Below are 117,158 nucleotides of genomic sequence, written 5' to 3'. Positions count from 1 at the left end.
ACTCGAAAATATCGCAAAGCTCCAGGGGACTTCCGAAATAGATTCAAACAACAGCTCGAGCGAATAAGGTGAGGACGATGTAAATTGCGAAGATTATTAAATATGATAGTTCCTTCAAACACTAGCTTTATGGCAACAGCTTTACTTTGCCATTCATAATAAGTGCAACAGACTTTAATATTTGAACTGAAACCCAGACAGAGCTGGCTCGCACACACTATGAATACTAATTTAGAAACAGATTATTGTAACATTAAGTTGAGACCTTTAAGTTTGATAGACTGCATAAAAATCAGTTTCAAAAGCCACTGTGTCAGAATGAAAAGAAAGCACTCCAACTTCTATATGTTACAGTCCATACATTATTTATAACCCCACCTGTGTGCGAGACGTCAGGCCGCCTAATAGCTGATCACTGACTCAAATAAAGGCCAAGAAATAAAACACACAATTGCAACTTTCATTCTGCACACTTGGCTGAAATTCGCTCCCATTACTAAATAGCATTAACTGCTCATAAATGGAGCGAAATAGCTTTGTGATTTGTGGCTGTTATGTGTAATTTGCTGCCTGGGCATAAAAGTTGGTGGATCAATTTTTAGCTAGCCGCTCCTTTCAGAAAATTTGATTCCATTGACAAAACCTGCAAGCCAAAGCCTGGTCTTTGCTGGACTACGATGACAAGTGTTTCAAAAGACATCATAAAGTAAGCTGCGCTCTATAAATAAGAGCCTATTCACTCACAGTGGTAAAGGAGCTGTCTGCTGGACTGGGGGAGGGCTGCTAAAAGAGAGTGCTGATCTGCTGCACATTACTCAGGGAGCTGTTCCTTTTATGATGGTGCTGAATTCCAGGAAGCCAGATTAGATGGTGTAGCATGTTAAAAGTCAATGCTTTGGTCAAGAACTGCATCTGTTGAAACATATATCCATACATATAAGTGATAACTGACACTAAACTGCACCGGCCGGCTAACTGTTGTTGTCTGTTGTTGCAAGAGAAAACTCATAGGTAGCAAAGCAGTACCTCTTGACAAACAGCAGAGGGCTCCCTTCTATTTGAGCTGCCTGACATTTCACTTGAATAAAAGAAGGCTTTGAAGTAAGTGAAGATTTGCAGGGGAAAATGAAAGTAATGAGACTTTCAGGATGCAATGCTTAGATTTGCTCTAAACATAAAAGCATGTCGTCGACTCCCTGGTAATTGACTTGCCCCATGGGAAGAGAGGTCAGATTTTAGATAATAATGTCATTACTGAAATATTGACAGGTTTGCTCGTACAGGGATTCAGCATGTCCATAAAGGGACGGTGTTGCAGTGCTCGGTTTTGTGCTGCGCTTGGGTCAATACATAGGTGGAGAGGACTGAATAAAGATGAGTTTCGGGTTATTTACAGTTGCCGCACCAGGACTCAGACACTCTTTAGATCAATCACTCTCTGTCCTCAGAGAACGGGAGAGAAAGACCCCAATCACACAATGTCACGGCAGCTTCTTCCCCCGCCCCACACGCACAGGAGCACATCCCCAGGTCAAAAAAAATTATCTGTGCAAGCCAATGATAAGTTATGGCCTGTGACATGAGTGCAAAGACTTTTGTTTCACTGGAAACAACAGCATTGGTTTAGTCTCCTCAAGCGCATGATCAATCTAAGCTTTGAGATTTAGCCTTCCTGCCATATATTAAAGAAAATTTCTCCCGTCACAAAGTTGGCTTGCATTTTTCAAGGGCACCAAGAAGTGTGTTTAAGTGCTGAGCTAGGACATAACGCAGCCCCTTTGTGACAGACTCGTCTCCCCCATGGGGTTTGCCAACCGCCGGGCCAAAGGGGGCCAACAGACGCAATCCACCTCCTTGGCACTGCCCTTCAGTGGAGTTGTGTCGTATGATTAATGGAACACCTTGCACATGGTCGAATCCGGTCGTTGTGTAAGCTGCCTGGAGTTAGGCTCCGACTCAGTGTGGAAAAAACAACTAATCTCACACGTATGTTGCGGAAGCCCAGCATAATGAAGCTGGCGAGACTCTCAAAAACAAAAAGAAAGTACACTATCAAACTAGCAGCAAGCAAAAGATGGCTATTTCCTTTCATGTCGAAGATGCGGGAGGGAAAGTCACAACGTCCAATTTCCATTTCACCCATAAGAATAATTGACTATTCCGCCTCTGAGTGTATAAATCCATCAATCCCCTCGTGATCTTGGAGCTAAGGCAGGCGTTTTCGCTGAGCTGAGTTTTCTCCGAATTGTGTCTTGCCACTGTGTCTCTCACAGTCAAAACGTTTCACCCTCCCCTTCAGCAGGGTGACAGAGTACTTGGAGAAATTGGGTCACACATTCACATATCCCGAAATTGCAGCATTTTTTGAGGGATAAAGACGCAAATGCCGTGATAATTTATTTTGGCTCTTCAACAAGATGAAGACAGTAACCGATACAGCGATTCTACGTTTACGGGCCATTGCAGGAGGTGAGGTTTGATGCGACGTTACCAAAAAAAGGACTCTAGGGTTGCTGGAGTGAGACTATAGTATCACTGCAGGCCTTAACCCCTCTCCCTTTCATTCAGGTGATAAAGGGAGGCTGAATAATTGGTTTTCTGGCTGACTGACCCTGAAAACAGAAAAAAAGTGAGTTGAAATGAAGTGAACTGTCTGGGGGTGGATGGATTGAAATGCTGAGTACTCGAGAGTTGATAAGAGCCATTTGCATGGACAAAATGTCCATGGAGGATTGAAGTGAGACAGCTGAGCAAGAAAGAGAGAAAGGGGCCTGAAATGGGAAGAAAGAGCCTGGAGTCTTCAGGCTTCCAAGAAGGCCTCTGGTACCGTGAGGGTGGCAGAGAAGAAAGAGGACGGATTCACCAAACTTAAGGAAGTTCTCTGCTGCCGTGAGGCTGGAAAGAGTTAGATGTGTTTGTTACTATAGAGCAAACAAGTTTAAGAGGAGAGGCTGAGGGACCTTCTCAGGGAAATGATTAGCAGTAGGGACTTAATTGAAGCAGGTGGGCACCAGCGTGATGCCATTTGCTTTATCACAGTGATGCAGTTCACAAGTAAACACAAGAGTCCACGGGTCATTATTATCAACAAAATGCACAGGTGCTCTCTGCCGTGATTTCTCTCTGGAAGCTTGCGCAACTGCTTGGCACCTGAGAGGCACTGTGCTGCATTAAAAAGTAAGTAAACAGCTCACCCACTTAGATATCACCACTTTATGTCACATCAAAATCAAACTTGAAAAGACCTGAACACAATTTTAATGAGCAATCAGCTTGGTGAAATTAAAGGGATAGTTCACCCAAAAATGAAAGTTCTGTCATCATTTACTCACCCTCAAGTAGTTCCAAACATGTATGAATTTCTTTCTTCTGCTGAACACAAAGAAATATGTTTGGAAGAATGTCAGTAACCAAACAGATCTTGCCCCCCATTTACTACCATAGTAGGAAAAATAAATACTATAGTAGTCAATGGGGGGCGAGATCTGATTGGTTACTGACATTCTTCCAAATATCTTCCTTTGTGTTCAGCAGAGCAAAGAAATTCATACATGTTTGGAACCATTTAAGGGTGTGTAAATAATGACAGAACTTTCATTTTTGGGTGAACTATCCCTTTAAAGGTACATCTCTGTGTCTATGACAGTGTTTACCGAGCATGACTGATGATCCGAAATAAGTTGACCATTAAAAAGAACAGCTGAACATCAATACACAAATGAAATATATTGTTTAAATTGTTACTGCCTTTAGTTATTATTTTGGAATAAATGTAAAAATGCTTAAAAAAGTAATGTTTATTTAACGAGGAAAATTTGATAACGTTAAGAGTAATAGAAATGAATTTACATTTGATTTATAGAAAATTAATAAATAAATAAAACTGAGGACTTTACCTCCTCATTTCAGAACACCACTGTACGTCACTGATATATGCATTTGTAACTAGAAAGAATGTGACTGTTTCAAATAATCCAATCATAGTCAATATCAGGAATTGAACCACTTGAGTTGAACAGTGAATAAACATTGGTAAAATGAAGCGCTTTACTAGCAGGTTAATTAACTAATGCATCCTATACATATGAGATTATACATATATACATACATACAAGATTAATAAGATGTATAACATAAACTTAATACTACAACTTACACTATTGTTTAAAACTTACAGGGTCAGTACGTTTTTTTTAATGTTTTTTAAAAAGAAGTCTTTCCATATTAGTATATTTTTACCTTTGTACCTTAGGGTACTGCCCCAGTGACAAGCACCGTACCTTTTTTTTCTGACAGTGAATGCTTACCAAGGCTGCATTTATTTGATCAAAAATGCAGTAAAAACAGTAATATTGTGAAATATTATTACAATTTAAAATCAAATGTAATATTTCTGTGTTGGCAAAAGTTTTCAGCAGCTATTACTCCAGTCTTCAGTGTCATGATCCTTCAGAAATCATTCTAATATGCCGATTTGGTACTAAAGAAACATTTATTATGATCAATTTTAAAAATGGTTGTTCTGCTTAATATTTTCATGGAAACTGTGATACATTTTTTTTTTTTTAGGTTTATTTGAAGTCAAAATCTTTTGTAACTTCATAAATATCTTTACTGTCACTTTTGATTAACAATGCATTTTTGCTAAATAAAAGTTTTAATTTCTTATTAACAAAATAATCAATTAAAAAATAAATGACTGATTCCAAACTTTTAAACGGTAGTGTATCTGCACAAAATAGCACAAGTGAACTAACAAGTTATGTGCTAGCCAGAATATGTTCTGTACATGATGTTATAATGATATAATATAATATATTGTATTATAGTGTATTTATTGTAATTTTATTTCAAGAGATAACATTTTCACAAGTACAGATTTCACATTGTTATTAAATAAATAGGTCACATTTAATATAAATTTTGAATATTCGGTTTAATTTTGCACTTTATAAACAAACATTATTAGTTATTTTCGTTGACTAAAATCAGATGCCATTTAGTAAAATTGCCTAAACTGATCTATTGACCTGAATCTCTCACAACACCACCAGTGCCCTGCAGCCTGCAGTTTGGGGTAATATGTAATGCAGCTCTGCAGGTGTTAAGAAGGTTGCCGACTCACTGTGTTGATGTTGCTGCAGGCACTGGTTTTATGAGTCCTCAATGTAAGCAAAACCAAGAAACGCATATTCACAGCCGAAGCATGTTGCTGATGAAAGATGCAAATGAATGTGGTGCCACGGGTGGGAAAACAACTCACAAATGTATCCCAACATGCACCTCTATGCATAAGTACGCTCATACTTTCAGAGTTATTGAAATTACAGCTCAATGTGCTTCTCCTATGCAGGTTATCTGATATGAGAATACTTTAGCATCTCAGTCTGACAAGGCCCTGGACTGCAAAATTGATAAACACGAAGTAAATTAATGGGGGTGAATGGGGAAAAAAGGGCAGCTGCACATCAGGGAAGGAATGAAAGACAGATAGAGAGAATGAGAGTCATTTGACTCTCTTGCTCTCGATGAGAAACCTGCTGATAATCGCTGAGAGCAAATGAGCCCCAAGTCCCCGCTGTCCTCCCATGACGGAACAGTGGCGGCTGTGCCGGTGCTACACGTCTGATTATTCTTTATATCCCTGGGTCATTTCCAATTTAAGAAGCACGCTATCAAAGCAAGTCGATATTACACGCCGTACCCCCATGAAAATCACTGAATTCCTGTTAGAGGAAGAAGCTGACGATAACAAGAATCTTTAGTCGCTCTCTTTGCCTCATCCGGGAAGGAAAGGAATAATAACCCCATTTATCCATCATTACCGGCACCCTCCATTTGTTTTAGATGAGTTTGTGCAGAGAGATGTTGGAACATGGAGCGAATGAGGGATTGTAGACCAGCCGAGGTGACTGAGAAAAGGAAAGAAAAAGAACATTTGATCAACAAGCCACATGATGTGTCATAGCAGATGATGCTAATAATGATTGAGAAGCTGCTCGCCAACCACGGCAACATACCGTAGAAAGAAACGGCACTGCCTTTACCACCCAGGAGCTGTGTGGGCTGCTCTCGCTCATCTCCCACTGCTTTGTTTCATTCCACAGTTGTTGGAGAGAAAGCAACACCCTGTGGGAAAAGTAAGCTGGCAAGCCTGTCTCTTCTTGCTTCCAAGAATGGCTCAGCATGCCAGTGTGTCTGGGCAGGGTGAGAGTAGAGGGCATCGCTCTGGGCACCATAGGGAGATGGGCATGCCAGTGGGGTGCAGCGGGCAGCAGTCACAGTTGTTGGCCCACTACGACCTTTCGTGAGTTTGGGGGCATCATCTCAGTGTGGGTACTCTCATTGGCAGGCCACAGGCCCCAAGCGTTTTGGACATAGACAAGTTCAACAATATCAGAAGTAGCATCTGGTCATTCTCAAACCAACACATATGATGTTCTTTCTTCTGTGGAATACAAAAGAAGAAATTGTGAGGAATGTAGGTCATTCTTTTCCACAAAATGAACGTGAATAGGGGCTGATGTAACAACGTCATTAACGTCAAACGAGCTGGATGGAAATAGACACTGAAGGACAAATAGAGCCTTGATCAAATAAATGCAGCCTTGGTGAGCATAAGAGACTACTTTCAAAAACATTAAAAAAGATCTTACAACCCCAAACTTTTGAATGATAGTGTACAGTATGTATATGGAGAGGAAATCTGTGGGTTTGCACTAGTGTTGTAGTCAAGACCACCTAATCAAGACCAAGTCGAAACCAATACCAATGTGTGTTGAGACCAAGACAAGACCAAGACCAAGACCAGACTAGCACTGCTCAAATTCATCTGAAAGATCCGCCTTTACTGCCTGAGAAATGTCTTATTTTTAAATACAACTAGAATAATAAGACACTATATGTGACCCTTGCTGGCAAAATGAGTCTGAATGCGCACGGGCTAATTACGAGCTACAGCCAAAACAAGTAAAAAATGTCGATTTTGGTCGAATTTGGGGTTTTCACAAAAAAAAAAAAAAAAAAAAAAAAAAAAAAAAAAAAGAGATCATTAAAGGGTTAGTTCACCCAAAAATGAAAATAATGTCATTTATTACTCACCCTCATATCTTTCTACACCCGTAAGACCTTCGTTCATCTTCGGAACACAAATTAATATATTGTTGATGAAATCTGATGGCTCAGTGAGGCCTCCATTGCCAGCAATGTTACTGCACCTCTCAAGATCCATAAAGGTACTAAAAACATATTTAAAACAGTTCATGTGAGTTCATTGGTTCTATCTTAATATTATAAAGCGACAAGAATACTTTTTGTGTGCCAAAAAAAAAAAATAAATAAAAATAGCGACTTTTCAACAATATCTATATGGGCCGATTTCAAAACACTGCTTCAGAGCTTTATGAATCAAATCAGTGAATCGGAGTGCCAAAGTCACGTGATTTTAGCAGTTTAGCCGTTTAATAGGAGATCCGAATCACTAATTCGAAACAAAAGATTCATAAAGCTCAGAAGCTTCATGAAGCAGTGTTTTGAAATCGGCCCATATAGATATTGTTGAAAATTCATTATTTTGTTTTTTTGGCGCACAAAAAGTATTCTTATCGCTTTATAATATTAAAATAGAACCACTGAACTCACATGAACTGTTTCAAATATGTTTTTAGTACCTTTATGGATGTACCTTGAGAGGTGCAGTAACATTGCTGGCAATGGAGGCCTCACTGAGCCATCGGATTTCATCAACAATATCTTAATTTGTGTTCTGAAAATGAACGAAGGTCTTACGGGTGTAGAACGACATGAGGGTGAGTAAAAAATGACATTATTTTCATTTTTGGGTGAACTAACCCTTTAAGCTCTCATCTAGTGATCCAAATGCTTCAAATAGCAATTAAACATCTAAAAACGTCTTTATTTGTATGTTTCTGAGAGGAGTACCTTTCCTTTGTCAATGAAAAATGCAGTTTTTTCTCTGCTCGCATCACCACTTGCGCTTCCCATCAGCAGCTTCCTCATTAGTCCAAGTTTGGTATCGTTTTAAAGCGCAGCATTCCAACTTTGTGAATATTCATAGCGAATTTTTGATGGCATGAGTCTGAACCAATGAAATGTGATTTTCAAACTCATGCTGATGTAAACAAATCGATCTTACTTGCGCTGACAGGTCCGAAGCGCAAGGACAAAGACGTCTCAGACAGCGCGCAATCCCGGTATACACAAACAGAGTTACAGTACTTCAAACTACTGAAAAAAGTTGAATATATATATTTTCCTATAGATATTTAGTTTTGAAGAGGTGTGAGCCAAATTTGGTGCTATTAGCAGGGATTGTAAGGTATGGTTGCTATAGGTGATTTTGTTTTGGAACCTTCAGAAAACTTTAACTCGATTTTTCTCAAAATTGACCTTGCTGACTATCGACTTCAAACAGGTGTAGCTCAGTCATTTGTTGGATTCCAAAAGAAATCATACATCATTTTGAAGGTTTTTTGAATAGAACTCATTTTTGAAAATGTGTGACTCATTTTGTCAGCAGGGGTCACATATAGAGCTATTACCAATCAAATGAAATCACTAACAACAAAATTCATCTTTGCGCAGCAGAGGTGGCACAGAAGCTGCATCTGAACTGGTACAATAAGTGCATAAATAATAAGATAATTGAGAATAATGTTTTAAAAATAAAACTGTTTATTGGATGTATAAAAGCAATATCATGTTTGCAATTGTGCTCAAATTTGTGAAACAGCTCTCTTGCTCTTGTGATATTCCTTAATTATATCACGTTATAATATAAAAATGATGTCCCCACAGTTGTGACCAGTCTTGAAACAAAATCACGAATCCTCTTAGTCTGAGACAGAGACAAGACTGAGTATAAATGCGGTCGAGACCAAGACAAGACCAAGAAAAATGATCTTTTAAGACTGGTCTCAAGTACTACAACACTAGTTTGTACATTACTGCACTGTAAAAAGTAATACGCTCTATCTACTTAATAAAATTGTGGCAACAGATAACACGCAATATTATTAATCGAATTCAACATATAAGAAATGAGTTAGAATTAATCAAATTAATTCCTCAAAAGTCAACCATTTAAAATGTGTAGAATTAGCAAAAAACATTACAAAAACCAAAAACTGACATAAAAAGCAAAGAGACAAACTGCCCAACTAAATGAAACACTGATCACCATAATGGTGACAAACATTTTCAATCAACATCTAAACTTCTGTTAATTCTTGTGTTTCTCGTTCCTTCAGTGATTCTGCTTGTTATCAGCAGGTGTCTTCAATGTTGGCAATAAAAAATAAAGAGTTCTTAATTCATCTTTGATGTCTATCTGTTGTTCAGATAATTTTGTTTAAATTTTACTTGTTTTAAATGGTTGACATTTAAGGAATTAATTTGATTCATTCTAACTCAGTTCTATTTGTTGAATTTAATTAATAATATTACTTGTAATCTGTTGCCAAAATTTTATGGAGTATATATAGCATATTACTTTTTACAGTGTGTAATTCATAATGAAAACCTCTTTTAATAAATCCTCTGGGAAAACATGTATCAATACTAAAATTTACCATATGCAATAGTATATAAAGTACTGACAACCACCTTTTTCTCAGACAATTCATTAAAGGAGGCACACTTGCTGCAAAGATCAAATATGCATTATGGTTGTCAACATACAGTATTTATGACTTAGAAACTCACCTTATCGGTAGGGATATTGGTTGGTTCTATAATCAGATACTTCAGAGTTGATAAGATTGTTATGGTGCGGATGCAAGTGTGACTGCCATGTTCATTCTGTATATGCCTACACGAAAACACACCAGGTTCCGAATCAATTGCTCCAAGGTATGAAAACACCCTAAATTATGTCATGAATTTTCAATAATTGGGTGAACTATCCCTTTAAATCACACTGAGTCAGACTGAATGACCAAAATAAACATAAAAAAAAGAGGAACATTTAAAAAGAAATTAAAAAAGAAACTGTGGAAAATCAGCCCTGGCAACAGTGGAAACAAACGATTCTGGAGAATATTTTTGAGAATTTCTCACGCAGATGTCATACATAACTGCATCAAATTTATGAAGACACAGATGAGCAGTGACAGAAAAATACACCTTTGTGCATCAAAGTCAGCCCACTCCCACATCAAGACAACAAACACTTGTCATTCCCAGAGTTCTACGGTACCAGTTTTCCTCTCTGCGGAGCTTTGCAATTACTTTTGCCCAGAAGTTGACGGTCTCCCTCTGCTCTCCTTTTAGCTGGAAAAAACTTGTTATGGATGACTAAGAGGAGCAACGATATGTGCTGTGAAACCTGGACGGTTGAATTGGACTGTGAAGCCTGAACAGAAATCAGACAAAGAGAGTGATTTAGACAGGGACCATGTGAGGTTCACACAGCCTTTTGAGTCATATAATCTGATGCAATACACTAAAGCAAACACAATAACCAATTTCCGGAGGACGTTTTGAGAAGGATGACATCCATTTTACCTTTTCACCAAGAAGCAAGGGCAGGCCAGAGAAAGGGCTCGCTTTAGACCGCTGCAGGCCATCAAAGCAATAGCATTTTCCTGCCTAGTTTCCAGAGACTATGATTGTAAACAGAAATAATGCTTACAGTGTACTCTCCTCTTCCATTAAAAATGATGTCAAACATCATGGAGCAGGTGTACTGATGGTGCAGTGCTGGCAAATCAGTTGATGAAAAGCATAAAAGTGAAAAACATCCTACTAATAACAAAAACTAGGTCTTACATGTATCAAAAAACTTCTTTTTTTAAATAGCTGTCTTTAATGAGTGAATATATTACATTTAGTGAAAATCAGAACTTTATAATGAAAACCACCAATGAGAGAAAAGATACAGATAAAGGTTTTTTCAAATCTTATTACGGTTTAAATCTCTTAAAAGTGCCATTGTAATGCGAACCCTGTACATACTGAGGAAAAAAAAAAAAAAAAAGAAAATGATATAAGAGATGATTTCGGCATATCATCAGAATCTGTAACAAAGAATTTTATACGCATCCAGACAGACAAATAAAAGCCTAAGATGATAGTCGTTTCACAATATCACATAATAAATAAGGCCAAATAAATATCTACTCAACATTAAAGGATTCAGTTCAGAAATGTGATGGCACATATAATCATGTTAATGATTGAGTCACGTGAGATTCATGAGTTCCCGCTCTTGCACAGACTCAACCCATGATCTCGCATATTCAAGTCCGTTTAAATGTCCGTCCTTCAAGCATCATGGCTCAAATGTGTGGTTTAAAGTCATGTGTCAAACACACAAGGGAGGCTCAGGAAGGAACAAGGACAATTCCTGCCTCTGGGAACACGCATTTAACATTCACCAGTCACAAACTGGCACCCACACAGAATTTAAACAGTATTGCTGACCGCAGTTATCGAGGGCTGAATTGTCTCAAATTGGCTGTCTAACAGCAGTCTGCTCTCCTAAGGTCACTCTGAAATACAGGGTCCAGAATTAACCCAAGGATGAATGAATTAAGCAGATTTACTGGCAATAAACATCTTATTGACCGCTTTTTGCATTTTTTTTTAAATAAAAAAGGTAATAAATGCATATTATAATTGTAATAATTATGTTAATATTAATAATTTAATTATTAATAATTTAATAATTACCTGATGATTTATTTCCATCAGTATTTTCATTTTGGACGCTCAACCCTAATAATATTTTCCCAATAAATTACCATTGTCACCAACACCAACTTTTATGTCACAGTCAATTTTAACTCACATTTAACACTTGTTTACTGAATGCTAATTTTGGACCCTGAACACAAACACATTTCAGTTTTTGGAGTGCATTTTCAGTATCGGAGCATGTAGTAGTGAGACCATACTAAAGTCTTTCTCTCCCTGAGCCTGATCACACAGAGAGCTGGAAGTAGGTCTGGGAGGAAGAAGGAGACAGAGAGAGAGGAAGTGATGATGCTCCCAACAGATTGCTGAAATTGGAGCAGTGGACCTAAGGGAGCAGACCTGCTGGATGGATGGGACTGCGTTTCTTCAGGGTTTCCTTCTCCTCCATGCGTCCTTGCTTGCGCTCCTGATCCGCAAAGCCGGGTCAACACTGTCCCAACATTACCTCAACGTTGTCCCAACACTGCCAAAATGAGGCCATTCCTCGTTTCAACCGCATCTCCTAAGACTGTGCTCCGTATGAGGCAGTCTATGGCAGTTTTACATTTATTAAAGTTATCGACATGTTTAATTAAATTCATCTAGTTTTAAAAAGAAAATTCAAAGTCTTACCTATGTCAAATGTAATAATGTAGTTAATTTCTCTACAAGGTCTCTATTTCTTTTTGACAAATGAAGGGCATTTCTTTCTTAAAGTCCAGCTGTGTTTACGACTCGAGGCTCTTGTTGAATCTTTTCACTAAGACTGTCAAATCTATTTTATCTTAGATCCAGTGGAGAAAAATGCTTTTTAGCTTTCTTCTTCTTTTTTTCCCCCTGTTTGCAGCAAAAGGATTGTAGAAAAAAAGTGAAAGATTAGCTTGCAATTAGTAGAGGCTAATAAGTGTTAAACCTCCTAAACGTGGGTAATTCTCAACCGGCAGCAAGTGTCTCAGTGCCCTATCTTTGACTGAGGATTGATTTGGCAATATACGCATGGGTCTTCAGTGTCATCTTTGCAGGTGCAAAACAGCGTTCTGGGCTATTTGTGTGATCTACTATTATAAACATCACTATTAATTGGGCGTAATCTAACAAGCCAGTCTATATTTGTGAGTCTAAGACTTGAAGAAAAATGGTTTTGAAAACTTAATATTTAATAAGATTTCTACAGGGTCCAAATTTAACTTTTTGGTGGGTGAATTGAGAAAATCTACTGGCCATTAATATATTTTGTACGGTCATGAATCGCATCTTCCACAAAACCAGATTTTGTTCATCATGTTTTGATTATGGTAGTTTAACATGACTGTTATTTAATATGACTAATAGACTGTTCGTATGTCTGCCATTTAAATTGATCATTTAAAGCAGTGGAGGTCAGATTAGCATTCTTACACTTCAATTTAAATCATGTACCCCTGGTTTCACAGACAAGGCTTAAGCCTAGTCCCAGACTAAAATGCATGTTTGAGCTGTTTTTAACTGAAAGATGAAAGATGCACTGACAGATCTGCAAGAGTTAGTTCACACCAAAATGAAAATTCTGTCATTAATTACTCACCCTCATGTCGTTCCAAACCCGTTAGACTTTAGTTAATCTTCAAAACACAAATGAATATGTTTTTGATGAAATCTGAGAGATTTCTGTTCCTCCATTGACACTCTAAGCAACTTCCACTTTCAAGCCTCTCTGCTCTGGTGTCAACACAACACGTATGCGTCGTGGTGCTCTCGTGAACGCGTGTTGGAGATTCATATTTTGTAAATAAAGTGGTAAATTATGTTTTTTGCACAAACAAAGCACTTGCGTCGCTTCATAAAATTAAGGTTAAACCATTGGACTTACAAGGATTGCTTTTATGATGTCTTTACTACCTTTCTGGGGCTTGAAATTGGTAGTTGCGTAGACTGTCAATGGAGGGACAGAAAGCTCTCAGATTTCATTAAAAAGATATTAATTTGTGTTCTGAAGATGAACTAAAGTCTTACGGGTTTGGAACGACATCGAGGTGAGTAATTAATGACAGAATTATAATTTTTGGGTGAACTATCCCTTCAAAAAAATGTCAGTGCCACTGTTTTCTCTCAAGATGCACACCAGTAATGTTTTTTTCTAAGGCATGTTCATAAAAACTACTTAAATGTCCTAATCCTGGCTTAATCTAAACTCTGTCTGTGGAACCAGGCCATAATGTTATATTTCCCAATAGAGTTTAGGCCAACTGGTTAAATTACCTTGCCAAAAACCAATTGTTACTTGAATTTGGGGCTTGGTTAATGTTAATGTTGGACCCTGAATTTATTTCAAAGATATAAGGGAACGCAAAAATGACGACATCCTCTCTAGCATATCAGCAGAACTGTACAATGTGATAGTGTTGCGGATGAAACTCTCACATTAGTGGACCATCAATCTAAAGTACTTATTGGAGCAGCATACAGTATACTATTTCTTCAGAAGGCTCAAGTAGTGCAGACAACGGATTGGTTTTGACACTTAATATAGATGATGAGTTTAACTCCACAAAGTATAAGCGTCTCGGTGTGCGGTTCAAGTTCATTTGAGGTTTTAGAGGAAAAATAGCCTTGAATGTAACTGAGTGCATGTGGGTCTGAAGGTACTCGCGGTCACTGAGGAACTGCACCAAGAGTTCATATCCATCTGAGGCATGTGTCACTATGCGTGCATGTATGTGTGTATGTTTTCAACCGTCCTGCTGAGCAAGAGCCTGCAGTTCAGCTGTATGGATAGAGTGCTGTAAGAAGACGTTCTTTCGGCTGTACATGTGTAAAGACAGAGGCCCACGGGGCGGCTGACCCAGACGGCCGGTAAAGTAGGACTGAAGCCTAGGAATAGGCCCTCGCTCGCTTCGCGGCCCCCGCTCGCTGTCTGAAGACAGGCTGCGTGAAGGACTAGCCTTGCTGGGGAGGCTCACGCTGCTCCCGGCCATCGCCCGAGGGATCTGAGACGGCCCCGGGTGCTCTGTCTTCCGTGGCCCGGGTACCTCAGACATGGATTGCCCACTTTCAGCTCTTCGTACCAGATCCCGAATGCCTCCGCCGCCATTGCTGCAAGGCCTCTCTTCACATGGTCGGCTGTGCTGGTCTGCAGCGAGCGATCGCGCCACCCTTCGCTCCCTTGTGAGGCTGCTGCTGGGAATGTTGCTGTTTTGGCCTGTGGGTCGACTTGGATGGATTGCCTGTTAAAACAAAAAATGGGAAAGTGAGAGAAAATTAAGCTACTTAATTCGCTGACATTTTGACAAAGCTTCCTTGGCGGTCTAGAACCTTTTCTAATTGTTTCCCGACCAACTGGAACTTTGCCTTTTTTAGGAAGACGAGGCCAAAGGCACACATTGTGGGGAGGTGGCACGAGAAAAAGCCTGTGCTGAGGAGTTTGAGCCACCTGTTCATTTTGCACACAACACTGCCTCTTCCTTACATAACTGGCCCTGTATTACTCACAATGTTGAATGAATGCAGGGGAAATATTGCGCATGAAAAAGAAATTAGCTGCAAACTCAAGAGTGATTGTTTGATTCATGCTGTAACTCAACGTGTAACTCTGACTGAGCTGGCAGCCAGAAAGTAATACTTGATGCTAATCGGCATTTCACAAAGTGAGGAAACCTAATTAAGTGTGATGTGGCTAATGTGGGAACTTCAGCTGTGATGCGAAATTGAATTTAAAATAGAGGCTGTAATTGAATTCGTATATTATGGGGCAGAATCCATGCGAGGCTTTGAGAGACTCACATGCCAATGCAGGTGAGAAAGAGGACATGCATCCCACATGTCCTAATCTTATTTTATCATTTACTGTGTGAAATGTCTTTGTTTACCTTCATACTACATTTACACTTATAAGTAATATCAGGACGCAACATTATTTCCTTAAAACAAGCTCACAAACAATCCAATCTGCAGTTCTGGTTCACAAACAGCACAACCAAAGCCAACATCGGATTCAAACTGGTTTTTAAAGCAACAAGCGATTACAATACGACATTTTCCTTAGTGTTAACTGGCAAGTATTCTTTCAGTTATAAATCACATTGTCTGTCTGAATAATTTTTGTCTTAAGCAGTATATTCTATTTGATATTTAATCATTTTATTTCACTTTTGAACTATTCTTTTCAAGTACTTTTCTTTGAAATATGAACTATTCTTTCCTTTATAGAATTGTGCCTTTTTATGGCATTTATGTTGTAATGTTTACTATTATTATTACTTAAAATTTTTAAATTAATAAATATTGTGCCTTTTAATTTTTGGCCTTGGACTTGTTGTAATGCTTATTGTTACTTGATATTAAAGGGGTGGTTGATAATGATTTCACTTTTTTTAATTTTAGTTAGTGTGTAATGTTGCTGTTAGAGTATAAACAATGTCTGCAAAGTTACGACACTCAAAGTTTAATGCAAAGCGAGATATTTTCTTTTAAAGAATTTGCTGTTTAAGGACTACAACAAATGGCTGGTAGGGACTACAACGAGCTTCTTCCCGGGTTAGTGACATCACTAACCCTAAAATTTACGTAAACCCTGTCCTCTGGAACACGCAACAAAGGGGGTGAGGCCATGTTGGGCTGCTTTAGAGAGGAGGAAGAGTTGTTGTAGTAGAGTGTTATTGCCATATCGTCATTTTACATCAGACTGCTTTACAAACGAGGGTCAACACTGGATTTGCACAAAAGATTAACATGATGGCACATGCTAGTGGATGAGTTGAATGAACTCCACAGCAACTACATAAATTTATCCACTAACTATTCAGAAACGTCCAGTTGCATTCTAAAAGTTGTAACTTCTTCCTGAGTCTCTCCATCAGTGTCCGACTCTGGTTTGAACAATGTAAGACTGAACACGTTACTGAAAATCGCCATTTTGGCTGCGTGAGATTCTCCAGCTTTGTTGTTGTTGAGCAACCGAAGTGCGAGCAGTTAAAGCTCCGCCCTCTTTTGGAAAGCGGGCCAGGAGCAGCAGCTCATTTGCATTTAAAGGGACACACACAAAACGGCATGTTTTTGCTCAGACCCAAATAGGGGCAAATTTGAGCTATAATAAATGATCTGTGGGGTATTTTGAGCTGAAACTTCAGACACATTCTGGGGACACCAGAGACTTATATTACATCTTGCAAAAGGGGCATTATAGGTCCCCTTTAAATACATAATTAAATAAAATGTTATTGCCATCATCTTTACTTATCTCGTTACTTTCAATATTTATTTTATTTACTGTTCTTTAGTTCAATATTTTTTTCTATTATTGAACAGCACGTACGGTTTACAAACAATTTACTAGTTTTTTTTATTCATACTTCCAGCCATTATTCACTTAATATAATATTGTGAACCACTTATTTGTACCTATGAAAAACACCTTTTCATCTGTCATTTTAAGCATCCATCCAATGGGCAAGTTTACAGACACCATGCTTAGAAGCGGGTGTTTGGGAACCGCAGCTTGGATTTACAGTGTCTGTGTCCTCTCAAGTACGTGCTCTGCAGCATTCACAGTACAAATTCAGGCCCTAGCAGACATAAATGCATCAGATGGTGACACAGAGAGGGAGAAGTTTGGTACCTGCACTGGAAAAAGGCCAGAAATGCATACCCCCCCTCCCCCTCCCACACACAAACTACAGAGTCATCCGGTGGAAAAACAGCAACCGGAGTAAATCAGACTGATTTAACGGTCGTAATCCATTTGGGTCTTTATTAGCCTGTGAAGAAGCTGGTCCTGTGCTAATGGCACGCTTCTGTTAAAAGCCCTCCGGCTGATTATATGCAGTAGGCTGGAAGTAGCAGGATTCAGCCTACTCATTTTCCACACTTCAGCACACCTACAAAAACACACATACACGCTCACGCACGCGTGCGCAACAAGCAACTGTTGCGAAGAGCCACACTGTCTAAGCCGCAGGCAACGGACAGTAATCCTTGTGTATTATGTATAGTACTGGACTGATAACTGAGCGCAGAGTACAGATATCTGGTTATGTATTACATAAAAAAAAAAATCCACTCGAGCAAGCACGGCTCACTCTCATATTCTCCGAAAAAAATAATATGTTTGGGGAGAGAAAACAATTTCACGGCACTTCTCGTCAGTCTCGACAGACAAGAATGTATTTCTTTGTTGTTTATTTTTTTTCCCCGGAATCATGTAAAATAAATAGACAAGATGAATCTCAGAGGTTTTCTCAAATAAACATGATAAAAAAGAAACACTCCAGTTTCAACTCTGAATTTGTGTGGTGAAACCGTATTTAGAAGAGTATGCTCGTCTATTCATCTTTCCGAAGAAAACTTTGTTAAATACACCGAAACGCACCTTTGTAATCACTCTCAATCAGACAACAACAAAGCGATGGTAAACAATTAAACGCATTTTGGAGCACAGCAAGCTGCTATCTTTTGTCACTGTCTTCCAGGCTCTATATTCAGCCAGTGAGGGGCAGAGGCGCATGTTGACTGCCCGCACTTCCTGAAACTCCATCCGTTTGAGTCTAAGTTAAGATGATGAAGAGTGGCTTTCAGAAAGAGAGAGAGAAAGAGAAAGCGAGAGAGGATGAAGTGCCACAGTCTGAGGGTGCTTAAAGATAAATGGCTGTCCTCCTCGCCAGTGGCTGATTACAAACCGCCCCTGAATGCTTTTAATGAGCTCATGGGCTACCACGACTGCCACTCTTCCTCAGCACCTCGTGCCATGCTTTGACACTCTTCACGGATGTGCAAAAATACATAAATAATTCATAATTTAAAACAAATCAATTATTAAAGACAATGGAGCTTTCTACACGATCTAGTTGATTTGATGTGCTCGTTTGTAGTAAAGAGTAAAATAAAAATAAATAAATAATAGTGTTACTACATAGGCGGTATGTTTCCAGGGTGAATTAATTTGAAAATGTCTATTGATATCAGAATCGTTCAAAAGAAGAGTGCAATGCTGTACGGGACACATTGTCCATAAAAATCCATTTGCATACAGTATGTACGCCGCTGTTCAAAAGTTTGGAGTCAGTAAGATTTTTAAAATGTTTTTAAAAGAAGTCACTGAATTTACTTTTGTGAAGAAGTATTACCATTTAAAATAACTGTTTTATATTTTAATGAAATTTATTCCTGTGATGTCAAAGCTGAATTTTCAGCATCATTACTCCAGTCTTCAGTGTCACATGATCCTTCAGAAATCACTTTATTACGCAGATTTGGTGATCAAGAGACATTTCTTCTTCTTCTTTTTCTTATTATAATTATTATTAAACATCATCATTATGTGTGTGTATGTATGTATGTATATTATATATATATATATATATATATATATATATATATATATATATATATATATATATATATATATATATATATATATATATAGAGCCATTAATTAATATGGTCACAGTACGCTGTGTATCTCCATTAAAAACAGAGAAGTTTTGAATCTAAAAATGGCAAGAACTAACAGATTTATAAAAAATAAAAATAAAAAAACTCAGGCTAAACAACCTTGTATTGTACATTATCATAAAAAATTACCCATGACGTATGCATAATAGCACAAATACAGCAGATTATCTGTATTCTGACAATATAGCTGCCCTGAAAGCTCTTGTTCAAGTTGATAGATTTGTTACATAAGCATTTCTGACAGGCCTTTTGACAGCACATTAAAGCATAAGGCGCTCTCAGCACGCTAAAAATCCCCTCTGAGAAGTTGCAACTCCTTGCTTATCCCCTTGCCAAAAAACAAAACGAAACAAAAAAAATCTAGATAACCAAGCTGAACTCACGAACCCACAAATCATTCAGAGGGTGATTAGCAGAGCATCCTGACCCATCCATAGAGCACCACTCCTCTGCGATGAGATTAAGAGAATGAAATGAGAAGGAAATGTCAGATACAAAAGAGAGGAAAAAATGTATGTGCGCTGAAACGATAATCGATTGAGAAAGACTGATCGATATTTGAGGGCTGAAAAAGAGGCCCCCGAAAAATAAAAAACAAAATGGATGATGGCACATAGGAAAAAAAAACAGACAGTGAAGATGTGAAAGAGAAACAAGAGGAGTTAAAAGACAATGTAAGAGCGGGCGTGCGGGGTGGGGCGCTCTCTTCAGCGAGTTTCATGTGAGCCTTGTTCCTAGATGATGAGGCATGATGGAGGCTGGATTTGATGTGTGGAGTAACTGAGCACACTTCAAAGACTTTCCCCCCTATTGAGCCCCTCCAACAGCTGTCAGCTTTAGGGAAGATAAGATTCTTTACAGTCCTTGTCTTGTTCTCTCTGACAGCACAGGACCTGGATAAACAATAACGGGAAATATATATCAAGATGCGGAGGGGAAAAAAAATCCAAGTGAGAGCGGAAGAGATGAAGGGAGGAAAGACAAAAAAAAATTCATAAATTGAGTTTCTATCAGATAAGGTGGCAGATGTCTTCAGAAGCTGATGAGATTGTTGCAACTGCCTGGGTGTCATCGTAAAGCCGCAGCTGCCTGTTTAAGGACCGTCAGCTTCATGAAGTAAGTTTGTGTGTGGCTTTCCACAACAACATGTGTCACATAACTTAGGTGTCATGAGCTGACTTTGAATCAACATGACGAAACACAAAGCAATGGAGTAAACCTACCAGCACCTTACGTTCCAGCTAGTTCTATTCAACCAGCCTGTCCAGACCAAAACTTTCACAGAGATTTGCTGTCCCCGAGTGCGACGGACAAAAATAACAGTCTTTTGTAAGGCTTTCTGAGCCGAGCAGCCCATAAGCAACCTGGCATGATGCATAATTTTCACTCCATCTGGGGCGATGGTGGCGTGGAGGCTGAACATGATTCATGGTGCCAAAGGTCTGAGAGCCCTCAGGGTGGATTGTTTTCTGTATCTTGTCCGCTGGCGTCCATTTGGTTCGGTGTCACTCTGTGGAGAGGTGAACTGTCATCCTCTCATGGCTGCTAATGTCGAGCCGGGCTGAGGACTCGAGCTAAAATCGATGTGATGACCTGTTCTGCATGGCCCAGTCTCAGAATTTTATGTCAGGTGTGAAAGTATATGAGGACACACATCCTCGAGCCAAATAAGTCACCTGTGATGACACGGCAGAGGAAGTCCTATCACATTAACAGGACTTAATATGTGTGTATGTCAACATCTGGATCTAGGTGAGAAGATTCCACATAGAAAATGGAAAATTAAATTAGCGCGAGAGCGTAATTCCACGAATGCACCGATGGGATTGGCAAGTTTTGCGCGTGATCTACTGCTGACATGCAAATTAAAGAACACAGACGTAGTCAAATAATTTACATAATGACCAACACAATCTACCAAGAGCAGTGCAAGTTAGCGTTGGGTCGCAAATAAGCAGAGCTGATGCTCATCAGGTGCGGGTCGACACAGGCGCAACTTGTTACATGTAATCTGACAAACACAAACAAATACAGTTGCAAGAAAAAGTATGCGAACCACTTGCAGGATCTGTGAATGTGAATAATTTTAACAAAATAAGAGATCATACAAAATGCAAGTTATTTTTTATTTAGTACTGTCCTGAGTGATACATTTTACATAAAAGATGTTTATATATGGTCAACAAGAAAAAAAAAATAGCTGAAATTATTAAAATGGCCCCGTTCAAAAGTTTGTGAACCACTGGTTCTTAATACTGTGTGTGGTTACCTGGATGATCCACGACTGTTTTTTTGTTTTGTGATGGTTGTTCATGAGTCCCTTGTTTGTCCTGAACAGTTAAACTGAGCTCTGTTCTTCAGAAAAATCCTCCAGGTCCTACAGATTTGTCAGTTTTCAAGCATTTTTTGCATATTTGAACCCTTTCCAGCAGTGGCTGTATGATTTTGAGATCCATCTTTTCACACTGAGGACAATAGAGAGACTCAAACACAACTATTAAAAAAGGTTCAAACATTCACTGATGCTCCAGAAGGAAACACGATGCATTAAGAGCCGGGGGGTGAAAACTTTTGAATTTGAATATTAAGGTAAATCGTACTTAATTTGTCTTCCGGGAAACATGCAAGCTTCTGAAGGGCAGTACAAAATGAAAAAAAAAATTATATTTAAACAAAATGAGAAAAATTGGGACATCTTCATCCTGTTCAAAAGTTTTCACCCCCCGACTCTCAATGCACTGTGTTTCCTTCTGGAGCATCAGTGAATGTTTGAACCTTTTTTAATAGTTGTGTTTGAGTTTCTCTATTGTCCTAGTGTGAAAAGATGGATCTCAAAATCATACAGTCACTGCTGGAAAGGGTTCAAATATGCAAAAAATGCTTGAAAACTGACAAATCTGTAAAAAAAAAAAGTTCAGCTATTTTTTTGTTTCTTGTTGACTATATATAAACATCTTTTATGTAAAATATCTCACTCAGGACAGTACTAAACAAAAAAATTAACATACATTTTGTATGATCTCTCTTATTTTGTTAAAATTATTCACATTTTCACAGATTCTGCAAGTAGTTCACATACTTTTTCTTGAAACTGTATATATAAAGGCCAACATGGCTTGGCAAATGATATGTTCGGATAATGTCTTCCTCTGGCATTCCAAAGAAATTAATACAAGTGGAAAATATTTTCTCCCTTCTACCACATGCTCTCTGTTCTCTGCAGTGTCTCCTCCTAGCAGCAACAATTGCAGCCATGTAAAAAAAAATGGGTTAAGACATGCTTTTTGGGGGCGTTAAATAATGGTGCAAATACAGGTAAATTGACTAGCGCAAACATTAGTAAATCACGCAAATTTAAATCGCGCATAACTTTTGCATCTGAGAGCGAAACTCCTACAAATGCTTATGCAACAAGGTCAGCCGCAAAAACAACTCAGTCCACGCCTTTTCAGCGCTAATTTTGCACTGCGTATTTAGTAAGTTTCGACAGTAGTTTTTTTAACGCCAAAAGTGGGTTTGCGCTGACGCAAGCTGTTAGTAAATCTGGCCCATACATGGTTAAACTGCAAATTACAGGACAGTTACGGTTCCTCTAATCAGATTGGCTGAACAGCATTCCAAGAGTGCGGATGTTTAGACCAACAGCACTAGGACACTGTATCATCACTGTTTAAATGACACCATTCTTAATCACGGCATTCCGGACCAGAGTATGTGAGTGGTACCAAATGGAAGCAGTGAGAAGTACATCAACTGATTGGCCTTTTTTTTTTTTTTCTGAAATGCAGATTGTTCAATATTAACTTTTTTTTTAACTGTATGAAAGTATCACATTTGCACACACCAAATACAGGGTTGTGCACCATTCAGAATTGAGAATGCCTTGAATAAAGTTTTGATAAAGTTTTGAAAAAGTTTCCAAAGCCACCTATGGAGACTTATTTATTTAATATATTTAATCAAATTTAATGAAATAACTTTTGTGAACCAGGGTGGAAGAACACTGCATTTCTCAGAATGAAAAATCTATTATGAATTTCTTTGAATTACGGGTTCCAGAAGTAAAAATCCCATTCATTCTCTCCATAGGGGAAATGATTATTTTATGATAACTTTTAAAATGTTAAAGAAAGACCTACTGTGAGCGACAAGGTTGCTAATTCAGGCGATATGCTTTTACTGAAGCCCTCACCCCACATTATTTCAACTTATTTTTTAAATAAACGTATTTAACAGTGGAATTCCTGGTGAAAAACTACATTACCCATGATTCCACAAAGAAATCTCCACCAATCAGAATAGAAAACAAGCAAATCACTCCAACAAATTTTTTAGCACACTCTCACTTTTAGGACACTTTGCAAATAGCGTAATAGTCAGTCTCCCTACAATCTCAAACTACTATATGCATTTTTTATAAAATATACTGTTTACATATATATCAACATCTTTAAATCCGTATTTTTTCCATTTATGCATTTCTCCAATTATGCTTTTGTCAGATTTTCAAATCCTTTTTTGCTTCAAATCAAAGCTTGTAATGTTGGGATTCACACCATAGGTGGTTGGTTTGTTTCATGGATTATAACTTTTTAACAAAGGCTTTTTTTTTTAAAAAAATTCCTATGGGCCAAATCAATGGAAAATATACTTGTGGAACCAAGGCCACAAAAATAGTGGATGAGCACGGTCGCTGTTTACACAGTCAGTTCCTTTCCTGTCATTTAAATTTGCCTGTAGGTCAATTCAAATTCCAAGCTAATTATTTGATTATGAATTTTGCCCAAACCTGACCAAAATACATTCACATTTAGTAGTATTGAATATTAAAGTATATTGAGGTATTAGATGCTACAGCTTGCTGGTGTGATACTGCTTAATTCGAAAGTTTCACAACATCATCATCATCCTTTACTCTTCAAATCTTCTTTCTCAAAGTGGAAGTTATTCAAGTTTGCCAAAGCAGACAACTGTAATTATTTTTTAATGAGGCAATTCAAGTTTGAATATTTCATGAAGAAAGATAAATGTTCTCAGTACCATCTCTATTTACCAATGTTTTTTGGATGAGTGCCGTGTTTGGATACAGGATTGAATAAAAGCCACTTCATGGCAAGCATTACTGGAGTGTGGGCTTGTGCTTTCCCCCCAAAACACCTGTGAAAACTGTTGTCTGACCCACTACATTTCCCTGAGGCCCTCATCTCTTATCAGTAGTACACGGACTGCTGGAGGGCTTGCCTACTTCAGAGCACCTCATTTCTCACACCAGTACATCCTACATCCGCGTCAGACACACACACACTCATTCGTTCTTTCTATCTTTAAGGGCCTTAGGGCCATCACAAAGCCTACACTGACTGGACGAAAATGCATCTTTAAAATCCAGTCCTAAATTCAGACTGTCTTTTATTGTTTACTCTTCCTGTGGCCATTTTGAAGAAAGCTTTCCTTCCTGTTCAGCTGCAACGGGGGAACATGCTACAAGAAACATTTTCAAAAAGTTTCCAGATTTCATTGTGCAGTTTGAGTCATCATTATAGTACTCTGTGAGCTGAAACAACTTTAGCCAAATTTGCTTTTGTTAGATTATTTTCACTAAAAATTACTAAAAAATAACTGGAATAAAGTTTCCATTAAGCAATTTCACAAAAGCAATAGTGCTGTCGTTCTAAATATGAAAAATTAATATGAAGAGTTAATAACGACTTGCATTTCAGTCAAAATCTGGACATATATTTTTTTCTCTCTGTCAATAAAAATGTTCCAAAATAAGTCAAAACATCAAGCTTTTGCATGGTGCCAAGCGCTCTATATAGGAAAGCATAGAACATTCTGTCCTTCGCGGGTCTCCTGAGCAGAGCTGTCAAATGTCACTCGCCGTCAGGTGACTCTGTGAGTGAAGGGAAGGATGGCCCTGTGGACGCTCGTCTCATATCTAACTCACCTTGAGGGCTCTACAGTCAGAGCCCCTGCCGCCGGCTACTCACACACACGTCAGTCCGGTTCAACACACGGCCCTTATTCATTACTACTAGTGTACCTACTGACAGATCATTGAGAGGTGCAGGACAGAGAAAAAGAAGGTGTTCCTCGTGCATTTGCATGCACTTCACCTCATCTCTGATCAGGTTAAACTGCATTAAAAATTTAAAGTAATTCTACTGAAAAATTCAACAACAATTTGGTGAAGTAAAAAAATTTAAAGTGAAAAAAAAAAAAACAATTTGTGTAGACATTAATTTAATTCAAAATTTAAATAAGTTCTAAGTATAATAAATATTTTCTAAAATTTTTTAATAAAAAGTACAAATATAAAACTATTGTTACACTGGTTTCAAATTAAAAAACATTTAACAAAAGCAACAATGCAATGTTGCTTATGAATTTATTCTTACATCATATATACAGTATATACAATGGTCTGCGGTCAGAAGGATTTTTTTGTATTTTGGGAAAAAATTAAAACTTTAATTCAGAAACAGTAAAAACTTTTACATTGTTACAAAAAAAATTATTTCAAATAAATGCTGTTCTTTTGAACTTCCTATTTATCAAAGAATCCTTAAAAAAAATAAAAAAAAGTATTATGGTTTCCACAAAACATTACGCAGCACAACTGTTTTTGTTTTGTTACACAGATTTTGATAATAAAGATAAGAAATGTACCAAATCAGCATATTAGAATGATTTCAGAAGGATCATGTGATACTGAAGACTGGAGTAATGGCTGCAGAAAATTTGTCTTTGCCAATAAGTTACATTTTAAAATATATTAAAATATAAAACAGTTATTTTAAATTAAAACTATTTTTTTTTTTTGCTGTATTTCTGATTAAACAAATGCAACTTTGGTGAACATAATGATGCTGGTAGTGACGTTTCTGACCAATCAGTGATCTGCAGTGTTTACACGTCACATTTAGTATCGGTTCAGCTTGCTTGGAACCTCCACTGAGGTGGTACTATTTAAGCAAGCCATACCGTTCCGTACCGAGCCATCCCATGCAGTGGAAAAGCACCAAAATGTAAGCCGTACCGAGCCGTACCATGCAGTGGAAGCACGCCATAAGAGACTTCTTTTTTAAAAAAAAAAAAAACAAAAAACTTTTAAACAGTAGTGATAATGCCAACATGAACCTAATAGAAAAATTAGTATCATTCTATAAAATCCACGAAAGCTTATAAATGCATTTTATATGAATTCAGAAAAGAATGCTTTTGAATTCAATTGAAGACCAATGAATCAAAATCGCTGTCAATCCAAAGATTCACAACAGATTACTCCGTGTAGTACGAGTGTATTTTAATGAGAAAGTGTGTGGGTGGCTTGTCTCATTGAAGACGCTCCACATTAAAAACAAAGACAATTTATTCTTATCAGATTTTCCTGTTCTGCATATTAATTCTCTGTGTTTGTCGGCAAAACATTGCAACTATGCACCTCGAGGCATTTGTGAATGTGCAGATTGCAAAGGACTTGTTCATTAATATTTATGCTTTAACTTTTTTCATTAACGCTGCAGTAAATTGTTATATGAGATTCAGAGGGCTTTGGCCCTCAGTATCTAAGAGCTGATATATTCACAGAACACGGCAGAAGAACCCCAACGCTTATCTGCCGGGGTCCCATCGCATTAAGCTAGAGAGCAGGAAAGACCCTGGCCTATACAGAAGTGGTGCTTGTGGTGTGTGAGTGTGTCACGCCTCACCCTGAGCCTCTGATAGATCCAGGAGAGGCAACTCACACTGCACCTGCCCTACTTTGGTGTGACTAATGAACCTGAGGTGTCCTGAATCTGTCCACTGACAGGGGGAGGGGAGGAGAGGTGCAGATCTGGTCTCTCAGCTGGCCATGGCCGCTCACTATAGAGTGGTGATGGATATGCAGTCTCACATCTGGGCACAGAGCCAGGCCGAGCCTGGACACATGAGAGTGCACACACACACACACACACACACACACACACACACACACACACACACACACACACACACAGGTAACAGTCAGCAAGATGCTGCATCAATTAGCAATGCTGAGTGGGGGATGACCACGGATAGGGAGCTACATCTAACTATAGGGAAGGAGGCACACAGACGTCCTTCTCAACACGAAAGTGGTGTTCCTGGAAGCGTGCCGACAGCTTCATTTCCCATGATGGGAATATGCAAAGTTGATCAAATCATGCTGTATCAAAGACGGACGTTCTTTTCAAATTTCTAATGATTGCCTTCATTTCCCTCATTCCCTCAGAGACCCTCGACTGGTTCTCAAGGACAGATTATGGACTGGGCCGATGGGGCCTCTGACTGCCAGTGGGCTTCAAGCCGAGATAAATGCTGAAACAAGCCACTACAGATGTAAAATTGAGACAGATAGATGAATGGCACCTGAACGTGTGCTGGTGAAGGTTGGCACAATGTGAAATAAATGAAGAAATGAGAAATGTTCCTCACATTTCACCACCAGCATTAACACGTTCTGGACACCTTGTACTGACTGTGGTACACTAATGTAATTGCAACTTCATTTCTTGTATTGGTGATATCGTGCAACTGTGTCTTTATTTTTCATATATGTGTCTCTTTATTGTCTCTTTATTTTTCATATATATATATATATATAAAAATTATGGCAAATGTAAATAAAAATGCCAAAAAAAAAAAAATAGTTTTAACAAATGAACATTAAAATATTCTAAGGCTGTGTGTTCACCAAAGCGTTTTTTCCCAGAGGTTAGCATATTTTTTCAAATATTTTCAATGGCAGCGCTGCGTTTTTAAAAGGACAGCAGCATGACGAGGCGCTGAGCGTCTATTTCACTCTGAGCAGTTATCGGTCACCGAGAGTTGAGAGAATGTTCAACTTTGGACAAAACACAGCACTCATCACTGTCACTTTTTACCCAGCCATCCAATCACAGTGGATGAGGGGCAGGACAAATACACACACACTGACCAACAACCACATTCTGCTTGTACAACTGCAACAGACAACAACAACAACAACAAGCATAATAATGGAACAAAAAGAGCCAGAGCAAATAGTTTTTTATAAAGAAACAATACAGAAACAAACTATCTGTGAAATGAGATACTTCCAAGTGTATTCCATATCATAGCAAGCAAAGCGTCTCAACTGAAAAAACAAACAAACAAACAAAATGCTGGTCTCAAGCCCCCATGGCTAGGTGTTTTCAGCTGGCTAAAAACGCTTTAGTGGACACACAGCCTAAAATTCCAAAATGTAATGTTGAATTGATTGTAAGGAAAACTTTTTTTGGAAATATAAAGATGAGACAAATCAACAACTTCAGGGAGAAATATTCTAGCTAAAAATCACCCTGTCAATCAGGGTCACAAAAACGAGTATCAAAAAAGACGACAACAATGACAGCATTAAATGGGAACAAAACTGCTTCTGAAAAAAACTGTATTAAGAAATTTTTGAACCAAAAGGCTGGAGTCCTGGGGCCGTATTCACAAAACATTTTATCTTACCACTAAGAGTTCTCCTGAATAGCAGTCAAAGTTCTTAGGTAAGAGTTTCCTCTTAAAACCTATTCACAAAGCTGCTGAAACTAACTTTTACAAAGGAATAGAGAGAAAGGGCAGGCTTGACCTCGTTGCTATGGATGATGCCAATACGCTTACTAACTATACAGACAGTGATTTGCTGATAGGGAAGGGGTCTCTGTCAGTGATTTAATCAGAAATATTGTTGAACAAGGTATCATACTGCCATATTCAAATAAAGATTTTAAAATAAAAATGTTGCTATATTCATATAAAGATTTTAAAATGTACATTTACAAGATGTACATTTAAAATGTAGGCTAGTGCCACTCACTAAACACGTACTGTATATGTTCAGCTAATTGTCAGCCTCTTACAAGACTGCATCTCGTAAACAATTAGCTGAAATGCATATAAAGCAGCCTTTTAATTAACAGACTAGAATAATCATGGCTGATATAGCAAGACGTTGTGCAAACGTAAAAGAAAAACAAACTTGACGCAAGAACAGCTGTTGCTTCTTGCCGAACTTATAAAGCAGAGATTGCACAATTCAAGCGACAAACAACTGCCACTGGTAATAGGACATTATACTCAACTTGTAACAAAACTGCAATTGTTTATTCTCCATCATCATCATATATGAATCGTGTTATGTCATCGTAGATTAAAATCTATAAATAAAAATATTTATTGCATTCATAAGCAGGAGGCTCAGCACCCAAGGCTCTGTCACCTATTGCCTCAATGGTGTACAGTGTCCTTCCTTGGGCGATACCTTTTTAATTGCTCATTATTTTGAAATGTTTCTAAAATGTTCAAGTTCCGAAGCGGATTGCCGGAAATAGCCATTTTAGGATTCTTTGTGATTTGGTCTTAGTGACTTAGCAGTCCTTTTAAGTACCCCTATCTTTCACAGATTTAGGAGCTTATTTTAGCACTAAAATGCTTTGTGAAATACTCTTAAAGTAAAAACTTAGGAGTCCTAAAATAAGGACTGACACGCCCATCATTTTTAAGAGTTTCTCCTGAATCGGGATATTAGGAGTTACTTTTAGCCTTAAGATGTTTTGTGAATAGGGTCCCTGACATCTTGCAATGGGCAAAAACAGGGCCTCCAGTGCAGTAGCCCCTGCAGAACACATGAGATCCAGGGGGCAGAGACAGGTAGGTTAAGGGATATATAAAGTAGGAGGAGTTGGATCTGGATCCGACCTTGCCCCCTGGATCTCGTGTTCTGTAGTATGGACCATCTCCTCCAGTGAGGCTTGTTCTCCAGACCCTCACAGGACCTTGCTTGTTCAAATCTGTAAACGTTCTGTCATTTCCTATAGTAAGCATCAGAGGCATCCTGGGGTAAATAACTTCCTCAGAAGCTCTGCCCAATTCGACAAACAGTGTTCTGCAGTGATATATTGGGCTAATGATGTGCTTGAGGACAATGAATAAAATACTGACGCAATAAAACCTCACACATTCATTTACCTACTTCGTGCATCTATGTGAACTTAATAAGCAATTCTCCGTGAAGAAATAAATCCAAATCTGTTTTTTTTTTTTTTACTAGAAACATAATTAGAGGAAGAGTGTATCTAATATAGTCCAGATGAAAATAGGCCTTGAGCAGTTGGAGAACGAAGCTGAGAGGAAATGTACAAACATTTTCTGTTTCAATGAGCACTGAGATCTACTTCTTGCATGTGGTGATTAAACACAGTGTAGGATGGTGCAGATATAAACCATTTGTCATTCTGTATCCCCTGACATAATCTCCCATAAACATACCCACCATTAAATGACAATCAAGAATCTGATTTTCCATCTTCCATACTATGCATATACTGTGATGCTCCTTAATCTGTTCTCATCACACATCTATCATAACTACCAGGTTGTCTCCAAGATAATGTATTTGCTTTATTTCGATATATGCCCACAATACTTTAATTGCTTTTGAGTATTTGTGCTTTATGTGATACATCATGGCTCTGTTTCAAAACTACCAGTTGTCTCCAAGATAATGTATTTGCTTTATTTCGATATATGCCCAAAATACTTAAATTGCTTTTGAGTATTTGTGCTTTATGTGATGTATCATGGCTGTTTCAAAACCTATTGAGCTTTCTCGCTCACTACATAGGGAGCTGCCTTGTAAGGCAGCATCTTAATAAGTGACGGATATGAAGCAAAATATTTAGCTTCCGCCAGACCACCTTCCGTATTCAACTTACAAAAAAAAGCATAACTGATGTAGCGTCAGTTGGAGTGGATGGATGGATGCACTTTCTTGAGCTTCAAACTCGTTGGTCCCGTTCACTGCCATTATAAAGCTTGGACATGTCAGGATATTTATTAATATAACTCCGATTGTGCTCATCAGAAAGAAGTAAGTCATATACACCTAGGATGGCTTGAGGGTGAGTAAATCTTGGGGTATTTTTCATTTTAAATTGAACTAATTGTTTAACACTGTGATACTCTAAGACACATTTAACTTTGCCATCACAGAATATTTAAATATTTGAAATATTTTAAAAATAAACTAATTACAATATTAGTGTTTATACAGTATCTTAAATAGTCAAAATAAATTAAAATAGTCAATTTTTAATAATTTAAATATTTTTCTATACCTTCTTATTTCAAAGTATATCTGTAATTGCATTATGGGTTTGTTTTCTCCACAAAGGATACATGTGATGCTGTCTAAAATTTGGCCAAAATAAGATATCTTAATAGCCTGCCTGGAACTGTCTTTGATGCCAATGGAGGAAACTCACTAGGTTTTGAAACAGAAGTTATAATGTATTGTATACTGCCAGTAAATGTCTATTTTCAGCTACAAACGCATTTAGACAGAGTTGGTCCCCAAATAAATTTAACGAAACAACTCTTACACCTAATTTAATTTCCAATTAAAGTATAACTTTTGGCAAAATTGCTTTTTAATTCAATATTTAAGTTTACAGTAAAGAAAAATGATGTAATTTCAAATGATATTAAATGACTAAGAAAATTAAGTTACTAACATTGATTATTCTGAACAGCTGCTTTTAATACAAAAACAACAATTAATTAACTAAGACACATTTTCTCCAAAACAACCATCTGAATTCATTTAAAAGTTAAATATATTTCAACTTCAAGTTGAGTTCTATGCACAGTTTTTACAATATAATCAAAGCCAACTCAAAGGTAACTAGGCCAAAGCACAAAGCCAAAGCAGAAAACGCTCCAGGTGTTATCCACAGCTGCAAATCTTTTTCTCCAGCCCAAAGTGTTCAGAGTACCTACAGATAAAGCATACAGCAATGCCCCGGACAGGTCAGTAAAAGCAGAGTTCTCACAGAGACACACAATTCGGCCACAATTACAGTCTGCTTCAAGCCCTGGACTGCTCAAGTCCCTCTCTCTCTTTCTCTCTCTCTCTCATTCAGCCACAGTGCTTTTCTTTGCTCTGGTCTCACTGCAGTCTGCAGTCTAGAAAATAATAGAGTGCTAATTAATTTCTAAATCCAGCCTATTCTCAGAGATGAACAAACCTAAAATCTTGCTTTTGATGAATGTGCCGATTGCAGTGGTTTTCAATTACGATCCTCAAAAAAAACCCCATCATCAACGCATTGTCGTCAGTTAATCGGCACGCAAGTACTGTACGACAACTTTGTTCCACATTTCTGATTTGAACTAATGAGTTCTTGATTTCCTGAGTTATAAATAACAGTGATTAATTGAATATTTAATAGGAAACAACAAAAAAATCTGATGTGTTTTCATTTTTCATCCCAAAATTTCAATGGTGCAAATGAGCAGAAAATAATCTACTTTAGCCAACAAGTTTCTGAGGAAACAAACTGGCTTCTGAGAACATCATGCAAAAGCTTTAACAATACAGAGATTTGTTTAAAAAGCTTATGCAAATCTGCACTATTATAATGTAGAGGAGAATGGGGAGTGTAAGTTTTACCATTTATTTTTAAAAATTACAAATTAAGTACAGGGGTGAATAATGTATGAATTATTTATATATTTATAAATATATGTTAATAAGTGTTAAATAAAAATAAAAGTGAGAGTAAAGACTTTTACAGAACATTGTTTAAAAAAAAAAAAAAAATTCTTAAACTTTCTATTCAAAGAATCCTTAAAAAAAATTGATCATTGCTTCCACAAGAATATTGTAGGGATAGTTTACCCAAAAATGAAAATTCTGTCATCATTTACTCACCCTCAAGTTGTTCCAAGTCTGTATAAATGTATTTGTTCTGCTGAAAACAAAGGAAGATATTTTGAAGAAAGTTTGTAACCAGGCCGTTTTGGGGCACCATTGACTTCCATAGTAGGAAAAAAAATACTATTGAAGTCAATGGTGTCCCAGAACTGTTCAGTTTCCACATTCTTCAAAATATCTTCTTTTGTGTTCAACAGAACAAAGAAATTTATACAGGTTTGGAACAACCTGAAGCTAAATAAATTATGACAGAATTTTCATTTTTGGGTGAACTATCCCTTTAAGCATCACAACTGTTTTTAACATTGATGTTTCTTGAGCACCAAATGAGCATATTAGAACGATTTCTGAAAGATCATGTGATGCTGAAGACTAATGGCTGACTAGTAATGTAGAGCAAAAAATTGGTTCATACCAAGCAGAATCAGTATTTTAACGTTTCTGTAACATTAACGTTCCGAAAACGGTTTGATTAGAAAAAAATACTACCAGTTAACTGTAATTTCAAATAAGGGTTTCTGTTCATAATGTTTAAACTTGGTTCTTTTATATTGTAATGATATTTCACAATAGTACTGTTTTTACTGTATCTTGATCAAAAAAAATAAATGCAGCCTTGGTGAACATTAAAAACTATGAGGCACACAGCGCGAAAACAGTTACAGATGTTGAAACAAAACGTCTTACAAAACTCCCCAGTCTCCCTTACATTTTTCAAAAGCACATCTGGGCACAAAAACAAGTTCAGACTATGCAAATACTCCACCATCAGGGGGCAGTCTATCTTGAACTGCAATCAAATCGAGCTTCAATACACCCTGACATGTATGGGACTGTGGGCTCGAAAAAGTAAAAGGAGGGAAAAAAACCCGCAGATGCACAGAGAAAACGGCGTGCGCATATCAGCAGTGCTTCATACATGACTGCTCTCGGAAGATACTGGCAAGCATTAAAAGCAGTATGGAGTGAGCAGCAGGTCGTGTTCTATAAATGGCAAGACTAGATTATGGTTGAAGGCAGGAACCAAGCACCCGCCATAATCCTTTAAACCTGACATGTAAATGTACAGTTCCTTCACAAGCTAATCAAAATTCACATGGGACACAGAAGTGTTACGATAGTAACAAGCAGCACCTCTCTGCACACAATGTAAACTGCAATAGGATCACGGCTAAGCTCGGCTGCCAAGCTAGAGCAGAGCTGAGGGAAGCGGTTTGGAGATATCACAGCATGGTTAGGCTACAGATGGCTGCGTGAGGTTTTAATAGGATCCATATGGAGACAGGTATCCAACACAGCCGTTTGTTTAAAACTCGGAGATGCACACTACAACTCTGGGCGAGAATGCACTTTTTGATGGACTGGCGAGGGAAAGAGAGAGATGGCGCTGGTGGAAAGGCTCGTTTTTTCTTGAGGCACTGTTAATATGCTCTAGAAAGTTGGAAACATGGCTGCGTGGTTTCAAGCATAGCCTCACTTATAAATAAATGAGCTACACGAGGGACCTACAAGGTGGGCTTGGCAATTTAGAACTAATGATAAAACAGTCCACAAAATGCTGAAGTCATAAATAAGAAGCATTAAAAAGTTTTGTGCAAGGATTGCGCAAAGACAGAGACTAATAACTCAATGTAACCTGATTCGTTCCACATGCATGTGATTGCACAAGCAATTTCAGGGATCATCAGTGAGGAATTATTCCACTTCACAAGTCTTGTGAAGTTAAAGAGATAGTTCAGCCAAATATTAAAATTCCATCAGTGTTTACTCACCTCATGTTGCTCAAAACACTTATGCTGTTAATTTTCATTTTTAGGTTGAACTTTTCCTTTAAGCTCACCTTTCAGCCAAAAGAGAAACTAAGATTAGGTCTATATATGGCAAATGTCCAGGGCAAAACGGCTCATTTCACACTGCCCATCTCACGAGACTTCATTTAAAACAACCAATATTAAATCAGTTACATCTATGGCCATCCTTTGAATGATTTATGCAGGGGATTTTATTTCCTTCCCTTGAAAAAGAAACTACTGAGAACCACTTCGTAATTTTTTTTTTTTTACTACAGCAGCGCAGGCCCTTGACGCTTCAATTGAGGGTTATTAAAAGTAATATCCCTTGTAAGACAATATGTACAATGTTGGTATGGAGAGTATAGAAACCCATCTGTCACTTGCTCAGTTTAAATTTAATGATAATATTCACTTTAATTCCTCCAGCAGCTGCCCAATAAACAGAGGTGCTGGTGGGAAAGATAAATTATTATTATTATAATGGATTTTTTTAAACCCTACTACCAATCTGTTTGGTCTCACCTAGTTATTCTTTATTATTACTTTTTTTCACCTATTTTAAAATAGCATAAATTAAACATATGAAATAAAAACATGCATAGAGATTATATGTAATGCCAAAAAAAAATTTTATGAGCAAAAAAAGAGAAACAAATTCAGTCAAGTGTGCCCATATGCCCAAACATTTGACTGTGTGTGTGTGTGTTTGAACAGAAAATAACCAAATAGTAAATTAGTGTTTATACTCTATATCATTACTAGTAACATATTTCTATTCAGCGTGTATCTGACACTAATATTTCATAATGCATCATCACACACACAAAAAGAAGCTATTATCCAAGATGACTGACACATGATATTTGATATAATGTATATATCTGATACCATTAGACTCAACAAACAGGCATTCATACTTCACTTCTGTCCAAACTCTTTTAAATATTCATTATGCAAGACTGCAAGTCCCTTTTCTCCCTTTAAGTCAGCTATTACATCAATGCCACAACCATATTTGTCATGCTTTCACTTGGGTTGACAAAATCTGTCAGTCATCTTCACCAGGGCAACCCTTAAGATCACAGTTCATCTTTTTGATTCTCTTAGTACAATACACAAACCGTTCTACCCAATATGTAATACCAAACGCCAAGTTTTTGAAATCATAAAAGTAATTCCATTACATGTGCCCTTGAGCTTTGACAGCGGAAGTATCGTAAAAGTCTAAAGATCGTAAAGTATTTTAAGCAGCACTAATTTCACCGGTTTGGTATTTTACCTGTGGAGAAGGGGACATGCAGTGGATCAATACAGGCAAAATCTTGGCATCTCTCCTTAAAAGACTTCCTGAATTTATGGAACAGTCCTCACATACCTTTCAAGCAAACTTTACAATACATCTTTCCATCCAGTGACACTTCATCCCTCACCAAAACAACACTGACAGCGGATTTATGCACTTTACTGGTACCACAGAGCGCATTATGGCATTAGCTCAATTGTATTACGGGTACAAAATGTTCATATTTTCTCCGACTACCATTAACAGCTAAAACCACACATTAGAGAAATGCAAAAGCAAAGCCGACAGGTCTGACTTTTTCCTGCACCTACTGTGCACCCACTACATGATGCAGATATAGCAGACAGAAATAAATATAGGTGTGATTTGCAGCTTATTGACATTTTTTCCTGTAGCAGCGTTGGAGGTTTGCTCTATAAATATGTATATGCAAGTCTTCCTCGATTTCACTCATATCGCACACAAATCTGGGGTTTAAATGACTGTCCGACGTCTCCTTCGGTGGATATTCGCATCTGCCGTTTTTCTATCTGTCATGTTTTACCGCAATGCTCAATGTCATGCATACACTGCAGGTTTGTGATTTGCATTTTTTGTGACATTCAACAAAAGCGGCAGCGCCGTCACAGCGAAAGCAGTTCCCACAAAAACGCCACCTGATTTGGGGGAAAAAAGACAGAAGATTCTGCAAGCGTGGATTAAAATAAAGCAAGCAATCAACATGTCCCCAACAGAGACGATTAGGACAGAGCTGATAAGATTAGCACGCAACAATCACCGTAATTTCATATACAGCTCCACGGCAATTAAGACATTTGCGCGTGATTATTTGTTGATGCAATTTAAAAGCTCTGTGGTTTCCCTCAATTAGCCAAGGTGAGGATTGGTGGATGAAGCCGCCTGCCTTTGATTAGAGACAGAGCTGCTCTACACAGAAATACACCCTACCTGCATTGTGCTGCCGGCGCGGGCTGCTTCTGTTTACTGCACCCATGGGAAGAGAAAGGGGAGAGGGGAGAACAAAACAACATGGAGACAGATGAACATGATGTGTACAAATGACAGAATGGAAAGTCAGTGAAGTGGAGAGAAAAATCAAAAGCTTTACATGCTAACAAAAAACAATGGCTTTTGGCAGTTTGCAGATACGATGCATTAGGGCTTATGTAGGTATAAACAGAAGATGAAAACATTATTTGGATAAAAATTAGACCGTGATGGTGGGCAGCGGGGGGTTTAGAATGAGAGCAAAAAGGCTGGAATGGATATAATTCGGTCACGCTGTTTCTCAGTGCATTTCATTTAAACACTGAATAAAATGTCAGGTACAAGAGGTCAACAAAAACAGGCTTGAGCAATTTTCAACAACCATGCAGTAATTTACGATAAGATATCTGCAACACTAAAAGGTATTGAGTTGTGGAATTGAATTATGATAATTTGAAATGGCAAATATTTTAAAAGGGGACTCCAACAGCACTAATCTGCACTAAACAAAGGCAAATGCAATTTACCAATTTTCTTAGACCTAATTACATGCTACAGGGAGCAAATTATATTTAAATATATATGAGAGAGTGAAGAGAGAGAGAGAGAAATAAAATTGATAATTCCTACATTTGTTCATCTTGTTATCTAAATTGATTTACAGGTTAATAAAATAGTAATGAGCGAAAGCAGGAGTTTGGGAACGTGTTTGAAAACGTGTTACAGGAGAACAGGAGTCTGACAGCGAGATGGAGATGCTGGGAAGTGAGGCAGGAGATGCTAGAGGAGGCCGTGGGTGGGTGACTGTGTCACATTGTGGCATGGATGGAGAGAGAGAAACTTGAGAGAAAATATCACTGCCAAGAATAACAAGGGAACTTGAAACAACTGCAAAAATGGTAATCTGTCCCGAGCCTTAATAAAAGAACGCAGAGGTGAGGTTGGTCCATAAATTATTTCCCGTACTATCGCATGAAATCCAGATGAAGACAGTGTGAACCCTGCTACTCCAGTAAATTAATATATTCATTGATTTCTTGAGTCTGTAGGCAATGGTAAGGCCTGTATTGCAGCAGTGCAGGACTGAGTGTCCTTCAACCAATAACATATGCTGAACTCAACATGCGTGCAGAAGAATTAATTGAGGTTGTAACTAGTTCAGTCGATCTAGTCTGCAACAATTAAAATGGAAATAAACAATGAAAATAACTGCCAGTCAAGTTCACTGTTGATTATTTGAGTATTTGCTCTGTTCACAAAGAACCTCCATCAGTGACACCGCTTTAAACTAGCAATTCCATTAGACATACACACTTACATTTTATCACTATATTCTTACAATACATTGTGCATGGAAAGTGAGTAATCAAAGAAACCCAAAAATGAACATTCTGTCATCATTTACTCACCCTCATGTCCCTCCAAACCTGTATGAATTTCTTTGTTCTTTGGAACACAAATGCAGATAAATTAATGAATATCCCATTTGTTGAATTCATTGGCAGTACATTGTGACTCACTTTAATGTTTAAAAGAGCCGAGTGTGCCAGCAAAAAAAAGTACATTCGGTTTACTGATAATTTTTTCAAGTGCTCCAGTTGGTATCAATTCTATACAACTCACAATATTTATCCTCAAAGGGCAATTTTAGTGAAAAACAACTTGGTATTGAAGCACTTTTATAGTAAATAGTGAGCTCCATGGTTATCCTATGCGGAATTCAGCACATCAGACTCCAGGCCAATAGGTGGCAGAAATTAATTGTTTAGGTTGGTTTGCTATCTACCATTAAAACAACAGAATGTACAAATCAATGTTAAGTACATTATTTCTCTTTGTGTTCCACAGAAAGAAAGTAAGTTTGGGATGACATGAGAGTGAGTAAATGATTTTCATTCTGAGGTGAACTATCAATTTAAATGTCACTGTCATTGTTAAACTGCGGAAGAAAGAAAGAAAGAAAGAAAGAAAGAAAGAAAGAAAGAAAGAAAGAACAAGAAAGAAAGAACATTCACTGTCAAACATCGAATTTAGGTTTAAAGTTATCATAACTTAAACATTAAAATCAATTCATACAATTATAACTGGTTACTTAAAAGGTTCTGCTGCTTTCAAACTGTGAATTTTATTTTTTAAATTGATCAAAATAGTTGTTAGCTGCAGCCCTAAATATATCCTCAAATCAGCACACAATGGAGAGACTGCAAATCAGCCGTGTCATATTCATATTGCAAAGGGTTGGACATATAACCAGAGACTCATAAATATTCTGAAGGGGATTCGTGCAAAATCAAATCTGTTTCCTGGGCAGTCAGAGCAGAGGAATGTGACTCTTCTTTCTCTGACAGACAAATCAACGGCATGGTTGGAGAGCAACTTCGATAAAAATAAATGCGTGTTTCTAATCCACATTACTGCTGAATGTAACAGTTTCTATAATTATTTATTAACTTCTTTATTGTGGCGCAACGTTCCTGCCTCTCCCGGCCATCTGTCCATAGTGAGGTGTTGCATGTGCATTCTATTATAGCAGCCCTGAAGGGGGCCGAATAGGCTGGACCTGCGCTCACCTTCTGCTAATGGCGGAGAACACCCTGCGGGCAGTCTCCAGTCGGCCCTGTCCACAGGGACTCAGACCTTCTGTCAGGGCTTAGGATCACAGTTTTTACCTTGACAAAGTTATCATGGACATGTTTATACAGGTCAGCGGAGCAAAAAACAACAAACTAAGAGGTGCTTTAAAAAAAGCAGAAAGGACGGGAAAGGTGGCCTCCTTTCCACAGAAAGCTAATGAGAACATATTTGAAAATAAGAGTGAAACAGAGCTACACGATTCTGGATAAATTGAGAATTAAGATTTTTTTGTTTGTTTGTTTGTTTCAAATAGAGGTCACGATTCTCTCATGATTCTGTACGGACAACTACATAAACAAAATAACATGTAATTTACTAGAGGTTCTGACAAAATGTTAATTGCTGCAGTCATTTGAATGAATTTTTTAAAAAATAAATCGGATTGAATGAATGATTCAATGACTCACTCACAAAGACTTCACTTGGTTCATGACTGGATGAATCAGCATTTTTGAACAAATCTCTTGAATGAATGACATTTTTTTTTAACAGTCACTTGTTACCAACTACTGGTGTGACGATGTAATGGATACAATCATTATTTGAAGCACCAAGTTACTTTCGAAAGGTGATTTGCTCTAATTTGATCGCTAACGTAGACATCAGTGTTTTTATCCAAACTATAAACTTTTATCCTAGTACTTCTGAGATAATTTGAATATTTGTAACAGAAATAATGATACTGTGTGGTTGAAAAGTCTGTTTGTGAAGCTGTTTAATACCTATACATGACAACTGCTCTCTCTGGCTCAGCGGCAAAGGTTTAATAGACAATAGATCTTTTAACTATTAATCGTGCAGCTCTAACGTTATGCAATTCAGACTTGTCTTGATGCTCTCTTACAACTTAATTTCTAACGTTTTGGACACACCCACATCGTTCGTGAGCTCCAACTACTTCCCGCTGATGAATGTTCTCACGCCACAGCAGCACCCACACACTCTCACTCCACCTGATGCTTCTTCAACAGAAAGCCCAGATGGATAGCCATTCTAATGACTGGCATGTGTTGCTATCTCTCTATTAACCTCAGAGGAACTCTAAATCTATATATCCCTTTTGTGTTACACCTAATCTATTCTCTTTTTGGCTGACTTTCAGTCGCACGTCTCTTGCTTTCCCCACCATCCCTTCCCCCATCTCTTTTTCACATGATCCCTTTGTGACTATGGATTCTCTAGAGTTGAGATTGAAGAAGTGGCTTTTATTCAGTGCAACTTTATAAAAAAATTCCAGGGCCTGGTTTCACAGACAAGGCTTAGATTAAGCCAGGATTAGGCTTTAGTTCAATTAAGGCATTTTTTCTTTAACCTTAGAAAAAAACATTACTGGTGTGCATCTTGAGACGAAACAATGGCACTGACATATTTTAAGATATGTCAGTGCAAGTTGCTTTCAGTTAAAACAGCTCAAACATGCATTTTAGTCTGGGACTGGGCTTAAGCCTTGCCTGTGAAACCGTGGCAGAAGTTAAAAATTTTGTGTTAAACAAATGACTCAAATCGATTTTATTTAATGAATCGTCTTTGCTGTCTCATTGAACCCTAAATAAACTGAGAAAATATAACTGTCTTATGTTGTAGTTGTGTTTATGAGACTTAAACGTTCAGTGTGTACATTTTAGCAGTGAAGTTGCGAATTGCAACCAACGACTCCGTCCACTGCTCACCCCTCCATTTTGAAGCACATAGAGAAGCTACGGTGGCCGACACAGGACAAAGACGTCGTTATCTGAGACCGCAGAGAGTAGCCAGTCAAACAATGAGCAGTTTGTCTATATAGAGCTACTATAGAAACATGGCGGCGCAAAATGGTGACTTCCATATAAGGGGACCCACAGTTATTATCTTAGAATGAGAAATGGCTCATTCTAAGGTAATAAAAACATAACGGTTCATTATGTAAGGTCTTTAAACACCACTGAAAACAGTTATGTATATTATATTGCATTTCTGTCAATAGATCCTCCTAAATATTACACACTGGACCTTTAAAGAGGTAGTCAACTCAAATGAAAATTTTGTTATCATTTACTTAGCTTCATGATGTTTTAAGCCTGTATGACTTTCTTTTCTGTGGAAAGCAAAATGAGATATGACAGTCTCAGTCACCATTCACTGTATCTTTTTTTCCATAAAATAAAAATAAAAGGTGTCGAGTCATTCTGCTCATGTCATTGTAAACTCCATAGAAGAAAAAAAAAAATCATACAGGTTTAAAATATCATGAGGGTGAATAAAATAAGACAAAATATCTTTTTGTTTTTGGGTGGGGATTAGTATTTAATGATAAATTTAGTGTGTAGTATTTAGTGATAAACTAAGGGTACTAATTTCTCAAACAAAACATGGCCATTTTTGTATGTTTAAGCTACAAATCATTTTAAAATGTACAAGTAGCACTTGTTCAATTATATAAATTATATGACGTTTTATCTACATTAATGAAAGACTAATCACAATATATGTACGTGTTCATCATTATTTATAATATATAGTATAATGTAGTTAAAAAACGGTAATGGAATCTGAAACAAAACCATCAAATCGCTTACAATTCCCATCCCTAGTCTTCTCTTCACTGCTGAATTCACATCCCTCTACTTTTCCCCCGCAGGTGAGTTGAGTCTGGATACAGGATGTGACTAGCAACAAAGCTTTTCTGAGACTGTGCATCCTTCTGAAGGATGAGATCTCATTAGTCTGCACGAGAACCAGCAGAGAACGAGATGTGGGACCTCAGCCCACCTGACTACATCCTGGCCTCTGTCCAGCTCACTTATCTCAATCTCATCCTGCGCATAACGCCACAGAGCGGCACTTAATTACAAGTGGAATTGCGCTTCAAATGCTCGCCCGCCATCGCAGGTACGCAAACTCCCAGGGGTGTTTATCACTCAAAGGAAACTACAACGCATCGGTCTAGACGCCACACACTTCAGATGACGGTCGGGGTAATGGCTAACGCAAATGAAAGCATGCTGAACTCGTAAATAAAGGAAACAAACAAAGAAGGGAGGGGTTCTGGCAAAAACATAAAAGACCAAACTGGTAAGGGACAGTGTTCTGCTAATTAAACACTAACGCCAGAACAAAAGCATGAAACAACTCATTCCATGGCCTGCGGATCTCACACAGCCCGCGTTTGCTGGAACAGCGTCAGTCGTATCCCAGGAGTTCCTATTCCTGTTAACAAATAGGTCAATATTGCCTGGTAATTCAGAACAGATACTCTCTTCTCATGCCATTTTTTGTACGACTGACACAATTGTACACATCAATATAAACAGACAAAGAGGATCAAAGCGTCAGAGGCTCGCTGCTTCTCTGCAGAAAGCTTCTCCACCTGAGTAAACACAGAGCTTTCATCTTCCCATTCCGGTCGCCCTGGGCACATGGAGTGCTGGGTACCGTTCTTTCCACCGTCTAGGTGGATTACAATGCTGCACACCCAGTCCACATACGCTCTGTATGCTTCCTCAACTGTTACTTTAAAGCTTTGCGATTTAATAAGTTATGGATATCGAACAGGCAGACACAATAGGTTGAATTTGAAGTGCTGGCGCTGGCTGATACCGGAGATGAGTAATGCGTGATAGACAGTTAGAGAACTCCAACTAAAAAACACAAAGAGATTATATGCAAAACAAGTGTCGGTCGTACAGATGGTGTTTCAAAGCAATCTTCAAGTGGCATTTGTGAGCATGGCCATCCAAAAGGGACAGTTGGTGCACTTCCAAGAGTAGAGAATGCAGTCGTGCACAATGATAACCTGTGTTGATTTTTTTTGGAAGAAAAGAAACTCGGATAAACAGACAAGAAGGGGATAAAACAAAGGGAGAAAGTGGCTGGTTACAGAGTTACAGAGAGAAGGACCAGTTGCCCAAACCCTGGGTGGCAGAACAGCATGCCATGCTTCAGTGGAAACACCACGAACAACCACAACACACGGTGAGAAAACTCACATGGTCTCCTGCAAGAGGAAACGGTGGAGGCACCGACTCGGGCGTGGCCCTGAAAGCAAAGCATATATCTTTGAAATCATGCACAGGGACAACAGGCACCTTCTATCTGGGATCATTAATTCAGCTCACCTACTTACCGTGTCTCATTAATGCACCGGCACAGAGTTTATCTGTTTATCTAACTCCTCACCAGGTCACTAAATAGACTGAAGATGCTTTACACCGCTGACAAAATCAGAGACAGATAAGGCAGTAAAAGTTGACAGGTCAAGGTAAAAACATCATGAGGGATGACTTCCACTTTTCCGAAGTCTAATCACCCCTGGCCATTTCAGATATGAGGGCAGACCCAGACTGCAGGGTTCCCACAGTTTGCGTTGGCCTTAGCCATCACCGTAACATTCCTGTCCGGTGGCACTACTTCAGACAGAATTATGAGAGCTGCGGACTGGAAGTGGAAGATATTTCATGCAACTAAGCATGGATTCAAATGGCCTTCACAAAACGGACAGAGAAACGGGAAAAACACCCAAAAATGACCATGAGAACCAAGGTGTGCACTGCATCAAAAGATGAAATGGAAGCCAGAGTGGTTTACTGCATTAATAAATTTTCAACAAAACTGCAACAGGGTTTCGTCATTCAATGCCTAAAAGAAGGATGTAGATACAGCCCGCGGACCGAATATAGCCCACGACTGTTTCCAGTCCGGCCCGGGGGATGATTTGAACAATAGGCCATAAATCGGAATGTTTTTAAGTTTTATTTTGGCCGATCTCTATACCGTACTTGCACACAAACTGCTTTGCAATCGCTTCCCAAAATGTCATCTGTGTGGGAATATTACAAATACGAAGTCGAAGTCTTGTAAACAGGACGTTAAAACAGGGGCACGTTGAAGACGGACGCAAAGAGAACACAGATGCGCCAGCAGAGCAAAAACTGTACCAGGCACAGAAGGCTCACTGTTCGCGAAATATAGGAAGAAAAATATAAATATTGAAATGAGGTATGGGGTTAATATGAATGTATCTATGAAGGGAATTGTCTTCGATGAGTTTTGATGGTATTTTCTTGTCCTTTTACCTCCGTATAAAGTAGTGTTTATTAGCGCAACACTGCTTTGTATACAGCTGTAAACAAGGAAACACTTTATTGCTGCTGTTCCATAAGCGCCACCTACTGACAGAGAGTGAATTTGCATTTTCATTCAGTCCGCTTGCTGTTTTGGTTTTGTGCAGGTGTCTTATAGCATAATTTCACAAAACAAAAGTCAGACCATTCTGTTTTTGCTTTAAATCTTGAAATCTAATATAAATAAAAAATAACTCATGCTACATGTGTGTAGCATCTTTATTTGCATCGTGATAAAAATGTAGTGCTTGCCTCTAATTTCAAATGGCTATAGGTATTTTTTGTTTAAGGCCAGTTTGTCTGTTATAGAGCAAATAAACAAAAAACAAATTTGCTTAAAGAAAAAAAAAAAAAAACGGCAAACAGTATCGGAATAGGCCAATTTGCTTGTAAAAAATTGGAATCAGCCATAAAAAAAAAAATCATAATAATAACTATGAAAAAAAAAAGAAGCATTTTTCACAGAACAGTGTGTTTTTCTAGTTTTCTTGCCAATTAATTTGTAGTTTGTATGGTTAATATTAATGTAGGCTAATAAATGTCAGCACACTAAGGTTTTAAAAAGGTAATTCGGCCCGCACATATTTACATTTTTCCAGCCCTCAACCTAAAATGAGTTTGACACCCCTGATGTAGATTATGGCTGACACAGGCTGACTCCTGTGTTTGAGAGTCATTTTTCGAACGATTCATTAAACCGACTGGCTCAGAAGAATCAGTACTGTTACAATTAATGGATTTCCTTATAAATGTAATTTCCATAGCAGTCAGGCGACATGATTAATTGTTTCATTGGCTTGTTATTTTTTCCCAATCAAATCAAATTGAAACAAAAAAAACCCAGTAACAAATGGCAAACTAAATCTCTTTAAACTTCTTTGTTCACGTACAAAAGAAAGGAAATGATTACCGCTCAGCAGGCGTGTCATTCTGTGAGGCTCGGTGCTCACACTCTGACCCATGCAGAGAGAAAAGCAAGCAGGCCTGAGCAATGAAGTTGGGAGTTTAGCATAACAGGTCCCCCACACAGAGCGATCAGATGGGCCGCAGCATGACTCTATGAGACAGGGTGACCCCCTCATGCGCAAATGAATCTAAATAAATAAATAAACATACCAAAATGAATTGGAAAAATAAAGAGATGCCTGAAACGTTTTTGGTGCTCATGAAACAGGCTTCAAACGCAAAAAGCCTCTCAGCAGGGTTGGCTGGAGCGCTGAAAAACAGAGCAGTGGGAGATGTCCAGTATGTTCCATTAACAGGTGTCCTCCAGCTATAGGGAGCTGACCACTGATCAATCTCCCTCGCTGTTATAGATCCAACTGTTTGGGCAAGGATCAAAAACGACTTATTCTGGCTGCAAGGGGTTTCCATTTGGCTAAATATTCAAGCATTTTAATAAGAACTGTCACTTCTATAAAAAAGATTTATGACTGGAAGGGAAATAACACAAAACAGAAGCTAATCCATAAAACTTCATATCTCGGCTACGGAAGGGTGGAATGCCAGAGTAAATGAGCTCTTAAGTGCTTTTTCATTTAAATGGCTGAACGGCAGTGTGGAGGGCAGAGCTTAATATTAACAGGCTTAGACTGGCATAATAAAGCAAAGTAAACAGACATAACGGCACAGTCAGGCTTCGTACAGACGGGAAAAGAATGGGCCTTTCATCAGGTTTCGATGTGACAATGAGACAGCCTTATGAACAACAACAACAAAAACATTCTGAAGTGTTGCATTCAAACCTACGCAAAAAAAAAAAAAAAAAAAAAAAAAGAAATCTTAAAGGGTTAGTTCACCCAAAAATGAAAATTCTGTCATTAATTACTCACCCTCATGGCGTTCCAAACCCGTAAGACTTTAGTTCATCTTCGGAAGACAAAAGAAGATCTTTTTGATGAAATCCAAGAGCTTTCTGTCCCTCCATAGACAGCTATGCAACTGACAATCTGACGCTTCAAACTGTTCATAAAGAGATCGTAAAACTAATCCATATGAATTGAGTGGTTTAGTCCAAATTTTCTTAAGAGACTTGATCACTTTGATCAGACAGATTTAATTTAGGCTTTTATTCACATATAAACATTGACCATCGAACACAAACAGAAGTTCAATCGAACCTGCTTGATGCGTGAGAACAAACCTCTTGCGGAAGCTCAAACGTGCTGCGCAACACACGAGAATGAACCTCTTTGGTTTTCACACATCAAGCAAACATGCTTGAGCTTCTGTTTGCCACAACTGATGTGTAAGTTAATGAATGTTTACGTGAATAAAAGCCTAAATTAAATCTGCTCATCATATAAAGCGATTATGTCTCTTGAGAAAATTTGGTCTAAACCACTCAATTCATATGGATTAGTTTTACGATCTCTTTATGAACTTCTTGAAGCGTCAAAGGCTCTGTTTCCACCTGGTATTAAGATGCATTTTGGTCGATCGGATCACAAGTGGACGAGAGAGACACATACTCGTTTCCACCTAGTATTTTAATCCATCTCTTCTGTCCACTTTCAACCACTTCTATCCTGATTTCTTCGAGGGGAGGGTCTATGGGTAGGTAAATGTAAGGGTTTTTTCAGATCTTTTGATCTAATGAAGAAAATAAGCTTGAGCAATTTGTATATGAACACGTCCAGAGATAAGGGAAAAACACAAACCGCAAGACTGGCCGAACACTGTGAGAAATCAGGAATGGTTAAGAACATTGTGCTTGGTAAGTTTTTCGTTTTCAAACCAAACGGGTTTTCAGCTGAAAAAGTTTAAATCCTGTCTGGCTAGCGCATGGAGGTCAGTAGGAGGTCTTTTGTGGCTGTTCGAACACATTCAACCACATGAGCGTTTCCACTACAAAAACAATCCGTTTTCGGCTACCTCTGGAAATGGTCGAAACTGGACAAGCTCAAAGAGTTTTACACCCTATTTACACCTGTATTTAGCGTCGTCCACTTGTGATCTAATTGACCAAAACGCATCTTAATACCAGGTGGAAACAGGGCCAAAGTGTCAGTTGTGTAGCCATCAATGGAGGGACAGAAAGCTCTCAAATTTCATCATAAAGATCCTTATTTGTGTTCCAAAGATGAATGAAAGTCTTACGGGTTTAGAAAGACATGAGGGTGAGTAATAAATGACAGAATTTTAATTTTTGGGTGAACTATCCTATGGTTGAACTATGAACTATAACTTTAATAGGGAAAAACATTAAAGTAAAAACACTGTGTTACCATCATCATAAGAAATTTGAAATAATTGACAATTTTAGTTTGTCAAAATATATATTTTCTTATAAATATGGTGCAGCTAAGAGTGACAGAGTAGCTGTCAACTTTCATGACTATAAAGGTTGTATGGACTACAGAAATTGACAATTTGATATCAATGGTGTTTGTTTACGCAAAAGCATTAAAAGAAAAATTCATGAGTTTTAAAAGTAAAAAGTATGGGAATTAAAAAAATATATATATGGAACGTAACAGTAAAAGTTTACCAGAAAATAAATGTACATCTACAGTAAAATGATGTTTATTCTATGCAAAAAAGTACTTTATAATTTTATTAGCCATTATACTTTTGTGCATTTAATGTAACATTTTATGTTGTTTAGTTCATGTTTATGCCATTAAATTAGTGTCATGTGTAGGCAACTGTGCTCAGTCTATACCTGATGACTAGCCAAGGATCATGGAATATGTGCTTCACATGAGTATTATATATCACTCTGCCATTCTACACATCATTTCTCATGCTCTTTGGACAGATGAGCAAGCTGGCCCCTGTCCATCTACCCGTGTCTCTTGGTCCTGACAGGAGCCCCTCCGCACGAACCTGCCACTTCCTGTAGCGCATCAGGCTAACAGAGGCAGGGAGGACTTTGAGAAGTTGGTGGCTGCGAGAACCACGTAGGAACGATGTCCGGCACTTCCGAAAGAGGCCAGTCTGGCCCCCTTGGTGCACTGTGACTCAACAGAGGGCACCAAAGCCTCTCTTCCTCTCACTTTCAGCTAATTAGCTCAGCTGGAGAGAGAAGCAGGGTGCTCCAGAAAAAAAGAGAGAAAGAACGTGGGTAAAAAAAAGAAACAGATGACCTCCTCCAGTTGAAGCAGCCTTCGAAATAGCTGACCCACTTGTAGACACACTTTCAGATATTTGCGTGTCCTCAATGCAGTAACCCATATAGCGATGTAGTCTACATAGGGCAGGGTGGAAATGCAGAACTCATCTCTTGCCGAGCGGGGGGAAAGAATGATGGCGTGCTTTGCGTTCAGAAAGCCTGAGGGTCTCGTGCTCATGCATGTGCAGTTCCTCTCTGCGCTCATCCATTGCCGGCACATCTGAGGTAGACAGGAAGAAGATTCTCCCACATCCTCCCACGCGACCATTTCCACGCTGGCTGTTTTTGGCACCGCAGCAAAAAGACGCAGGCTTACCACGAAAATGTCGCTTATCTAATGCAACAGCTCCATAATGAGCACTCTTTCTAATATTTCAGCTTTTTTACAGCACTTTTCATCAACGCAGAGGTCTGATGGAGCTGCGACGCATTAGCGCCACGATAGCCGTGGAATGGATTGTCAAGCAATTTGAAAAAGCCATCTGAATTCACATCACATATGCATATTAACGGTAATACAAAGCACAAAGTCTGGAGAGATGTTAAATGCCAGGGGGAAAATGGACCATGTCTCCACAGGAGTCCAACTGAAAGCTATTTCAGTGTAAAGGGACTAAAGGCATACTGATGCGGGCACTGCGAGGGCACAAAATATATGACAGAAATCTGTAAAGAAAATCTCAGTCATGCTTCTTAACCATCATTGAGCGATAACATGCTCATCACAAATGCTGAAAAAAAACAAACAGATTTGTAACGAGAAGGGCATCTTTCAAGAATGTGCCAACAGCTTTTAATCAAACTATCAAACGTCATTTGCTCTTCATTTCATTAAGTGTTGCAAGCGAAAGGGAGAAGGCGGTTTAAAGGCTGGGTTTTGTCTCTGGCGTTTTAATATCTCTGTTGCATTAATCTCTGTTAATGAGTCATTTAAAGTTTGCAGCACTTGAACACAGTTTGCTGACTCACTGCAATATACATAACATCATCGTTTGTTGTGTGTGAGCCATTAAAAGGTGCCTGTGGGAACAAGAAAACACCTAGATTTCATCTAAAATTAATAACAAAAACAAATAAAAAGGAGGGTGGCAATTATTGGATGGGTCGGGGGAAAGGAGGGCAGTCAAACTATTGAAAGGGCAGCGGACGACCTGATTAAGCAAAAGTGTTAGCAAAAGTGTTGTTGAAATCCAAAACCACAATCTCACTATAAGGGTTCCACCTCAAATTGAAAATCAACTTTCAGTGCCCTTTACCATTAAAAGTCAGTGAAATAAAAAAGACAGATGTGGGGACCTGTATTCAATTAGAAAAACCAGACACAGCTCAGTGACCTCAGAACATTAGCAGTGTCGTCAGTAGCTTTCGTACGGTGCTTTAATGGGTACTCACCTCTGAGAGTAAGAAATCTGTCTGAGTGCTTTTGTCAGCTTTTTGGCAAAGAGATTTCTGAGCAGCACGGGTGGATTCCTGTTAAAAAGATGTATGTGTCAGAAAATTATGCCATAGCATTAAAGTTATGACATAAAAAAAAAACAGTTCTCTGGAATACTTGATCCTGATTGGTCAATCTCAGCATTCAGTGGTCAGTTATATATTGACTGCTTAACTGTATCCAAGACTAGGAGTGCCACTTAAAAATAATTTAATGTATTTATTAAAAAAAAAAAAAAAAAATTGTAAAGAAATAAATGGACAAATAAATAGACATTTAAAAATTTTGTTTTTATTTCAAAATGTTAGTTTAAAGGATTAGTTCACTTTAAAATAAAAATTACCCCAAGCTTTACTCACCCTCAAGCTATCCTAGGTGTATATGACTTTCTTATATTAATAAATATCCTGACGCATCCAAGCTTTATAATGGCAGTGAACGAGACAAACGAGTTTGAAGCTCAAGAAAGTGCATCCATCCATCATAAATGTACTATATGACAAGTATAACAAGTTATAAAGTACAATATCTAGCTTCCGTTGCCTTCCATTGCGTCAGTTAAGCTTTTTTCGTAAGTTGAATACGAAAGGCGTAAGCGTTTTGAACTGCAAGAGCCGTTACACTTTCTTCATAAGTTGAATACGGAAGGTGGTCTGGCGGAAGCTAGATCTTTTACTTTATAACTTGTTAAATATGGATATTTTTCTTGCACAAATGCATCGCTTCACTTCAGGACTTTATTAACCCCCCGGAGCCGTGTGGAGTACGTTTATGATGGATGGATTCACTTTCTTGACCTTCATAAACGTTGGTCCTGCTCACTGCCATTATAAAGCTCGGATGCGTCAGGATATTTATTAATATAACTCTGATTGTGTTCATCAGAAAGAAGAAAGTCATATATACCTAGAATGGCTTGAGGGTGAGTAAAGCTTAGGGTAATTTTCATTTGAAAGTAAACTAATCCTTTAACAATAAAATACGCTGATAATTTATTTATAAACATTAATTAATAAAGGTCTATTTGTAACCAAAAATATTATGAAATATTATTTAAAAAAATAATACATATTTATAATAAATAATTCATTAATTTTAAAAACTGATTTAATTATAAAGTGAATATTTATTTTAATTTTTAATTAACATACTGATAACTGATTTTATTTTTAAATGGAACATAAAAACTACAAAAAAAATTTGCCCTACATAAAAATGTACATTTGGATGAAATATATATAAAAAGTTTTTTTATGCCCTTTATATATTTCTTCAGTAGCCATGTAATAAGTTGAATATTGTACAGTCAATCGGTCATTATCATGCAATATTATTAATAAACTCTGGCTTACTGTATGATAATGACCCTCTGATTGAACATTCATTTCGGCTATATCATCCAGTCTTGACTGGGAATATCAAACAACCTTAATCCCTCCTCTCAAACATGGCAGAATGGCAGACTAATAAAATAAGAAATATGGTGCAGCAAAATTTAGGGCAGCCATACTTCATTAATGACATTCAATAAAGACAGTAAAAATTGACAAAGACGAGCCTAGCCAGCAGGCTGCCAGTTTCACCAGTGAGTATTATTTTACGAGCTTTTGCCATGATTTATTAAGCCATTGTGGCCGCAGGTTCTTTTCCCACTAAAAATAGAGCGGAGGTCTCTGGGCGGCAGAATCTAGTAAAGTGATGATGTCAATGGCCAAGAATTTATTTTATTCAGTCATATGGATGCCACATTATGCATACGTTTACATATGATCAGTACACATGTTTTACTGGAGATAAAACAACCACTGCAGTTCTCAAGTGGAAACTCACATCACACTGAGTTTGAGTCACTGGGCTCTTATGGAGCAGAGAAACTGCAGTGAGCACTGTGGTATTTACCAACACAATGTTTTCTCTGAGAAAAAGACCGTGACCTTCAGAGACGTGCTTAACGCTATTGGGAGCACATTTTCTGAATTCAGTTCTCGAAGAGAAGACAGATAAGGACAACATCAATTCAAACCTCTACAGACTGAGCGAAAGTCAAACTTGCAATCTTTTCATTGAACATCTAGACAGCGATCAGCAAGTATAGAGAACGTTTAAACTAGTAATGCAGTGCTGCAGCTCAAAGAATAAAGGTGCATTCACTTCACACAACCTCACACTGAGATTAGCAGCACCAAAGCGTCCTGAAGTCATTAGTTTTCAATGAGAGCTGGCGATTTCCTGAGCTCCACATATTGCGATGCGGTGACTACAAATGGTAGTGTGGACAGGGTTTAGGGAGGACTTTAGGACCAGTGTTAATTTAGTATTGCTAATATATACAGTTTTTATTAGTATTTTGAATTAGAAAAGACTGCTAGAAATGCTAGAAAAGACAAGTCATAGATCGTTTGAAACATCATGAGCTTTGTTTGTCCTTTTGCTTTTACAGCCTCTTTACTGCCCTCTATTGTTTTTATTTGTCCTACCCCCTCCTTCGTGCCTATCATCTCATCCTTCTTTTCAGGACCACTAGTCTATAAATCTGAGATGGACCTGTCATATTTCTCCTTCACTCGTCTCTGCCCTAGCTGCTGGGACCGGGAACGTTATGTGTCTCACAGTGCATGTAAAGCAAGCGACGAGCTGTTTACTGCACGTTAAGTGAGTCTATCAAATATCGTCCCAGTTCAAAGGAAACTGCCGAGCAGCATCTCCATAACTTCCTAACGCGAGCCTTGGGAGAGGCAAAGGACATGAAACCAACAGGATATTAACGCAAACTGTCAAATAAACATACAAAATTAGCGTATTCCAGAGACAATGGAACCTGTTTTTGCAATCGTGACACTTCTTGAAGTGGTTATGAAACTTGCAGTTACGAAATGTTACATTGAACTCGTCGAGTTTTCTCACCAATTCAGCCTGGAGTCGTACAATGAGCTTGTCTTTCTCCTTCAGCTGCTGTTGTAGGAACTGGTTCTCTTCTCTCCCAGGATCCTGCACACAAAGCACACACAAACACTGTTTGAAAAAAAAGTCAGTCTGTGTTATTCAAGCCATCGCCCCCAGTTTGAATCTGCAGCCTCGTGTGTGGGCGTAAAACTGCCGTGGTTGAGAGGTGGAGGTGTGTTTTCTATGCCTTGGTTTCACTCTCCTCCATAAACTTCACCTGAACTAGCAGGCACTTTCCCACGACCTTGTGCTGTCAGCATCCATTATGTGAGGCTGGGGGAGGGGAGGGAGGGACTGAAGCTTCAAGGGCAGCAGAGGAGGACCGAGAGGGCCCAGGAGCAGAGTACGGCCTCCACGAATGACCGAAAAACGAAAGCTCTCCTCTAAAAGAAGCACTCGGTGGAGATTAGACGGCACTGGCATTAGGAAGCTGGACACAATATGCATGAGTCGGAGCCCTTCATGAGAGATCAGGGAAGGGGATTATGTGCTTCAATGTCACGTACTTGGAGACATCGTTGTTCAAAGCTCTTTGGCTTTGGCTTGAATGCACTCCTTTTGTTGACATTACATAAACATCTCAAGGGAGCTGTTGTCAATCTTTGATGTTCCTCTGTAAAGGAAGCTAATTTCTGCCTGGAGATGGTGATGACATACACAGCGACTAACTACAATCGCTCGCTTTGTACCTACAACATTTTTTTTTTTTTTTTGTCTTATGCACTGCTACGACCCCATCAGTAAGGCTCAAGTATCTCTTCATCGCTACCAAATCAGAATGTGTTCCTTTGAACTCAAATTATACTGGATTTCTTTTAGCTTTGTAATAATGGCCATTAATTATCATTAATATGATTACAGTATAATTAAAATGAGTCACTTTTGAAATAAAAACATTACTGTGAGTGAAAAAAAGACTCACCTGGTAGGCTACCATTCAAAGGCTTGGAATCACTACGAAACTATCTTTTTGATTTGAAATGTATGCTTTTATTCCTCAAGAATGCATTAAATATATCAAAAAATTAAAGACATTTAGAATTTTATGAAAGTCTTCTTCAGAAATGAGTTAGAACATTTCTTAAGATCAATTCTAGTACGTTTGTAGTAATGTTTATTAGTGCAATTCTTGAAAAAATGTTAAGAAGTTCACAAATATTTGAGTCTTTTTGCAGTTCTTGACAAAGACTCTAATCAACTCAATGAAAAGCACCTCAAAGTCAATCTTTTTCTGCTGCCTGCAGATTATCGTGATATCCATAAGTGCACACATTATATTCCATCACGATTGGCTTGGAGTTTAGCACTCAGTCATGTTTTTTAATGTGTTATACATGTCTACTTCTTCAAACAAAGTTTTGTCTTTAGAACAACCTTAAGAAAAAGGAAAGAACATTTATTAAAAATAAAGTTACAAATATATAACACTTTTAAGTAAAAAAAAAAAAGAAGAAGCAAATAGCAGTTAAAGGGATAATTCACCCAAAAATGAAAATTCTGTCATTATTTCACCCTTAAGTTGTTCTAAACATGTATGAGTTTCTTTGTTGTGTTGAACACAAAAACGATATTTTGAAGAATATAAGTAACCAAACAGTTGATTGGCCCCACTGACTTCCATAGTATGGAAAAAGTCTACAGGCTCCATCAACTGTTTGATTACCAACATTCTTCAAAATATCTTCTTTTGTGTTCAGCAGAACAAAGAAATTCATACAGATTGGATCCACTTGAGGGTGAGTAAATGGTGACAGATGGGTGAACTATCCCTTTAAGGCTAATTTTATTCTTAAGAATGTTTTGTGAATCAAAGAATCCTTCATTTGCTGCAATGACAGACCTTTTGCCTTCCAAAAGTCGGTTTGATAAGAATATGAGGTGAAGTTTCAAACCCCTCTTTCTCCCACAGAACTTAACATTCATTTCTAGCTGTTTGCAGTGAATCTTTATGACCAATTCTACTTTTTCTTCTTATTTGCCAGTTTCAGATGTATCTTTTTCTTTGAAACTGTGCCTAAAAGCCATCAGAATCTAAGAGTCTTGCCTTCACTGTTACAACTGAAGATGGTGTTTAGTGAGCACTGTTCAATGAAGCATCCAGCTGAGCACCCAGTGAGGGGTTTGTTTCCCAAACAAGAGGCTCTGATGTACTTGTCCTCTTGTTGTTCTGGAGCAGGGATGTTCACTTCTATCTCTGTCCTGGTTAGATACTGTCTGCTTTCTTTTGTCGAGACCATTGTACACGAAACAGCCTTCATCTCTCAAATTAATGAGATATTCTTTGTTTTGTTTAGACATTTTAAAAACCAACATTTGATTTACACTTTTGAGTTGGTGTACAATTGCAAGAAAGAGTTAGGCAAATAAAGTCTTTGTATTGCAATTTCTACACTTCATTAAGTAGTGTCTTAAATAACAAAATGTACTTTTGACTGTATTTCAGATTATTTAAATGCTACATTGGCCAAACAGAAGCATCAGTTTCTTTCAAAAACATAAAAATGTTGGTAACACTTTACAATAAGTTTCATTAGTTAACTACATTAGTTAACATTAACTAATAATGAACTGCACTTATACAGCATTTATGAATCTTTGTTAATGTTAATTTCGACGTTTACTAATAAATATTTAAAATCTTGTTAACATTAGTTAATGCACTGTGAACTAACAATGAACAACTGTATTTTCATTAACTAACATTAATGAAGATTAGTAAATACAGTAACAAATGTATTGCTCATGGTTAGTTCATGTTAGTTAATACACCAAGTAATGTTTAACTAATGAACCTTATTGTAAAGTGTTACCAAAATGTCTATATGATTTCAAACTTTTGAATGGCGGTCTAGAAATATACACTTTTATTAAAAAGTTTGAGGTCTATATTTTTTTAAAAGAAGTATATTATGCTCACAAAGACTATTTATTTGATCAAAAATGCAGTAAAACCAGTAATATTGTGAAAACGGTTTTCTATTTGAATTTTAAAATGTAATTTATTTCTGTGATGGTAAAGCTTAATTTTCAGCATCATTACTCCAGTCTTCAGTGTCACATGACCCAAATCATTCTAATGCTGATTTGGTGCTCAAGAAACATTTCTTATTATTATGAATGTTAAAAACAGCTGTGCTGTTTAATATTTTTGAGGAAAACAATCATATTTTTTAGGATTCTTTGATCAATACAAAGTTAAAAAAGAACAGCATTCATTTAAAGTATTTACTGTCAGTTTCAATTTAATTCATCCTAGCTGAATAAAACTATCAATTTCTTACTTACTGACCCTAAACTTTTGAATTGTAATGTACATATAACAATTAAGTATTTAAAAATTAATTATTCATTAAAAAAATAAAATAAAATAAATAAATAAATAAATACAAAAAAGGTCATGTACTGAGCAATGTATGCAGCAAACAGGCAGAATGTAACATCCTCCAAATCCCTGTCTGTGGGGAATATTTAATTATATCTTAATTATAGAGGTTTAACAAGAGGCACTTTATCTGTGCAGTGCCATGGAGGACCTCTAGAGAGGCATTTGGTCACAGTTGCATACACAAACACACACACAAACACACACACACACACACACACACACACACACACACACACACACACACACACAGATACACAACACACAGGACAGAGAGCTGGGTCTCTACCCCGTGCTGTAAAGCTGTATTTGAGTGGCTCCTCCATCTGTCTGTCCTAGATTAAATACTTGAGGCAAGAAGAGGACGAAGGACCTAATAAATGAGAACGTCCTATCACAGAGCCCTGATCATAAAAGGCAACACTTAACATCACTGCAATCGATGCAGTCAAAGGTATCCTGGTGGTAGGTCTGGGCAAAAAATATTGAATATTCACTTTCCTAAAGACCATGTAATTAGATTAGTTTTGCTAACCTTCCTAATACAGAGATGTTTCAATAGCATCTAATTTCAATCAATTCAATTCAATACACTGAAGCAATTCATATTAAATGCTTTAATAAAAAAATATATATACAGGTGCTGGTCATATAATTAGAATATCATCAAAAAGTTGATTTATTTCACTAATTCCATTCAAAAAGTGAAACTTGTATATTATATTCATTCATTACACACAGACTGATATATTTCAAATGTTTATTTCTTTTAATTTTGATGATTATAACTGACAACTAAGGAAAATCCCAAATTCAATATCTCAGAAAATTAGAATATTGTGAAAAGGTTCAATATTGAAGACACCTGGTGCCACACTCTAAACAGCTAATTAACTCAAAACACCTGCAAAGGCCTTTAAATGGTCTCTCAGTCTAGTTCTGTAGGCTACACAATCATGGGGAAGACTGCTGACTTGACAGTTGTCCAAAAGACGACCATTGAAACCTTGCACAAGGAGGGCAAGACACAAAAGGTCATTGCAAAAGAGGCTGGCTGTTCACAGAGCTCTGTGTCCAAGCACATTAATAGAGAGGCAAAGGGAAGGAAAAGATGTGGTAGAAAAAAAAGTGTACAAGCAATAGGGATAACTGCACCCTGGAGAGGATTGTGAAACAAAACCCATTCAAAAATGTGGGGGAGATTCACAAAGAGTGGACTGCAGCTGGAGTCAGTGCTTCAAGTGCTTCATGTATGCAAGACATGGGTTTCAGCTGTTGCATTCCTTGTGTCACTCTTGAACAAAAGACAGCGTCAGTAGCGTCTCGCCTGGGCTAAAGACAAAAAGGACTGGACTGCTGCTGAGTGGTCCAAAGTTATGTTCTCTGATGAAAGTAAATTTTGCATTTCCTTTGGAAATCAGGGTCCCAGAGTCTGGAGGAAGAGAGGAGAGGCACACAATCCACGTTGCTTGAGGTCCAGTGTAAAGTTTCCACAGTCAGTGATGGTTTGGGGTGCCATGTCATCTGCTGGTGTTGGTCCACTGTGTTTTCTGAGGTCCAAGGTCAATGCAGCCGTATACCAGGAAGTTTTAGAGCACTTCATGCTTCCTGCTGCTGACCAACTTTATGGAGATGCAGATTTTATTTTCCAACAGGACTTGGCACCTGCACACAGTGCCAAAGCTACCAGTACCTGGTTTAAGGACCATGGTATCCCTGTTCTTAATTGGCCAGCAAACTCGCCTGACCTTAACCCCATAGAAAATCTATGGGGTATTGTGAAGAGGAAGATGCGATATGCCAGACCCAACAATGCAGAAGAGCTGAAGTCCACTATCAGAGCAACCTGGGCTCTTATAACACCTGAGCAGTGCCACAGACTGATCGACTCCATGCCACGCTGCATTGCTGCAGTAATTCAGGCAAAAGGAGCCCCAACTAAGTATTGAGTGCTGTACATGCTCATACTTTTCATGTTCATACTTTTCAGTTGGCCAAGATTTCTAAAAATCCTTTCTTTTTATTGGTCTTAAGTAATATTCTAATTTTCTGAGATACTGAATTTGGGATTTTCCTTAGTTGTCAGTTATAATCATCAAAATTAAAAGAAATAAACATTTGAAATATATCAGTCTGTGTGTAATGAATGAATATAATATACAAGTTTCACTTTTTGAATGGAATTAGTGAAATAAATCAACTTTTTGATGATATTCTAATTATATGACCTGCACCTGTATTATGTAAATATTGCGTTTGATACCATTCATCCATCTTCGCTGGGATGATGAAGCTTTATATATTTTTATACTGGTACTAAATAAATGAAAATGTTTCTCAATTTAATAAAAAAAAAAAGTGAGGAAAACATGCCTTTCAACTTCATTTATTAAAAAAAATAAAATAAAATTAAAAAAAAAAACAAAAACAAACTTTATTTTATTCAGTAACAAAATGTAACAAAAGTTTCCTATTTCAAATAAATGCTGTTCTTTTGAACTTTCTATTCATTAGATTATCCTGAAAAAAAAAAATGTTGCACAGTTTCTAAATAAATATTAAGTAGCATTAATGTTTTCAACACTGATAAGAAATATTTCTTGAGCAGCAAATCAGTGTATTAGAATGTTCTGAAGGATCATGTGACTCTAAAGACTGCTGAATCACAGGAATAAATTACATTTAAAAACATATTCAAAACAGAAAATTATTTTAAATGGTAATATTTCACAATATTACTGTTTGTACAGTAACACTACAATAAGTTTCATTAGTTAACTACATTAGTTAACATGAACTAATAATGAACTGCACTTATATAGCATTTATTAATCTTTGTTAATGTTAATTTCAACAATTACTAATACATTATTAAAATCTTGTTAACATTAGTTAATGCACTGTGAACTAACATGAACAAACAATGAACAACTGTATTTTCATTAACTAACATTAACGAATAGTTCATGTCAGTTAATACATTAACTAATGTTTAACTAATGAACCTTATTGTAAAGTGTTACCATTTGTACTGTATTTCTGATCAAATAAAATCAGCCGTCTTTCAAAAACATATAAAAAAAAATATCAGTAATCGCAAACTTTTGAACAGTAGTGTACTGTTCAGTATGTAATTATGACGTTAAAAGGCTGAAGTGAAGAAGAAAAAACACAAGATTTTTTTTTTTTTTTGGCTATATTGCCCAGCCCTACCTGCCAGTTTCATTACCAAGAATGGTACAAGATTAGAGAAGCACAGAGTATTTCACAGATGTACTTTGAAGGGAGGCATAAAAAGGAGTAAATTTGATAGATGTCCTCAATTATTTCTGTCTAAGGAGCTTTGTGATGTTATAAACTTCAAACAGGGCACCCTCAGAGTGGTGGCCGCACCTACACCCATTTAACAAGGAGTTATTAATGCGCAGCTGACAGGGACACCAGGACGAATGAGTTTGGAACCCCAGTCCAAACTCATTTTTACCAAGATGCAGAGCAAGAGGCTCCATTATTCCCTTAACCGACGCCATGCTCTCGCCGCAGGAGAACTCTTTCCGCAGGCTCTAATTATTAAGAAGGTGGGGATAACAAATGTTTGGTGAGAGAAGTTTTCTGTTAAAAGTAGGACGAAAAGTGACACGGTTCCGTCTCAGGTGGGTTCTAGGGCTTTATTTTTAAAATCGGGAATTTTTTCCTTTTTTTTAACGGAATGAATCAGGACAAGTCCCACCCCTCTCCTGTCAGCTGAACACAATGTCAGAATACATGGCGTCCTATTCTAAGCATCTCCCTCTCCCGCTGCGTGGCGCTAGGCTACGGATGAGCCGGAATGTCACGTGATTCGCTGCCGCAACCATCGCTTCTGTTAGCACTCCATGTAGGTCAGTAAGGAGGACAGAGAAAGACGCAGACCTCATTTCCACTTCGCAGTATTTTTGAGCTGTTCGAGGGAAAAAAAGTCCTGATGAAAAACAAAATCCTCTTCTACCAAGCAAAAGCTCCTCATATAAAATCATAAACCTCTCCCAATGACAGTCCTAGCCCATCTCCACAAGATCAGGGCACGTAATCAAATAATCTCATCAATATAGTGGGAAAATTACTCAAATTGTATCAAAGAGAGAAGCCAGAATGAAAAGAGTAGAGTGTGTTTAGGAGAAGCACAATGGAGTGGGAAAATTAACTACATAAAACAGAGAGACCTCTGTCTCAATGCAGTCATTTAGCACCGTCATTATGTTTGATCTACGGGCTTTGAAATCTTCAGGGAAAAAAAAAAAAATGAAAGTAAGCCTTTTAAATCAAAGCGTGACCTACCAATGATACCTCAGCAGCAAAGAATGTTCACATCCACATTATTAATAGAAAAGAAACACTTTCTGACAACACTGAATACGGACAATTACCTTAAAGGGGAGTGATTTCTCACTGCAGGGGCTTATGGGTAGAGAGTGAAGGCTGCTGGCAGGACTGATCTCAGTGCTCTGAAAGGCAAAGATCAGACATCTTAATATTTAATGAGCACATGAAAAGAAAATAACTATTAAAAGCAGACTGTAAATAATATTCTGCTCGTCTTACTTGCTCTGAGGTTACTACACTTGCCAGTATTATAAAGTTCGTTTTTAACTTTCTGACCAAGAAATAGCTGAACACTACAAGTATATGTTCTCCAAAGCCTTCACAATATCATTTGCACTTATAAAAGATTGCTTTACCAATTTCATGTACAAACTCCCATAACCCCATTCATTAGCTATTTTATAATATACTACTGTACTGTTCATTTTTAATTCATGCTTGTTCATGTTCATTCATAACACATTTAATAATGTTAATCTATACAATTTGAAATGTCAAAATGTATATGTAGAAATTAATATTAATCATCAATAAATGCTTTAAAAGTGTGTTTCATTGTTAGCTCTTAACATCAAATACACAAACCACACTGCTATTACTCTAAAACTCACTAAAGAAACTCACTGAGAAATTAGCCAGTGTTGTACGTATTATGTAATTATACCATCCAAACAGGGGAGCAGACAGCCCCGTCCTCTCCAGGCTCTAGCCTTAAACCCTTCTCCCCCAAATTAATGTGTGAGAAAGAGAGCTGTGACACTGTCAGAGACATGGAACACTTTATTCCGAGAAGAGCGGCCTGCAGACAATATATTAAGCTAAAAAAAGGATATTGGGTTAGTTAAAAAAAAAAAAAAAAAAATTGCACCGCTAAAGAGGTTAATTTCTTCACAATTTCACAAAATTAATCTTAAGCAAAAAAATAAAATAAGTAGCAGTTCTCTGATGTGCATCTCCGTGGCAGTGCTTTCTTTTTAAAAGCAGCAAAAAAAAAAAAAAAAAAAAAAAAAAATAAAACAAAAAACAAAGCAAAACAAAAACACAAACCCAAAACAAAAACAAAACCAAACAAAATTAAACAAAACAAAACACACACACACACACACACACAAAATAGTAGCAGCTCTCTCTAACGTGCATCTCCGTAGCAGTGCTTTCTTTTTAAAAGCAGCAAAAAAAAACCAAAAAAAAACAAACCCAAAACAAAAACAAAACCAAACAAAATTAACAAACAAACAAAAAAAACACAGAATAATAGCAGTTCTCTCTAATGTGCATCTCTTTAGCAATGCTTTCATAAAGAAGTAATATCTGTGGGTGGGTGTGGAGAGGGCCCATGACATGGAGCTACCCCACAGGCAGGAAAAACACAAAAAAGAAAAAGAAAATGAGGAGACTATAATCAAGTAGTTTGAACGGGTCTATAAATTTCAAACAAGGTACAATATCACAACCATTACAATGTAATTTTGGTAAATGTTTCACAGCAAACGTGAATGAATTTTAAGCAGTATTTCAGACTCCATAATTACTAATAAAGGATTCGAGACTGATCCGGCATGTGCTACTTTTGATTAATGTGTTTTCTACGCCTGTATTTTAAGCGCAAGGGAAGGACAAGAAAACTGTAATGAAAAGTGCAAAAATATTGAGGTAATCAAGAAGGTATAAAAGCAAAAGCAAGACAAACGTTTTACTAATGCTGATTCTTCCCAGTGCATTTCAAACAAAAACTGCTAAATGACAAAAGTAGAGCCAAAATGATTTTCTTACAAATGCAAAACAGTAATTTAAGAATTTAACCTGTTTAATATTAAAATCTCTGCTCTGAATGTGAAGTGATTATAAAAATGTTTATATATGCACATGGCTACATCTGAACTGTTTTTATTTTTTTCCTGTTAGGAAATGCAATAGTTATGTAAATGAACCAGGCAGGACGCAAAAAAAAAAAAAAAAAAAAAAAAAAATACAACAAAAAGCCAGTTTAATCCACGAGGGACGCATTGCCAGGTTCTGAATGCCAATAGGCAATACAGTACACAAGAGCTATTTGATTCAAGTCTAGGTAACATTCAAACAAGAGGTTAGACACAAGAGGTCTGAGAGGTTAGACACTCCCGATTCAAGTTCTGAAACCAATCTAGATCTTTTATAAGAACTAAGTGTGAGCAGACAATCTATGGTCCTTTCACATTTACTATTTAGCATTTGACTGAATCAAAACCTTTGAACATCTTGAACTCACTCCTCAATGCACTGCCCTGAATTAGTCAGAAATTAGGTTTTAAATGACCAAAAGCCCAAAAGACACACAAGAACAGGCTATGTTTAAAATCTGTGGTCAAGCAAATAAAACCAAATGCAAAAATGCATAAGTCATTGTGATTCTTATTACACTGTGGTTTACAAAAGCTGAAGGAAGATGGCTAATTTGCATGTTAATGAGAAGAGTAAGTAAAGAGGCCAAAGAATTTCCTCTTCAATATTCATGTTCCTCTGTTGTGTGGACCTTCACTGAGGAAAGTGATTGTTATTATGAGGAAATGTAAAACTGAGTTCATGCAGCTACGACTTGGATGAATGTGGAATGGAAATGCGGGTGTTCTGCCCAGTAGATTAAGTTGGGTGAGCATTACTATTATTAACAGTAAGGGATGACACTAAGAGCGTTTTTAATTATTGTTGTAACTTAAAGAGCATTCAATTAATTTGCATATAACAAACACTTCATCACTGTTCTGAAAGTGTAGGGACACAGTTTAAAGTTCTATACTATTTTGTCTAAATAAATGATAATTAAAAGGTACACTATGTAACTTTTGTCCCTCTAAGGGTTAAAAAAAAACAAAACTGCATGCATTTTGCGGAAGAACACTGTGCTTTGTCTCTGCTTGACTGTGCGAATAAATATGACCCTTCACCACAGATCATTGGTTCTCAATGCCATTCCTTGCATTTATTATATAAGCTACACATGCATACTAAAGAAAAAGTATGGTAATGCTTATTGTATTTATTTACAGAAATATATTATATCATACCTCAAACTTCTCTAATAAGCACTACTGGAGTCTGTGTGACATTGCCAGCAGTGCCGTAGCGCAAATCCACGAATTAATGTTCCGAAGTGAAGCGAACAAGTAGTAGGGAGCCTGGCTGTGTCCGAAAGCTGAAAAATGCTGCCTTCAGAGGATGCATTCCAAGGTAGGAAAGCATCAAGCCATGTCTGAATCCAATGTTAGCTTCACTCTCTGTCTGTTGAGATACCTTCATCTGATCGATTTTTTAGGGCAGCATATATGTATCCTTTGCTGCCTTTGATATCCCACAAACCTATGCATTCAATTCTCCTAATGAGCTGATGATCTGAATCAGGAGAGAGAGACAAAATATGCAGAGCGGCGCCAGGATTGAGAACCACTGCTTTACAATAAGAGCTACATATGGCAATTTATCTGTCCAATAATATACCTTACTCACCTGTTGAGTAATAAAAATGCCATCTCCATGTCTCTTTTACAACATTTCAAATCTCCAAAAACCCAAGCCAATGTTGATTCTTGATTACAAGCTCTGTCACATTCTTTTTTTGCCAGGAGATGCTCCTCTATTCTGCATTTGTTTAAAACGGGCGATTCCTTGCAAGTTTGAGATTTAGCGAGCTCCACGTCAACTTTTCTTGCTCAATGTGACAACTAACCTATGCTACTCCCTAGGGGTGTAAGGATACCCTCATGTCACGATTCATGACAATATTATTGTGATACTCCAAGACATATGGTGAAAGGTTAACAAAAAACGTACTACTGATTAAAATACTAAATTTGGTATTACATTGGGGGTGGAAATAAATAGGCTTGGACTTGGTGCTGGTAACCCAATGCACAGGACTATTGTGACGCCAGAATACAAATATTCATGATTCTAATGCTGAAACACAGATTTATTTTAGATGAATATGTTTGCACTCTGTCACTGACTAGATTTTTACAGGTAACATAAGACATTTGGCATTATCAGGACCCACAAATATTCCCCCTTTGCATTATTATACATTATAAAACGGTTAGTTCCTGTCCTTGATTCTGATTGGTCAATAGCGGTGTTTTATTCACGATAAAACACGGCTATGACCGCTTCACCCAATGGTTCTGTGTATCACTACACAACACCCTTAGCAACCACTCTTAGCAACGTAAACTGTTTGTTCTCAATTGATATTGTTCATTGATGTTTACTGTGTTATGTAGAAGAGTATCGTGAAAAAGAGATCGAGTGAGCGAGTTTATTACCTGCATTCAGATTTAGCATTTTCCTTCAGGTCATTCCTATGTTCATAATAAAAAATCTGTTTAAATGTCCGATGTATTATCTTGTCCTTTTAACAGTTAAGGGGTTTTCCCGTGACTGACAGCGCTAGTCAAAGCATTTGTCAGTTGCATCTTGTTTCGTGTTCACAACAATTCAGTCTTTTCAAGTCTTCGCTACATACTGACCAACTCATAAACACAGTCTTTGCGGCCATCTAATGGAGTAATAATGTAACTTCTGTTGCTGTTCACGGTCAGGGCCTTTTTTTTTCTGGCGGAAGGAAGACTTTTGGTGAAAGTTTAATTCATGAACGTTGCATTGGTACATATTTTTGGCTTTAATATTTGTATTGTGTGGTAACCATTTTATAAAAGCAATAAGGTACTCGAGGCTAGTGCTTTATCGTGAATAAGTCACGGCCGAAGGGGTTGCAGGCACTCACTTGTTCACGATACAACACAGCCTCTCGTACCTTATTGCGTACTTATATTCATTCATTAGTTTAATGTAGTACTGACACTAAACTCTGTAAACTTGAATTTTTTTCCCCCTCACACAGTAATTTTATGAACTATGCACAAAATGTATTGTTGCATTTTTGTATTGCGATATATTGTGACACGATATATTGCTACACCCCTACTACTCCCACACCATCCATGCATCAATGTAGCCAGAGCAACTTTTCTCTATTTGTGGATATGACGAGACACGCACGGGTGAGTGAAATATGTATGCAGTTTCGTGTGAAAACCATCCCGTCAGGTCTAAAATGTAAACACTTATAAATAGGCTCAATCAGGGTAAGACAAAAACACATTTGGGAAGAATGATTGATTATGTATTTACTTCATTTACTTGTTCATTTTGAAAAAAAAAAAAAAAAAAAAAAAAAAGTTATATAGTGTACCTTTAAAACCATAAAAAAATAAAATTAATCATTTTAAATTATACAAGTGAATTCAGGCATCACAACGAAAAATAAATATTCATTTTGAGATTTGCTAAAGGTTATATTTAAGAGTGTCATTTTAGTGTTTTTTTAATAAAATAAATTTAAGTAAATCACAAAAGTAATCTAAATGTAAAAAAGGGGAAATGTCCATGTACAATTAAATACACCAACTGATACCGTTCGAAAATATAAATACAGTATATAAATAAAATATAGGCCTGTAACCAATATGGCACCAATAAATTTCTATGAAAAACATTAGGTCACACACACACACACACACACACACGCACACGCACACGCACACGCACACGCACACACAAAATCTCCAAACAAATGATACTAGACCTGTACAGAAGTACTTATTGTAATGTTTCACTGGCAGAACAAATCAACACTGTGGCATGCTTTTTTACCTCTCACAGCCTTGTTTTCATTCGTGTCACATCAAGTATGGTGTCTACTCTAACCAAGGTCTGCTTACTGACTGAATGTGGCTCTTTTGAGTGTGATATCCTCCTGGTGTTCACCCTGAATGATGAGGCATGAAACTGGCAGGGCACAGAGAGCTCTTCTACCTGTTCTAATGTACCCGTGATGAAGGCCATAGCAGCTTCATGAATCAACTGTCAGTGTGGAACATTACCTCCTGCAGGGTCCTGCGTAACCGCAGCAGAAGAGTCTTTACCGCTGTGCAGTCCTGCTGCATCAGCCTGAACGGCAACGCCTCCAGCCCGGCCAAAGGTTCATCATCACGAGACAGACAGAGAGACATCGGCCGCTGCTCCCTGGAAGGATCATAAGAACATTTCTGTGAGCAAGAAACAGTCTGAGTTTTGGGGTAATGATACAAGAAAATCCACAGAAAAACAGATTTCCAACATATATTGGCAAATTAATGTGCATACAATGCAATATATCAGCATTTAATGCAATTTCAAACATGATTCAAACTAGAATCAAATGTAAATAACTTCATTTTAGTCTACTGATTGCATCCAAATTTCTGGGTAAATGAACAGATCAATCTTTTATATAGAGAATGGGATTAAATTAAACTTGATTAGGAGTGCTTTTTGAAAAAGACAGAAAGGCAAAGGTTCAGAGTGGAGTAAAGACCCTCGAGAGATATCGGAGAGGAGTCATACCCTCTTCATCAGGCCTTTCATTCAGTCCAAGTGGATACTAATCTAAATATAAACTCAGACAATTAGACGGTAAGAGGTTACAAAACATTATTTTTTCCAACCTGCTGAACCTTTACTGAACAACATTAAGTTCAAATACGGGAGCAATATAAGAGGAATTCAATGGGGGTTGAACGTCTTTTCCAAGGATGAGGTACACAAAATCAAACACTTGCCAACCAAGGGTAAGGCAATATCTATTTTCGAGAGAAAATCTCTTTCGCTCTTCATTTTTCAACGAATAAAAGCCAACTGCATATCAATACTGGATATCAAAGATATCTTCAAAGGACGCACAGGGTATTTGGACAGATAGAAATCTCTTATTGAGAGTTCCACACAAAACACACTGGGAGACCTCTTATTAATTACAACACTTTGATTCTGCTCAAGAGAAGAATCACACTGCAGATCCAGACTTGTCTTTTTATACGTTTCTGGACTTAGGATCGAACTTAACTCAAGTGCGTCAGAAATAATTAAGTATTTATGCTTTTTAAAAGTACAGCAATAACAGAAGATCAAAAGGAACCTCTGAGTTTTCAATTAGAATTAAGCATCGATTCCCTGAAACCTCTCCAACAGGAGAGTCGAGGAGTCCGTAAACACAGTGAGACTTCCAAACAAACAACTGACACTTTTGTTGTCGTTTTTCATTACCACACTGTTTATTTCAGGGCCTTTGTGGTGAGTGTCCTTGGAGCTGCAAAAAGAAAGTGAAATTTCACTTCGCTACTCCACGGCAGGTTACAAGCTTTTCATCTCACACTTGTCAATTAACATCACCTTCTGAAACATCCTCTCAGAAAAATGAGAATACGTTTTCTTTTTCCTCAATCTGTAGCATCAACTGGTAAAAACATACTCTCCATTCTGAAGTACATATTCAATTGTTGCTGCTTGGTGAATTTACGAAAGATTTCATAAACGGCTTGTGTTGCTAAATGCCTCAAAAAGCATAGACAGAATCCTGACTTATTCATGATCCCCACGCTGAGGCATGGCATAGGAGAGGATGTGCTCATTCAACATACTCATTAAAATATTAGAGCCTGTATAACTCAGTGTCTGCACAGAAAGCCAGCAGCAAAAGCACGCTTCATTCTTTGTTTTTGCCTGCGAGAACTGACTACGGCACCTAACAGATTCCTCTAATATTGTCTTTTACTGTGACACGAGTCAACGGATGTATTTGTCAAAGCACGGTATGGAAAATCAATCACTGCACACATGAATTACAAAAACACACAAGGTTTATTACTTTAAAAAAAGAAATCAGAGTAAGCACTGCAGGAGTGATTGTATATTATTCCTTAACAACTCTAGATTTCCTTTAGCTTGGACGCCTGAGGCATTCAACACCATTCTGAAATGTTTTCCAGAATAAAGGACTCAATTTTGCCACTTTCAAGCAATTTCCAGACACATTAAAACACAGACCTGGTGTTAAATGCTGCCTCTTATAAACAGAACTGTCAGTGTTATTGTTCTATTTGAAAGGGGATGTTATTTACTTGACGAAGCTCTACAGTATGTATCAGATAATTATCTAGATTCAATCACTAATCACAATTTTAGATGTCAGGGCCTTTATGATTCGGTTTAACAGGCATTGTGTTTGGCTACAATAACTAGAGTAATTTAAAGATGTGAGGTGAAGGTCACACTGTGACAACACTTAGCTGATGAACATGCGGACAGAAACTGAGCCTCGTGACTGATTTGAAGTAGCTATATGTAGGAAGTTTGTCATACAAATAGATATGCTCAGACTCGACTCACATTTAGAGTTTGGCGTTAGCATGTTGCTAAGGTAAAAGCGTAATAGTCAAGTAAACAAAATTGCATAGCATACACAAATGTAAGGTAAAACAGTCCAGTTTTAACCACATTGAACTGTTTGTTACATCTGTATACAAGTGCACTATTGTTCAAAAGTTGTTGTTTTTTTTTTGAAAGAAAGAAAGAAAGAAAGAAAGAAATTGATACTTTTATTCAGAAAGGATGCATTAAAGGGTTAGTTGACCCAAAAATGAAAATAATGTCATTTATTACTCACCCTCATGCCGTTCCACACCCGTAAGACCTTCGTTCATCTTCAGAACACAAATTAAGATATTTTTGTTGAAATCCGATAACTCAGTGAGGCCTCCATAGCCAGCAATGACATTTCCTCTCTCAAGATCCATTAATGTACTAAAAACATATTTAAATCAGTTCATGTGAGTACAGTGGTTCAATATTAATATTATAAAGCGACAAGAATATTTTTGGTGCACCAAAAAAACAAAAATAATGACTTATTTAGTGATGGCCGATTTCAAAACACTGCTTCAGGAAGCTTTGGAGCATAATGAATCACCGTATCGATTCATGATTCGGATCGCATGTCAAACCGCCAAACTGCTGAAATCACGTGACTTTGGCACTCCAAACCGCTGATTCGACATGCTAATTCATTATGCTCCGAAGCTTCCTGAAGCAGTGTTTTGAAATCGGCCATCACTATATGTCGTTATTTTGTTTTTTTTTGGCGCACCAAAAATATTCTCGCAGCTTAATATTAATATTGAACCACTGTACTCACATGAACTGATTTAAATATGTTTTTAGTACCTTTATGGATCTTGAGAGAGGAAATGTCATTGCTGGCTATGCAGGCCTCACTGAGCCATCGCATTTCAACAAAAATATCTTAATTTGTGTTCCGAAGATGAATGAAGGTCTTACGGGTGTGGAACGGCATGAGGGTGAGTAATAAATGACAGAATTTTCATTTTTGGGTGAGCTAACCCTTTAAATTGATCAAAAAAGTAATTATATTACATAGGCTTTATAATATTCCTTTAAACTTTATATTCATAAAAGAATCCTGAAAAAAAATGTATCTCGTTGACCGATCCCAAACTTTTAAACGGTAGTGCATATTTATTATGAACAATTCTCCAAATTCCCTTGGAGAAGTCAGTCCTCTCAGCGGCCATATTCATAACACTTCCAGGTGTGCAATTTCTAGTCATACAAGTTCAGTCCAATTTGTACATGCCTGTATGTTAGTTCAAATGATTCTTTTGACCTTTAGTTGGTAATTCAAATTCTACAGACCCCCTATTGAGTGCCACATCTATGAAAATATAATTAGCTCAGAAGGCAGGAGTACAGCTGCCATATATAGTGTTATGATTTCTTCTTTTCATCTATTTACAAGTGGACGATCTTTGTTAAAGGTGAAGTAGGTGATCTGGGAAATGCTAACGTTAGCCTGCTAGCATTGAAAGCATACAATCCCACCCTCCCTGCAAATCGCCATCCAAAACCACACCTCCTCCAAAACACATGAATGCACACACACAGTTGCTCTCAGCAAAGTGTTACAGGAGATGGCGTTAAACTACCTCATGTCTCAAAGCACATAACATTACGATAATAATGAACGTAAACAACTTGTACCTGACTGCTGCAGATTCATTTCGGCGTTGATATTGTTGATATGGAAACGCATAATTCCGAGTCTGACTGAACAGCTCTGGTTAGAACGTCACGGGTTGCCATCTCTTAATTACGGTAGTTATGGCGTGAACGCAGCATAAGCTTGTTGTTTTGATTCGGTAGGAACTGTAAAAGGTGGCTGCTGTTTGTTTGCGGTGCTCCATGACTGAGTATCTATCTGCATAGCATGAGACGCACTGATGACATATGATGTCTGCACGAACCGGGTGCGCGAGGGTAAACATACTTTGATGGGCAAATAGGACATTGTATTTCATTCGGATCTAATATAATAATTGGATAAACTTTTTATGGTCCTACACCTTTCACAGACGATATATATTTATAAAAAAACATTTAGACCGTTTAACAGTGATTGCTATCAGTATAGGAGGAGACTTTCAACCAATATAACAAAAAATGTATCTGTACTGAATCACCTATTGCATCTTTAATTTATAATAATAGAGCCTACAATGTCTTAAAATGGCTGCCTACTGTATGTAGGTAGCTCACTAAGTTTTGGAACAAAGCCTAAAGGTAATTTATGAGATCACACAGTCCATTTACATTTAGTAGAGGCAATACTGCTATTAATCAAGTCTTGGAAAACACTTTGCCCCGAGATGTACCTAAAAACTGCTGACCTCAGGGTGTTTTCATTATGCTTTCATTATGCTCAACATTTAAAGTAACACAAAGAGTAACACCTACATATTCCACTTTAATCATTAAGTCGCCTGCATCGCCCCACTAAATAATATCCATTATCACCTCATTTCCGGCCATGATCTGATTATGCCACTGAAAGACTGTCACCTACTTTGTTCTTTTAAGCATATGACCTCTGCTTAGCAGGCTGACATCTCCCCTGCGTGAGCTCTCATTTAGAGGCTGTATGTTATTTAAAGTTGAGAGGCAGAGCACTGGAGTTCTGTACTGGCATCTGTCAGATGTAAAAGACTCCCTCAGGTGAGTCGACATTCTGTATTACATCTATTAGCACCGTTTTCTCATCAGGCCATTAGCATCCTCATTAGCATTAGGGAAAGACTGGCCCTTTGTTCTTTTAATCACATAGTAACTTTGCACTAGAGGAGCAGAATCCCGCCCATGTTCATGGTTGCATACACTTGTTGGAAAATACAAGTGATCTGAATGCCTGGCTGTAGGAGCAGTGTTCAGATCAGAGAAATGTTCACTGTCCTTGCTAAACAGTTATAGTAATGAGAGAGATCCAAAAACGGTTGCCCTTTTTCTGCTGTGGAAACAAGGAAGATACAGAGAGGGACTGCTGTAAAAATGGAGTTTACAAGAAGCATTCATCTTTGATTGAGAGCTTGAACGAGATAGAAACAGAGAGTGAAAAGTGGTATTAAATGAATTTGCATGATCTTCCCTGCCAGCCAAAGACAAATTTTCACACTAGGGGTGGGCGGTATGACCAAAATCTTATATCACAGTATGAGTAATTTTATATCATGGTAACAGTATCATTCACAATAATAGTTATTTTTACTGGAATTTCAACCTCAAAATGCTTATACACTATCACTCAAAAGTTAGGGGTTGGTAAGATTTTTAGTCTCTTCTGCTCACAAAGGCTACATTTATTTGATCAAAAATACAGTAAAAACAGTAATATTGTGAAATATTACAATTAAAAATAACTTTTCTGTTTTTATATATTTTAAAATGTAATTTACGGTAACATTTATTATTATTATTATTACTGAAAACTAAATATTTTGCTAAATATTTTTCTGTGAAAACCATACTTTTATAGGATTCTGTGATGAATAGAAAGTTCAAAAGAGCAGTATTTATTTGAATTCGATTTTTTGTACGGTCACTTGGTCGACCAAAAGCATCCTTATAAAGCTGAATAAAAATATTAATTTCTTAAAGCACTCACTCACTAGCCCCAATATGCAAACATTTTTTTTTTTTTTTTTTTTTTAAAGATTATTCATAAACAAACAAACAAACAAATAAAGCAAACATTATATCTTGCTCTCTAAATATTATTTTGGTATCGGTCATTAAGGACAACCTACATTGGTTGACTACTAGCATTGCATATTTACAGACCACTCTTCCTATGCTCATTCTTTATGCCACTGGCCATTTTGTTTATCTAAGCAAGACAATTTGACAAACACAACAGACTGCAACAAATTGCTCAAGTCCTATGAATGCAAGGATTTCTGGCAGCAATGGTAGAAGTCAACAGTTTTCACACTGCCATCAACCATTTCCCTTAAACTCATTTTTGCGCTTTTGACTCATTTTTATTACAACGACTAGCTTCAGGCCAGGATCAGCACCCTCAGCGATGACATCATCTCTGTTTGTTTGTTTATTCTGAACTTTTCAACCCCAAACATCTGAAAAGCTTAAATGTGTTGATTCTGCTCATTACGTGACGTCCCTTGTGGCTTAATTGTGGTTTATTTATTTCTATCAGGGAATTAAGTGATGATGTCAGAGAGGATACGGTAGTGGTTGCGGGCGGTTTGTTGACATTAAAGCAATGTTTCTGGTTGATCAAATATGTATGCGTTTGGAGGAGTAATTTGTCACAAGTCTTGCACATACTGGGTTCATTTAAAATTGACAAATTCCATTGACATTTAATGTTAAATCTTTGTTTCTCCCTTCAAAAATATTAATAACTCAAGCTTTAATTGCTTTCTCCTTTAGGTAACGACTTAGTGTAGAGGACAATTACAGACAACATGTCATAAAGACCTCAAAAGAATCCATTCGCCATTTATGACTAAGAACCACTTGCGTTTCAACATTTCATGGCTTGTGGAAGCACATCAGGTGAGAAGGCGGTCGGCCTCACATAGACTGTGTCCAATCAGTGATGTCACAAGCTTCCTTGCTATACGTGTGACAATGGATTCTGCCACTGTGACTCAGCCAGATCCCCAGGAGACTTTCCCCGAGCCAGATCTCATACACACACACGCTGACTGCAGAGAAATCAACATGACGCCACAACCGAGAGTGTGATCAAAGGTTAATAATCACACCCCCAACTCCACGCTTCAGAAAAAATAAAAAATCCCCACATCTGACTGGATCACAGTAATTAGTTATGCTCAAACTAAAAGTATCTCGCTCCTTTTGTCACACCTGAGTTTTCTTGAACGTCCCCTCTCGCTCTCTTTCTTTGAATCACCTTGACAGACTTGGGTAAGGAGACTGGGGAAAGTAGCACAAGGCCAGACATGCTGCCTTCTGTTGTGGAGGACCACAGCTTGCGGAGAGCTGAGGATTCTGCCCCCTGCTGAAGCAAACCTGCTCCTGAAGGACACAAGGAAGAGAGAGGGAGCGAGGGCCCAGCTGGTCGTGAGTTTTGAATCTCAATGTTTCAGTGCGTTCTGGGCTAAAGATGCACTCAGCAGTTTTTTTTTGTTGTTTTTTTTTTTTTTTTTTTTGAAGGCTCTTCATCTCAATGTACTTTATATTAATGCTTTAAACTCTTGAAAACCTCTTTAAAAAATGTAAACAATTATTAATATTAATATGTATATATATATTAAATAATAATAATTATTATTATAGAACGCAAATGATGATGACGACGACAATTAATAAATGTTTAATTATTATTATGATTATTATTATTATTATTATTTTCACCATAACCTTGTCATTTAATAAATAATAATAATAATAATATTATTATTATTATTGTTAGTAGTAGTTACATTTTAATAAATAATAAAAAAATATTATTAAATAATAATACATTTGATTTAATAGTAATTAATTACAATTTAATACTTTAACAATTATTATTAATTATAATTGAATAATAATTTAAATTTAACAATTTAAATAAATGGATTTATGATGACAAATCGTGATATAAATTATATTATTCGCAGTAGTAGCAGTAGTATGTTTATATAGAGCTGTTCAGTTTAGTCCTAAACCTGGAAAAGAATCTGCATGTTCTCTAATTCATGAGTTGTGGGTTTTAAGAAATATAGTTTCAATTCATGAGTAAAACATAGATCTGTGATTTAAGGTTCACATTTAGAGCTACAACATGAATTACACATCATCACACCTCAAATGGAAATCTTTTTGGTTCCAAAATGGTGGCGGAGCTTTAAAAAAAAGTTGCAAACAACAACTTCAGTACTTGTTTGATTCATTGAGCATGTAAACTTGCATTCTTGAGGTAGCTGGAATCTATATTTTACTCCCAAATCAAAAACTGCTATTCTAACCCATTATGAATTCTGTAGGGAACTTATGACGAATTAGCTTTCTGTTTGGCCTACAAATCAAAATCATGGCAGTACAGCTCTATAGCAAACATGCCTGTTCATGGCAGCCACTAAAAAAGGGTCACCTTGTAGGTTAGAAGAGATCTCACTGAAGTCTTCCAGTCATATTTTTCAAAGTTAGGGTTAGTTATTAATTTCTTTATGTGTAAAACTTTTAATGAGGAAAAAAAAAATGACTGACTGAGTGCACCTCTAAAGAAAAGACGACCAAAATTTGATTTAGAGAAAGTGTACACGGAAACTGAATAGGTCTTATGAACAATTAGATTTCTTTCTTCCTCAGACGACCTTGCTGATAGTTTAACTAAATCAGATCAAACTGCAATACAGACTTGGCCATTTTGTTCCTCACAAAATGAAAAAAAAAAAAAAATTTAGTTTGATTTGGGTTTCCTTTAATTTAAACTGTGACTCTCTCTGTGTGAAAGCTATATAAGAGAAAACCAATCATAAACCTTTCCACTGTCTTTGGCAGCACTGTTAAGATGAACTGAGCTCTTTCTTCAGCTCTTCCTATAGCTTCATTTTTCTGCCTCTCTTCACAGAGCAAAACACTTCCTTCTGCCTCTCTTCAGAGCTGTAAAATGGGCTAGCGCTGCGTCGCTGAGCGAGAAAAACATAACACGAGCTGCCGTGCATCAGTCTAGCTGACGGTTGATGCGTTTTCCACACCAACAGCCCAGATTTCGCCTTGGGATAATATATCTTGTCACTTAGTCAGGGTGTAGGATTATAGCCCATCAAACAGTGCATCCTCAACTCTAGCTGAGCTGACTCACAGCAGAAAACAGGCCTCCCAGCCACTGTCCATTAAAGACATCTATACTAGCTGACACCTCCCCACCATAATGACACTATACCACAATCCAATGCATCTTTCAAGTCTTCTGAATGACGAATTTGGCAAACATGAGAAAAAGCCAACTACTTTACTTCTTTTGAGTTTCATTATTTTCAACGCTGGGTGAATTATTAGATGCTAAGAGCAAGAAAGAAAAAAAAAAAAAAAAAAAAAAAGAATAGTTCACCCAAAAAATGAAAGTTTTGTGATTATTCACTCACTCTCATGTTGTTCCAAAGCAGTATTCTGCCTTTTTATGGAATACATAATTTTTCCATACAACAACAGTTCATGGTGATTATGGCATGCAGAGCTCCAGTAAATAAAAGAAAAATCCATGACTGGTGCACTATATTCTTCAGAAGCCATATCATAGCTTTGTGTAAGAAACAAATTTAAGTCATTATTTACACGTTCAGAAGATGTGTGTCATACCCAAATATGAAATCCAATTGCACTACCGTTTAAAAGTTTGGGATTTTTTTTTTTAAGTTTTTGAAAGAAGTCTCTGCATTTATTTGATCAAACATGCAGCAAAAATAGTAATATTGTGAAATATTATTACAATTTAAAATAACTGTTTTCTATTTTAATGTACTTTAAAATGTAATTTATTCCTGTGATGGCAAAGCTGAATTTTTTAGCATCATTACTCCAGTCTTTAGTGTCACATGATGCTTCAGAAATCATTCTAATATGCTGATTTGGTGCTCAATAAACATTTCTTATTATTATGAATGTTGAAAACAGTTGTGCTGCATAATATTTTTGTGGAAACCATGTGATACATTTTTTCAGGATTCTTTGATGAATTTTTTTTTTTTTTTTTTTTAAAAACAGTAAAGACATTCATAAATTAAAAAAAAAAAAAAAGTCTCTTTTGATCAACTGAATGCATCCTTTCTTAATAAAAATATTAATTTCTTTCTAAAAGAATTTTAAACTGTATTGCATGTAGAAAGAGATGTGAGAGACTAAGTTGAGTGGTGTTTTCCAGCAAATAATACCCTAAATGTGAGTCTATTTCTCTCACAATGTTATCATACGGCTTCAGAAAACTCAAAATATTATGTACAAGTCATATGGACTACTTCTATCATTGTTTTATGGTGGTTTTTGTTACTTTTGTACTTTCTACAAAATATTGCTTTTGTTTTCCTCACAAAAAGTAACAACATATGGGTGATACATGTAAGTAAATAAACAGAATTTTCATTTTTTTGGTTGAACTATCAGTTTAAATGCTGTTATAAAATGGTTAGTTCCTGTCCTTGATTCTGATTGGTCAATAGCTTGTCCTTTTAACAGTTAAGGGGTTTTCCTGTGACTGACAGCCTAGTCAAAGCATTTGTCAGTTGCATCTTGTCTTTTCAATATAAAAGTCTTTGCTACTGAGTGACTCACTCATAAAGACAGTCTTTGCCGCCATCTAATGGTGTAATAATGTAACTTCTGTTGCTGTTCACGGTCAGGGACTATTTTTTCCCCCGGCGGAAGGAAGGCTTTCAGTGATTTTACTTCATGAAAGTTCATTGATACATATATTTTTTGGCTTTAATATTTGTATTGTGTGGTAGCCATTTTATAAAAGCCATAAGGTCCGCTTCGCCTTGTGCCTAACAATGCCCTTCAGCCGTGACTTATTCACAATACAGCACAGCCTCTCGTACCTTATTGCTTACTTAATACACCATGTCAAGTCACAAATAATTACTAATGAAATTAGTTAGCACAGCATAAATAGCATTAGCCTGGCTGACAATGAAAAAGGTCAGACAAGGTCAGACAATCATAGCACAAATTGTGAGATCTTTAACATGATAAGAACAGAACAGTCCTGGTGTGCCATAAATTTAGAAAATAAATACAGAACTTCCTCAGATGCAACATAAACCAAAATAAAACTGGCTTGCAGGGCTACTCAGTAAGAAATCTCATTCAAAAGTGTGTCAAAGATATCAAGACAAGGTCATTCAATCACCACCTGCTGACAAGGCGAAAATACGTTTTCTAGAAGCAGCACGCCTTTTATGAGGCATACGGTAGCTCAAATACTCTATAAAATGTCATTTAATAGTGTAGGTTTGGAAAAGTACTTCTCATAACCTTTCAGCAATATAAGGTAATATTCTGCACTTCAGTGTTGCATTTAAAAAGTAAATCTTCTACTTATTTAGAAAACAAATATAGCACTTATTACAAGTAGTTGGCATGTGGTGGTTTGGGTACATTCTGTAATAATTTCAAAATAAACCCCACTCTATTTTGGGGCATGTTCTAAAAACTGTACAAATAATTATAAGGTCAGGAAATGTATTCAATTTTCTAGGCTAATTTCCATGCTAATATAATTTGCTCTGTGTCCACATGGGATTCATCCAGTTTTGAACTGACTCTGCTGTCATTACGCACAAGGATAAAACTGCCAGTCAGAGTAGACTGAGAGTTTGAGAGCACGTTATCAAATCAAACAAACTGTCGGTGCAGTCAATGCCCTTGTCAATGCATCAGAGAAAGTTTGATAGTTAAGGGAACAAGATGCAGAGCAGTGGAGGAAGTAGGACTCACATCCGCTGAGAACATAACTGTATAAATTAATCTCATGTCAACATGATAATGATTTGGTTTCTTGGCATGCTAGTTAGCGATCGATGTAGTTTACTTGGTACTCTGTGAATTCATTTAATCAAAATCCGTCAAATCTATAATAAATCTATATATAATAAATGTCAAAGTTTCTGTTCACACTTTCAGGCAAGATTTCTGGCTTTATCTGTAACATATCTTATAATTAGAAGCACAGTTTTTTTTCCTGTCAAACACAATATATATATTAAAAATGGTGTCACAGATGAAAAAGTCAGAGGTTGGTACAACCCAAGGGCGAGTAAAGGTTGACAAAGTTCATTTTTGATTGAACTTTTCCTCTACACAGGACTAAACATAAAACGTACTAAATGTTTCTAATAAAAGAGCTGACTTAGAACAAATATGAATTTAATAATGTCGCTACACTGCAGTGCTGACTAATTGTTTTCTGTTATTTTATGACCACATCAAGGCTTCTATTACTTTGAGGGATTAAAAATAAGAATGCCCCAAAGGTTTGGGCCCAATCTGAGAGATATTCAGATCCGTCACTTGCCCTTTTGCGCCAGTGCATATAATTTACATCTTACTGCAAATAGGGAAAAACCTAACAATTTAATTTAATTGTTATATATAACATTTTTGTTAAATATTAAATAGCATTTATAAAGGTAAAATAACACTAAATAAAAATAATTTAGTTTTTTTTATTGACACATAGATAATATATTTAAAAGTTTTTTTTGTTTTTTTTTTAACTTTACTCAGCAAGACATTAAATTTTGTCAAAATAAATAAATGTGGTTCTATGCTCTAAAATAGCGTTACGACTAGGGATGGGCATTTTTGGCAATTTTTCATTTCGATCATCGATAGGTTTGAAAACGAGTAATCGAGTACTGGGGGGGTGGGGCGGGGGCGGGGCATGTGCAGGGGGCGGGGCATGGCCGTCATGAAGATAATGAAAATATCTGAAGACTAAATGAATTTTAAAAATAAAAATATGACATGAAAACATGAACATGTGATTGGAACACTGTTAGATTATGATTACGATGCAGCAATGTTATTAATAAAGAAGCGTCTAAAAGGAATAGCTGCCTGAGGTGAAGAGTGACTTTATGCTAATAAACTGAAGCCCGTTCTATGACACATCCTATGATATTAATCAGATAACTCAGATACATAACAGACGTAACATTACAACTGGTATCTGCACAAAAGGATGCAAATGACAGTGAACTTTAAGTTACGCGCTATAGCAAGAGTGAAAGAGAGAGAGAGTGAGAGAGAGAGAGCTCCCGCCGTGATGCGCTTTCATGACAGCGCGCTGAAACACGTGCTGAATTTACTATAGATTTTTATAATGTTCTCATTATAACGCTATGTTTATGGCAGATTGGTGCTATATTTTCATCTACATTATTAAGTGATTCCATAAATCGCCTGCTCGTTTTCGAAGCCATACGAATTAGCCTATGCCATTGAACAAATATGGCGAAAAAAGCACTGCTGCATTATTATAACATCAGTATTTTTATTTCTTTATTTATTTTAAAAGAAACATCTAAAAGCATTATGACCGTCTCAAATACCTAACTCCGATATCAGGCATTGCATTTGAGCGTGAAACTAAACACTGATATGCAGCGCATTCAGCATGCTAATAAATGTTGATATCCCAACGCATCCTATATTAGATTAATCAGATGTAGCTATTACAAATTTTATCTGCAAAAAGTTCGCGAATGCAAACGTGAGCTTGACCGAAAGTGTAAAAAACACAGCCAATGAAACGAAAGCACAACAAATTCACAATCTAGGCTACATTAGTGTCACTATTGGAATTTTTTTATTTATTGTAATATTTCAGCAATATTTTGGATTCAATTTGCACTTTCTGATCAACTAAAATGTTATTTTACAGTATGAAAATCACTGATGATTATTGCTAAATTAATTATGAATAGAATTTAAAGGATATTTTCAGCGCAAGATAAAAGCTTGGCGCTGCACAGCTTGCATTGAACTGTATTTTCATTCATCTTGTCAAAGTGAAGCCAGACATCACTACGTGACTTCGAGGCCATTCTCTCTCACGTCTTTTGACGCATGCTGTGGAAAGTCAAATTTGTGATGTTCGATAGTTGTTCAGATTGTTACACACGTGGATCATGTTCAATTATGTTAAAAAATATGTTAAAAACTCTCAAAGCGTAGGGGTGTCCTGCCTCTTTATTTTGGTAAACTTGTTTGTGCTTTGTTTTTGATAGGCAGTTAGATAAGCCAACTGTATTTTATTTTGGTATTTGATTAGGTTATTTAATTTATCCCATTTACTTTTTTACATTCATTTTGTTTGTTATTTCAGCCTTTGGTCACCCTGAAGACATGCTCTTTATTCCATTGCTTATTTCTTAATTTAACAGTTTTCTCTAATTAGTTCCTGTGTACCTGTTTGGTTATCGACCGGAGTGATTCCTTTTTTGTGATTTCACTACCACAATCCAGTTTTTTATTATGCCCTTTACAGCATTTTCTCTATACCCCTAGATCAGGTGCATAATAACAAGGGTTCCTAAAATCTGGCTCTGAATCAACCCTAATCAAGGACACCTGAACAAGCTAATCAATGGCTGCATCTGAAATCGCATACTTCCCTACTATATAGTAGGCGAAAAACAGTATGTGACAAAAGAAGTACGTCTGAATTCATAGTACTCATAAAAGAGTAGGCAAAAAGTACCTGGATGACCTACTTCTGATGTGATTCTGAAGTGTGCATACAATGGACACTTTACTATCCCATTAGGCCACAGGAGAGGATTTATGAATGGCAGTGACGCTGGTAGGTCACATGATAATGACAACATGACGAATGTAGTACATCCGGATTACCTTCATAATACACACATTCATACAACATAGAACATACTTTTTTTTAGTGGTCACAAAGTAATTACTTATTCAAAATAAGTGCCTACTACCTACTCAAGAGAGTATGAGATTTCAGAAGCAGCCACATGTCTTTCAGAGTATCAGTTAGGTGAGTTTGATCAGGGTTTCAGCTAAACACCACAGGTCAGCAGCCCTTCAGGGCCAGGTTTGAGAATCCCTGTTATAAACAATCACGGTTTCAATTTTTCATTACTGATAGTAGTAAGAAATGTTACTTTTGCTGCAAATCAGCATATTAGAATGATTTCTTAAGGAACACTAATGGCTGCTGGAAATTCAGCTGTGCCATCACAGGAATAAATTACGCTTTAAACTTGTTCGTTTCCTTATTATTTAAATAAATGCAGCCTTAGAGAGATTAAGAGACTTTGACAGGTAAGTCACAATCTGAACTACAAATCTGACTGGGCCAGCAGAAAAATCCTTATTGTTGAGCTCTGCAAGTCTATTTTGTTCATTAAGAAATTGGATGATCATTGTGTGGTTTGCAACAAGGTAAACACCTTCATGAGTTATTAAAGCAGGCATGTTACATTATCCCCCCTGTCAAAGCATTAATGTTCACAGTGTGTCTGTGAAATTGAAAGGTTCGCAGAGAAGTTCCAGTGAGGAAAAGATACCTGAGGGGGGGCTCCCTGGGCTCTCTTCCAAGGGTCCGGTCAATGGAGGCCTCCAGGGGTGAGGGCAGCAGGTTGAGGCATGATGCAAGGGATTGACTGGAATCCTCCCGTGAGGCTATAATAGCAAATCAAAGGGAAAAAAAGCTTATGGATAAAAGCAAGCTTCAACTTTCTTTATTTCCTTGAAATAAATGATTTATTTAGATTTTTAAGACATTTTTGTACAACAAACAAAATGCAGTACTTTGTCGGGTCACCACTTGTCCAATGTGTAATTTGGGTCCTGAAGCAAAACCAGCTGGAAACCACTGATCTAGAGGAAGTTCATGCCAAAATGACTTCATGCACAGGCGCTGCAATATTTACTTCTCTTGCAAAAAATATGCTTTAGCAAATATCAGCAATGACATCCGCAGTGTTTATCTGTCTACAGGCTTTGCCTGTGGTGCACGTTAACGTGTAGCGATGTATGTGCTGATGTAACTCCTCCCGAAAAAAATATCAGAACATTTGGAAAATTAAGATGACTACATGACTAATCCACAATTGCATGCATGCATAACTTTATGGTGTAATATTTTACAAGGTATTAAAATCTGAAGTCTTATTCGGCTAAAGTTGGAGGCACAGGGAGGGGTAATAAGGTCTTGTCTTTTTCTATCTACGGCAAAAATCATTTCTTCAAGCTATGCAGCTATTATAAGAATGTGTAATCACTATAACAAGATATTCAGAGATTTAACAGCATGAATATGAATGAGAAACAAATGCCATAATACATGTTGCAGAGTCTGAAGTAAAAGGAGAGAGCAACTGGAGTCTGGAAAAAACATACCATGGTGAGGTCGCTGGTCATCAGAAAGGTCGAGATCCAGCATTAGGTCATCTTCATCCAACTCAGATGAGCCAAGGTTATTCAAAACATCCTGGAAAATGAGAAGAAAAAAAAAACTATGATGCAAAGGTCAAAATATAGCATTTTTGCTTAAGAGGGCTCTCAATGAGGATGGTCCAATGTTTATTTTACATTGTATGCCATCTTTTTCCAACAAATGGTGTGATGTAGTTACAAATGTATTTATATATGTAATTAATTATACAGAATATAGTGCATATACATTTAGAATGCATTATTTCCAGCTCTTATTGCAAATTACAAACAATTTTACAAAACTTAGATTAAAATAAATTTAAAAATATTATAATTGTAAATATATTTTATTTTTATCAAAAATGGATAAATATTATTATTTATATAATTTAGTGAAAAAAAAATAATTATAATTATTATAATTTAGTGAAAAAATATAAGCATACTGTATCTTATTTTTTTGTGGTGAGGCCAGTGAAAATGTTGAGGGCAAGTAAAAATCTAATGACCAGGCAAAAAAAAAAAAAAAATTCTTACTGTTGAGACCTAGTGCCCATACAAGATTGGTATTTTACTAGTTATGACATTTAATGTATCTATTTTGCAGTAAGCAATGACTAATGACATTCTTAAATTCAGCCCAAACCTCTAGCTGCGTGTCATGGTCTGTTTGTTAAAGCATGACGACAAAAGAGCATTTAATCTGATTCAAAGACACCTCCACAGAAACTCTTCCTCACATCTGACTAAATGTCACCCCAAAAAAAATAAAATAAAAAATACACTATGCACTCAAGAAGCAGAAAACCTGGATATTGCTCAATCCAAAGTGGGCCTTCGGGTGCTGCTTTTCAAAGTGTCATACTGCCATCTTGTGCCCAATATGAAGAAAACATCTTAAGATTTAAAAAAAAAAAGCAAGGTTGTTTATTCTAGCAAACAAGCCAGACACGGCAAAGCTCTAATACGGAGTATTTGACGATAATCTTATTTAAAAGTGTATGTAAAAGACAAAAAGGCAAAAGTGCAGCTGTTATGTCCTATTAAAGTGGAGAAGCGCAGCTCTGTGGCTAATTAAGCAGGACAGAACAAAGGACTGGATAGTGCATCAGAACAGAAAAGTGTGTTAACTGTGACTTTGCTAGAAATTAAAGGGTCACTGGGCACTTAATTAAGACTCTCAGGATATGAAATGGTGTGGCCTTTACCTCTGTGAAATATTACGATGCCAAATGACAAAATTAACATAATACATCACTACTGTAACAATCTCAGTAAGAGTGTAATTCTGATGAAGTGAACGGTCTTAATCGGCAACCTGTTCAGACATGTTCTACATATATTAAAGAAGAACCGTGTCATGGTTCATAAATGTCCTTGTTGAACATAAATGTTATTTTTGTGCATAATCATGTAAGCATTCTCAATCAACGAGATCAATACCCATAGACACAGACACTGACAACAGAAGCACAAAGGACAAAAACTGCCAGTGCTCGATAAAAATGGCCGCATGAAAAAAAGAAAAAAAAAAAAAAAAAAGATGATGAGATGGTCTTTTTTTTTTTTTTTCAAGCGTTTATTTCTAAGGGATTGAGAAGGTGTCAGAGAGCTGACATTTGGTGTGACTCACTCTCTATCTCCCGATGTTCAGATTGATTTTTCTGATCTTTTCATGTCAGTGTCAGGAGAAAACATGCTTTACTCATTAATGAAATATCCTGCGGCCCTTGACAAAAAGGTCAAAACAGTTCAATGCCAATGTAAACAACTTTTCCCCCTTGGTATTTCAGAAATCACTTTTAAAAAAAGAATACATAAAAACACTATTTAAGGAGACATTCGAACAGAATGATATTGAGACATGATGTGAGAGATTCAAACCTATTTTTCCAACATGAGCACCAAGACTCAATGTGTTGTGTCATGGCTTCAACAAGGTTCATCAAATCACGTGTTTATCAAATTAATTAACTGACGTATGAGCATCTTGAATTTATTCATTGTTTAAGTGACACTTTACACAGAAGTGATTTGATTGTGTTTGTATATTTACATGTTAATACTGATTATCGTTTATGGACGTGTACATGCTATATTCAACCATAGGGGCTTTCACACCGAATAGTTCTAGGAACTCAGTTTTAGGAACTAGCCACTAGGATAGTTCCCCGAGAACTAATTTCACCCCCGGGTCATTTTCCTGGCTGCATTCACACCGGGAACAGGAACTGTGAAGCGGCCGGCAGTGGCGTCTTTAAGCTCTTTATTTACGAACACTAAAAACTGGTGGATGGAGGATGCCGTGATCGGAGCGGTGTTTGTTGTGTGTCGTGGGTTTCGTGATAACAGAGTTGGAATGTAAACGCATAATTTACGCAACTGAAAGAGCAAAAAGTGGGGCTAAGAGACAAAATCTCTTATGACAACTTTCAGTATTACATATCATCGAGGCGGAAAAAGAACACAACCCTGCAGACAACAGGTAAATGCCGTTATCGCTGTTTTCTACGGTGGCTGAGAGAGCTCAATGCCCTGCAAATTAAGAAAACACATGCAAATAGAAAAAACACCAGCAAATAAAGAAAACATCTTCATCATTTTGACAACACACATGCTGCAAAAGTTCACAAAACAACCAAATACAGAAACGCGCTGCAAAAGTTCACAACACAACCAAATATAGAAATGCGCTGCAAATAGCACAGACCAGGCCCTGCAATCTCAAGCCCCCCTGCTATGATCTGAATTATGACGATAATGATGATAATTATAAGCTACGTTTATTTCATAGCGCATCACCACATAACCGACGCGCTGCAATAAGATGTTATTAGCTAACTCCTCATTAAAAAAAACAACTTGTTTAACGCAAAATAGCCTATATTCTCTTTTTTTTTTTTTCACTACGTATGGGCCACAAGAGAAATATAAAAAAAAAAAAATAGGGTTGACATTATTATAACATGTTGAAGTAGAGCTCTCATCGCTCAGTTTTTAGTTTCACTTTCTGCAGTGAATAATTGACTGGGATTTGAGACTTCTTCACCAGCATAACTCTAGCGCCTTCATGATTTAAAACGCAACGTGACATTTGTCTTTATCAACAATTCCTCGCAAAATGATGGACAACGATTCACAATTTGCTAAATAATAAATAATATATAATATATATATATATATATATAATAATAAATTCACACAAGCCCCCCTGAGAATACACCAACAAGTGACGAACCTGGCTGGGACCGCTTATTTTTCAGTGTTTACTCTTCAGTGGTGTAGCAATGGCCTGAAAGGTGAGGGTTTTTTTTTTTGTTGTTGTTGTTGTTTATTTGAACACCCTGGTCGTATGTGCATTGTGAGTATTCGCGTTTTTGTATTTGGTTGTGTTGTGCATATTTGCAGCGCGTTTTTGTATTTGGTTGTGTTGTGCATATTTGCAGCGTGTTTTGTCTTTGGGTGCGTTGTGAACTTTTGCAGCACATGTGTTGTCAAATTGATGAAGATGTTTTCTTTATTTGCTGATGTTTTTCATGTCTGTTTCCCGAAAACATAGTAACTCTGTCTCACATTCCTCATTCGAACCACGTTAGTTCAACAATATAGTTTGTTTACGACGTCACACAGGTGGTGACATAATAACGCCTACTAATTAATCAGTTCTAGATCTAATTAATTTCAAATTATTGCTGTAAAAACAAACATGGCACCTGAAGACTACTTCGCTATTTTTGTTCTCCGTTGTTTTGCTTTATTTTCAGATGTTTAATTCAATCGCAAATTCCCTCTTACATAACTCCGGTGTTCCCCCGCCATACTAGGGTATGTACGCACATGTGCACTCTTCAAAAACAATGTCGTAGAATGGAATTTGTATATATTTGGATTGAAAGATACAGAATGTACTGCATGTGGCCAAAACTATAGAATAACACAAGATGCGTCACTCGTATTGTTTTGAATGGGAGAAAGTGCAACGCGCGATATGGCGGAATAAGTCCCGCTTTCTAAAGAGCCAATCGGCGATTGGTAAAGTCATCGCGTCACATGCAGTGGTCGTTAGAAGCTCTGGTTCCTATAGAAACAGTCAGACGCGCGCCTCAGAAATGAGGCACAAGAGACGTGCATTTAGGACTGCGCATGCGCATTAGCTTGATCCAGCTTGGAAAAATACAGTTTTTTGTCATGATTTGAGCGTTTAGAAACAAAATTTATGAGACAGATGTTGGCAGATTTTGTTGGTGATTTCAAATATGAAATTTAATCGAAAGCTTGGCAAACCGTTTTGGAGAATTTGATGTTTCCCCATTCAAAGAGATAGGAGCTGCACTTGAATGCCCGAGAGGCGTTTCAAAGATGGCAACCGAGTGAAATGACTTGTCTTAAGGGGGAGCATAATCTATGCAAGTCCACGTCATACTAACAAGAAACTATGCTTCTAACCACAGGTCGAAAGCTGCAGTTCCAACCACACAACTTTGTGTGCTGTTTGGCAATGTTCGTTAGGACTATGGTTTCAAGAAACAAAAAAATCTTTGAACTATGCTGGTAACAGACCATAGTTAGCTACCAATGCTTTTGGGAAACACACTCCAGTACAGTTTATTCATCAGAAAGACCAAAGTCTTCTGCTATACCTTTGAAGGCTGATTGCAAGCTAAATCAATTAGGCTGTATCAAACAAGTACCATCTTGATGCAAATGAAGCTGCAGAAGGCAAAGCTAAATTACAGAACAACACTTGAGATTTACAAGCATGCTGGCCAAAGATTACAGAAATTGGAAACTACTGTAGTTCCTCAAATGTTAATGTTTGAAGAACATTAGAAGAGCAGTAAATGGCATGCTTCCCTTGAGAGCAGTAAGCATGACCACAAATTTTCACTGTGACAATGGAACACTTCCTTTTCCAGCATGTCCGTTTACTCAGAAAAGTTATGCGTGTCTGCCTCATTAAAAAAAAAAAAAAAAAAAAAAAAAAAAAAAAAAGAGTTAGCAACTCAACAAATGGGGATATCATGACTTAAAATAAAAAAATCAGTATGTAGCAACTGGCTTTAAACAGAACATAGAACACAGAACATTAGAACATTTTGACATGAATTAAAAAACAAAACAAAAAAAACTCACTTATTCATGCTTAAATTGATTTTGAAAATGACTCACGTATCAGTGTGTGTGTCAGTTATTAGACCAATTCATATTTCATACAAATAACTTGTGAGTTTAGAACATGGATCGAGACAGATTCATTAAAAAGGACCAACTCATTCATTCGCAAATCGGACATCACAGAATACAATGTTCATTCTTCCATGCAGCGAGCACAAAGCAAAACGCTGCACTTTCTCTGAACTTTGACTGAAGCCGTCGATTGCAGAGCGATTGCACCGTAGGAGGAGATTTTCCTTCAACAAATCCGTCTCATCCTGCAATTAAAATGCGGACTTATATATCTCTTTATCTTTATCTGGCACAGCATCGAAAATACAAGAAACAGGATCCTCAAAGTCACCCAAAACATGCAGCATGTTCCCAAAGATTTCCGATGTTTGTTGGCAAACCCATGATCAGACAATCGTCCAAGAACTACTGGCAAACAGGAAAATGTAAATGAAAAGGTCAGGTCAGCCCACAGCCACAGTGAAGGTAAACTTCTCTCACAAATTTTGCACAGCACATGATTTGATGACAAATTAGTAGTGGCACCTTAGCAAGCATTAAAGAACAATAACACAGGATGTGGCGTTTTCCTCCACTGCGCTAGAAAACAAGAGCAATTAGTTTGGCCTCAAGCTGTGCAGGTGCAGACTACATTATTCAGAAACAAAACAAAGGCTTTATGACTTTGTAGGAACTAGCCAAAAGTATGAGCAATTGTTTTATGTTACTGACAGAAACAACATTTTCCTGTAAGGGTTTTGTCTATGCAACATAAAAGCTCACTGAAGCTTAATTGTTCTGATTTATCTTCTAGCCCTATAACACCAATGACCGACACCAGCTAAAAATAGTCAGTTCTAATGTAACTACATTACCATTCAAAAGTTTGGGGTCAGTAAGTTTTTTTGTTTGTTTGTTTGTTGAACCTTTTCATTTATTAAGCAAGGACACATTCAACTGATCAAAAGTGACAGTAAAGACATTTATAACATTACAAAAGATTTCCATTTTAAATAAATGCTGTTCTTTTGAACATTCTATTCATCAAATAATCCTGGAAACAATATTTGTATTACTGTTCTTTTACCAAAAAAAAAAAAAAAAATCAGCATATAAGAATGATTGAAGGATCATGTGACACTGAAGACTGGAGTAATGGCTGCTGAAAATTCAGCTTTGCCATCAATGAATACATTACATTTCAAAATTTATTAAAAACAGAAAAATACTTTTTTATTTTAAATTGATTGGGATATCCCTATTTTAAAGTAGCAAGCTACCTTTTTCAAGTGAATAGACATGGGCCAGTATGGTCAAGTATCCTATTAGACATCTAATAACCAACTAGTTAATGGTTTCAGAATTGTTTTTTTTAAATATTTGAATATAAAATTTATTGAAAAAGTTTGCTGTACTTCAGCATACTAACAGTTAGAGTATTTGTTCTCATTGAAAACCCCACCACTACAGGCTTGTTCTCCACCGCATTCAACAAACTTCAACACAATATCTGTTGGACTTGCTGGCCTGCTGTGAGCAATGTTCATGTTATTATGCATAATCCACAGGTTTATTGTGAGGTCTTGTGGAGAGATTAATGGGCAGGATTTTTCTGGAGTCTGCTTTTAATAAACAAATGGTGGCTTTAATAAACTTGCTGTAGAAAAAAGGTTCAAACTGTTGGACACTGTGAACTATATGTTTTACAACCACAGCATTTCTATTCAAACTGTCTGAACTTTTGAATGAGAATCCATGAGACCAAGTTATTAGGTTACAATGAAGGATCACACAAGACTTCTCGCATGGTCGCTCAGTTTTTTAAGGGAAAGTCTGTTCTAGGTAGATTCACAGCAGTGCCATACTTTTTCATTTTGTAATTATTGATTTAACTACTTCACAGCATATTCAATGACTTGAAAATGTTCTTATATCCATCTCCTGCTTTGGGCTTTTTAAAATACTTCTCAGAGTTGATTCAATTGTTTTTTTTTTTCTTCAGGTCCAAGTTCTGCCACAATATTGCCACAATGTGGGAAGATAAGTGATGTATTTTCCAAATATTTTTTCAAATATTGTGTTTATCACGCATAAATAGCATTTTTGCTTGTGTGTGTGTGACGCGTGTATGAACGAACAGGTATGCTAATAGTTAAATGACTGGCTGTCAGTGTAGCTTGCTAATAAACAATAATTATGTGTCATCATAAAAACGTAACTACAATGCCTAGCAATCTTTTGAGTCACAGAATGCAGTCTATAAGGCAATAGCAACATTAGAGAATTGTTTTCGTGTTGAGATAGAATTAGCTCCCAGAGCTTCAGACACAGACGATAAAGTCCCGCCCTCAGCTGCACAGCGCATTGTTATTGTCTGAAGGCAGTACAATCATTGGCCAAGACTACAGCCCAGAAACGTCCCAAGCACAGCAATTCAAGAAGAAAATAAGAAGATACAGGCACAGGGCAGTGTCTCTATAGATATAAACACCACCACACACTTCTGTTGTATCATAAGTAATGATTGACAGGGTTTATGTTTGCTTCAGTCTATACTTTTTTATTTTTAGAAAATTCTGCATAGTATACCTTTAAAGATCAATTTTGCACAACATAACATGAACATTCAGACCGTTGAATACATTTTAGAGGCACTCTACATGGTCGCATGAAAGTCCAGGGAAAGTGGCCAATGGATACTGGCCCTGCTGACCTGCTGGGTAAAATGGTGTGAGAGGATCTGTCTGTTTAATTAAGCACTGCGATTATATCGCTGGGTGGGAATTTAATCCCTCGGAAGACGCAGTGAGAGTCTACATCGCTGGTTTTCAAAGACACACATTTAGATCAAATAGACCAATTCAACTACTACTAATTTTTTTAAAAATGTGATTTTGAGCAGTGGAATCACATTCATACTTACCAGGCTGCCCAGTTTAGAAGATGAGGAACTGGTTCTCTGCTTGGATAAAGTGTTGCCCTCCATGCAGTGAGGATCCCTGAGGTTGAGGTGAAGTCTGGGTCCTCCTGCGCCCTCAGAGGCCGACCTTAGACGTCTCTCCAAGCGCATCACCTCATGATATGGGCTCACGCTGCTGCACATAGACACTGTGAAGGATACAACACATAGATTAGAGACGGCAATCATCATATCCATCAAAACAAAGAGCTACTTGGCCGAAAGTTCTGAGTTATGAAGCAGTTCTGGAAAGTGTACAATACCGATGACAATACATCATCATTTACTATAACTCTTATTAGTAGGCACTAGGGGTGTAACGATTCACTTGTTTCCTTGATGTATCGATCCTGACGACACATATGCATTGATCTTGAAACTGATTTTTGAATCATTCATCGTTTTAATCAATACTCAATTTAAAATGCTAAGAATCGAATTAATCGCAATTTGATAGCGATTCAAATATATAAACATGAAATTACTACATGCGTGAATGTTACATCTGACAAAGCAGCTCAAACACAGCTCTCTTTTAAACTCGCACAAGGAATTTGGAAAGTAAAGCACGGGTTTAGAAAGTAGAGCACTTCAACCCCGCAAGCAGAGCTGCCCGGAGTCTCATCTCCCACTCAGAAACTTGACTGCACAAGAAAAGAAAAAAAAAAAAAAACCTAAGGTCAGGGGATACAATTAAAGCATAGTTTTATTTAGACATAACTTGACTAGGGGACCAACGAAAAGCTTCGGGAGGAGGAAAAGCCAAAACAATAAACAAAAGAAGTCATCTAACTAGTTTAACCTCTTACCTACACATTGAAAAGGACAAAATAATCAACATAATCTTACCTCCCTGGCTAACCACAAAACAGGAGAAAAACTGGAAAAATAAACAGGCACCCTCCTTCCTACATGGGTCTCTGTACAGTAAGCAGGAAGACTAGCAAACTTGTACACAAAACAAAATAGTCAATGTTTACTTGATATGGAACACACAGAGCATGAGTTTACAACACAAACTCAATTTATCATTTGAGCTGGGAGAAGAGAACTTGTGGAATGAACTTCCAGATAACTTAAATATGCTCCGCAGGAACACTACCACCACACGGCCTCTGATGACCGTAACTCACTGCACCTGTGCACTCTAACAGGTGCTATTAGAGGAGACAGACGAGAGAAGAAAACCAGGAAACAAAACAAAAACACATGCACAACACAGCACTAAGCAACATCACATACAGAAATGAAAATGTTACGTAACAGTGATTTAATAGATCATGCCCTCAAAGCTCTGCCTCAAAGATATGAGCTGGATTCTTTACTGCCTTTCACTGGATTGTGATTGTGCCCCGTACATAGCTCTCATTGTTTAATCTCTCCTCGGAATGGCCACTGCTATCACATTAGCAGATCTAATCTCAAGTCAAACCGCTCAAACCATTGATAAAGCTGCCAATTCATTGTGTGGCCACTACTGCTGAAATAAAATGCTCTCTGTGGCAAGCAGGCGGAGGGCCGTGAGAATGGAGTGAGGCCGGTGGCGTGACTGATAATGAGCATCACCTGCGCGCCACACCGGTCTCGCATCTCACGGAGGAGCTTCAGAAGAATAAAAGGAGAAGCAATGACAGTAAAGGACGAGAAAGGAGGCCAGGAGGAGACCAGTCGTACATGAGGGGCTGCCGCTTTTCCTTTAGCTTTGTGTTTATTTTATTATTAAAGTCTGTTAATCGTTCGCCGGTTTCTGCCTCCTTCGCTGAACGTTAAACCTTGTTACATTTTCATTGCGTGGAAACATCACCGTTATTTTCTATAAGACAAAATTCCAATGTTTTAAAGAAATGGGTCATAGCATTGACAATACCTGAGCAGTTGAAGAAAGAAAAAAAAAAAAACACTTAGGCCTATTCAAGGATGCACATTTATTGCATGGAAAGAGCAAACACAATATAAGTGTCTAAAATGCATAATGCACAGTTCTGTTAAATGATAATTGAAATTTAACTTAATTTCGTTAAACCGAATGTACAAAGGAAACTGCTGAAAAAAAAACATTAATGAACATTAACACAACACTGAAATAATCCGTAATCGAATTGCATCGAATTTTATTGTGAATCGTCTCAAATTGAATCGTTGTAATTTGCAAAAATCATTTTTGAATTTAATCGAAAACCTATGAATCATGAATCGAATCGATTCGCTATCTACCCAAAGATTCACAGCCCTAGTAGACACATAACCAACATTATATAACGCTTAATAAATGAGTAGTTAACATAGCTTCAAATTTAAGGCCTGGCATATTTTATATTAGAAGTATATAACCAAGAACCATATCTTGGTCAATGACGTGACGCTCATTTTTTTGTGTCCATATAGTTTAATTAAATTTAAAAGGGTAAAAATTGCAAAATAAATTAGCAAATTACTTGCATACATTCTCTTTTTTGAGGACCAAGTCTAAAATTTCTGGTTTTAATCAATTTTGAGAGAATATTTGGGGATTGATTGCAAAAATGTCAATGTGGTGTAACCGTAAAAACTTAGTACCAAATAATTGATCTTGTTTAAAAAAGGTGAAATTCTCAATAAAACACCATATCAGCTAGTTTGGCATAATCTTACATTAGAAGTATATAACCAAGAACCATAATCTCGCGTAGCCAGACCTTCAGACTGACGGCAGAAGGTCTGGACTCTGTCTCAGCTTTCAGTGGCCAAGGAGCGCACAAGAGGATGTTTGACAACCAATCACAGTTTGTTTTGTTCCGCATCATGTTTAGGGGCATGAAAATGTAAAGTTGATGTCCCTACAATAACAGACTGGTGTGCATCTAATAAATTATTCATTCAAGAACGTTGTGCAAGTTTACTGCAACAATGGAGCCACGAACTTCACATGCTTCATATAGCTGATCCCGCTCATTGTCACGGTTGTAAACACGACGGCGTTGTTCTTCCACAAGGGGGTTTTGCGTCATGGTATTTGTTTCCAGGCAGACCGTTAAAGAATTCGACACGCACGTCTCCCAGACATCCTGTAGAATTCAAAAATCCTGAAGTGTTTCCAGTAAAGTGAGCCATATGCATCAGACGTTCAGTCAACGGTCCGTGGGCATGACGTCTGAGGCTGAGACTAGTCTCTACATAATAAACACTGTAACATTCAAAAGTTTGTTTTTAATACTTTTGCTAAGCTTTTTTCAGCAATAATGCATTAAACTGATCAAAATGTGACAGTAAATGCATTTATAATGTTACAAAATTTTCTTGAGCATCAAATCAGCATATTAGAATGATTTCTGAAGGATCATGTGACAGACAGGCTGAATTAATAGCTGCTGAAAATTCAGTTTTAAAATATATTAAAACAGAAAACATGAATTTTAAAAATTGTACTAATACTATTTCACAACATTAAAGCTTTTACTGTATTTTTAATCAAATAAATGCAGCTTTGGTCAGCATTAGAGAGACTTCTTTCATAAATATATATATAAAAAAAAAAAAAAAAAAAAAAACACTTACCATCCAACTTTTTTACTAATTTTTGAACAGTAGTGAATATAAGATATATATTTATATATTTAAGATATACATTTTATATATTTGGGTTATTATAAAGTGTTACATAAAATACTTATAAATGGCTTTAAACTGCACATGATGTGAATTGCATTTATATGGAAAACAATATTCAAATCCAGTGGAAAAATAAATAAATATGAAAACCACCTTGATACCAAGCTTCCTCCGACTGATTAAAATATCTACAGTATCTTCTTGTATGTATAGATCTCAATTAGGCTGTAGGTCAATCTGAAGAATACGTAATGCATCTAGCAAAAATATTAGATATACAAAAAAGAAGTGTTAGCCTAAGCCTGGGGCACAAACTACAACTCACCCACTGCACCACATTTACATAAAATGAATTTAGTTTATCTCTTAAACAAGACAGCAAAAGCTAAACAACATGGATAGGTAAAACAGTCCAGCAAAGCATCAATAGTTTTGTTTTAGTACAGTCAGTATCACTAAAAAGCCTGGATCCTATTGACACAAATAAACACTGGAAAGAAAATACAGTAATATAATTCAGTGAAAGCCCAAAACCTACACAGACACAACAAAAACTGGAGAAAAGACACAATAATACTGAATACTGTACATATATTGTATTCACAAGGAAACAATATATGCAAAACACAAACTACAATTTCTAGCAAATCTAAATTAAACCAAAAGAACCAAAATAATCTGCTGTCAACATGGTAACAACAGACTTCCAGACATCTTTCCTCCTATAAAAACCAAGCGAGTATGACTAAAACATCCTAATAACCTTAAAAACAGCTTAATCATTGACATGAATATTAATGAATCACCCCAAGCCAATAATTGTAAATGAACACACTGAGTGTAGAGTTCACTCTCTCCTGCAAGAGGATCTGTAGTAAAGCCAATATCAAGTCACCCCAAAAGGAAATTCAATACAGTGGAGCTGGTTAGCTTCCCATAAACCTTATAAGCCACAGGCACTCTGGAGTGAAAGCACTCGCAACGTAAAACTATAATTTACGAAAGAGAAATCATGGGTCTTGAGAAAAATGCAGCCAAACTGAAGCATAATACATTGTTTCAATGGGGGGAATGTTTCCCAGTTTTTGTGTGCGTGTATAAAAATAATAGTTTAAGCTTTCAGTAGTTCTCAGAAATGTGAAGATCAATTACACATTCAGTTTAAGGCTACATGTTATGCAGTGCATTTACAGCTCAATACATGAGGGCTTAAATGTCATTTTTTAAATCACAAATATGATAATATAATGAATAACAAGCCATTTATTGTCTCTGATGTTTAATATCTCTCCAGCAGTAACCTACTTCTCAATTAGCATATTACACAGCTCTCTGGAATACTTCATGCTGATTGGCCAATCATGGCATTTTGTGTTTAAATATTTTGTATACACACGGAAACAATGTATATTTGACAGTTGCTGCAACAACTAAATTTCTACATATAGCTGTGCTAGATTCATGTATCTCATATCTCTCTGTGGTCCCTTCTCTTATAATAAATACATTTCAAGTCACAGCAATATTTCACGCCCATTTTCTATTTATTTAGAAAGTAGCCATGTATAAGATGATATTCTACCAACAATCGTGAAGACAATTAATTTGGTTTAAAACCAGTTTAATGACAGGGAACAACTTTTTGGCTACCAGTAGTACCCTAACCTTACGCTTTTCAGTCATTTTTTATTTTCCAAATTTTTTAAGCTGACAGCTTTTCAAAACCCATGGCCTCATCAGAGGAGCACTTTATAATCTTTTTGGAAGCAGAAAGTTGTCTAGGAAGCCCCAAGGTCATAATATCTTAACATGAAATCTTGTAGATTAGTGGAACCGGTTTAAAGATCAAAGATTAACTTGTTTTTGTCATGGAACAAGTATGTAAATAATTTCCCTCAGAACTTCTGTCCTAAAAATACTTTCTCTAAAACTTTCTTAAAAGAGAACAAAACAGCAACTGAGTTTGCTGACATTACCTGTGTGTGGCTTTCTCAGGTGACTTGGCCTGGTCTCCAGTTTGCTCAGGCCCGATGACCTTCCTGCCTGTTGGATGAGAAGAGCATTCCTGGACCACCTCTCACGGGTGTCTGGATTGGAGCTGCTGTCCTCACTCAATTCTGGAACTTGTTCAATCTCACTGGCCTCTGACTGGTCAGGGTTAGCGTTTGTATTAGGATTAGTGATAGGGTTCAACTCTTTCACCGTCTGCAGCGTTACTGGTTCCGTATGAGCAGTTGTGCTCTCGCACTGTGTGTTGGCTGTGTGGCTGGTATCTGGCAGTAAGGGCTTTTCCGTGGTGTCCTGGGCTGGGGTGATGGACACCTGCGAGGTAGAAACAGCTTGGCTGAAGGTTTCGGGTGGAGCAGCTGGACTGGGGCCCGGCAAAGCATCCACTTCCGAGACAGAGTCTTCGGTGACGTGAACAAAATCGGATGGTGTGATTGCCGTGGTGCGGTCTTCTGAGATCATGGGTGACTGTAGAGAACTCTCAGCCAATTCTCCAGGCCAGGAGCCTGGGGTACCAGTTTTAGGAGGCTCTTCTCCAATATCCTGACCTTTACCCTGGTCTGGGACATTGGACGAGTTCTTGGAAAACCGTTGGTGAGCTGAGAAGGACTTGGGCAGCATCTTCTTATGCTTGGAAGACCTCTTGCTGCTCACGTCATCGAGGAACCCTGAATCATCTCCCTCATTCGTCCGTGAGCTGATGCAGTTAATGAACATGCTGCGATTGGTCGACACTTTCTCAAGGTTTTCTGTCTGAGATCGGGGGATCTTCTTCTTGTGTCCACCGAATCCGAACGAATGTCGCGTCTTTGAAATGCAACTGTCTCGAAAGACGACTTCAGACTCCTCGCTGCGATTGTCCAGGCTGAGCTGGGTCGGGTCGCTGTTCCTCTTGCTGTGGAAGCTGAGTGACGGAGTACGGAACAGGCTGCGGCGTTTACCCGTGCTGCTGGAGCTGGAGTTCGTGCTGGAGGGAGAGGAAGTGTGGACGCCATTGCCGACACCACCGGAGGAGGGCGAGGAGGGAAGCGAGTCCTGTCTCTTTCGCACACTGCGTCTGAAGATGGGAAGCCTGGAGACCAGGGTGGAGCGCCGTGTCCCTGATTCGCCCATGAAGATCGAGCACCAAATCAGACACTCTACAGACAAAAAAAGAGGACACAATCAGCATTAGCATGATGGCCTGAATAATCAGACACAATCAGGATTGAAAGTTACCACCAGCCAAATAATTTAGGTAATTCTGGATTCTTTACCAGGCAGCCAATATGGCAGGCAATATGTCTCATTTGACATAAATTCTGTTGTTTAGAAATAAAAACTAGTTCTTGATGAACTAGCCAATTTGTTTATAGATTGATGAACAGGTGCATGGAAAGTTGGCAAGGCATATGATCTTCAGTGCTGCTGGTTTCTCAGAGCAGAATTGTCTTAACAGTAAATAGTGTGTTATATTGGCCACCCTGCACTTTAAAAGGATAGTTCACCCAAAAATGAAAATTCTGTCATCATTTACTCACCTTCAAGTTGTTCCAAATCTGTATAAATTTCTTTGTTCTGCTGAACACAAAGGAAGATATTTTGAAGAATGTTTATAACCAGGCCGCTTTGGGGCACCATTGACTTCGATAGTAGGAAAAAAAAAAAATACTATGGAAGTCAATGGTGCCCCAAAACTGTTTAGTTTCCCACATTCTTCAAAATATCTTCCTTTGTGTTCAACAGAACAAAGAAATTTATACAGGTTTGGAACAACTTGAGGGTGAGTAAATTATGACAAAGGTAAACACACAGGTAAAATAGCACAACTTTATGGCTAACCTAAAATGGATTCCAAAACACAACAGCAAAACACAAAACTTTTTTAATGGCTGGTAATGTTCTGCATTCACTGTGTCTGGTAGGCAAAAATGTCCCACCCTAGACACAATGATTTAGATTCACAAGGGAAAAATCCAGCAGGGCTACATTACTGTTTGCTAAGCACAATTAATTAGCCTACAGCGCATTAAGCACACTGTACTGACCTACTGCCAGTATTGTCCTATACTGAAAATCACAGTATGTCAGTAAAGGTGTTCCTCCTGACAAATTTACTAAACATGTACACACCCCATAACACAGTAGTGACAGTTGGAGATACACCCTTGACAGCATTACTTAGCTTGATTGACATGATGTGTTTTAATGGGTAATGACAAAGACTAGAGCACACTTAATTATTTTTAGATACGTAACATAATCATCATGACAATGTAATAAACAACACACCAATTCAGTGAACTTTTATAATAATAATAAATAAATAATAATAATAGTGGCACACAACCTATAATAATCAAGGTTGTGTGGAGACAGGTGCATCACATTTATTTAGAGGCGTTACACGCTATAGCAAAAATAAAATAAGTAGTTTAACTGACATAATATCTGAGAAACGATGCCAAGAAAGCAAGAATATCCATTAAGTACGATGATCAGTCAATCAAAGCAAAAAGGGCCCATAACAAGCTGATGTGAGCTGCCTCTCTAAACAGAATTTTTGGGCATCATTCACGCGTTTATCATATTTGGGAATCGTAGCACTTTAAATGTTTCCTATTTAGGTAACTCGCTATGATTTTAGACTCAGCAATTGCGAAATGCAGACCTATTATTATATATATAGCCATCATATCATCTGCACTGATGGACACACGGCGTCAGGAAACACTGAATATCCAATAAAACAGCGACATTCAGCAGCCGCCTGCTGCAAGCGCTCTGACCGCAGTACAGGCTCCGCACACAAACATTACCTTGAGACGAATCCTCAGTTTACAACCCGCAGATATTCTGGTCGCTGTCAGTTTGAGCGTAAAGCCAAAACGCTCGTGGCATCACATCCGGCGAGTTTCACGTCAAAGCGCTTAATTCTCCTGTCGGAATCTTCCCTCGCTCGCGCTAAATCCACCTCAAGTGACGTGGAATGTTGCTTCCGCGTTTCCGCCTCTGCGCATGACGCAAGGTACCTGCGTGAGCGTCATTTAAAGACGGCACACAGGTGCAGTGGCCCTGGGATAGTAGAACTCAAGCGTATAGTTACAAAATTATAATCATGTAAGTTCATGTATATAAATATAGCCTATACCTATTTAAAAAATGTTTCAATTTCTAAATAGCTTTACACAATATTATTGATTTTTGTGAAGGTTAAATGTTAACTATCGATTGATAAGTGAGTCTCTATTTGTTTTTTAATTTATTTTTATTAGACCTATAATCTGGCGCCTTTTTATTGTAAGCTACTTTACTGTTTCTATAAATTAACCAATTAAAATCTGTAACATATGACAATTATGTTGTTTGTGTTAGCCTAATATGCATTGATAATCATCGTAATTCTATTTTTAAGAACACCGCAGACAGAGATCGCATCTTTGCCGTTTTTAGCTACTTATTGTGTTGTGTACATTGTACAGGATAAATGTCGATTCGTTTCTCAGTTGTTTGAGATGGAAAGGGACATCTTTAATCAACTGAAATTGTTGAAGCATCTTTAATCATGTTTTCCAGTACTCTTGTCACGTGCATTTTATTCTGTAAGAAATCGGTAAAACTGTTATATAGTCCGGAAATACAAAAGTTCATGAGTTAAATCACGCCTCGTTTTACAACGTACAACAACAACAACTCATGTTTATTCTCTCTAACCCAAAACATCCCTGAGCTAAAATTCCCCCATAGCCGTAATTCTTTTGAATTCCACGCGGTGTCCCTGTTGCCACAAAATTGAGGGTCTTGGAGCACATGTTAATGGAAAAGTAAACAAGTTATGTTTTATAAGCAGGCAGCTAATGTTTGTCATTTGAGACTTCGCTGGTTATTCATTTATCATAACAGTGTGTCTTAAAGGAATACTTCAGCCAAATATGAAAGTTCATTCATCATTTGTTAGGCAGAATGATGGACCAGTCACTATTCAATGTCATTGTATGGAAAGAATGTGAATTTAATTTAAATTTAATTCATATCAAGGAGCTAATCACTGTTTGTTCTGTGTAAGCTGAGTAATCCTATGCACAATGTGTAAGAGTGTCTGTGTGTAATCAGTGCCAAGGCTTGCATAGCCAGGAAATATAGCCTAGACTTAAATAACTGAGGAGTCCAAAATGTCATCCGTATAATATGGTATACAAACATCTTATAATGCTATGAAAAATCTACTCAGATTTTATGAGGTGAATTTCAACGTTATCTAAATGGAGTCTCTAAATAATGAATATATTTCTGAATGCAGTCTATGTTAGTGTCATCAGTCTGCGTCACTACCTGTGTCACTCACTGCATTAATAAACCCCATCTGAAACAAGACTACTTGTGTGTGTCTGAGGGCTGACTCATTAAATTACCATTAAATTACTCTGACATGTGCATTATAGCAAGCTCTTCCCACTCTCCATTTTGTCATCACATAAAAGAAATCCAATATTGTTCTTGTTTTGTATATATTTATTACATTTCTGATGATGTGTATGATTCAGATGTACCCAAATAATTATAGGCTATTTACAGGACAGCATGTTGGGGTGTATTGTTTGAGGGAATGGAAGTGGGTTGGTGATAGCTCTCAGAAACAATACTAACTGCATTTTGTCAGTTAAAACCGACTGTCATGGAAATCTCTTAAAGCAACAAAACTTACCATCATTGAGATCGCTTAACCAAACAAAATCGGTTGTCACTGAAATCTCACAACCGATTGAGATTGAGAACATACTGTATTGAGATCTGGTAACTGAACAAAACTAACTGACAATGAAAACGGACTGTCATTGAAATCTCTTAAAGAAACAAAACTTACCATCATTGAGATCGCGTAACCAAACAAAATCGGTCGTCACTGAAATGTCCTAACCGATTGAGATTGAGAACGTACCATATTGAGATCTGGTAACTGAACAAAACTAACTGATGATGAAAACCGACTGTCATTGAAATCTCTTAAAAGAACAAAGCTTACCATCACGTAACCGAACAAAATCGGTCGTCACTGAAATCTCATAACCGAATAAAACTTATCGTCATTGAAATCTTGTAAAAGAACAAACATACCATATTGAGATTTTGTAAGCAAACAAAACCGGCCGTAACTGAAATTTCGTAACTGAATAAAACCGACATCTTTAAAATCTCGAAAAAAAAAGAAAGGAACAAAACCGACCGTCTTTGAAATCTCATAACAGAACAAAACCGACTGACACTGAAAATTGACCATGATTGAAATCTCGTAACTAAACAAAACCAACTGTCGTTAAAATCTCGTTCAAAGACAAAGCCGATCGTCATTAAAATCTCATTAGGAAACAAAACCAAGTGGCATTGAAATCTCATAATGGAAAAAATAGCCATTATTTAAATCTCATAAAGGAACAAAATCGACTGTCACTGAAATCTTGGAATGAAACAAAACCGACCGTCATTGAAATCACATAACCCAGCGAAACTGACCATTAATAACAACTGACTGACAATTTAAATCTCGTAAAAAAGAACAAAACATACCGTATTGAGATTGCGTAACTGAACAAAATTGCCCGTCACTGAAATCTCATAACTGAATAAAACAGACATCAAAACCAACCGTCTTTGTAATCTCATAACAGAACAAAACCGACTGACACTGAAAATTGACCATCACTGAGATCTCGTAACTGAACAAAACTGACTGACAATGAAAATCGACTGTCATTAAAATCTCGTAAAGCAATAAAACTTACCATAATTGAGATTTCGCAACTGAACAAGACTGACTAGCATTGAAAACCGACCGTCTTTGAAATCTCATAACAGAACAAAACTGACTGACACTGAAAATTGACTATGATTGAAATATCGTAACCGAACAAAACCAACTGTTGTTAAAATCTTGTTAAGAGACAAAGCCGACCGTCATTAAAATCTCATTAGGAAACAAAACCAAGTGGCATTGAAATCTCATAATGGAAAAAATAGCCATTATTTAAATGTCATAAAGGAACAAAATCGACTGTCATTGAAATCACATGACCCAGCAAAATTGACCATTAATAACAACTGACTGACAATTTAAATCTCATAAAAAAGAACAAAACCAACCGTCTTTATAATCTCATAACAGAACAAAACCGCCTGACACTGAAAATTGACCATCGAGATATCGTAACTGAACAAAATTGACTGACAATGAAAACCGACTGTCATTGAAATCTCGTAAAGCAACAAAACTTACCATCATTGAGATTGCGTAACCAGACAAAATCGGCCGTCACTGAAATCTCATAACCGATTGAGATTGAGAACATGCCATATTGAGATCCCGCAACTGATCAAAACTGACTGACAATTAAAACCATCTGTCATTGAAATCTCATGAAGCAACAAAACTTACCATCATTGAGATCTCGTAACTGAACAAAACTGACTGACAATAAAAACTGACTGTCATTGAAATCTCGTAAAGCAACAAGACTTACCATTATTGAGATCTCATAACTGATCAAAACTGACTGAATAATAAAAACCAACTGTCATGGAAATCTCTTAAAGGAACAAAACTTACCATCATTGAGATTGCGTAACCAACAAACAAAATTGGCCGTCACTGAAACCTCATAACTGACTGAGAACATACTATATTGAAAAATCTTGTAAAGCAAAAAAAAACTTACCATCATTGAGATCAAAACTGATTGATAATAAAAAACAACTGACAGTCACTGAGATCTCCTAACTGAATAAAACTGACTGACAATAAAAACCGACTCTCATTGAAATCTTGTAAAACAATAAAATTTACCGTCATTGAAATCTTGTAACTGATCAAAACTGATTGAAAATAGAAAACGACTGTCATGGAAATCTCTTAAAGCAACAAAACTTACCGTCATTGAGATCTCCTAACTGAATAAAACTGACTGACAATAAAAAACGACTTTCATTGAAATCTCGTAAAGCAACAAAACTTACCATCATTGAGATTGCGTAACCGAACAAAATCGGCCATCACTGAAATCTCAAAATTGATTGAGACTGAGAACATGCCATATTGAGATCTCGTAACTGATCAAAACTGGGTGACAATTAAAACCGACTATCATTGAAATCTCTTAAAGCAACAAAACTTATCGTCACTGAGATCTCCTAACTGAACAAAACTGACTGACAATAAAAACCGACTGTCTTTGAAATCTCATAGCAGAATCATGGTCATGGAAACCTCTTAAAGAAACAAAATTTACTATCATTGAGATTGCATAACCGAACAAAATCGTCCGTCACTGAAATCTCATAACTGATTGAGACTGAAAACATGCTGTATTGAGATCTTGTAACTGATCAAAACTGACTGGCAATGAAAACCGACTGTTATTGAAATCTCGTAAAGCAACAAAACTTACCATCGTTGAGATCTCGTAACTGATCAAAACTGACTGACAATAAAAAACAACTGTCATGGGAATCTCTTAAAGGAACTACCATCATTGAGATCGCGTAACCGAGCAAAATCAGCCATCACTGAAATCTCATAACCGATTGAGAACATGCCATATTGAGATCTCATAACTGATCAAAACTGACTGACAATTAAAACCGACTATCATTGAAATCTCGTTAAGCAACAAAACTTACCATCATTGAGATCTTGTAACTGAACAAAACTGACTGGCATTGAAAACCAACTGTCATTGAAATCTCTTAAAGCAACAAAACTTACCATCATTGAGATCGTGTAACCGAACAAAATCGGCCGTCGCTGAAGTCTCACAACTGACTGAGATTGAAAACATACTGTATTGAGAAATCTTGTAAAAGCAACAAAACTTACCATCATTGAGATCTCGTAACTGATCAAAACTGACTGACAATAAAAAACGACTTTCATTGAAATCTCGTAAAGCAACAAAACTTACCATCATTGAGATTGCGTAACCGAACAAAATCGGCCATCACTGAAATCTCAAAATCGATTGAGATTGAGAACATGCCATATTGAGATCTCGTAACTGATCAAAACTGACTGGCAATGAAAACCGACTGTTGTTGAAATCTCGTGAAGCAACAAAACTTACCATCATTGAGATCTCGTAACTGATCAAAACTGACTGACAATAAAAAACAACTGTCATGGGAATCTCTTAAAAGAACAAAACTTACCATCATTGAGATCGCGTAACCGAACAAAATCAGCCATCACTGAAACCTCATAACCGATTGAGATTAAGAACATGCCATATTGAGATCTCGTAACTGATCAAAACTGACTGACAGTTAAAACCGACTATCATTGAAATCTCTTAAAGCAACAAAACTTATCGTCACTGAGATCTCCTAACTAAACAAAACTGACTGGCATTGAAAACCAACTGTCATTGAAATCTCTTAAAGCAACAAAACTTACCATCATTGAGATCGCGTAACCGAACAAAATCAGCCGTCGTTGAAGTCTTATAACCGACTGAAATTGAGAACATACTGTATTGAGAAATCTCGTAAAAACAACAAAACTTACCATCATTGAGATCTCGTAACTGATCAAAACTGACTGACAATAAAAAACGACTTTCATTGAAATCTCGTAAAGCAACAAAACTTACCATCATTGAGATTGCGTAACCGAACAAAATCGGCCATCACTGAACTCTCAAAATCGATTGAGATTGAGAACATGCCATATTGAGATCTCGTAACTGATCAAAACTGGCTGACAATTAAAACCGACTATCATTGAAATCTCTTAAAGCAACAAAACTTATCGTCACTGAGATCTCCTAACTTAACAAAACTGACTGACAATAAAAGCTAACTCTCATTGAAATCTCGTAAAGCAACAAAACTTACCATCATTGAGATCTCGTAACTGATCAAAACGAGAAAGGAAGAAAGGAACAAAACCGACTGTCTTTGAAATCTCATAACAGAATCGTGGTCATGGAAATCTCTTAAAGAAACAAAATTTACTATCATTGAGATTGCATAACCGAACAAAATCGGCCGTCACTGAAATCTCATAACTGAGACAGAAAACATGCTGTATTGAGATCTTGTAACTGATCAAAACTGACTGGCAATGAAAACCGACTGTTATTGAAATCTCGTAAAGCAACAAAACTTACCATCATTGAGATTGCGCAACCGAACAAAATCGTCCGTCACTGAAATCTCATAACTGATTGAGACTGAAAACATGCTGTATTGAAATCTCGTAACTGATCTAAACTGGCTGATAATTAAAACCGACTATCATTGAAATCTCTTAAAGCAACAAAACTTATTGTCATTGAGATCTCCTAACTGAACAAAACTGACTGACAATAAAAACTAACTCTCATTAAAATCTCGTAAAGCAACAAAACTTACTGTCGTTGAGATCTCGTAACTGATCAAAATGAGAAAAGAAGAAAGGAACAAAGGAACAAAACTGACTGTCTTTGAAATCTCATAACAGAATCATGGTCATGGAAATCTCTTAAAGGAACAAAACTTACTATCATTGAGATTGCGTAACCGAATAAAATCGTCCGTCACTGAAATCTCATAACCGATTGAGATTGAGAACATGCCATATTGAGATCTCGTAATTGAACAAAACTGACTGGTATTGAAAACCGACTGTCATTGAAATCTCGTAAAGCAACAAAGCTTACCATCATTGAGATTGCGTAACCGAACAAAATCGGCCGTCACTGAAATCTCATAACTGATTGAGATTGAGAATGTACTGTATTGAGAAATCTTGTCACAAAATTGGCCGTCACTGAAATCTCATAACCGATTGAGATTGAGAACATGCTGTATTGAGATCTTTTAACTGATCAAAACTGACTGACAATTAAAACTAACTCTCATTGAAATCTCTTAAAGCAACAAAACTTACCATCGTTGAGGTCTTGTAACTGATCAAAACTGACTGACAATAAAAACCGCTGACCGTCATTAAAATCTCATTAGAATACAAAACCAAGTGGCACTGAAATCTCATAATAGGAAATATAGCGATTATCTAAATCTCATAAAGGAACAAAATCAACTGTCATTGTAATCTTGGAATGAAACAAAACCGACCGTCGTTGAAATCTCATAACCCAGCAAAACTGACCATTAATAACAACTGACTGACAATTTAAATCTCGTAAAAAAAGACAAAACTGACTGACAATAAAAACTGACTTTCATTGAAATCTCTTAAAGGAACGAAACTTACCATCATTGAGATTGCGTAACTGAACAAAATTGGCCGTCACTGAAATCTCATAACTGAATAAAACAGACATCTTTGAAGTCTCGAAAAAGAAAAAAGGACCAAAACCAACCGTCTTTGAAATCTCACAGCAGAATAAAACCGACTGACACTGAAAATTGACCGTCATTGAGATCTCGTAAGTGAATAAAACTGACTGACAATGAAAACCGACTGTCATTGAAATCTCGTAAAGCAACAAAACTTACCATCATTGAGATCTCGTAACTGATCAAAACTGACTGACAATAAAAAACAACTGTCATGGAAATTTCTTAAAGGAACAAAACTTACCATCATTGAGATCGCGTAACCGAGCAAAATCTGCCATCACTGAAATCTCATAACCGATTGAGATTGAAAACATGCCATATCGAGATCTGGTAACTGATCAAAACTGACTGACAATTAAAACCAACTGTCATTGAAATCTCTTAAAGCAACAGAACTTACCATCATTGAGGTCTTGTAACTGAACAAAACTGACTGGCAATGAAAACCGACTGTCACTGAAATCTTGTAAAAGCAACAAAACTTACCGTCGTTGAGATCTCGTAACTGATCAAAACGAGAAAGGAAGAAAGAAACAAACAGATTGTCTTTGAAATCTCATAGCAGAATCATGGTCATGGAAATCTCTTAAAGGAACAAAACTTACTATCATTGAGGTCGCGTAACCGAACAAAATCGGCCGTCACTGAAATCTCATAACCAATTGAGATCTTGTAACTGATCAAAACTGACTGACAATTAAAACCAACTGTCATTGAAATCTCTTAAAGCAACAGAACTTACCATCATTGAGGTCTTGTAACAGATCAAAACTGACTGACAATAAAAACCAACTGTCATGGAAATCTCTTAAAGCAACAGAACTTACCATCATTGAGGTCTCGTAACGGAACAAAACTGACTGGCAATGAAAATCGACTGTCATTGAAATCTCATAAAACAACAAAACTTACTGTCATTGAGATCTTGTAACTGATCAAAACTGACTGACAATAAAAACCAACTGCCACAGAAATCTCTTAAAGAAACAAAACTTTTCATCATTGCAATCACATAACCATGCAAAATTGGCCATCACTGAAATCTCATAACTGATTGAGATTGAGAACATGCCGTATTGAGATCTCGTAACTGAACAAACCTGACTGCCAATGAAAACCGTCTGTCATTGAAATCCCGTAAAACAACAAAACTTACCATCCTTGAGATCTCATAACTGATCAGAACTGACTGACAATAAAAACCAACTGTCATGAAAATCTCTTAAAAGAAGAAAACTTACTATCATTGAGATCTTGTAACTGAACAAAACTGACTGGCAATGAAAACCGGCTGTCATGGAAATCTCGTAAAGCAACAAATCTTACCATCATTGAGATCTCGTAACTGAGCAAAACCGACTGACACTGAAAATTCACCATCATTAAGATCTCGTAACTGAACAAAACCGGCCTTCAGTGAAATCTTATAACTGAATAAAACATTTTTAAAATTTCCTAAAACTGACCATCAATGAAATCTTGTGAGGGAGCAAAACTGACCATCATTGATATGAAAACAAAACCGACTTTCTTTAACAATCTCACAAACGAACAAAGGAACAAAACCGACCGTTTTTTAAATCTCATAACAGGACAAAAACGACTGACACATTGAGATCGCGTAACTGAACAAAACTAACTGTCAATAAAATCTCGTTAAGAAACAAAACCAAGTGTCCTTAAAATCACGTAATGGAAAAAACGGCCATTATTTAATGGAAATCTCATAACCGAATAAAACAGATGTCTTTGAAATGTCATAACCGAATAAAACTGATCGTCTTTGAAATCTCGTAAAAGAACAAAGGAACAAAACCTACCGTCATTAAGATCTCGTAAATAAATAAAATCGACCATCAGTGAACTCTCGTAACAACACAAAACAAAACTGACTGTCTTTGAAATCTCGTAACGGAAAAAAACAACCATTATCAAGATCTCATAATGGAACAAAACCGACCGTCATTAAAATCTCATAATAGAACAAAAAGGACCATCTTTGAAATCTCATAATGGAACAAAACTGACACTGAAAACCGACCATCACTGAAATCTCATCACAAAACAAAACCAACAGTTTGAATCATTTCAAACTCGACTGTCATTGAAATCTCATAACGGAACAAAACTGACCATCACTGAGATCTCAGAGTTGATCTGATTGTCTGAATATTTTGTTGTCACCCCTGTTGAGATGCATATGCTGATTGCTCATATCTGTGTTTGTCATTGTAGTTTACAGTTTGCTGGTCATGTTTTTTTTTTTTTTTTTTTTTTTTTTAGTTCAACCCACTAACTGATTTCTGTGATACAGTATGATCTCATGTTGCAGTAAGTCAGGGTTTGTAATTTAAGCGTGTTAATGGCACAATATAATTATTACATTTAAATGACATCAATGATTCAGGCTATTTCATGACGATTATAAAACCACCAGCAGCTAAAATCAACATCTGATGTCATTTCAATTTTTTACAAACACATTGTCACAGCAACCAAAGAATACAAATGTACCATAAGAGTTAAGAGCCCAACTAATAGAAACACCAATCACCATTGTGGTGACTTCAAATGAAACAAACATGAGCGTTAAACTTCTGTTAATTCTCAAGACTTGTCGCAAACCATTTTTTGTCCAAAAAAACTTCTATTGTGTGGTGTCATTATGATTATTTAACTGCTCCTGATCGAGATGGAGCGTCCCTGATCTCAAATCATAAATATCAGAATGTTTGATATTTACGACTCTTAATCGGGCTGCCTCTGACATGATACCCACGATAGCCAATGAGTGAGTAAGCGTTATACTGGATGTTGCGTGCTTCTTTAGCTGAAACTTGAAAGCCACAAACATGCCTTGAAAGTGGAGTATTGAGAAAGAAGATCACCCATATTCTTTTTTTTTTCTTTTTCTATTTTGTTTTTCACTGTAAAGCAGAACGCGTGTCAGGAGAGCCTGCTGACAACGGCGATTGTCCACCATTTGTGGAGAGCCTCCTTGAGATCTCGTGTCACTGTGAAATTGTTCCTGCAGTCAACAGGTGTGTGGTCTCGCAGTCCGGTCAAATCATCTCGTGTGTGCGTTCAGAGGATTATAATGCAAAAAATTGGTTGAAACTGTCATGTCTGTGGTCTCCCACAGTTTTAAAATCGGTTAAGATTTTAAAATAGTTTAGTGTGTCTCAGGCCTAAGGCTGTGGCTGAAGTCAGGTGTAGCTCTTGTGTTTCTGTTTGTCTCTTTTTCTGTTCTGTTCTTTTCTTTTCTTCAGTGATTCTGCTTGTTAATGATAAGATGATTCTATAAATAACATATAAAGATTTTGTGGCTCAGATGAGGTCCAATTCCGGTTTATTTCTTTGCTCTTGGCTGACATGTGGCTTAGATCTGGTGAAAAGGAGCAGTCCACCCAAGTGCCACTATTCCAAGCCACATGTGGCCCAGATCATCATAACATGCATGGCAAATGTAGGCCGGATTTGGGTCGGCACAAAGTTGCTATCTGGGTTGAATAAACTTCTTTTTCGTAAGGGGTGGTAAAAAGAAAACCACATGATGAATCACATGCTTATCTTGTTTTCAGAAGAAATAAGTACAAATTGAGTTTTTCCTTAATAATCTGCCAATGGGGTAAGCAAAAAAATCTTATTTCAAACCGAAAACTGAACAAAACTGACTGACAATAAAAACTAACTCTCATTAAAATCTCGTAAAGCAACAAAACTTACTGTCGTTGAGATCTCGTAACTGATCAAAATGAGAAAAGAAGAAAGGAACAAAGGAACAAAACTGACTGTCTTTGAAATCTCATAACAGAATCATGGTCATGGAAATCTCTTAAAGGAACAAAACTTACTATCATTGAGATTGCGTAACCGAATAAAATCGTCCGTCACTGAAATCTCATAACCGATTGAGATTGAGAACATGCCATATTGAGATCTCGTAATTGAACAAAACTGACTGGTATTGAAAACCGACTGTCATTGAAATCTCGTAAAGCAACAAAGCTTACCATCATTGAGATTGCGTAACCGAACAAAATCGGCCGTCACTGAAATCTCATAACTGATTGAGATTGAGAATGTACTGTATTGAGAAATCTTGTCACAAAATTGGCCGTCACTGAAATCTCATAACCGATTGAGATTGAGAACATGCTGTATTGAGATCTTTTAACTGATCAAAACTGACTGACAATTAAAACTAACTCTCATTGAAATCTCTTAAAGCAACAAAACTTACCATCGTTGAGGTCTTGTAACTGATCAAAACTGACTGACAATAAAAACCGCTGACCGTCATTAAAATCTCATTAGAATACAAAACCAAGTGGCACTGAAATCTCATAATAGGAAATATAGCGATTATCTAAATCTCATAAAGGAACAAAATCAACTGTCATTGTAATCTTGGAATGAAACAAAACCGACCGTCGTTGAAATCTCATAACCCAGCAAAACTGACCATTAATAACAACTGACTGACAATTTAAATCTCGTAAAAAAAGACAAAACTGACTGACAATAAAAACTGACTTTCATTGAAATCTCTTAAAGGAACGAAACTTACCATCATTGAGATTGCGTAACTGAACAAAATTGGCCGTCACTGAAATCTCATAACTGAATAAAACAGACATCTTTGAAGTCTCGAAAAAGAAAAAAGGACCAAAACCAACCGTCTTTGAAATCTCACAGCAGAATAAAACCGACTGACACTGAAAATTGACCGTCATTGAGATCTCGTAAGTGAATAAAACTGACTGACAATGAAAACCGACTGTCATTGAAATCTCGTAAAGCAACAAAACTTACCATCATTGAGATCTCGTAACTGATCAAAACTGACTGACAATAAAAAACAACTGTCATGGAAATTTCTTAAAGGAACAAAACTTACCATCATTGAGATCGCGTAACCGAGCAAAATCTGCCATCACTGAAATCTCATAACCGATTGAGATTGAAAACATGCCATATCGAGATCTGGTAACTGATCAAAACTGACTGACAATTAAAACCAACTGTCATTGAAATCTCTTAAAGCAACAGAACTTACCATCATTGAGGTCTTGTAACTGAACAAAACTGACTGGCAATGAAAACCGACTGTCACTGAAATCTTGTAAAAGCAACAAAACTTACCGTCGTTGAGATCTCGTAACTGATCAAAACGAGAAAGGAAGAAAGAAACAAACAGATTGTCTTTGAAATCTCATAGCAGAATCATGGTCATGGAAATCTCTTAAAGGAACAAAACTTACTATCATTGAGGTCGCGTAACCGAACAAAATCGGCCGTCACTGAAATCTCATAACCAATTGAGATCTTGTAACTGATCAAAACTGACTGACAATTAAAACCAACTGTCATTGAAATCTCTTAAAGCAACAGAACTTACCATCATTGAGGTCTTGTAACAGATCAAAACTGACTGACAATAAAAACCAACTGTCATGGAAATCTCTTAAAGCAACAGAACTTACCATCATTGAGGTCTCGTAACGGAACAAAACTGACTGGCAATGAAAATCGACTGTCATTGAAATCTCATAAAACAACAAAACTTACTGTCATTGAGATCTTGTAACTGATCAAAACTGACTGACAATAAAAACCAACTGCCACAGAAATCTCTTAAAGAAACAAAACTTTTCATCATTGCAATCACATAACCATGCAAAATTGGCCATCACTGAAATCTCATAACTGATTGAGATTGAGAACATGCCGTATTGAGATCTCGTAACTGAACAAACCTGACTGCCAATGAAAACCGTCTGTCATTGAAATCCCGTAAAACAACAAAACTTACCATCCTTGAGATCTCATAACTGATCAGAACTGACTGACAATAAAAACCAACTGTCATGAAAATCTCTTAAAAGAAGAAAACTTACTATCATTGAGATCTTGTAACTGAACAAAACTGACTGGCAATGAAAACCGGCTGTCATGGAAATCTCGTAAAGCAACAAATCTTACCATCATTGAGATCTCGTAACTGAGCAAAACCGACTGACACTGAAAATTCACCATCATTAAGATCTCGTAACTGAACAAAACCGGCCTTCAGTGAAATCTTATAACTGAATAAAACATTTTTAAAATTTCCTAAAACTGACCATCAATGAAATCTTGTGAGGGAGCAAAACTGACCATCATTGATATGAAAACAAAACCGACTTTCTTTAACAATCTCACAAACGAACAAAGGAACAAAACCGACCGTTTTTTAAATCTCATAACAGGACAAAAACGACTGACACATTGAGATCGCGTAACTGAACAAAACTAACTGTCAATAAAATCTCGTTAAGAAACAAAACCAAGTGTCCTTAAAATCACGTAATGGAAAAAACGGCCATTATTTAATGGAAATCTCATAACCGAATAAAACAGATGTCTTTGAAATGTCATAACCGAATAAAACTGATCGTCTTTGAAATCTCGTAAAAGAACAAAGGAACAAAACCTACCGTCATTAAGATCTCGTAAATAAATAAAATCGACCATCAGTGAACTCTCGTAACAACACAAAACAAAACTGACTGTCTTTGAAATCTCGTAACGGAAAAAAACAACCATTATCAAGATCTCATAATGGAACAAAACCGACCGTCATTAAAATCTCATAATAGAACAAAAAGGACCATCTTTGAAATCTCATAATGGAACAAAACTGACACTGAAAACCGACCATCACTGAAATCTCATCACAAAACAAAACCAACAGTTTGAATCATTTCAAACTCGACTGTCATTGAAATCTCATAACGGAACAAAACTGACCATCACTGAGATCTCAGAGTTGATCTGATTGTCTGAATATTTTGTTGTCACCCCTGTTGAGATGCATATGCTGATTGCTCATATCTGTGTTTGTCATTGTAGTTTACAGTTTGCTGGTCATGTTTTTTTTTTTTTTTTTTTTTTTTTTTAGTTCAACCCACTAACTGATTTCTGTGATACAGTATGATCTCATGTTGCAGTAAGTCAGGGTTTGTAATTTAAGCGTGTTAATGGCACAATATAATTATTACATTTAAATGACATCAATGATTCAGGCTATTTCATGACGATTATAAAACCACCAGCAGCTAAAATCAACATCTGATGTCATTTCAATTTTTTACAAACACATTGTCACAGCAACCAAAGAATACAAATGTACCATAAGAGTTAAGAGCCCAACTAATAGAAACACCAATCACCATTGTGGTGACTTCAAATGAAACAAACATGAGCGTTAAACTTCTGTTAATTCTCAAGACTTGTCGCAAACCATTTTTTGTCCAAAAAAACTTCTATTGTGTGGTGTCATTATGATTATTTAACTGCTCCTGATCGAGATGGAGCGTCCCTGATCTCAAATCATAAATATCAGAATGTTTGATATTTACGACTCTTAATCGGGCTGCCTCTGACATGATACCCACGATAGCCAATGAGTGAGTAAGCGTTATACTGGATGTTGCGTGCTTCTTTAGCTGAAACTTGAAAGCCACAAACATGCCTTGAAAGTGGAGTATTGAGAAAGAAGATCACCCATATTCTTTTTTTTTTCTTTTTCTATTTTGTTTTTCACTGTAAAGCAGAACGCGTGTCAGGAGAGCCTGCTGACAACGGCGATTGTCCACCATTTGTGGAGAGCCTCCTTGAGATCTCGTGTCACTGTGAAATTGTTCCTGCAGTCAACAGGTGTGTGGTCTCGCAGTCCGGTCAAATCATCTCGTGTGTGCGTTCAGAGGATTATAATGCAAAAAATTGGTTGAAACTGTCATGTCTGTGGTCTCCCACAGTTTTAAAATCGGTTAAGATTTTAAAATAGTTTAGTGTGTCTCAGGCCTAAGGCTGTGGCTGAAGTCAGGTGTAGCTCTTGTGTTTCTGTTTGTCTCTTTTTCTGTTCTGTTCTTTTCTTTTCTTCAGTGATTCTGCTTGTTAATGATAAGATGATTCTATAAATAACATATAAAGATTTTGTGGCTCAGATGAGGTCCAATTCCGGTTTATTTCTTTGCTCTTGGCTGACATGTGGCTTAGATCTGGTGAAAAGGAGCAGTCCACCCAAGTGCCACTATTCCAAGCCACATGTGGCCCAGATCATCATAACATGCATGGCAAATGTAGGCCGGATTTGGGTCGGCACAAAGTTGCTATCTGGGTTGAATAAACTTCTTTTTCGTAAGGGGTGGTAAAAAGAAAACCACATGATGAATCACATGCTTATCTTGTTTTCAGAAGAAATAAGTACAAATTGAGTTTTTCCTTAATAATCTGCCAATGGGGTAAGCAAAAAAATCTTATTTCAAACCGAAAACAAGATTTTTTTGCTTACCCCATTGGCAGATTATTTTGCTTGTTTTAAGGAAAAAATTTTGACTTATTTTTTCTGAAAACAAGACAATAATTTTTGCTTGTCTAGAAAATGCTTCTTGATTTAAGAATTTTTAGATATTTGGACTAGAAACAAGACAAAAAATCTAATAAAGAAAAAAAGCATTTTTTGCAGTGTATACAGCAGGAACAGACTGAAATTTACTATAAAATCTTTGAATCTCCTTTCATGAACATACCAAGCACGTCAAGATTTTCAGTTAATAACAACTTAAATTTCAAAAATGTATCTGAAACCTGAAATATAGGGCATGTTGTATGGATGACGTTTATCACAATTTTATGGTAGTTTTGCATGTTTTGAAGCTTGAAAGCTTCTGTCTCCATTCATTGCAATTGTACTTGAAAATTTCTCCTGTTGTGTTGCACAGAGGAAAGAAAATATGGGTTTGGATTGACATGAGGGTGAGTAAATAATGACATCATTTTCATTAGTTGGTGAACTATCCCTTTAATCAGACACTGTAAAAAATGAATGTGATTTTAACAGTAAAATATTGTAAAAACGTTACGGAAAAAAATGTAAATAGGTTAACAGTAAGTTCCAGTACTATATACAGGGAAAAACTGTAAAAGCTCTTACCAGACATTTTATGTAATTTTCACAGTAAAATGCTGTAAATTTTACAATTTTTAGAAGTAAAAAAGAACAAATCAATGTATAATTTACAGTCAAAAACTGTAAACTGATATTCCCACAATTCCCTGTGTGACACTCCACATTTGAAAGTATTTTGTTTAAAAAATCATGTTTCTTAATAGTTTTTGTTATCAGTTATGTACATTAGGGTTTTATGTTACATCTTCTGTTGTTTAATGAATGTTTATTGCATTATGTAAGTGTTGTGGGTTACCATGATGGTGTTTTGCGTTTGCGTGAATGACTCTTTGCACCCTCTTTACATTAATATATACTTTAGCCAGTGGAAAAGCTATTTGTGATGAACTCTGATTCTTCATGTGGCTTTCTCTTTTACCACCTGCATTATTATGGTGGTTGTCAGTATATGTTAAAGGTACAAAACAGATTTTACTAGTAGTATGCATTGTTGAATTTACTTGTTTACATTCAAATTTTCTGTTTGTATGTTTGTAAATTACAGTTTTATACTGTAAAATTGACAGTTTGTTCTGTAAATGTGTTTACAGTTTTTTTCTGTATTTTTTACAAAATTATTCTGGCAACCACAGCTGCCAAAATTATTTTGTAAAAACTACGGAATATTTTTTACAGTGGAGTCTTTTGTTTATGCTTTACAGTGTTGATATATAATGTTCTCTATTGTCCTGAAAGTACTTTTCAGAATCAGCTTCATTCATCTCCTCTTCGTAATTGACCTCATCCTCATAATCACCATCTTCTGTGGAAGATTTTTTTTTCTTTCCTGCCTTTCATTTCTTGTTTTTGGTCTGCTCTGAGATGCTACACATTTCCATTATCATCTGTTATGCTTTAGATATCTCACCTCATTAAAGGGCTCTCACTGGCTTTTCTCCTAAACATTTTAATGCTAATAATTACCTTTTTAAGATCTGCCTTTGAATTTATTTCTGTAGTTTCTTTGACTAATGCTTGCACTTTCTTTCCCAGAAAATGGTTTTATCAGTGTATTAGCTTTAAAATGTTGTGATGATGTGGACAGCACAAAGAGACAGTTGCTATGAGACAGGTGATAGT

The 117,158-nt window shown here is 37.0% G+C and overlaps 1 protein-coding gene across 4 annotated transcripts; it reads right to left on the bottom strand.

The window, feature by feature from the left end:
• Positions 1-10,802: 10,802 nt before the first annotated feature.
• Positions 10,803-99,755, bottom strand: ccser1 (coiled-coil serine-rich protein 1). Of its 4 annotated transcripts, XM_051901964.1 has the most exons (12): positions 99,571-99,755; positions 96,742-97,911; positions 91,142-91,326; positions 83,017-83,107; positions 82,426-82,494; positions 82,182-82,296; positions 66,834-66,975; positions 60,963-61,040; positions 53,136-53,219; positions 50,189-50,266; positions 36,911-36,946; positions 14,754-14,897 (listed from the first exon to the last, which is right to left on the bottom strand). In XM_051901964.1, the coding sequence occupies exons 2-11, from the start codon at positions 97,883-97,885 to the stop codon at positions 36,944-36,946; spliced, it is 1,989 nt and encodes a 662-aa protein (XP_051757924.1). In that variant the 5' UTR covers positions 97,886-97,911; positions 99,571-99,755; the 3' UTR covers positions 14,754-14,897; positions 36,911-36,943. The 4 variants fall into 4 exon arrangements, with proteins under 4 accessions (XP_051757922.1, XP_051757923.1, XP_051757924.1 ...); XM_051901962.1 differs by lacking the exon at positions 36,911-36,946 and having other exon boundaries at positions 10,803-14,897; XM_051901963.1 differs by lacking the exons at positions 36,911-36,946; positions 82,426-82,494 and having other exon boundaries at positions 10,803-14,897.
• Between the last annotated feature and the right edge of the window lie 17,403 nt (positions 99,756-117,158).

Source organism: Ctenopharyngodon idella, chromosome 8 (assembly GCF_019924925.1).
Source record: "Ctenopharyngodon idella isolate HZGC_01 chromosome 8, HZGC01, whole genome shotgun sequence".
Lineage (NCBI taxonomy): Eukaryota > Metazoa > Chordata > Actinopteri > Cypriniformes > Xenocyprididae > Ctenopharyngodon > Ctenopharyngodon idella.
Note: the sequence above shows the minus strand (reverse complement) of the source record. Positions and strands in the feature narration are given on the sequence as shown.

Coding starts and splice junctions, on each gene's coding strand:
- ccser1 (XM_051901962.1), bottom strand. CDS start 97,885: ATGGGCGAATCAGGGACACGGCGCTCCACCCTGGTCTCCAGGCTTCCC. Junction 61,041..66,833: donor TACGCAGGACCCTGCAGGAG/GTAATGTTCCAC, acceptor TTTGCCTTTCAG/AGCACTGAGATCAGTCCTGC. Junction 53,220..60,962: donor AGAAATCACTCCCCTTTAAG/GTAATTGTCCGT, acceptor CTTTGTGTGCAG/GATCCTGGGAGAGAAGAGAA.